Source organism: Marmota flaviventris, chromosome 1 (genome assembly GCF_047511675.1).
Source record: "Marmota flaviventris isolate mMarFla1 chromosome 1, mMarFla1.hap1, whole genome shotgun sequence".
Lineage (NCBI taxonomy): Eukaryota > Metazoa > Chordata > Mammalia > Rodentia > Sciuridae > Marmota > Marmota flaviventris.
Genome location: NC_092498.1, coordinates 219,705,074 through 219,840,231, shown reverse-complemented (window position 1 = coordinate 219,840,231; position 135,158 = coordinate 219,705,074). Strand labels below are relative to the sequence as shown.

The 135,158-nt window shown below is 61.3% G+C and overlaps 5 protein-coding genes and 3 long non-coding RNA genes across 16 annotated transcripts; 2 read left to right on the top strand and 6 right to left on the bottom strand.

The window, feature by feature from the left end:
* The first annotated feature begins 8,230 nt into the window (after positions 1-8,230).
* Positions 8,231-17,713, top strand: Plk5 (polo like kinase 5 (inactive)). The gene is given in 15 exon segments (XM_071604508.1): positions 8,231-8,359; positions 9,376-9,477; positions 9,619-9,735; positions 10,439-10,568; positions 10,642-10,729; positions 10,826-10,921; positions 11,429-11,627; positions 12,756-12,882; positions 13,130-13,206; positions 13,521-13,605; positions 13,792-13,869; positions 15,554-15,669; positions 15,672-15,710; positions 16,533-16,643; positions 17,262-17,713. Coding segments are annotated over 15 exon segments (1,662 nt in total). The 5' UTR covers positions 8,231-8,248; the 3' UTR covers positions 17,448-17,713.
* A 12,319-nt stretch (positions 17,714-30,032) lies between these two features.
* Positions 30,033-37,902, bottom strand: Mex3d (mex-3 RNA binding family member D). Its single transcript, XM_027952361.2, has 2 exons — positions 37,335-37,902; positions 30,033-31,515 (listed from the first exon to the last, which is right to left on the bottom strand). The coding sequence occupies exons 1-2, from the start codon at positions 37,900-37,902 to the stop codon at positions 30,119-30,121; spliced, it is 1,965 nt and encodes a 654-aa protein (XP_027808162.2). The 3' UTR covers positions 30,033-30,118.
* A 422-nt stretch (positions 37,903-38,324) lies between these two features.
* On the top strand, positions 38,325-40,126 carry LOC114106004 (uncharacterized). The gene is made up of 3 exons (XR_003585128.2): positions 38,325-38,549; positions 38,904-39,012; positions 39,911-40,126. It is a non-coding gene; the product is annotated as an uncharacterized lncRNA (long non-coding RNA).
* Positions 40,127-44,694: 4,568 nt separating this feature from the next.
* On the bottom strand, positions 44,695-52,872 carry Mbd3 (methyl-CpG binding domain protein 3). 3 transcript variants are annotated; one of them, XM_071604469.1, is made up of 7 exons: positions 52,769-52,872; positions 48,306-48,465; positions 47,986-48,123; positions 46,991-47,081; positions 46,376-46,553; positions 45,545-45,748; positions 44,695-45,292 (listed from the first exon to the last, which is right to left on the bottom strand). In XM_071604469.1, the coding sequence occupies exons 1-6, from the start codon at positions 52,780-52,782 to the stop codon at positions 45,550-45,552; spliced, it is 780 nt and encodes a 259-aa protein (XP_071460570.1). In that variant the 5' UTR covers positions 52,783-52,872; the 3' UTR covers positions 44,695-45,292; positions 45,545-45,549. The 3 variants fall into 3 exon arrangements, with proteins under 3 accessions (XP_071460570.1, XP_027808253.2, XP_071460579.1); XM_027952452.2 differs by having other exon boundaries at positions 45,545-45,733; positions 52,673-52,870; XM_071604478.1 differs by having other exon boundaries at positions 45,545-45,733; positions 52,769-52,870.
* A 2,710-nt stretch (positions 52,873-55,582) lies between these two features.
* Uqcr11 (ubiquinol-cytochrome c reductase, complex III subunit XI) lies at positions 55,583-59,495 on the bottom strand. The gene is made up of 3 exons (XM_027952718.2): positions 59,361-59,495; positions 56,321-56,469; positions 55,583-55,830 (listed from the first exon to the last, which is right to left on the bottom strand). The coding sequence occupies exons 1-2, from the start codon at positions 59,408-59,410 to the stop codon at positions 56,349-56,351; spliced, it is 171 nt and encodes a 56-aa protein (XP_027808519.1). The 5' UTR covers positions 59,411-59,495; the 3' UTR covers positions 55,583-55,830; positions 56,321-56,348.
* A 3,862-nt stretch (positions 59,496-63,357) lies between these two features.
* Tcf3 (transcription factor 3) lies at positions 63,358-93,584 on the bottom strand. Of its 7 annotated transcripts, XM_027952681.2 has the most exons (19): positions 93,490-93,584; positions 91,468-91,598; positions 88,095-88,167; positions 76,744-76,817; positions 76,540-76,618; positions 74,863-74,930; positions 73,700-73,832; positions 72,606-72,655; positions 71,443-71,545; positions 71,218-71,378; positions 71,012-71,144; positions 70,638-70,696; positions 70,482-70,560; positions 69,674-69,747; positions 69,321-69,476; positions 69,125-69,248; positions 67,020-67,155; positions 66,609-66,844; positions 63,358-64,125 (listed from the first exon to the last, which is right to left on the bottom strand). In XM_027952681.2, exons 2-19 carry the CDS (start codon positions 91,537-91,539, stop codon positions 63,983-63,985), a joined length of 1,953 nt encoding a protein of 650 aa, XP_027808482.2. In that variant the 5' UTR covers positions 91,540-91,598; positions 93,490-93,584; the 3' UTR covers positions 63,358-63,982. The 7 variants fall into 7 exon arrangements, with proteins under 7 accessions (XP_027808482.2, XP_027808478.2, XP_027808477.2 ...); XM_027952677.2 differs by lacking the exons at positions 66,609-66,844; positions 93,490-93,584 and adding an exon at positions 64,369-64,592 and having other exon boundaries at positions 91,468-92,115; XM_027952676.2 differs by lacking the exons at positions 66,609-66,844; positions 93,490-93,584 and adding an exon at positions 64,369-64,595 and having other exon boundaries at positions 91,468-92,114.
* Positions 93,585-97,892: 4,308 nt separating this feature from the next.
* LOC139705266 (uncharacterized) lies at positions 97,893-100,272 on the bottom strand. Its single transcript, XR_011707174.1, has 2 exons — positions 99,774-100,272; positions 97,893-99,642 (listed from the first exon to the last, which is right to left on the bottom strand). It is a non-coding gene; the product is annotated as an uncharacterized lncRNA (long non-coding RNA).
* A 32,561-nt stretch (positions 100,273-132,833) lies between these two features.
* LOC139705264 (uncharacterized) lies at positions 132,834-134,024 on the bottom strand. Its single transcript, XR_011707172.1, has 3 exons — positions 133,954-134,024; positions 133,544-133,684; positions 132,834-133,260 (listed from the first exon to the last, which is right to left on the bottom strand). It is a non-coding gene; the product is annotated as an uncharacterized lncRNA (long non-coding RNA).
* Between the last annotated feature and the right edge of the window lie 1,134 nt (positions 134,025-135,158).

Sequence of the window (135,158 nt, the reverse complement as noted above, 5' to 3'; positions counted from 1 at the left end):
TCTGAGGGGCAGGTGCCAGGCCAATGAGAGGAGGGCAGAGGATGGACCAGACCAGCACCAGAGCAGGCCCTCGGTGACCTTGAGGGACATGGGACATTAGGCCTGATGCAGAGGTCTAGAGAGGAGGGGAGAGAAAGCAGGACAGGGAGAGTGGGAGCTCCAGGGGCTCTCTGCGCACAGGCCTGGAGTGAGGGCTGAGGAGTAAGTGAGGCCCTGGGCAGTTAGTGGGCAGCCGGACCCCCCAGAGGCTCCCTGATCATGGAGGCCAGTCCACCGGGCTCTAGCCACTGCACACAGCAGGCACTGCAGCTGCCTGGGGAGGCCTGGGCTGTGAGGTCGGCCAGGCTGCCCCTCTGGCCCAGGGTTCTCTGTCCCCTGGCCCCTGTCTGTCCCGGCAGCCGATTCCCCAGGAGGCTCAGAGCTGGGCTTGGCACCAGGCGCAGGAGCAGAGGCAGCTTCTGGGCTCAGCAGTGTCCCAGCAGGGGGCTGGGGCTGGCCGGCACACGAGGGGTATCCCAGCAGGGTCCTCCCAGCCTGCCTGGCCCCACCCCTGCCTGGACCCCAGCTCAGGACGCCTGGTGAGCCCAGCTGGGACCCCCTCCTTGAGGCAGGGTCAGGACAGGACGGGGATCAGGCTGCTGGGCTCTGCTGCCTCTGTGGTCTCGTGGCCTTGGGGTTTAAGAACCTCAGGCCTCTAGTTACGCACGACTTTGTGCACTGGAAATGTGTCAGGAGTGTGGATTTTATAGTGGACGTTCTGACCCTGGGTGTGGCCCGGTGGTTAGTGCTCGTCTCCCTGGTGAGGCCCTGGTTCATCCCAACACTGATAAACAGATCAACAACAGCAGAGGGACACAGGCAACTTTGGGAGGTGACAGGCGCGTGCAGGACCTGGGTGGGGCCGGTGGCGTTTGCATGTGTTGAACTCACCACTGGGGTCCTGCTCCTCGAGGGCACTGTCCCTCAGTGTACCAGAACCACGTGCTGTTAAAAGCAGCTTGCGTTTTCCCAAAGAAAGGCCCTTGAGATCTTGGGGTCTCTCCGTGGCCTCCCTGTGCCCCTACAACACTCCATGGTCTCCCATGACCTGGGCCTGACCACCGGGTCCCGGGACACTTTGACCTCCTGAGTGGACTGGGGGGCCCAACTCTGTACAGAACCAGGTCCCCCTGGGCGCAGAGGTGCGTGCCTGTCGTCCCGTGACTTAGGAGGCTGAGGCAGTCCCGGCAAGTTCGAGGTCGGCCTGGGCCACGAGGCCAGAAAGCCTGGGGTGTGCTCAGCGGCAGGGCTCCCTGGGTTCAATCCCAGGACACAACAAAACAAAAAGATAAAATAGCCGTAGAACCCCAGGTCTCTTTCTCCTCAGTGTCCCTGGCAGGGGTGTGCCCAGCGAGGAACCGAGGCCCACCAAGGCCAGGGAGGACCGGGTCTGGCCCTGCCTCCTGCTCTGGGCCTCCGTGCCCACTCAGAGTCTGCCCCCTGTCGACACCCGAGTGCCAGCCGAGCGTCCGGAATTTGTCGAGCAGGTCTGCCCCTACCCCTGTGTCCGCAGCTGTCACAGCTGTCCCCTTCACATGTGAAACCTTCCTGGGGACCCCATTTCAGGAGGGGTCTTCCAGTGGGCGGGACCCCCACCCATAGGTATCACAGGGCCCTGCTCAGCCGGTCAGAGACTCCGAACGCCCAGCCACTGGTTGGCTGGAGACTGGGCCTGGGACCCCTGTGGCCGATGAGAGCCTGCTCTGGACTGGACCTGGAGGCAGGGCTCCCTGTGGGGGGAGACCTGCGCCTCTCTGCCACCCTGAGAGGCGCTCCCAGGGAGATGCGGGAGAAGGGCAGGAGGTGGCAAGGGCTGGTATTGAGGCTCGAGTCTAGACTGACCCTCACCTGAAGCCGTCCCCTGTTGGCTCTGCCCACTGTAGCCACTTTAGTTTCTGCTACTTGTAATTGAAAGGTCCCAGTCTCATGGGACCGGCATCCCGCGGCTCCTCTGCTCCTGGGACAGTTCTTGCTTCTCAGGCCTCCGATGAGGCGCTGACACCGGCAGCCCCCTTGGCTGAGGGCCTGCTGGCCTTGCACTGTGTCTGAAGGTGGGCGCCTTGCTCTACGTCCAGGCCACCCTGCCTGGCAGGGCGGGTCAGCGCACAGGTGGGGCCTCCTGCAGCTGGGGCCCTGCAGGGCATCCGGGCCTCCGCCTCCCGACCTGAACCCTGAGCGCCTCTCAAGGTGCCTTTCCCATGTGTCTTTGAGCCTGACCCAGAAACGAAGTGACTTCCTCGACGGATTGAGTGTGTCCCTCGGGCAGGAGCCCTTGGGGACGAGGTGTGGCCGGCTCTGGTGGGCGGCTCCTCCCAGCACGCAGCAGTTCTGCTCGATTCCCACCCAGAGGCCGGCCCCCACGCGCACAGCAGTGCCATCTCGCAGCCCAAGGTGCACCACAGGTGAAGGCACACACCTGGCCCACAGCCACCCCAAGCGCTTGGCCAGGGCAGGAGTGAGGGGACACAGAGCAGCGTGGACGGACCTGAGGACCTTGTGCTCGGTGAGAACCAGACACACAAGGCCACAGCGTGTGACCCAGCGATAGGGGCGTCCAGAGACGGGCGTGGGCCTGGGGTGCAGGGGGCGGGGGACTGCGTGCGAGTGGGTCGGGCTGCTCTGGGGTGGTGGAATGCGCGGATGGTGCGACGGCTGCACAGCACGTGGGGGTCTTATGTGTGGCTCTTGAGTGGGGGTTACGTGCTCAGGGTCCTGAGTTCCTCTGGGGACGGGGTACAGGCTTCCCCTGAGGAGGGGACCCCGACAGGACCCAGGGATGAGAGAGCGGGTGTGGGAGATGGTCCCCCTGGTGGTGCCCAGCCCTGGGCCAGGCCGCCAGGAGGCCGGTCGGCGTGGGGCCAGCATGGAGGCCGGAAAGCTGAGGGGCCCTGCCGTTTGGGGTGCTGGGAACAGTGGGAGGCTTTACAAAGTTCCTGAAAACCAGCGAGTCGTTGAAGGCACGCTGTAATGGCATTCACGAGGGAGGAAAGCTCTCCCCTGGTCGACCCAGGGCACGCCAGGAGGAGGTGGCGGAGCCCCACGGCACCCTGGGTCGTGGGACTTTGAGTACTACTTGTTTGGATTTTTTGGAACCATCTCCCAGTTCTTCCTTTTAAGTAGAAGGTTTATTTTGGGAATGATTTTAGATTCCCAGGGAATTTGCAAAGATACTCCAGTGTCCCTGTGCGCCCTCAGTGGGCAGGACGATGAGGCCTCCACCCCAAAGACACTCACGTCCTGATCCCCAGAACCTGAGGCCACGGCACCTGCCCGGGCGGTGGGGAGAAGGGGCTCTGAGGGGGGATCAGGGGAGGTGACCCCTGAGCAGGGGTCACCCAGGGTCACCACAGGGTCCTCCTGAGAGGAGGCAGGAGGGTCAGGGTCAGAGGGCTGGAGGCTGCTCTGCTGCTGGCCTTGGAGCTGGAGGAGGGGACGGGCCTCTCCCTGCCACACCTGGGCCTAGGACTTCTTCCCGGTACTGTAAGATACAAAACGGGGGCTGTTTCTGTGGTAAGCAGATCTGGTGTGGCCCAGATCATCCGGGTTGTGACCCTTTGTGGTGACAACCACGGGAAATGAGCCTGATCTGACCCAACCAAGGCGCCGGCGCTGGGGCTTCTGCAGGGCTGACCGGCCGCAGCCGTGACCACCATCAGTGTCGTCTAAACCGGCACTTTATGTGGGTTTCACCAGTCATTTTTTTTTCTCCAATGAATGTCCTTTCTCTCTGTCCCAGGGTCCCTTATGACATTGGGCTCTTTCTCTGGTAATTAGTAGAAAGACCCACCCGGATGGAAACTGGATTATTCCTGTGGGAATCTGGCCAGTTCCAATGCCCACTCAGCACCCTGAATACAGCCAGAGTCCATCAATGTCCCTGAACGGAGGTGGATGCTGCGTCGGGTAGGAGCAAGGCTGCAGGGAGGGTGTCCCTCTGCAGGAGCCGGGCCTGCTGGAACATGGCAGGACCTGCTGCTGGAGCTCCCAATCTGGTGGATAGAAACCAAAGCACATTTCAGGTTACGATGGAGCCCAGGCGTCTATCAGGGCAAGAGAATGATATGGTGGCCACTTGGGCAAAGGTGGCCCCTGCCTGCTGGGTCCTAAAACGTGACCAGGCAAACATGTGGGGGTGGAGGAGCACGTGCAAAGGCCCTGCAAGGGAATGAGGTTGGTGTGGGTGGGAGGACCAACAGGGAGGTGGGTGGGAGGACACGAGGGCCACTCTGTCCCCCCAAGCAGGCACTGCAGCAGAGCCCTCCTGCACGAGCTTCTCAGCAATGGAGCGGCGCACAGGACAGTTCACAGCGTTTGGGGAAGCCCAGCCCAGTGCGGGCAGCAGCCAGCCGGTGGACCTGTCTGCCTCTGTCTCCGGCGGTCAGTTCTCCAGGGTCCCCGGTGTGTTTGGGCCTCGGGGACCAACAGTGGTGACCAGGTCCTCCTCTGCTCTCCGGCTGATTCTCTGCACCCTTGCTTCAGGCTCTGCCGGGGGAGACTGAGGCGGGGAAGGTCACCACAGCTGGCTTCAGGCTTCCTCCAGTCAGAATGAAGATGCTTGGGCACCACCGTCGCTGAGGCCACCCCTGGACAGTGTGGGCGGTGAAGGGAGGAGGGCGGCGGGGCCCAGGAGGGGAAGGGAGGCTCCCCGGAGGACTGGAAGATCTAGAGCAAGGGTGGGGAAGAGCAGAAAGGGGGGTCCTGGGGTGCTCCAGAAGCCGCAGCAAGTCCAGGCGCCCACTCCAGGCCCGCGCGGGCCTCGTCCCTGCAACACGGGCTGGGCTGGGTTCCGGAGCCTGGCGCAGGTGGGGCCCCTCCTGCCTCCTCTGCCGCTGGGGCTGCTGGTCCCCGGGGACCTTCCTGGCGGGGCTGAGGGCTCACGAGTCCAGGCATGTGGGACTCCAGGACACAAAAGGGGACCGGGATCTGGGCTGAGTCACGTCCCTGGGCGCTACGTCCCCAGATGCTCCCACCCTGGCAGCTTCCAGCAGGAGGGGGCTGGGAGGCTGGGCCGTGGCGGACCCGACCCCGTGCCAGCCCCGTGAGCGGAGCCACAGGCCTCTGGGAGTCCGGCTCCCTGCCCGCTCAGGGCCCCTCCACCTGCCGCAGGTATTTTGAGAAAAGCTTCCGGGAGCTTCTCCTGAGAAATCTGCTGAGTCTGAAGAATCATCTCAGGGCAGCGGGAGCGGAGACGGGGGGGGGGACCTGGGCCTGCATCCCGGATGGGTGCACAGGGTGGGTGCCAGGCAGGGCTCCGCACCCACCCCCTTGGCAGCGGGACCCCGGGGTGGGGATGCAGGCTCGGGCAGCCCGAGGCCACTGGGCCCCTAACAGCGGCCCACACACTGGGCCTGCTGGCTCCTCTGTACAGTGAGGGTGCAGGAAGCCCCCCAGGCTGGGCTCTGAGGGACACAAAATATCTGTTTTTCACTTTTCTATTGTGGCAAAAAATACGTAACACAAAATGTACCGTCCTCACCTTCTTTAGTGCAAGTTTCAGAGGCATGAAGCCCGATCCCAGGGCCGAGCAGCCGTCCCCAACACCATCTCTAGAACTTTCCATCTTCCCACCCTAAAGCTCCGTCTGAACACGGGCTCCTGGCCCCTCCCAGCCCTGCTCCCACTGTGCTGCTTCCTGTCTCTGTGGATCTGAGTCCAAGGGCCTCCTGTGGGTGGACCCTGCAGTCTGCGTCTGGCACAGGTCACTGAGCAGTGTGTCTTCAGGGCCATCCACAGGATAGTGTGTGTCAGGGCCTGGCTCCTGTGGGTGGATGAGTGCTTGGTTATAGGGACAGGCCACCTGGGCTGTCCATTCTCCCCGAGGGACACTGGGCTGCCCGCACCCTGGTGGGTGGGGCTCCACTCTTCATTGTGCGGCTCAGCTCACTTCACTCTCCAGGCTGGGTTTCAAGAGAGGAGTCTGAACGAGCCAGTTTCCCTCTGGTCCTGACCCTGCGGCCCGTCCTCTCCAGCCGTGCAGGGGCATGTCCCCCACTGCCAGGGCCACCCCGGGGCCTGTCCTGACACCACCCTGCTCCCTTTGCTCTGCGGTGGAGTAGGAAGGTTCGCCTCGGGAGGAACTTGCTCCCGTGAGGCGCACTCTCCCGTGGTGCTGAGCGCATCCAGGGCACGAAGCCCACAGCCCTCACCTCTAACTCTAGGACCCACTGCCCGTCCCCCTGGGCCCCAATGTCTGCGAGAGGCCCTGGGCAGGCCAAGGCTGTGCTGGGGATTCCTCCCAGGGGCCCCCAGAGCCCCCACCAGGCAAGGGTGGGCAGGGAGTCCACCAGGACTAGGGCAGCTGTCAAGGAGGTGGGGAGGGGGTCCCTGCTCAGAGGGGCCAGGCTGGGACCAGGAAAGGTCCCCAGTTCTGAGGCAGAGAACCCCAGAGGCAGCCGGAGCGGGGGGGACTGGCCTGGGCCGAGCATCAGCTGACGGGCAGGCTGCGGGGCTCTGGGCCAGGAACTCTCATTTCTTCCCCCAGGAAACTTCTGGATTCCCACCAACTGGGCCTGGAACAAGGGCTCTGCCTGGCACTGCTCCCCGGGCTGCTGGGGCAGGAGGCCTGAGGGGCAGTGCCGTGGGGCAGGGGCTGTGGATCCACTGCTGCCTGGACTCTGGGCAAGGTCTGGCCCCTTGCAGTGGGTGATCTGGGCTTGCACAAACCTCTCTGAGCTGGGGTTTCTGGTCTGTGTCCCTTGGGGCTAAGAACAGCACCTAACTTAGGGACCAGCCATTTCCCAGACAGGACCTGGCTGCCTGTGATCCCCACAAAGCCTTCCCATCCCTCTGTGGCACTTGGTTAAATCTCAGACCATCTCCTGGCAGTTCCTTCTCCAGTCTAAGCTGCACAAGGGCCCATCTGGGTCTGTCTTGGGCAGCAAGGTCCGCACATGGTAGGTGCTGAGCACATACTGGGTTATCTCAGTGGAGGGGTGCGGAGAGAAGGAAGTGCCTCAGGGTTCCAGTGACATGATGGCTCAGACCCACGTGCCCCTGAGCTACACTGCTTCTCCCTGGCAGGGAACCTGGGCTCCCGGGCGCAGCCAGCTGGTCCTCAGTGGGCCTTGAGTCCTCCGCCCTGGCACTGAGACTGGGACCCTGCAAAGGTAGCTGCACCTTGCTCCATCAAACATATTGGGTCCTTGGGTCCCTCACTCCCTGGACCTCATTGGACACACCAGGTGAGTGGGCGGCCATTCAGAGTGCTTCTCTCATGCCCCTGGAGTGGCCAGGCTGCTTCTGAAATCTGGTCTCTGGAAAATTCCAAGGCCTGGTTCCAGCTACAGGGAGCCCTGCTAACCCCTCCCCACTGTGTGTTACATAACATTTGGGGATTAATACCAAGGAGTCCAAGGCAGCTGCCTGGGTCCATGGCCACTGCTCCCTCGTGGCCCGCCAAGTGGCCTGAGCACCCTGGGGCTCTGGGTGTTCACCTGGAAAGGCACAGCGGGCCCTGGCAGAGGCTGTGAGGGGAAGTGGTGGTGCCCAGGAAAGGCCAGCGGCCAAGGCTGGGGCCTGGTCTGCCACCGACTCACCTTCCCCTCGCCATCCCAGAGACACCCGGCTAGGCTGCCCAGGACACAGGGTCTGCTCACATCCTCCTCAGTGCTGAATCTCCCTCCTATGTGACACAGCCCCTCGTGTGTCCTCCCTGTTCTCAGAACCCCAGTCAGTCCTGCCTCCTTTGTCCCCCTACTGGGTCTCACTCCCCCTGCCCACCAGCTCCAGCCTTGGAGACACTGGGCTTCTCTCCCGCTCTTAATCCTGTTGTGCCCCAGTGCCCCAAGCCATCAAGCCCGGGTCATGTGGGCCCCGGGACCACAATCAGACTCATTGCTAAGCGCTCCACCGCAGCCCGCACGTGGCAGCCGCCTTCCCTGGGAGGCCTTGAGCCTCAGCTTTCTGCGGCGGGGAATGGACATTGTGACAGTTCCCAGGACGCCTGGAGGTGCATTGTGACAGTTCCCAGGACGCCTGGAGGTGCAGGGCTGGAAGAACAAAGGGGTCCAGGCAGCGCTCGGCTCCCACTCGCGCACAGGGCGGGGCGCTGCCTGGTGGCAGGAACTTCCCCAGCCCCTGCGGCCCGGCATCTGCCGCCCGCGGGTGGCGCGGCTGGGAGCGCCTGGCCCCGCCCCGGCCCCCATCCGCCGATAAAAGGAGCCCCGGCTGCGCGCGGGCCGGGTGCAAGCTGGCTGCGCAGCGCCGGAGCATGGAGCCCGGACCGAGGCGGCGGCGCCGCCGGAGCCACCAGCCGGTGGCAGCCTTCTTGCGCGACCCCAGCTCCGGGCGCGTCTACCGGCGCGGGAAGCTGATCGGCAAGGTTGGGGCCGGGCTCCCGGAGTCCGCCGCGAGGGTCCCGGCTCGGGATCCTGGCGGGGGCGAGGCAGGGCGGGGAGAGAGCGCGCGATGTGTGGCGCGGCTTGTGGCTCCTGAGCCCAGCTTTTGTCTCGGCGTGTGGCGCGCATCCGTGCGAGTTTGGGGTCCTGAGCGGAGCTTGCGTGGGTTGGGCATCTGGGGCTTGGTGCACATCTGGGGCTTGGAGTGCGGATCCTGTGGCGGGAACCCGTACTCAGCGCGCGTCTGGGGTGTGCGTCTGGTGCCTTTTGTACGTCTGTGACTGTGCTGCACTTCTCGGTGCTCCTGGGTCTGCGCGGTTCTTCTCCCGCTGTGCGTTTGTGTGCCCAGGTCCTTTGGGTCCATGCATTATGTTGTGTGTCTGTGTGTGCTGGGGTGTATTGTGAGTCGGGGTGTTGAGTTGTGTGCTCCCGTGTTGTGTCCAGTGTGGTGCATTAGGTGTTGTGTAGGGATGTTGTGTGTCCAGCTACTGTGTTGTGTTCTATGGGTTGTAGGCGTCTAGGTCTGGATGTGTCTGTGTATCTGGGTGTTTTGTGCCCCTGTGTGTTGTGTGTCCAGGTACTTTTGTGGTCTGTGGGCTGTGTTGAGGGCTGGTATGTGTTGGTCCTGTGTTGTGCTGTGTCTGTGTCTGGGTGCTGGGTCTCTGGTCACTGTTTCTAGGTGTGTGCATGTGCTGGGTGCTGGGTGTGGGGACCAGGTGCTGCACTGTGGTCTGTGGGTCACATGCACCCAGCACTGCGTGTGCCTGCACCTGTGTGCCTGTCCACGTGTCATGGGTCCAGCTTTGAGGGTGTGAGCTGTGTGCAATTTGTCTCCAGTGTGTGTGTGTGTGTGTGTGTGTGTGTGTGTGAAGAGCGCTGGCCACACCTGACCCCAGCAGCCCGGTGCCTCCATGGGTACTGCATCTGCACAGGTGTGGCCAGCGTGTCCACATGCCCTGTGCACCTGTCCAGTCCAGAGGCTAACCCCTCTCTCACTCAGGGCGCCTTCAGCCGCTGCTACAAGCTGACAGACATGTCCACCAGCGCTGTGTTTGCCCTTAAGGTGGTGCCGCGGGCGGGGAGGCTTCCCTCCAGAGGGAAGGTGAGCACCTCATCGGCCCTCCAGGGTCCCGCCAGCAGCGAGGCTGGGGAGGCTGCCCTTCCTCCCCAGGGGGCAGGGTGATGCTGGTGGCCTGAATCCCCCGGCACACCTCAGACCGGGGCATGTGGGGACGGCCCACAGGTGGAGCGCGAGATCGCCCTGCACAGCCGCCTGCGGCACCACAACATAGTGGCCTTCCACGGACACTTCGCTGACCGTGACCATGTGTACATGGTGCTGGAGTACTGCAGCCGACAGGTGCTGGGGGAGGGGGAGCCAGCTGCCCGCCCCTTGTCCATCTGTTCCCATCCGTGCCAATGTCATTTGCTGTTCTCTGTCCAGTCAGCCTGCTTCCTGTGCCCATGTATGGCCATCTGTGTCCATCCTTCACTCACCTGTGCCCACCAAGAACCCCCTGTGCCCACCTGTGCCCACCTGTGTTCAGTGCATGCTGTGGTCATCAGGCTCATCTCGTGCTCATGTGTGGCCACGGTGCCCACCTGAACCTAATTGTTTCTACTTGGCCCACTTAAACCCACTCATGCCCACCTGTGCTCACCTGCATGCACCTGTGCTCACCTGAACTCTTCCTGCACCTAGCTCTGCCCACCTTGGCCCAGTTGAACTTAGTTCAAACTTCACCGACACACAGAAGCTCTCTCTGCCCACTTGAGCACACCTGCACTCACCTGGGTGCACCTGGGTGCCACTTTGTTCACCTCCGGTCACGGAGCCCTTCTCAAGCTCCTCTGGGCCATCTGGGCCCCTGTGAACTTGCCTGTTCCCACTTCTCGCCAAGCCCTCCCAAGGGCCCCGTGTGCTCACCTGGGCCCGTCCCACCGTCCGCTATGCCTGCCTGGGCCAAGTTGGATTTCCCTTTGCCTTCTTGGGCCCCTTGATCTCAATGGCCACCTAACCTGTACCCGCCGGGTGCTGTGTGCTGCTTGCTGGCCACCTGCAGTCCTTGGCCCACGTGCTGAAGGCGCGGCAGACCCTGACGGAGCCTGAGGTGCGCTACTACCTGCGGGGCGTGATCAGTGGCCTGCGCTACCTCCATCAGCAGCGCATCGTGCACAGAGACCTGAAGCTCAGTGAGTCCCGGGCTGCAGGGGCGGGAGTGGCAGGGTGCCCCCCCTCACGCCCCTGCAACCTCCCCACCGGCAGGTAATTTATTCCTTAACAAGAAGATGGAGGTGAAAATCGGAGACCTGGGACTGGCCACCAGGTTGGGGCCAGGGGGCCGCTGCCACAGGTGAGAGTGGGAGGCCCTGAGACCCTGTGGGTAGGTGAGGGAGGCCCCAAACCTGGCAAGGGGCCCCAGCCTCCCACCCCCGTCATTCCTTCCCAGGGTGCTCTGCGGGACTCCAAACCTCCTGGCCCCAGAGGTGGTGTCCAGAAAGGGGCACTCCTGCCCATCGGACATCTGGGCCCTGGGCTGCATCATGTGAGTGGGGCAGGGGGCAGGACTGCCCCAGCAGGACCAGGCAATGGGCAGGTGGGAGCATGCACATGGGCAAGGACAGATGAAGGCAGGTACCGGGGAAGGTTAAGTGGAGAGAGGAGAGTTGTGGAGGTGCAGGCACAAGGGGACAGCACCTGTCATCATGTGAGTGTGCAGGAGTAAGTGGGGCACACGTGCACAGGTACCTCTGAGGGAGGAATGAGTGTGCACAGATGTTGAACAGGTGTGTGCAGGTGGGTGGCACAGAAGATCAGGGTGCAGATGCTTGTGCACACGCTGGGATTGGACAGGTGCTGGCAGGTAGAGCACAAAGTCCCTGAGCAGCGTGCACAGGAGAGGCCAGGGCACGTGGATCAGCTCAGGTCTGGGAGAGTGCACACCTAGTGTCAGAGCGGGGCGTGAGGTGAGTAGGAATGGCTGGGTGTGCACAGGTAGCTGTGAGCAAACTGAGGACACGGGTGCCTTTGCTCCTGCCCCCACCTGGCCCAGGTACACAGTGCTGACTGGCACCCCACCTTTTGCGGCAGCATCCCTGTCAGAGATGTACCAGAACATCCGTGATGGCCACTATCCAGAGCCTGCCCACCTGTCGCCCAATGCCCGCCGCCTCATTGCCCGCCTCCTGGCACCTGATCCAGCTGAGAGGCCCAACTTGGACCACCTGCTGCAGGACGACTTCTTCACACAGGTGAGGCAGAGATGGGGCACAGGTAAGGCACAGGTGGGCCACAGGTGAAGTACAGGTGGGGCACAGGTGAAGCATAGGTGAGGCCAGGTGGGCCACAGGTAGGGCACAGGTGAGACACAGGTGGGGCACAGGTGGGCCACAGGTAGGGCACAGGTGAGGCACAGGTGGGGCATAGGTGGGGCACAAGTGGGGTATAGGTGGGGCACGGGTAGGGCACAGGTGAGGCACAGGTGGGCCACAGGTAGGGCACAGGTGAGGCACAGGTGAGGCACAGGTGGGCCACAGGTAGGGCACAGGTGAGGCACAGGTAAGGCACAGGTGGGCCACAGGTAGGGCACAGGTGAGGCACAGGTGGGGCACAGGTGGGGCACAGGTGAAGCACAGGTGGTCCACAGGTAGGGCACAGGTGAGGCACAGGTGGGACACAGGTGGGCCACAGGTAGGGCACAGGTGGGCCACAGGTAGGGCACAGGTGGGGCACAGGTGGGGCACAGGTGAAGCACATGTGGTCCACAGGTAGGGCACAGGTGAGGCACAGGTGGGACACAGGTAGGGCACAGGTGAGGCACATGTGGTCCACAGGTAGGGCACAGGTGAGGCACAGGTGGGACACAGGTAGGGCACAGGTAGGGCACAGGTGGGGCACAGTGGGGTATAGGTGGGACACAGGTAGGGCACATGTGGTCCACAGGTAGGGCACAGGTAGGGCACATGTGGTCCACAGGTAGGGCACAGGTGGGACACAGGTGGGGCACAGGTGGGGCACAGGTAGGGCACAGGTGGGGCACAGGTAGGGCACAGGTAGGGCACATGTGGTCCACAGGTAGGGCACAGGTGGGGCACAGGTGGGGCACAGGTAGGGCACATGTGGTCCACAGGTAGGGCACATGTGGGGCACAGGTGGGGCACAGGTGAGGCACAGGTGGGGCACAGGTGGGACCCAGGGGGAGAACAGGTGGGAGCTGAGGGTGCTCAGGCCCTGTGCAGGGAGGCCTGGCCCCAGGTGAGCCGGGTGCTGGGAGGCGGGCAGCCTGTGGTCAGGTGGAGAAGGAGAGCCGTGGAGGTGCAGGCACAAGGGGACAGCACCTGTTGTCATGTGAGTGCGCTGACCTCCGCCCTGCTCTGAAGGGCTTCACTCCGGAGCGGATGCCGCCCCACTCCCGCCACAGCCCCCCGGCCTTCACCTTCCCACAACCTGTGGGCAGCCTCTTCCGGAAAGTGGGCCAGCTACTGTCGACCCAGTGTGGACCTCCCTGTGAGTGCCTGGCTGCCCACCCCTGCCCATGTCCCCAGCACCGGCTCTCGCCTGCCCGCGGCCGTCCCACCTGCCGGTGCTGCCCCTGCCTTCCCCTCTGCCCCACGCTGCCCAGGCCTCCCCCTCTGCCTGCGCTGCCCCGGCTTCCCCCTCTGCCCAGTGCTGCCCAGGCCTCCCCCTCTGCCCAGTGCTGCCCAGGCCTCCCCCTCTGCCCGCGCGGCTCTGCCAAAGCCTTGTGCTCCCTCAGGCCCCTGCACCTCCAAAGAGGCCTCGGGCCCAGGAGAAGAAGGGCCAGAACCTGACTCCCTGGACTGGGGCAGCGAGGTGAGGAGGGCGCAGGAGGGCACCGCACCCCGGAAGCCCTGCCCCACGCAGGCTTCCCGGGCCTCTGGGGACCCCCAGGCCCTCCATCTGGTCTGACTCACGGGGCCCCTCTGTACCCAGCTCCCCTCCACCCGGTTCCCCCTGGGACCCACCCCACACCTGGTTCACCCCACCGTGCTTCTGAGTGCCTACTGTGTGCCCTGTGAGCTGCTCCCGAGGAAGCCATTCCCGTGGTGCTGAGCAAGGCGGCGGAGGGAGCTCTGGGGGTCGGGGCTGGGGGCCGGGGTCCCTCACCTCTCCCACTTCCTCCAAAGGCCTCCCTGTCTGAGAGAGGGGCTCACTGTCCCCAGGCCCTCGTCCACTTGCTCACACAAGGGACCCTCCGGAGCGACCCGGCAGGTGAGCAGGCCCTTGGCCCTGGCAGTGAGCACCTGCAGGAGGCGCGTCCCCAGCCTGGCCACCGCCCTCTCCTGGTCCACACCTGAAACATGGGGAACTGTCCTTCTGGGTTAAAGATGAGACTTTCCTGGATGTGAGAGTCTGGAGGGCCCAGCCTGGCTGGCCCCACCTGCTCTGACTCCCCAGGGCCACAGGAGAGCCCAGAGACGGAGGTGGCAGCCGCCATCAGGAACCTACAGCTCTGCCTGGACGCTGGCCCTGTGGGTAGGAGCCGCCCCGCCCTGTCTGCCCAGCATGACCTGAGTGTCCAGGGTCCCCCTCCAGGGCCTCCCCATTTCAGGGGCTCCCTGGGGCTGAGCTGGGGACCGGGAGGCCTCAGGGTGCAGTGACTCCCAGCAAGCCCCTTGGCCTCGGGCTGAGCCCTGCTGGGGAGGGCTGGGGAGCTCTCTCCTTCAGGGTCACCCCCTCAGCTTCTTACCCAGCCTGAGAGCCACGGAGGAGGCCGGGACCGAGGAGGGAACTGACTTCCAACCTCCGCCAGCACCACGCCTGGTCCATCCACCCCACCCCGGGAGGTGGGACCCTGTCCTCCAGTATCCCCAAGCCCCAAACCCTGCCTCCCCTCACCTGTCACCCGCCACAGCCTCCCACCTGCCTGGGGAGGCCCCAGCCCCAGGTGGCACAGGTCTGTTCCCATCGCCTCTTCCCTTCCCCAGGCTGAGTACGAGGAGGACCCCTCACTTTAGAGCCTCTAAGCCACCGGAGCCAACTTTTAGATTCTTAAAATTTTTAATAAATGGTAGAAAGTGGTTGGAGATTTACAGAAAGTCGAAAAGATATGCAGGAACCTCCCGACCCCTCCCAGGTCGGCTCGCCGCCGGGACGTGGGCGGCTGAGATGCCCACACAGGGCCACACGGGAACCAAGTGCCCGCTGTGTCCATTTAGCTGTCAGCCACGTACTCGACGGGCCTCGCTGGTCCCCGGGCTGGGCTCCTGCGACCCCCTGCCTCGGCGCGAGCAGCCGGCTCCCTCTGTCAGATGCCACTGTCCCCACTGCCTCTCCTTTCTCTTCCTCCTCTTCTTGTGGAGCTGGGGACTGAACCCAGGGCCGAGCTCTCTGTGGCTGAGCTGTGTCCCAGGGTCTGATCCAGGGCCTGATCCAGGATCCCGCGTGGCATTGGGCAGTATTTTTTCAGTCGACAGAAAAATGTATTCACTTGTCTGTTTTTATTTTTGACTGGCACATGGTGACCCGGCGTGCAGATGGACGGGGGCCTCTGCATGCTGGGCAGGCACCTGCGGCCTCGTCACTTTCCCAGCCCCAGGGTGGCATTGCCACACAGCAAAGGAGGGGCAGATCGGAGGGACTGGCACACCCATCCCTCCTCCGTCACTGACCCTCTCTCTGTATCGAGAACATTCAAATACGGAGGAGACCAGAGGCTAAAGGGACCCTCCGCACCCCACGGTGGGAGACCTCCATTTTCAAACGCAAATTCTTTGAACAAAACAAAACCACACTTTCTGGAGCTTTGTCCATGGCAGTGGTGGAGAGTCCCTCACTTCCTGAAGCACATCCTGGCCCCAGATTCTCCCTGTGAGCAGCAGGAATCAGGAGACCCGTCCCTGAACTTTTTTCAGTGTTTTTTCACTGATTCACTTTGGCGCTGGGGGCTGAACCCAGGTGCTCTGCCACTGAGCCACCCCGGCCCTCTTAGTCTTGTATGTGGAGACAGAGTCTTGCTAAGTTGCTGAGGCTGGCCTCAAACTTACCACCCTCCTCCCTCGGCCTCCCCTGTACTACGATGCCCAGCCACTCTTCAACATCTCTGCCCACTGGCCCTCTGTTCGAGCCCCCAACCCTCTGCCCAGCCCTGTGTGAAGCAGCTGGACTCCGCTCAGGCCCCACCCTGACCCCGGTCAGCACACCTCATCTTTGTGCTCAGCCCCACAGGACCCCCCCGGGGAGCAGCAGCCCCCCCTCTGGGCTCCCAAGTGGGTGGATTATTCCAGCAAGTATGGCTTTGGCTACCAGCTGTCGGATGGGGGCAGTGGAGTCCTGTTTCGGGATGGCACCCACATGGCCCTGCGCCCCCCAGGAAGGTAAGTTCTGGGGCTCCTTTCCCTGGAGACCACCCTCCTGCCCCCCTGAGTGGACTGGTCTTCACTCCTGGCAGGGCTCACTGCCCGGGGTCAGTGCTCAACAAGTGAGCGGGCTGCCTTCTGCAGGAAGCTGCCCACGTGGGCAGCTCAGCAGGGAGGGGACTCGCCGTCGAGGGGGCGGGAAGAAGCCTCTGGCCCCGAGGTTCAGGGGAGTCATGGGGGGCCGGTGTGCCAGGCCCCCAGCTGGGGCACACCACAGCAGGAGGCTGGACTGGGGGGATGGGACAGAAGGCCTCCCCAGGCTCTGGGTGCCCCCACTCCCCCCAGCCCCCAGCTCACCCTTCAGCAGGTCTTTCTGGCCCAAGTGACGCAGAGACCAGCAGGCAGGCGGGGGACCAGCCAGGCAGGCGGGGGATGAGCCAGGCAGGCCGTGGCTGTGGCCGTGGAGGGCGGAGCGCCGCGGGCTGAGGGGCGGTCAGTGGGAGCATCTGGGGTTATGAGGACACTGGAGAGGCCAGGGCTGGGGGGACAGAGTGGCGGGTAGAGCCTTCTTCAGAGTCACCACTCAGGAGGCTGGGACAGGTGGCACAGCGCCCACAGGCACAGTGCCCAGGACCGAGGCCCCCTCCCCCTGCCCACAGCCACATCTGCTACCTGCCGGCGCGCGGGAGGCTGGAGACCTTCGCCCTGAGGGACGTCCCCCGGGCGCTGGGCGCCAAGCTGGCTGTCCTGCGGCTCCTCACCGGCTACATGCAGAGGCGCCTGCGGGAGGTGAGCTGGGGGGCAGGGAGAGGGGCCCCCGCCCTGACGCCCTGTCTGCAGGAGGGGGCCTCGCCTGCCCCCCAGCCGCCCGCTGCGCTGGGCCTCTGCCTGCTGCGCTTCCTGGGGACCTCGCAGGCGCTGCTGCTGCTGTTCAGCAACGGGACCCTGCAGGTGAGCCAGGGGCCAGGTGGGCCAGGGCCTCTCGGCACAGCTTGGGGTCCCAGGAGACCCCAAAAGCGCTGGCTCCTGAGTGTGAACGGGCTGGGGGGCCACCCAGGGGTCATCCTCAGCCCCACAACGCATAGTGATGACGTTTAGGGACAGCAGAATGTCACGCTTGGGGATCTTCCTTGGCTAGAGTGCATGTCACGGGAAGCTCATGGGTCGTTTTCCTGAGGACCCTCGGGTGAAGCTCCGGGCAGCTCTGACGGTGCTGCTCCTGTTACTGTTCAGTCTCAGGGGAGAAAGTGCCCTCTGCGTCCCTCTGGGCTGCAGAGCCCAGTGGCCGGCCCCTCTGCACCTGCGCTGGCTTCTACAGCCAGAAAAGATGTGCCTGGCTGGGGCCAGGAGACCGCACTCTACGAGGGCTGCGGGGCCAGGAGGGGCCCTCGGGGGGCCTCAGGGGGCCTTGGCAGCTGAGTCCCCAGCTAATCTCAGTGTCCCCATCTCTACTGTAGAATCCGTGGCTTCTGACTTTGGCATTCACCAGGCTGGGGCTCCTCCCAGAAGGCAGGGACGGGCAGGGGCAGGAGGAGGCCCCCATCTTGACCCCTGCTCCTTGCCCCACAGGTCAGCTTCAGTGGGCTGCAGACCCAGCTTGTGCTGAGTGGCGAGGGCCAGGGGCTGCTGCTCACCTACTGGGTGCGGGGTCAGCCAGGTGCCTCCTACTCTCTGGGCACCCTGCAGCGCCGCGAGTGTGCCCCGGCTGCCCTGCAGTACCTGCGCCACACGCTCCACCTGCTGCAGAGCTTATAGCGACCAAGGATCAGAGTGGACCTCCGCGTGATGGGGCTGGGGACCCAGGCTCCATTCCTGTTCCTGCTGCTCCCCCAGAGGGATGTCGCTGGGAGAGCGGGGGCACACAGGAGGGTGGCAGGGTGGGCTTCTTGCCCTGTGGCCTGACTGTTCAACCAGACTCCCGTGGGCATCGACTGGGGCTGGGGCTCAGTGGTAGAGCACTTGGGGAGGCACCGGGTTCGACCCTCAGCACCGCATAAAATAAATGAATAAGATAAAGTCCATCAACGTCTGAAAACATATTGGAAAAAAAAAAAAAGCACTCGACTCTGCCGCATGCCGTCCGCCTCCCTCGGGGGCCTGAGGGGCCTCTCGAGGGGGCGCCCTTTGTGGCACAGACAATGAGACTTTTCACCAATGCAGAGATTAGCACCCAAAGTGGCGTCTTGCCTTCCCCAAAACCTGCACTCGGGGACATTTGCTTAATGAACAAGCAGTGGGGACATTGGTGTTGGCGCTGGAGAGACAGGGAGACATGAGATGCAGAGCGTTTGTCACCAGAGGCCACAAGGGGTGCAGGGTGCCTCCACAGGACACCACACCAGAGGCTCCCTCACCCCAAATGTGGGAGGAGCCTGCAGACACCAGGGTGTGATAGCGTGAGCCCTCTGTGTCCCCAGGTGGGAGCCCAGGCCACCTCGTCTCTGGATATCTGTCATTCTCCACCCAGGGTGGGGACACAGAACTCAGCCTGGCCTGTGGAAGAAGGGCCACCTGTGACCGTCAGAGACACTGAGGCCCGAGAGAGGCTGGCCTCCAAGGGGATAGCCAAAGCAAGGACATGTGACCCATATCCAGGGGCAGGAGGCTGTGCCTCGTGGGGTGCCAAAGTGGGGGCCTGGGGGCTCCGGGTAGCAGATCTGCTCTGGTCACGTGGCCTTGGTCCCCGTGGGTGCTTTAAGGCACGATTCTCAGCTTGTGGCTCATGGGCCGTTCTGGGGTGACGGCTCAGGTGTTCGGAAGTGGATTCCATGCTGGCCGGGAGACCCAGGCACCAGCCCTGTCCCTCAGCTTCCCCATCTGTTTAGAAGGGCTGTGAGCTGCCAGCAGCAGGGTTCCGGGTGAAGCTCAGCTCCTGAGGTTGGCGCCGGCACTCATCACGGGAAAGAGTAACTGACTTATTATGCAGGTGCCACCCTTAAAAGGTGTCCCCAAACCCCAATATGTATGTACATATAAGAGCCACGATGGAAATGTGCACCCAAGGACATTTGTTGATGTTGGGAACTGTTAGTGTGTGAACAGTGTGACGTCATAGTCTGTTTTTAAGATGCCCTTCTCTGTCAGGGTAGTTGTTCTCCATGGGGAGGGCTGACTGCCCCCAGGGGATCCTGGGGGACATCTGGGACACTGGATCCTCATGACTGGGGAGCTCTGCCCTGGGTGGGTGGAAGCTGCTCAGCACCCTGGACCCAGAGCGCCGCCCGGACATTGATGCTGGAAGTATTTACAGACATAATGTCTAGTTCCTGAAGCACATTTTCTCTGTAATCAAAAAAAAAAAAAAAAAAAAAGCAATTAAGAGAAAGGAAAGCGATGCCCGGGAGCAGCAGCCTGTGCCACAGGGCACCGCACGCACCGCAGGAGAGAGGTCCCTGCCAACGACCCTGGGCCAGGCGCTGCATCCGGGAAGAGAGGTCAGCGGGCCAGGGTGGGGCACAGCCTGGGTGCCCGCCCTCCCGGCCAGGATTGTGTCCTGGACACCAGCTGCAGGTCAGGTGCCAACACGGCTCCCCCCAAGGCCAAAGACAGGCCAGAGCACAGACCCTCCCCGTCACACTCCCGAGGCCTCTTCCTACTCAGTCCCGGAGCCACCACGCACTGATCCCGGGCCCCTCCACTTCTGGGGAGGTCACGGAGTCACCTGGTTTTTTCCATCTGTTTCATACACTTAGGTTCTTGCAGAAAATAGTCCAAACATGCACCGCAGCCTGGCTTCTGCCCTGGCTTCTGCCCGGGTGCACTGTGCACCCATGTGTGTAGATCAGCTCCTGCTTTTAATGGAGTGGGGGATGGAGAGACGCAGGCGTTTAAGGACGGCAGTGGGGGCAGTGACTGTGGCCAGCGTCAGGAGTGCAGGAAGCAGCAGAGGTGTGGGGAGCCCGGGGTGGGCCAGAGCTGGGTGAGGACCAGGTGCTGCACCTTGGGAGGGTCTGAGGAGCCCCTGGGGAGCCCGAGGAAGGGCGCGTGTGGAGAGAGGACCTGTGGGAAGCAGAGTGGACGGCGGGCACTTTTAGTGACTGAACTGACCTTTGCCACTTTTACAGCGCGACACAGCAACCCGTGGAGCAGCTCCTGCTCCTCGCTTTGCTCACTTCCCAGGGCCTGAGAGCCCACAGAGCCCGCCTCCAGCCCTGCACCCCGGGGCCACATCCGTCTCTGGACTCTCCTGTCACTGGGTCACAGGCTGCCACCTTGTGTGTCTGGCTCTCACTGAGCACCAGGTCCTCAGGTCCATCCACACTGCAGCTGTCACCTGGCTCCTGTCCTGGCTGAGGACACTCTGGAGTATGGACAGAGCACTCTGTCCCTCCGTCTGTCACTGGTTCCATAATCATCCGGTTTCACAGGACAGAACGCCCCTCCTAATCCTTATGAGCAGGGCTGGCCTGGGACCCAGAGGCCCCAGAAGAGCCCGGTTCAGCTCAGGTGAGGCCCGCGGCGCGGCCTCCCTCCTCTTTCCACCTCTACTCCGCCAGGCTCCGTCTTGGCTTCAGCTTTAGCGAACGCTCCAGGCAGTGCTGACCTTGTCCCAGCTCAGCAAACCCAAGGGGAGGTAGCTGACTGTGGTCCAGTGAGGTCCCAGGTGGAGCTCGCTGGTGGGCCTGGGACCTGTCCTCCTGTGCTGGCCTCACCAGAGGCGGGGGCTCGGGCTGTGCTCCTGTGTGCAGATGCTGTGGGGGGCGGCCTCCAAGCTGGCCCCAGCCGCCCTGCCTTCCGAATTCATGGCCTGGGGCAGCGCCCTCCCCACAATGGGCTGAGCTGTGGGGCCCATAGGACATCAGAAGTGAGACAGCCTGTGGCCTCCAGTCTGGGTCGCTGAGTGTGATGGGCTCTCTGCTTGCTCTGACTGCTCACCCTGGGGACAGCCAGTCTCCATGTCGGGAGGAAGCTCAAGCAGTGCTGAGGTCAAGGCTGCCGGCCAGGTGAGGGAGCCACCGTGACCGCAGCCCAGCCTGCCAGTGACAGCCCCCAGCTGCCCTCGACTGCGGCCACACGGCCACATCACTTCTGAACTCCCCATGTGCACAGTGAAAAACACGTTTATTTGTCTGGGGTCCCTGAGCTTGGGAGTGACCTGTCCCAGGGCAATGGCCAGCCGCACCCCGTGCCCCACAAAGGCCCAGCTCCCTTTCTGCCCACCACGCGTGCTCCTGGGGCGGGGTGGGGACTGGCCGGCGGGTTTAGCGGTGTCTTGAAGGGACCTGTCTAACGTGTTTACTGCCACCTGTCGTGGCGTCGAGCAGCGACACTCCCACGTTCCGCACGCCTGAGGCCGCCGGGGTGGTTTCTCAGACGTCAGCCAACAACAAGAACACGCCCACTTCCGGCCTCGCGGCGACCCCGCTTCCGCGTCAGAACGCCGCCCGGGAGCGCGCCCGCGGGCCAACCGGCGTGCCCTTTCCCGCCTCGAGGGCCACGTGACCCAGCCTCTGGCCCACCGCCTCCTTGGTCCGTCGGAGCACGTGACAGAGTGCCTCCTCCAATCACGGACAAGAAGGCCCGACCGCGGCAGGGCGTCTCCCTGGGCGCCCGGCCACCGCGTGACGTCACAGCGCGGGGTGGGGCAGGCCGGCTCCCTGCGCTGGCGAGGAACGGGCCGGGCGCCATGGTGGTGGGGCCCACCTGGCCCGCGGGGTCACACTTAGTAGGATTCTGTTCATATAATATTTTTCAAATGACCTGATGTCAGAGAGAGGACAGATTAGCGTTGCCGGGGCTTACTGTGTGGGGAGGGGGCAGTGGGAGCGACCCTGGATGCAGTGGCAGTTCCACCTTGGGACATGGGAGCGAGGGCACAAACCTGTCCCGCTGTAAAACTGTAGGGACCCCCCACAGCAGTACAAGAAGTAACACAGAGGACCCGGAATAGGACTGCTGGACCTTATCAGTGTCCACATCCGGGCTGCGGTTTGGCAAAAACGATCCCGTTGGGGGAGCCCAACGCAGGGCCACGGATCTCTCTCTGGTTTCTGGAGAGTTCCTTGAGAGGCTTCAGCAGAGCACCCACCACTTCTGCACCCTTGACCCCGAACAGCCCCCCTCTGTCGAGGCAGGTCCTCCGCTGCCACACAGCGCACAGCTTGTCTCCGCAAGTGGGGCGTCGGGGGTGGAGGAGGAAGGAGTCACCTGCCTAGCCCCCAGATGAGCCCTCACCGCAGAGGGGGCATCAGATGCCACAGCCAGATCACTCTCACACCCGCTGTGGTCTTTCTTTCAAATGTGTGTGAATATACAATTATCTCAATAACATCTTTCAATTAAAAATCGTCTTGGGCTGGGGATACAGCTCAGTTGGTAGAGTGCTTGCCTCACATGCACAAGCACCACCAAAAAAAAAAAAAAAAAAAAAAAATCATCTTGGGTAGGTGTGAGGGCACAAACCTATGATTGCAGCGGCTCCAAAGGCGGAGACAGGAGGATCACAAGTACAAAGCCAGGCTCAGCAATGCAAGGTGCTAAGCAACTGAGACCCTGTCTCTAGATAAAACACAAAATAGGGCTGGGGATGTGGCTCAGGGTGTAGTGCAATCCCTGGTACCCCCCAAAAATCATGTTTAAAAGATAGAAAGGGAAAAAAATATTGTTAGATAGTGAGTTCGGTGGTGTGTCCCTGTCACCCCCCTACTTGGGAGGCTGAGGCAGGTGGATGAGTGAAAGACCCAGTTTCAAAATAAAATTTAAAAGGGCTGGGGTGGGTCACTGTCCTCCCTGAGAGGACCCACCCTCTCCCTGGAGCGCATCTTTTCCTTTCTCCTTTAATAGTCTTTGCTATATTAAAAAATAAAAATCTGGGGATGTGACTCAGTGGTAGACATTGCCCAGAAGCCCTGGGTTCCACACCCAGTGCCACAAGAAATGAATGAGTAAAGTGATCTTCGGTCCCTTGTAGGGCTTAATAATATTAACTTAATGTAGAATCACCATGCAACGCCCCCCAGGCGCTTCCCATATACCCAAACAGTGAACATAGAGGGTGACCCGGGTGCTGCCCTCATGTGCACACGGCGCGGGGTTGACTTCCAGCACCGGAAAAGCCAAGGTAGTGATTTCTCTGCAGCCTTGGTCCATGGAGCTGTCCTGTCTGTGGTCAGAGCCAGTCTTCCTGCAGCCACCGAGGCCAACAGGGCTTCTGGTCCTCCAAGCCATGCCAGGAGTCAGAAATGCTCTCAGCAAGAAAAATGAGCTGTCTCAGATCAGGTTGATTCTTGATGGCACCTGGGTTTAGTGCTCTGGGTTTTTTCAAACAGTTTTACTTTAAAATATTGATGGCTGGGTGTGGTAACCACGCCATCATCCCAGCAACTGGGGAGCCCAAGACAGGAGGACGGCAAGGAGGTCAGACTGGGTCACTTAGCAAGACTCTGTATCTAAGCAAAATAAAAAGAGCTGGGAGTGCGGCTCAGTGGCAGAGAGCTTGCCCAGCAAGTGTGAGGACATGGGACCATCTCTAGTGCCCTCCTCCACAAACTATACATTCTATATTAATAAAATCAGAAGAAAAACAAGTACAACCTGGCATGGATTATATTCGCCTACAAACAGATGCATTTGTAGAATGTAATCTCTGCATATGGAGGTTGGGGTCCCAAAGTGACAGTGCTCAGGTATGAGCCAGCTCGGAGACCTTTTGCTGTGTTGAGGTACTGGGGCTGAAGCCCAGGGCCTTGCATGTGTTGGGCAAGTCCTCACCCCTGACCTACACCCCTTTTTATTTTGAGACAGGACTTTGCTAAATTGTGGAGGCTGGCCTCAAGCTTGCATCCTCCTGCCTTGGCCTCCTGAGCAACTGGGATGGCAGGCAGGGCCACTGCACCAGCTGATACATTGCTGTTAAAGCCCAACCTCACGGGATCCTTGGGTTTCCCCAGGGCCCTCTTTCTACCCTGGGACCCCATTCAGGACCTTACATGGCTTTAGTTGTCATCTCTCCTTGGGCTCTTCTGGGCCATAGTGTCTCAGCCCTTCCTGTCCCCAGTGATTGCTGGTTCTGAGGGGTCCTGCTCAGGAGTGCTCTGCACTGCCCCCTATTGGATGTCGATGCCTTTCTCTGGTTGGACCAGGGTGACCGCTGTGGGGACAGAGCCCACAGAGCCGGGGTGCCCTCTCATCACCTCATATCAGAGTACAAGCTGGGAACACGACAAAGCACGGGAGTGTTGACCTTGACCCGACTTGTTCAAAGGGCTCTTGAAGCCCCCTGTTCAGCTGGTGTTGGTGATGCCCGCCTGAGGGCCACTACCCTGGGCTCTCCTTTGTTCCTCATAAATCAGTGAAACGTCCTCTCTGTTTGGACCAGTCCCAACTTCTGTTTGCAAACAGGGAATAAATGCATCTGCCGAGACCCTTGTTGTCTGGCCCTCCCTCATGTCCCTTGTGAGGCACCTCTTCTTGTCTCCTTATTGTCGGGTGGCTCCAGTGCCCTGGCTGCAGGTGACAAGGCGGCGGGCGATGGCCAGTGTCCCAGCACGGCGGGGGCCCAGGCCTGCTCGGGGCAAAGGAGAAGCTGGGGCCCGTCCAGTCCAGCCACGGAGCCCCTGCCACAGGCCCGGGGGAGGGCGGCCAGGGGCCCACCCTGTGCCCACCGAGCTGCAGCTTCCACCTTAACAGACAGCCCTCTGCCCAGGGCCACGCAGGACAGGGTGTCATGTGCTGCGCTGGACACGCGGTGGCGGCAGAGGACAGGCCGCTGGGTCCACCGGCGGCTGACACCGTGCTGGGTGCGGGGCAGGTGGGTGAGGCCCGTGTGCCTGTGGAATCCGTTGTGGCCTGTGCTCCCCGAGCCCCTCCTCTGCGACTTGTGACTCAGGATGCGCCCTGGCCTAGAAGGCACCGAGAACCCAGGCTGACTCCCTCTTCCTGCCCATTCCTCGTCAAAATACACGGCCACCTCTGTCACCCCAATGACTCAGGAGGCTGAGGTGGGGGTCTCAAGTGCAAGGCCAACACTGTCTCTGAATAGAAAATAAAAGGGCTGGGGGTGGCTCAATCCCCGGGTCCCAAGCCAGAGAAACCAAAGGCCCCCCAGGCAGGATCCGGGAGGTGGGCTACGAAGCGCGTCCTTGTTGGTGAGTCCACTGAGCTGGACGTCCTGCACTCTCCAGGAGGGACCGGGCCAGCCTCTGCCCCTTGAGCCCTCTCTTCTGGTGGCTCCTGTGTCCCTCTGGCATGTCCCCGTCGTTGTGGGACTGAGCACTTTGTTGCTTTCTGGCCCAGCTTACCTCGACGCTCGTGTCCAGGCTGTAGAACCCGCTGCCCTCCAGGGCTGGTGGCTTTAGCACAGCGGCGACTCTCCTGCGCTGCTGCAGCGACTCCCCCGGGTTCCCCGTGCACGTTCATCTTCTGTGGCCCTGGAACTGGGAAGTCCTGAATGCAGATGCAGGCAGCTCCTGGGGCTCCGGGGACAATGCAGCTGATGACCCGGGTGACCCCCACCTCCACTTCCCCCACATGGAGTCCCTCTTGCCGTGTGTGAAATGATGTGTCCTCAGGTCCTGGGGCTGGAAGGGGACGCTGCTGGAGCTGTTACTCCATGGCCTATCATGGCCCAAGGTCTCCCCTCTTCTAGGTGGCTGTGGGGCCCCAGGGCTTTTTGGGCTGCCCTGCTCTGGACCTTGCGCCACTCTGAGTCACTCAGCTTACCGTCACTACAGCAAGATACCTGAGTTAATCCACAGATAAGGAGAAAAGGGTTTTTCCGGCTTCAGTGGTCAGTTGCCTGTAGCTTTGACCTGTGGCCAGTCAGGGCATCATGGTGGACAGACACCCTTCACCATAGGCCAGGGGCAAAAAAGAGCAGCAGGCCAAGGCCATCCCCTGTGAGAGTCATGGGGACCCAGGTGCTCCCAGGCTGTGCCACCTCCAGTAGCCCACCCGGGGACAGGCCTGTGGGGGGGGCCTGGGATGGGGAGCACAGCCCTCTCGCCAGCACCCTGAGCACAGGGCCTTCCTGCTGCCCGGCTCCTGGTCAACCAGGCTGACTCACACCTGGAGAAGATGTGTCTGCGGGGTGCCTCAAAGCTCCGCAGGCCACGCCCCCCTGGCCTCTCACTGTCCATCCAGGGTGCCATAAGGGACTGCCAAGTCTGTGGCGAACTCCCTTTCCCCCTGCTCTCTCCGGTTGTGTCTCCTTGTTGACGTCTCTGCTTAGTCAAACCAAGTGGGGGGGCGCCGCGGGGCGCGGGGGCGCACCCCTGCAATTGGGAGGCTGAGGCCGGAGAATGCAAATTCAAGGCCAGCCTCAGCAACTTAACAAGACCCTGTCTCAAAACATAATAATAATAAAAAGGCTGGGGTGGGGCCCCCGGTTAAGTGCCCCTGGGCTCAATCCCCAGAATCAGAAATAAGAAAGGATCGGCTTCTCCACTGAGCTTGCCTCCTGTGGCCCCGCGGCCTGTGCTGTGACTTGTGTCCTGTACAGTGTGGACTTGCAGTGTCACCATCATCGCAGTAAGTTCTGTTGGACCTGATGGACCGCAGCATTCTAGAAGATTCCACAAAGATCCAATATGGAAGTCACCAGACACATGTGGCTATTGCGTTTCAGCTGACGTGGACGTTCTGCTTGGCGGAGCGCAGTGTGTGCTGATGTGGACTTCCAGGGCAGGTGGACTCTGCAGGATGGGCTAGGACGAGTGTTGGTCCCTGTGACCAGATCCCCTCATGAGAAGAGAGCTGGGCCGGAGGCTGTGCCCCGAGGACCCACTTCTCCCAGCTATGCCCCACCTGCCAACAGGACCTCCTGGTACTCCCAACCGCTGAGGTCGCCCTGGGTCAGTCGCCTAAGCCCCTCTGAACCCTTCCACACTGTCTTCAAAGCACCAGCTCTCCAGGGCACCCCTGGATCTGAACCCCGTGTCCCACCGAGGATCTGGATATGGGGGTGAGGCTGGAGAGGATGCCCTGGGTGCGACCTTTGTCCCCTATTACGGCACCTGCTCCTCGGAAGGTGCCCTGTGACCCACGCCAGGTCCCTGCCACATGGTCTCTGACTCCGCCCCCGGCCACCCCTCACCGGCTGCACCTGCGAGCACACCTCCCATCTGCCTCCTGAGCGCTGACCACCCCCACCGTCACAGCCCCTCCTTCTGCTTCCATCCCTCCCCCCTCAGGCCCACCCATGCGCCCACCCCCTGCCTGTCCACCGCCTGCCTCCCCACCCAGAAGGTAAGCACGGAGGCCGCTCACCTGCTGGACTGTCCACCGTGACTAAGACCAAGCCCCATTTTACACCTGTGCAGACTGAGGTAGAGTGAAGCCCAAGGTCCAGTGCAAAGAGGGGCCGTGGCGGGACGCAGGGTCTGACTCCAGAAGCTGGACTGTCCCCACCAGCACAGGCACAGCCAGACTCAGTGCTGGAGCCTACTTCCCCCGGGTCCAGGCAGGAGAACCCAGCTCTGCCCTCGGCTCGCCCGGGGGCCTGAGGAAGCCCAAAGGGACTTCATCACCCTGAGCAGCCAAGTCCCCGAGAGTCTGCGCGCGGGACAGCGGGAAGAACCTGGGCCTTCAGCTTCCCTGAGCTGAACCTCTATGTGAAACATCCGAAGGGAAGAGAAGAAAGGAGTGAGGAGCTGCAGGGGGCTGGCTCACGGGCCTGGTCTCCTCCAGGGACACTTCCCAGCCTGAGCCGCTCCGGCCTGCTCCGGCTGTCAGTGCTGGCGACCTCACTGGCCTCCAAACTCCAGGCAGGGATCATTTTCCTCCAGGCCCCGCTGGATCTAGGCCTCCCTCGAACCCTGTCTCCAAGCATCCATCCGGCTCCCCCAGGGCCACTGTGGTCACAGGTGCCAGCACCAGCCCAGCGGCCCCAGACAGGGGTCCTCAGACCATCCCCAGGCCATGTCTGTTGGCCAGTCGTGCAGCTGCCCCAGCTCTGTCCACACACCTGTCCTCCTGGCAGCCCGAGCCTGGGCCTAGGACCCTGGCACCGTGTTCCCACCCCTTCCTCCCGCACGTTCTGGGCTTGGTACGAGGATAAACCAGGGCTTCACCACTGAACGCCACCCCATCCTTTTTTAAGACAGGGTCTCCCTAGTGGCCCAGGCTGGTCTTGAACTTAGGATCCTCCTGCCTCAGCCTCCAGAGTTCCTGGGGATTACAGCAGCGTACCATTAGAATAGGCAAAAATAAATGAATAAAGGAAACAAGGAGAGTCCTCCCAGTTCTGAGTGCCTCTCCCCCAGCCAGCGGCAGCCAGCAGACAAGCTGGGCACAGCAGCCCGAGGCACAGCTGCCCAGCATGCCCGCCTCCTTCCACTGGGGCTCAAACCTGAGTCCTCTCTTCAGGGCCCCCTTCCTTCCACAGGACGCCCAGAACCTCCTCCTCTTAGCCTCCTGGGGAGGGACAGTCTTTTCCTGCCCAAGCTGCCCAGGGTCAGCGGTACCCTCTCACCTCCTGCCTGCTGGCCACCCTCTGCCATTTGGCCCAGGCCTGACCTCAGCCCAGGCTGCCAGGGCTCCTGTGGCCGTGGCCCATGCTCCTTGCAGACTTGTGGGCCATCCCTGGCCAGGACAGAAAGCCTCAGCTGGGCTGGTGGGGAACTCCACCCTCCACCCGGAAGCCGAGGTCCCAGCCCCAGGCGTGTACAGCTGCACTCTGGGGGCACCAGGAGTCCCCCTGGCCTCTCCTAGCTCTGGGGGCTCCAGGCATCCCTGGCCTCTTGGGTGGGTCCTCCCAGGCTCTGCCTCCACACAGCTATCTCCCTCATCGGGGCACACTGGAGGTGAGGCCCCCCGACTCAGGGCGACTCTCTCTAAATCCTTGATTATTATATTCACACAGACCCTTTTCCCAAATAAGGCCACATTTGACGCCAGGGGACATCTTTCCTGGGTGGCATGCCTCACCACACTGCAGTGCCCCCAGCCCCCGGTCCTAAGGGCTACCTCTGCCTTAGCGGGTGGGGGGAACAGGCCAGGGGTCCAGAGAGTGGGGCTCATCTCCACTGCTTCCACCCACAGCTCGTAGCTCCAGTGTCCCTGAGCCCCCTCGCCTCCTCCTGGAAGCCCTCCAGGCCCCTTTCACACTCCTCACTGTCCTAGGGGGCTGTCCCCCAGGCCCTCCCCACGATCCACTCACCCTGGCCCTGTGCCTGATCCCTGGGACGGCATATTGTCTGGTGTCATGAGTCACGTGGGTGGTTCCACTGTCCACGCACCATCCACCTGGTGGCCACTCCTTCCTTACCTCCTGGGCTCAACCCACCCCTGAAGAGCTGCTTGGTGACCTGTGGGCTGCCCTTCGGGGGAATAAATGAGGAGAACAGGCCGTCACTGCATCCTCTGCAGACCGCGAGGTGTTGTAGCCGATTCTCCGCGAGGACCTCCAGCCCCGTTCCCCATCTAGACTGGCCCGCCCCACTGTGGGGTGGGCGCCACACACACCCTGCTGCAGGGGAAGGCCTGCCTCTGCCGGTCCCTGGAAGCCAAAGCTGCCCCTCAAACCCCAGGGCCCTCAGCTGGACCAAGGCAGTGCTGGAGAGCCAGAGCCTGGGACCAGAGCTGGGAGGAGCCAGGGCCAAGGCCACCCGCCCACACTCCACACACGGGACAGCAGGGCTCAGTGTAGTAAAAAGACTTTATTAAGAAGGCTTTGAAGTCAAAAAATAAAACTCTTGATACAATGTTTTTAACCTTTAAATCAGCTCAGCAAATATATAATCAGTAATTTAGCTGTGTAAGATTAAAGGTCCATTACTTCATTTAAAATAAAATATATTTTTTAGTTCTTAAAATTTATTCCATAAAGTACATATTTCCCTATAAATTCCCTACATATACACAAGAGGTAAAAAGTAAAAGTTTAAAAAAAAAAAAACTTTTAAAAATTTAAAAAATGACAAGAATCACAGCAGGAAGGGGATTCATAATTAAAAAAAAAAAAAAAAAAAAAAAGGAAGAAACCTCTGGGTGAGACACTCCGGAACCCCACCCCCACCCGGCCCCACTGAGTACAAAACAGCAAATGTTTGCCCCAAAACGGGAGTAGAAATGTCACCCACCCCTTCCTGGGAGTGCCTGTGTGTGTAGTCACTGTCAAATCCCGGACAGCTACAGACAAAGGACCCGGGCAGTTGTAAAAATCCTTGTTTTGTTTGCTGGGACCCCCTGGGAGGGGTGTCTTAAATAAAAAGTGCAAGCAGACCTTTTCTCTCCGTTTTATTTTAACCTGTCCACTCAATACTGTCATTTGTCAAGAACTGAGGTGCTGCAGCTGGGCCGCCGGCTGGCCGTCTCCACACCTGGCCGAGGAGTTAAAGCTGTCTCTGGACTCTGGCTGGCCCCTCCTTCGCCCCTGCCCCACGCCCATCACCCCGCACCCCCCCAGGCCCCCGCTCATGCCCACCCCAGCACCGCCAGGCGGCAGCCGTGGGCCTGGTGGGGAGGCCCCGGCCCCGGCCTTGTGCGCACTAAGAAAAGATATGAATGGCCTGGGTGGCCGGCGTGCGGCACGCAGGGCACTCCGGCTCGCTCTTGCCGCAGATGCGAACCGCGCAGTCCATGCAGAAGAGGTTGTGACCGCAGGGCACCAGGGCGGCCATGGCCTCGCCCTCGGCGCACACCACGCACTCCCGCGCTGGGGCGGTGGTGGGTGGACCAGGGGGCCCAGCGGCAGCGGAGGGGGCCACTGCTGCGGCCCCGGAGGTGGAGGGCTTGCGGTTGCTGTCGGTGGCGCTGGAGTCCAGGACCGAGGAGGCCGAGGCACTGCCGGGCAGTGAGGTGGCTGTGGAGAAGCTGGCGCTGCTGGAGAAGGGTGGCAGGGAGGTCTGGGAGGGCCGCCAGGGCAGGGCACCCACCGGGTCCGGGGCGCCGCGGCGGGTCAGCGGGAGCTCCAGGCCCAGGCCACCGGGCTCAGGCAGCGTGGGCGAATGGCGCGGGGTGCCCGCAGCACTACTGCGCCGCGCACCCGTGGAGGCGGGCGCTGGGGCCCCGTTGACGGCCGCGCAGCCACTGAAGGCTGGCAGGGGCGCGGCCCGCTCGAAGGGGGCCCAGATGGTGGCTGCCGCAGGCACGGTCAGGTCCAGTGCCAGGAAGTCAAAACCAAAGTCACAGTCCTCGGGGGTGGCCGTCCCGGTGGGGGCTCCAGCGCCATCCGCACCGAAAGTGAAGCCCCCATTTCCAGAGCCGCCATAGGGGCTGGCGGGGCCCGTGTCTGGCACTGGCGGCCCTCCACGGCTGCCCGCGTAGAAGGCCTCAGGGGTACTGGGGGTGCCCAGGGCACTGTCCCCGCGGAGGCCGCTGGTGGCCGTGGGGGGCCTCCGTCCCGGGTGCGGGGCCTTGGCCCAGAGGCTGGCGGCGGCCCCCAGCAGGTCCAGGCAGACGTCGGTGCCGTTGGCGTGGAAGTCGCTGTCGGGGCCGGCTTCCGTGAAGGCGCCGGTGCGCAGCGTGATGTGCGCCTCGATCTCCTCGCGGGCGCGGTCCACGTTCTCGGGCATGCCCGTCACCGCGAACACTGGCTCCTTGTCGCGTCCCGGCGTCACGATGTACGTGTGCGTTCGCTGCTGGATGCGCTTGATTGTGGCGCCCTTGGGCCCCACCACCAGCCCTACCACACGGTAGGGCACGCGCACCTGGATGGTGGTCTGTCCTGGCAGGTTGGGTGGGCCGGGGGCAGTGCCGGGCAGCCCACCCGCCTTGCTGCGTGTGGCGCGGATCATGGAGAAGTGCTCAGCCGCTGACAGGATCTCCCGCTTGGCCATCTCCACGTCCTCCTTGCGGCCTGTCACAATGAAGACCGGCTCCTCCCCACGCACTGGCGTTTTGATGTACGTGTTCGTCTTGGCGCGCAGAGCCTTGATCTTGCACCCTGCAGGGGGACGGAGACCCAGTGACCCAGGGCCATCTGCCCAGGACAGCCTCGTGGGAAACTGGATGCAGGGCCAGTGAGCATGCCCAACTCGGAGCCCCTCCCTGACTATATTGATGCCCCATGTCCTTCCCACCCTGAGCCTCAGTTTCCCCTGGACTGGAAGGGTCAGCAAGACAGCAAAGAGGACCCCGTTGTAGGGGTCTCATAATCCACGTGGACCCTCTGTGGACTGTTGTGGTCTGAATGGCTGCCTCCAGAGAGACAGTGCTAAAGTGGGACCTTCACTAGGAATGGGGGCACCCTCCTGAATAGGACTGGTGCTCCCCTGGACCTTAGCTCTGTGAGGACACTCAGAGGGCATGACCTGTGAGGTTCCAGCCCTTGGGAGCCTTGCTCTTGGACTTCTCAGCTTCCGGGGCCTAAGCAGTAATTTCTGTCCTTCAGAGTTGCCCCACCTGAGGTGTCTGCTACAGCAGCAGGCACATACATACTATTGCAGTGACCTCAATTTGTAAGCAGGGTCTCTGCAGATGTAGTTGGTTAAACTGAGGTCACCCTGGTTAGAGCAGGGTGGGCCCTAATCCAACATGACCGGTGTCCTTACAAGAGACAGCCAGTGAAGACAGAGATGGGGCGAGGGGTCTACCAGGCAGAAACTCCAGCAGGAACACACTGGACACCGGAGAGGTAGGAAGACCCCCCCCCCCCCCAGCCTCAGGAGACGGCGCAGCCTGCCCACCTTGACCTCAGACTTCTGGCCCAGTTCATTTCAGTCACTGAGTTATGTCAGCATCAGGAAATGACACAGAACCTTGACACCAACTCCCTGTTCAAAGTGTGGTAACAGTCTCAAAATGTGGAGACCACTTAGGATTGTCCTCCAAGAGCCCTCCCTAGGCTTCCAGTCCCCAGCCAAGGGGAGTGGCTCCTGGGCCATGATTCAGGACCCCTTGAAAGGCCCATGTGCCTTTGTCATTGCTGGGAGAACTAGGGGAGACAAGAGACTTTGATCATGGCATGCCACCCCATTGTCTGGGCAGCGCTGGGCATGTGGCCTGCCCAGGCCTGGACATCCCCACCAGGACCACGAGGCTCTGTCAGGCATCTCCTGCCTCAGCCCAGGACTGGGGCCAGGCCCTCTGTCCTGGGAGGCAGAGTCCACAGGGCATGCGGCTCTTGTATCAGCAGGGGCCTGCCGAGGGCAACAGTGTTGCTCGCATCTCCAGGAGTGAGATACAAAATTAGCAGGATCATAGGGTTTGAAGGGGAAGAAGCCACCCAGACAGCATCTGGGTCAGAAGATGGGACAGCAGGGCCTAGGGCCAGTGGTCACAAATGTTCAGTGGGGGCCACTAGAAGGTGGCAGAGGCAGACCAATCTGAGGAGGACAATAGGCCCTCAACCCAGGGCTTTGAGCAAAGGCCGGACTGGAAGGGAAAGTCCCACACCTCCCAGGAAGGGTGGCCAGCTCCTGCTACCTCCTGAGTACAGGCCACTCCCTCTGCACCCAAGTCCTGCCTCACCTCGGGAATCTCTGTGGAAAACTGGCCTCATGGGCACCCCAGCCTGCACTTGCCCTATGGCTGGCAGGCACTCCTCCCCCAGGACCACCAACCTGGCTCGTCCTATACCTCAACAGCCCTGCTCCTCATGCCCCACCCCTCTGTCCCCCCCTTCCCCTGCTCAGATCACAGCCCAGCACCCCCTCCTCCAGGAAGCCAGTCCTGTCTGGTGGGCGCCCCCCTCCCCATACCCGGTTTCCTGCGCTCCCCCGCGCTCCTGGCTGGGCACTGCGCAGCGAGGGCGCACTCTAGGAACCCTTCCCGGGCAGCAGGAGCATGCCTGGCCTCATGCATGGGCTCAGGGCATGGCTCGGAGGGCAGGGAGTGGTTTGCGGCCCCAGGTGTGCCCTTTAAGAGAGAGGGGAGGAGTAAAGGTGCAGAGAAAGGGTGCAGGATTCACCAGGGTGGGGCTTTGTGGCTCTGCAGGGACTTGGACTGAGCCTCCTCGGTCTCACTGGGATGGAGTCTGGTTCGGGGTCCTTCCATGCTGACCTCCCTCCTGCCCAGCTGGAGGGCACCTCACATGACCTCAGCCTGGCTTGGGCTGAATGAGATGACAAGGTGCAGGGTGGGAGCAGCTGTGGACGGATGGCAGAGAGGCCAGGTGAAGGGGGTGTGGCCAGGCTGGGAGCCAGCAGCTTCCCCGGCCTGCCCCACCTTGCCCTGTCCCAGATGGCAGGCTTGGGTGGAACCCTTATGGCCACAGGGTCTCAAGGAGAGAACCCAAGCCCAGTTTGCCAACTGAGTGCCATCTGCTTCAAATCCCACCCTCTAAGACGCTGTGCAGTGGCAGGGTCGGACCAGGAGGCCCACGAGTGCCATGACATTGGGGCTACAGGGTGGGCAGCAGCACCTCTGCCCTCTGGCACAGTGAGGCAAAAGTGGGTGGTGGCGGGGGTGAGCCTCAGGCCTGGGCGTCCTGGGAGCTACCAGGAGTCAGTGGGCAAGGCTGATGTGCAGATTCCTGGCCCTGCCCCAGATTCCAACTCTGGTGAGCATGCCAGAGGCTGACCCATGTTCTGACCTGCCCCTGTAGCCCCCACCATCCTCTCTTTGCTGTGGCCAGTCCTATTCCCACAAAGGCAGGGCCAAGGTCCCACACAGGGCCTAGACCAGGGGCATGGCTCAACTGGCCCAGCTCTGGGCATGCTTGGCACAGCAGGCCTGACACAGGGGTCTGCAGGGTACAACAGGCATGAGGCAGCGTGCCCCCAACACCACAGCACCATCGCCAGCCCCCAGAGAAGCACACAGTATGGGGTGGGGGCCAGCCACGAGCCCTGGGGTGGGACGGGCACAGGCATGGGAAGGAGAAGAGTGGGCATGTGGACCTCCCCTCAGCTGAGGAGGCAGTCTGAGGCCACTGTCCTCTGCTTGGGACAACAGCAGAGAGGGAGGAATCTGGTGGCTTCTATCCAAGCCCTGCAGACCCTGGTGGTCTGAGCACCCACCCACAGCCAGGAGGGGTCTTGTCTGGGAACTGGCAGAGAGAGGCAGCCACAGGGCACAGACATGCAGAGGGCGGTCAGAAGGCAGCTGGGAGGGTCTCAGATGGAATCCGCAGGAAGTGCGCAGTGGTCCCTGGGTGGCCTTCGCTGACCCACTGGGCGTCTCCACTCTCTCTGCAGGAAGGCTCCAGTTCCTCCCTGACCCAGCCCTGCTCACAGGGTTGGAATCCACCCCTTGTGGACCCTCACTCTGGCCTGCCCCTCTCCACCTGTGACCAGCGACTCCCTCCCCTCTAGACCTGGGAAGCAGCAAGGACCTTCTGTGGGACACATCGACAAGGCAGGACAAGTGGGGCCAGCAGAGGCGAGACTCATGTTAACGATCTAGGCATGCCAGGTGTGATGGCCATGCCTGTGATCCCACCTCTCTAGAGCCTGAGGCAGGAGGATCACAAGTTCGAGGCCAGCCTCAGCACTTAGTGAGGCCCTGTATCAAATAAGAAATAATAAGGGATGGGGCGTGGCTCAGTAGTAGGTGGCCCTGGGTTCAGTCTGCAGCATGCCCTGCCCCCATGGTAGAGATCTAGCAGAGGAAGAAGAGGAAAGTACCCTCTGCCCAGGACCTCAGCTCAGCAAGCAGAGAACTGGGGGAAGGGGTGATGACTGTGCTGTGTCCAGAAAGCCCTGAAACCCATTCAAGGACTAAGACCACAGGCTCAGGGAGAGCACCTGACAGGTGTTCCTCTCCTGCCCCCCACAGGAGGGTGGCATGAACTTGGGGTTTGACAGGAGCCCCAGGATGAAGAATGGGGTACAGAGTGGGCAGAACTGAGGCACAAAGGACTGATGGACACCCTGGAGAATGAATATGGGGGGAGTTGGGAGCCACAGATGGTTCTGAAGCTTGGGAGGGGCGGACTGCTGAAGCTGACATCCTGTCCTGGCACTAAGGGTTCCCTCCCTAGGGCCCTGTTCCCACTTATGAGGCAGCTACTGTGTGCACTCTGAGCTGGGATCAGAAGCAGCATCTTGTTGAGCACCTCAAGACAACCCCATGGGCAGTGCTATCTCTAGCTCAGAGAAGGCCTCTCTGCTCGGGATCAGGGGACCACTGCAGCATGCAGGGTGACTGCTCAGGGCCCTCTGTACCCCAGGGCCACCTTGCTCTCTGCTGCCTGCAAGATCCCAGCCTGGCACCATTCAGAGGGGTGCCAAGTTACATCCAGGAGATCAGGGCCAAACCTGGTGCTCCAGGGTGGGTTCCCCATGACCCTGCCTCTAAAGAATGTTCAGCCTGAGATCCTGGGCCAGATGCCCTCTGCCTGACTCAACCGGAGTGGACCTTTAGGCAGCAGAACCCATGCTTTCACAGAGAACATTCCTCCCCTGTCCCCCAGGGCCTGCCTGGTGGGCTGGGCAGAAGACCCCAGACCTGGGCTGCATGTCTGTTCCCACAAGCTTTTAGACACCGGGCACAAAGGAGCTGGCTATGGGCCTGAGGGGAAAGGCAGCAGGGACGTGGAGACAGCAGTCCTGCCCAGGGTCTTGCCGTCTGGGACAGCAGGGCTCAGAGAACTACCTGACCCTCTCCCTCATGATGGCCCCTAGGCCCAGCACAATGCCTGACCCTCAGTGTGTCCCCACACAGGGTGGACAAATGAATGAGGGAAAGACAAAAGGGCTTGCTGGCCAACTGGTCTACCCACCTGGAACTAGGGAAGGGCAGTGCTAAGGTCGGGCATCCTTGGTCCCCTGCCTGCATCTAGGGTGACAGGTGACCTTGCAATTCAAATCCCCACACCCTCCTCTGGCTCTGTTACTGAGAGTCCAGAGGCTGCCCCCCTCCAGCCTGATGTCTGGCAGCCCCACCTGGCCCCACCCTGAGTTCTAGAACCTGGCTGATCACAGGCGGGCAGCAGGGAGCTAAGGGCGGGGCGGGGGCAGGTGGAAAGGAGAAGACAGTTGGGGCCATTGGGGTGGTGGGGGTGGTGGGGCAGGAGGACAAGGCCGTAACAGGGGCGGTGGGTGTGTGCTGGGGCTGGGCACTGCCCACCACCCGCCTGCCCGCCCCACAGCTAGAGGGCCAATGAGCATCGGCCAGCCTGATGTCACCCTGCAAATCTAGCCTGGCTCTCTAACAAAGAGAACAATGGGGCGGGCAACAGGGACGCTCTGACAATGCCGCTGCCCGGACCCCCACACCCTGGGCCTGCCCAGTGCCAGCCTGCCCAGGAGGGTTGTGGAGGTGCCCCCAAAGCAGCTTCTGCAGCTGTCCCGTCCATGAGCCAGGTTGCCTGACTGGGGGCAGAGAGCGGGTCAAAGCATCCTCTCACATCCCTTAGCAGCCCACCAGGAAGGGGTCCCCAGACTGCGGGTGTTGGGATGCTCCCTCTCTGCTTTACCAGATTTCCCTCCTTGACCCAGCAGGGCCTCCCTAAGCCACCTCCAAATCTGAGCCTGCCCCGCCCCACGGCTCTGGCGGGGATAAAGCGCCCACCACCCAGCGCGGGCCAGGTTCCCAGACCTGTCTTGGGGTGACCCTGCGGGCTGCCGGGGCCCTGGACAGCCGCTGCAGGCATAACCCTGTACTGGCTACAGTCGCCCAGACAAAGGCGGCGGCGGGCCTGAGAGCGATGGGAGGAGTGCAGGCTGCGCCCAACTTTCTCCCAGGGCCGGCGGCTGGACAAAAGCAAAGACGGCCACTCAGGCCGGAGCCCACGCGGGGCGTGTCCAGTGCTCAGCCGGGAACTGGGCTGTGGAGACCCCCTCCCTGGGGCAGGCGGTGCCCCTGACGGCGGCCACTCACCCTGGCGACCTACGATCTCGGCGACATGCTCCGAACTGGGCACCGGCACGCACTCGGTCATGTTCACGCTCTTCTTGCGGCTGCCAATCACGCTCATCTGCTCCGCCAGCAGCGTCGGGGGGCCCAGAGCCGCGGGATGGGGCGCGAAGCCGGCGAACACGTCCGGCGGCGACGGCCGGGGTGGCGGCGGAGGGGGGCTCACGTCGGGCTCCAGCAGCGGCAGCGCGCCGGGGGCCACGACGGGCGCCACGGCCAGGGACGTGCCGGCCTCGGGCCCGTCGGGGGTCGCAGGCTCGGCCTCCCCGCCGTCCGCGCCGCCCGCCACGCCGTCCCCCCCGCCCGCCGCCGGCCCCTCTTCCTCCGGGCGGCCGGCGGACCCCAGCCCCAGCGCGGACAGCTGGTCCAGCGCCAGGCGCAGCGCCGCGGCCGCGTCGTCGGGCTCGGGCGGCGGCCGGGGCGCGGCCTCTTCGGCGCCCGGGGGCGGGGGGCGCGGGCTGGGGTCCCCGCCGGTCGCCGCCCCCGGCCCGCCGCCCCCGCCGCCGTCCGGCTGGCCGGTGGAGCCGGGCATGGCGGGCGCTAGCGCTCGGGCCCGCGCTCCTGCCGCTCGGCCGCCGGCCGCCCGCGCCGCCGCCCGCGCCGCCCTCCGCCTCTGCGAGCTCGGCCGCCGGCCGCCGGCATCCAGCGGCGGGGCGGGGGCGGCCGGGCGGGGGCGGCGGCGCGGGGCTGCTCGGGCCGGGCCGGGGGCGGCCGCGACTCTTTGCTGCTCGGCGGGCTGCGGCGGCTCCTGGCGGCCGAGGCGGCGGCGGCGGCGCGGGACGCTCCTGCCCTCCCGCCGCCCGCCGCCCGCCTCCCGGCCGCGCGCCCCGCCCTACCCCGCCCCGCCCTCCGACGTCACCGCGGCCAACAATGGGCGGCTGCAGCGCGCACGCGCGGGCCGGGCCGGCGGTCACGTGGCAGCCCCGCCCCCGCCGTGGGCGCGGACCCGGGCGCTCGCACGTGCGGGCGCGCCCGCGGGTGGGCGGTGCGTGGGGCTCCGGCCCGAGTCCCCCAGCCACGGTCGCTCGGGCTTGCCGCTATCCCGCGCCTGCCCTCTCTCCTGGTGCCAAGGACCCGGTCCGCGCGCGCCCCGGGTCTCGGGCTCCTCTTTCCGAGTTCCTCTCGAGTCCGTGCCAGGCTTCCGAGGCAGGCGCGCTCCTACTCGCCACCGCTGGGAAGGTCAGCGCCGGATGGGGGCGGCTGTGTACCCCAAGCCCAAACCTCCGCCTGGGTGATGCTCCCCCAGGCCCACCCTTTCTGAGGTGCCCTGTGCCAGGGAGGTGGCCCTGCCTGTGGGTTCTGAGAGCAGCCTGGCGTGTCCACCTGCAGAGCCACCCAGTGCCAGGTGCCCTACCTTCAGCAGCCTCATGGGCCTGCTGGGCTTCTTTGAGATTTCTCCTGGTGGATGGAACAGAATAAACCCCACCCCCACCGTGGCTGAGGGCGCACCTTGGGGCCAATTGCCTGGCAAGTCTGGGTTCGTGGGGCAGCCTTGCCTGTCCTGGTCCTCCATCTTTCCATCTCCTCTCCCAGCTGCGAACATCCACACAAGATTGTCCATCACTTTTGGTCACTTCTCTCTGCACAGTCATCAACACAGGTGCCCGTCAGAATATCGATGAAAGTCCTGGCACTAACCTAGGTAGGTTCCTCTGCCCAGAGCCCTCCTCTCTGCTGTGAAATGTCATTCCTGACCCCTGTCCAGATACAGCCCCAGTTCCTCTACTGGGGTCCCAGACTTCTGTTCCCTGCACTCCAGCATTTGGGATTGATAAGTACTTTCAAATACTTGATATCTAGCCCCTTCCCCATGGGACAGACGCATTCCCCGGGCTTAGGGAGACAGACTGACACCCTCACTCCCACTGTCCTCCGTGGCCCAGTCTCCACACAGAAGCTTCCTCCTGCAGGGGCTGGTATTCAAAGCCAGAGGCCCAGCTGCCCAGCTGGGCACCAAGAGCTACACCACAGCCTGCACTGCACTGCACTGATCCTGTGGGGTGCTGAAGTGAGGGAGCAGGAGGGCTAGCTGGAACAGGACAGAGTGCCAGGCTGCTGGCCGCGGGCGGGAAAGCTGAGACCAGGGTGGTTAGAGTGCACAGGCATTCCTCAGAGAGCCGCACACCTCCTGCCTCTGAGGGATTGGGGGTGGCTTCCAAAGAGGGGGCAGGGGAGTTCTTATGGAGGAGGAAGTTGGGTCTTGGGGACAGAGTGCCTGAAGAGATCCATTGCTGCACTTCCCTCCACTGCCCCCCTGCCACACGGAGTGAAAAACAGGAGCAGAGGGCCACACCTGCAGTCCCAGTGCTGCAGGCTGAGGCGGGAGGGTGGCACGTCCAAGGCCAGCCTAGAACTGGTCTCCCCAGAGGCAATTGAGTGAGACCCTGTTGGGAAATAAAAAGAAAAAGGGCTGGAGGTGTAGCTCAGCGGCAGAGCCCTCTAGATTTAACCTCCAGCGACAGTAAGAAAAAAAGTTCAAGGTTCAAGATGGGCCCTCATTAATCTTTTCTTTCTTTCTTTTATTTTCTTCTGGTATTGAGATGGAACCCAGGGCCTCACCATGCTAGTCAAGTGCTCCACTGCTGAGACAGGATCTTGGCTAAGTTGCCAGTCTGGCCCTGAACTTGCCATCCTCCTGCCTTTGCCTTCCAAGCAGCTGTGATGACAGCTGTGGCCACTGCACCTGGCTCCTGGTCATCTCGATGAAGCTGGGTGTTGGCATATGAACTTCACTGGGTCTGATGTGTGTTTAAAACCTTCCATATTAAAAAAAAATTATTTTTAAAAATTTTAGGAAAAATCCTTTGAGAGATTGATTTGGAAATGTTTGTGGATTAAATAGCATCAATACCCCAGCCCATTGGGCATGGGTGGACATAGGGTGGAGTCCAGGTGGAGATAGTGAGGAGGCTGCTGCAGGTGCCATGGGGGTGGCCAAACCCTCACAGTATATGTGGTACTGGGGACTGAACCCCAGGGGCTCTACCACTAAACTACAGCCCAGGTTTTATTGTTTGAGACAGGGTCTCCCTGAGTTGCTGTGGCTTTGGCTCCTCCTGCCTCAATCTCCCCAGTGGCTGGAGTGACAGTCTTGTGCCACTGGCTTGGCTGGCCTCTTTTCTATATATGTAAAATCTAACTGGGGAGGGGCTGGCCTGGCATGTGCAAGGATTTGGGTTTAGTCCCTAGCACTGCAAAAGTTAAAAATACGGAAAAAAGTAGATAAGGAAGATGAGCATATTGGGGGCAGTGGTGCATGCCTGCAATCCCAGGGGACTTGGGAGACTGAGGCAGAAGGGTGGCAAGTTCCAGGCCAACTTGGCAACTTAGCAAGGTCCTGTCTCAGAATAAAAAGAGAGCTGCCAGACAATGCTGTTCTCCTATGATCCTGGTGATCTGAGGGCTGAGGCAGGAGAGTCACAAGTTTTGAGGACATCCTGAGCAACTTAGACCCTGTCTCAGAAATTAAAAGGGCTGGGTATGTGGTTCAGTGGTTAAGTGTCCCTTGTTCTGTCCCCTGTACCTCCACCCCACATACAAAAAAAGGCTGGCAATGCTAATTTTCATCATGAGGACTTTAGTAATAATAATGAGGACTTGAAAGGGAAAAAAATCCTATATACTTGTAGTATTTTTTTTCTTTTTTGTAGTTGTAGATGGACAGTATGTCTTTATTTTATTTGTTTATTTATGTGGTGCTAAGGATCGGACCCAGTGCCTCACACATGCCAGGCACGTGCTCTGCCGCTGAGCTACAGTCCCAGCCCCTGTACTTGTAGTATTTATTTTTGTTTCGTCCGTTTGTTTTTTTATTTTTGGTAGGGGGATTAAGCCCGCGGGTGTTTTCTACTGAACCACAAATCTGAGTTGCTTTGTTTCTTGCTAAATTGCTGAGGCTGGCCTCCAACTTGTGATCCTCCTGCTTCGGCCTTCTGAGCTACTGGGATTACAGGTGTACACTACTACACCTGGTTATTACTTACAGTTTTAAAAGTATTAGGGCAAGATGGTAATAAGGAAGAAAGAATGTTGAAAACAGCGTTTATTGCATATAAGTTGTTTTCAAAAACAGTGGCTTCAAGGAAGTGAACTGGAAGCCAGACCTCAGCCCAGGGCCTCCCATGGTTCTGGGTGATCAGATACCTGGAAACTGCACCTGGCAAGATGCTCAGGAAGGCTCATGGGTTTATTTTTTTGTGGCTACAGACTTCTTTTTTTTTTTTGTCATCTGGTGGTCTGGGAGCCAGGTTTGGGACCCAGTGGACCCCACCAGCATGGTGCTGTCCTGTCAGGCCCCGCCCTGGCCCGTGTGGTGCTTTGCCTCTCTGGAAGGGTGCCTAAACCCCAGCTCTGTGCTCACTCCTGGGGCAGGTTCCTTGCACTCAGCCTAAATTTATTTTTGTCTCCCCCCCACCCCAGATTCCCAGCCAAAGCCAGGTGTGGTAGCCGCGCCTGTCTGTCGTCCTCGTGACTTAGGAGGCTGAGGAGGAGGATGGCAAGGTCAGAGTCAGCTGGCTTAATCCCTACTACAAAGCAACCACCACAAACCGGAGGCCTTGCATCTGAGCCCCTTCCCAGCTCCAGATGGCCTCTGTGGGCGCCCGCTGCTGGCCGTTGTCCCACACCGGCTGCCTTCAGGTCCCACTTGCTCCACCCAGACTGGTCTCAGCTCTAGGGCTGGAATCTGGAGACAGGCTTCAGGCTCCCTGAGTCTTGCGGGGGGGAAGAGAGATATTCAAATATATAATTGACATACATCAAAATTCTCTCTTTTAAAAGTAGACAGTTGTGCAATTTTGGGGACATTCCAGACTTGTCAGGGCTGGGGTTGAGCTCACAGGTGCTGGGCTGCACCCCAGGGAGGGCAGAGGACAGGGGAGGGAGCACTGGGAGCCCAGGGTCCTGTTTTGCCTGCCGCAGGGAGGGTTGGTGCCATCGTCCTCATCTCTCCCCAAACTGACTGTGCCCAGCTGAGGCGCCTCAGCCCCCCAGGAGAGGGTGTGAGTGCAGGGGAGGGGGCACGGGGACCACTGCTGTCTTCCTGGGCAGTGTGAGCACCCGAGGCCCTGGCTGCTGCTGCACAGTGCAGGCTGGGTGGGGTTGGCGCCAGGTGCTCTCTGAGGGGCACCGCTACACAGCAGTGGGTCCTGGTCAGGGGGGTCTCAGCACCCCAACATCCTGTAGCAGCCGGGTCTGGCTTGGGGGGCCAGTACCGGTGGACATCACAGCCAGGCAGTTGGAAGCGCTCAGGCTCCATGCCCAGGGCCTGCCTGCCTGGCCTGCTTGACACTCTCAGGCTCTATGTCCACTCCCAGAGCCCACTTCTGGATGCAGGGTGTCCCCTCTAACACTGGACTGTATCTTTGGGGCCCCCTGGGGCCCTGTGGAGAAAGGAGAGCTCAGGAGGGACCCTGAGCCTGGACAGGAGGCGACAGCTGGTGTTGGATGGACTGAGGGCAAAGGGGCCCGTGAGGAATCGGGGTTGTGCCACCTTCACATTCACGAGGGGGACCTGGCTCTGTCTCATGGCTGCGCATACCTCTAGGTCAGAGTGAATGATCAGCCTCGCAGGGGCAGAAGGGCAAAGGGCCTAGTCACCAAGGCCCTGCCCAGAGGGGGATGGGGACAGAGCCCTGGGGTCAAGAGGGGTCTTGAGTGCCATGGAGCAGGGCAGATGCTCTGGAGAGGCCAGCACATGGCAGAGCGTGGTCTCCCCTTTTCCTGGTCACGCAGTCTGGGGTCAGGGTGGGCTACTGAGGGCCTGGGTTGGGTGGGAACCCAGGGTCCAGGTGGGCAAGACCCTAGGCTGCCGTGGCCCCAGGGACCCTCCTGGAGCACACCCTCCTTTTCCAATTCTTCTGGTGTGTGGTGGGTGGGTCTGTCCTCACTGGGCGGTGGAATGTGACCTGTGACCCTGTGCCACTGGATGGCATCAAGGTGGGCCCTAGGTGACAGCATCAGGGCCCTCTCTACAGCTCCTCCAGCCTGAAGGGTCCCGAGGTACTCCCCTGCAGATGCCTTTGTGGCAACTTCCTACTGTTTCTTAATATTTGTAGTCTTAGGTGGACATGTCTTGATGTGGTGCTGAGGACTCAACTCAGGTCCTCATGCATGCTGGGCGAGCGAGCGCTCTGCCACCGAGCCCCAGCCCCTACATTTTAAAAAATATTTTTTCAGTTGTAGTTGGACACAACACCTTTATTTATTTGTATGTGGTGCCGAGAATCGAACCCAGCGTCTCGCACGTGCCAGGCGAGCGCTCTACCGCTGAGCCCAGCCCGACTTCCTGCTTTATATGCCACTGTTATCCCTGGGTCCCAGGTGTTGGCAGGGTTGGGGGCCTGCGAGCCCCACTGCCTCCCTCTCATCATCCACTGACAGGTGTTAGTCCAGGGACCCTGGCCCCCAGGCACCTGGCCCTGCCTAGACAGGCTCACACCCCAAGGGCATGGAGAAGTCCTGGACCCTCAAAACCAACACAAGGCTCCACACCATGTTCTTGGAAGTGTCTTTATTCAGGTACAGTGCCCACTGCAGCTGTGTCCCCTACCAGGCAGGACCCCTGGCCTCAGGGTCACAGCAAGCACTGAAGCCATCATCCTCACAAGAACCCAGGGCCAGGAAGAGGAGCTGGCCCCACAGGAGCTCCCCTGGCAGCCTCGTGGGAGACTGGCCCCGTCTGGCAGCCCAGGGAGTGAGCAGTCTTCCTGTGCCAAGGGTTTGTGCTTTGAAAGGTGACAGCATCAACCTGGCACCCCAGGCCATGGTCCTGAGGGCAAGGGGGACAATGCAGGTCTAACAGTGACCTTAGCAGGGGATCCCACGAATGAAGGGGGTCCCTTCTTCGGCCATCATGCCAGGATCCGCCCCCAACTGCCAGGGGTAGTGCTGGCTGAGCCCCAGGGGGAGCCAAGAAGGTGCTGCCCTCCCTCTTGTCCAGCCTGAGAGTGACCACATCCTGGCTGCGGCAGTCTGGGGAGCCAAAGGACAACCAGTGCTGTGAGCATCAGGGCGATGGAGGAAGAAGCAGGGCCTAACGGGGCCCGGGCATCTCCAAGCCACAGCAGGGGTGGCGGGGGTGTCCAAGCAGCGGCCACTCCCTTTGCCACTGTGCCACCACATTACTCTCAGAGGTGGCTATTGTGGGGGCCACACCCAAAGGGCCAGCTCATTTCTCTGCAGCTGGACTAGGGCTCTCCCTGGCACAGCAGGGGAACCTGGGTGTAGCCTGGTTCAAGCACCTGCACCGAGGCAGGGCAGCGGGTTTCAGAAAGCTGTCCCCATCACCTCTGCTGGTGGCCAAACAAAGGGTCAAACAGCCAAGTTCCAGCCCCATTTGTATCATCCATTTATTGAGGGAAGTGACCTCCTAGGTGGCTGCTGGCTCTTGGATGCCCTCACTGGGGTCACCAGCTCTACCCACCTGGGTGGCAGCGCAGGGCCATGGTCACGATGCTGTCCGAAGGGCTGACCTGCTGGCCCAGAGCAGTGCTGCTCACACTGCACGGAAAGGAGGTGAAGCTGTGTTTCTGGAATATTTCCCTGGCTCCTGGAGACATGGCAGCTGAAAAGACCTCATGTGTGACCAGCTCCAGGGCACGAGGGACGGGTGAGTCTGCTGGCACCTCTCCCATGTGGAGGAGCTCGGGGCAGAGACCACGGGGACAGGCTGGGGCACCACAGGCCCAAGTCCACACGTGGGGGCCCCTAGGCCCCCAGAGAAGAGCCATTGTGGAGGGTCCACCAGGCAGGGCTGCCCTCAGGCGCCCCGTGTTGAGGCCCAGGGGAGGAGGGGCTGCCCTCCTCCCAGACTGGGCCTGCTTGCTGAGCCTGGTCCCCAGTGTGGCCCAGGGCCAAGTCTGTAGGTGGCTGTGTAGAGGCGAGCTGGTGGCCCTGCAGCCCAGGGCTCTCAGGCAGGGCGTCTGCAAAGGATGGGGAGGGGACGCCATCAGCAAGGTGACTTGGGACAGGGACCTAGGCTCTTCCAGAACACGAGCTGGCCTGGTGAGGCATGCTCCCAGCACAGAGCTGGGGGCTTCTGGGCAGCTGCCCTTTCCCAGCCGCCACCTGCATACCAGGCTGGGGTGCTCTTCCACTGACCCCACTTGCCAGCCAGCCTGTGGCCTCAGGTCCCAGACCCTGGCCTCGTGGTGGGGAGGGCATCAGCCGGGCACCTGCTCTAGACACGCTCCAGCTCCTGGTCTGGCTCCGGCTCCTCCTCCTCGTCCTCCTCGTCGTCCACACAGGCCTTGTCCAGTGGCGCCTCACCATCACGGGCCAGCTCCTCCACGTGGGCCAGCATGTCGGCCATCAGTGCCTCCTCCAGCCGCTTCCGTACCTGCTGCACCAGCTCCTCCTGCTTCCTGGGGACACAAGTGCTGGCCAGGGGAGGGTGTGGGCATGTCCAGCCCCAGCACCTCTCCCCTCCCTGCTGTGCAGAGCGCCCTGCCGTGGGGAGACTTGGGCTCCTCATCTGCCTCTGCACACCGAGGAGCTGCGCGCCGGCTACCCTGGGCTTCCCCCTGCTGGCTTGAGCCTGGCCCGACTGCCACCTCACGGCAGCTGCTGCCACCACTGCCCTGCGCCCCGCAGCTCCTTCTGACCAGCGGTGCTGCCCACCCACTGTGCTCCTCCTCCTTCACCCCAGGTGTTTCCTTTATGGTCACTCAGCAGGGACCAGTGTCCAGCCATGATGTTAGATAAGTGCCCTAGCTCCCTGTGCCAGGCTCAGACAGTGCCCGATCCAGGAGGCTGCCCTTTCTCTGCCCTTGCTTCTGACACCGCAGCTGTGAAGCCGGCAACCAGGTCCCCTCGCTCCCTCCACGGGCCCCTGCCTGGCCTGCACCCAGGATTCCAACACTCTGCACCTTGCTGTGGCCACTCTGTTCTAAAACTCTGGTAATGTCAGCAGAAATGTCTAAGTTTTGGGTAAACTGGAAATGCACAGGTGCTGGGGGTATGGCCCCTGAGAGATAGGTGCAGTAGGGACAAGGGCCACCAGCTACCTGATGTCCTCGTCAGTCACCATGAATGCTTTGCACAGGGGTTGCGTGGTGTTCAGCCACACACCAGGGTTCTTCTCCACGGCGGCTGAGAGCTGCCCCGTGATGGGCATGGTGCTGGTATGCAGGGCGCTGGCGATGGCCGACAGCAGGGTCTCATCCGTACAGCCTGGGCCCACCCCTAACAGGTGAAGAGGAAACAGCCCCGACAGGGTGGGGTCACAGGGCTGCTTGCTCAGCACCCAGATGGGGGCTCTACCTTTCTCCAGCCTTGGCTCTCCTCCCACACGCCCTCACCTGGGCACCATGCCTTTCACAACAGGAAGAATGCAAGCCTAGCACACCGCTGAGCAGCGTGACAGTGACTTCAAAATGCAGGAGCAAACCCAGACATCCCTGCAGACCTTTTGGTCACTGTTTATGGAGCTGGGGGTGGACCCCAGGGCCTTGAGCATGGCAGGCAAGGGCTCTACCACCGAGCCACATCCCAGCCTTCGGCAAGTTCTTAAGACACCTGGAGGCAAGCAGTGTCCCCTGGGGTGCTCCAGAGATCAGAGGAGACTCATTCTCCACGGCCACATGACGGCAGCAGAAGCGGAGGGCTGGGGCTCTGCTCACCCTGCAGGCCTTTGGGCAGGTCCATGGTCCTGACAAGCTCCTCGGCGATGTCAAAGGCACTCAGGCCGCTCAGCTTCTTCTCCCAGAACAGCTGCCCAGGTGGACAGGACAGACAAGTCAGCCAGGCCACGGGGGTGGGGGGGGTGGGGGGATGTGAAGGATGGGGAGGTGCGGAAGTGGGGGACAGGACACACCAAGCCAGGCAGGGCCAGGGGTTCCATGACCTTCTCCTGTCACTGGGCCCTGGGCATCTCCCCTGCCTGCCCCAGGCGCCTACCATGCCCAGACCCCCAATGGGCATTTGTAAGTAAGTACTCAAGATAGAAAGGTTTTCTTTTTTGCTGTTGTGGCTTTTCTGGCTACAGAACCCAGGGTGCTCTACCACTGAGTTATGCCCCAGCCCCTCTGTATTTTCTATTTCGAGATAGGCTTTCGCTAAATTGCCTTGAAACAGCCTCATCTTCTCTCAGCCTGCGGAGTGGCTGGGACCACAGGTAGCCGTGGCACCTGGCTTGGTTCTGTTTTTTTTTTTAATGTACCAGGGACAGAATCCAGACCTTTTTATTTACTTTTAAAATTTTGAGTCTGTGCCAGCCTCTGGGCCCTCCCTGATTAGTTGCTAGGGCCTCACTAAATTGCTGAGGCTGGCCTTGAACTTGAAACCCTCCGGCCTCAGCCTCCCCAGTCAGTAGCTGGGATTACAGGCGTGTGCTGCCAGGCCCACCTGGGTTCTGCTTTTTAAAAAGCAGATTAGAAAGCCATTTATGTAGCATGCTGTTCTTTTGTAGTGCCAGGCTCTGAAGCCAGGTCCTAGAGCAGCTGAGCCAGTTCTGCCACTGAGCTACGGTGCCCACAGACTGAGCGATCTATTTCGGAACAGAGAGGCAGAAGGGAAGGCCGCACGTGGGGAGCTAGTTCCTGCAGAGCAAGGCTCAGGGAAGCAGTGCGGCCCTCCCAAGGAAGCCTCCCTTTAAAAGTGGGAACCACGGGCTCACCTGCCGGGGCTGGTCCACAGCCTTCTGTGGGTCGCTCTTCACCTTGTTGCTGGGGTGGTTGGTGATCTTGGTCACAGGCTGCTTAAAGATGGACGCTGTCTGCCGCACAGGCAGCGCTGTGTTCAGGTCGGGCTTGCCCTGCCAGAAAGAACAAGGTACTCCAGCAGGGTGGCCCGCTGGGCTCCATAGGCTGCCTGCGGCCATGCCCACCATGGCCAGCTTGGGGGTGGGCTCAGGCCCCTCTCCAGGGGCCACCTCAGTCAGGGGAAGCCTCTCCCGGCAGCACCTTCCCCAGTGGCGCTGGCACCACCCCGACTCACCTTGACCTGGTTGGAGGAGTCATAGCGCACGCGTTGGCGGCTCTTGTTCATCTTGCTCATCAGCATCTTGCCGGTGCGGAAGTCAAAGGTGCTCAGGTCCATGGAGCCCCCCAGGTAGCGCGCCAGCTGGGGCTTGCTGCGGAACTTCTTCCCACTGGGGCTGCGGGCAGAGGCGGGTCGGCGCAGGCCTCTGGGCCTGCCAGACCCAGCTAGACCGCCAGGAAGCCCCTTGGAGACCCTCCCACCCCAGGGTGGAGGGCAGCTGCCGGACAGTCACCACGACTTCCCGCACTGTGGTTCACAAGGAGACCAGCCTGAGGGGCATCCCTGGGAGCTGGCTCCTTTGGGTGGTTACCTGGGTGGGAGGCTGTGCAGGGTGCCCTGCTCACTCCAGGACACCCATCTATGGAGTCATCCAGCTGTTTTGTTGTTGTTCTGCACTACTGGGGACTGAACCCAGGGGGTGCTCTTCACTAAGTTACACACCCAGCCCTTTATTTTGAGGCAGGTTCTGAATTGCTGAGGCTGGCTGAAAGCTTGCAGGATCCTCCTGCCTCAGCCTCCTGAGCGGCCGCAATTACAAGCATGTACCACCACCTGAGTGCTCTGCATGCCACCTGCCACCATCCTACAGAACACCTACTGCAGAGCCAGCATCATCAGCAGGCAGCATGGAGAATCTGGCTGCTCCTCAAATGACCTAGCCACTCACTCCTGGACCTGGTGTGAAAACGCGTTCACATGGAGATTTGCTCATGAATGCCCAGAGCAGCATGACTCAATGCCCAAGGGAAGGAACAGCCCCAGTGTCTGAATGGACGGTCAGACACACACCTGCAGTGTGGATGGACCTGAGGACCTCATGCTCAGTGAGAACCAGACACACACACACACAAGGCCTCACAGTGTGTGACTCCAGTGACAGGGAACATCCAGAACAGGGGAGTCCAGACATGATGTGGCTTCTCGAGTACTGGGGAGGGAATGGGTGACTACTGTGGAGGCTGGCTGCCTGTTGTGGTGATGGAAATGTTACTAGTTAACGCTCATGGTTGCACAGCGTCGTGGTTAAACACCACCGAAGTGTGCACTGACCTGGATGTTTGAACTATGTGGCATGTGCTAACTTCAAAAAGTCATTAAAAAGTCGTAAGAGCATGTGTGATGTCACTAGGCCAGATGTTCAAGCACAAAACTTATACGAACTCAGTAAAAAGCGCTTGTTAATAATTTAGTCTGAAGGCCAGGATGTGGCTCAGTACCTGCTTAGCATGCATGAGGGTCTGGGTTGCATCCCCAACCCCAAGAGGAAGAGGGGAAAAAACTTTGTTTCTCCAGGAGAAAGTTTAAGGCCAGTCTCAGCAACTTTTCAAAACTGTCTCAAAATAAATAGATAAAAAGGGCTCTGGACATGTACCTCAGTGATAGAGCACCCCTCAGTTCATTCCCTGTGTGTGTGTTTTGTAGCTGAGATTAGTGGTGGCTCAACTGTGTCCTTCTCCCCTGTAAACTTCTAGGACAGGATCCTGACCTAGCCCTGGGTAGATGCCAGAAAACAGGACGGCTCATGGTCCAGTCCAGCCAAGAGGAAACCCAATCCTGCAATCATGGAGGGAGACTCAGCTGCCCTCTGGCACAGCAGCCCCCAGCCCAGTGTCACGATGCACTGGCCAATACACAGATCCTGGGAAGGTATGTTTTTGCACTCGCAGTGAAACGGGATGGTGCACAAGGACCTGGTGGGGCTCGGACACATATTCCAGGACCAGGTACCAGGGAGGGCACTGGGGCACAGAGAACCTGTAAGTGCCTGGTGTCCTGAGGGATAGAGGACTCCAGAGGTTCACTTCTGCAATTATGCTGTGGGCTGATGTCAAAACTGAGTGCACATGTCCAGGCTTTATGCAGAAGCTGAGGCCCTGACTGGTCCCAGACACAGCCACAGAGAAGGAAGAGACCCCAGGAAACGCTTGCCCACAGTCCTTTCCTCCACGTGCCCTACCTTCAAGAGACCGAGAACAGGAAAACACAGACACAGAACTCAGCCTAGTGGTTGCTTACAGGGCTTGGTACAGCTAAGGGCTCAGGGCAATCAAGTTACAATGGTCAAGGGTCTCCTTCAGCAGTGATGAAAGTCCTAGAGCTGAGTCTGGTCATGGCCACACACGTCTGAAAACACGTGAACATTCTAGAACGCCACTGACTTGCACACAGTGGGTGGACGGTACAGCACATGAACTACGTCTTGTTAAGCTGAGAATGAACTGCAAGTAGACAGAGTGGCCGCTGCTCAACTCTGATTGTACAAAACTACCAGGTTAAGAGTAACTATGAATATGAATGGTATCACATTTTTGAAAAAGATCATGCATGTCTGTATTGACACAGAAAGATGTCCCTGGTTTTTTATTGAAAGAAAAGTGAACAGATTTAATGAAACCAGATACACGGGATAAAAACGACCACAGAAGCCTGAGCTCTCTTATGCCGAGACTGGAGTCCAGGGTAAGGAGTCCCCCAAACCTGCACCTTGGAGGGCAGCTCTGGAATGGTCAACTTCATTTCCTACAGCTAGATCCCTACATCTAGAGGACCTCAGAGGGACCCCAGCTGACCCCTAAGAAGCTTCAGGGTAGATGGGAATAAGGTGTGATGTGATCAGTCTCAGGACACTGGCCAACCTGACCTTGGTTTAGCTCCTGAACTGCAGCCAGCCCTCAGGTTCTGGGGCCTTGCCTAGGTGTCTCCTGTTCCCCTGTCATTTCCTCAGGGGGTCCTCCAGGGCTCCCCTAGCACCCCATAGATCCCTGCAGCTCAGTGTGGAGTGGTGGCTGGTGCTCTGACACCAGAGGGATGGACCCACTCTCCGTGCCAGCTCAGCGGCCACCCCAGCCCAGCAGCTGCTGCAGAGGTGTTAACCAAACAAAGGACCAGAGAGTCAGACACAGACCAGAGTACCACTGTTCTTGGAATGGCTCTGGAGAATCCTGGCCTGAAGCCTCTTCACAGGCCCAAAAAACCAGAACCCCAGGAATTTCAGCTTTCTAAAGAAATGAGGTGGGGGGATGAAGTCACAGGAGAGGGGACAAGGGAAATACACAGTGTCTCTAAGAGGGACTGCTAGCAGCCCCATCATTCAACTCCTACACCTTTCGGGGCTGACAGTCACACCTTCCCTTGCTGTCCCTACACTTTTTTGAAATCAGAATCTAAACGTATCCTGATCCAAACACAAGCCACCCCTTACTCTACAGCCCAAACAGTGGACAGGAAAGAACCACAGTGCTCAGCTGATGAAGGGCTGGCTGGCCCTGGCTCCACATCTGCTCACCCATGCATTCGGAGCTGCACCCCCAGCACCCAGGCTGGCATTCTGCAGATGGCAGGCACCCCAACACACTGAAGACAAGGAAGGAAGGGGCAATTAAAAAGTGATGCAGAATCAGAAGCATCTTCCAGGCTACGGCTGTACCTCAGTAATAGAGGGTTTGCCTAGCATGTGGGAGCCCCTGGAGTAGAGCCCCAGCACCAAAAAGAAAAACGGGCATCTTTCAAAATTAGGGAGAAGGAAAACAGTACGTGATGGCCTGTCTGAGCAGGTGACTAATTCTTTGTTCCACCAAAGGAGTCCTTGCTGCCTTTCCCAGTCAAGACCAGCTCCTCCTTCCAATCTAGGGTTGAGGGCTCTCAATAAAAAACACTGACCACCAGAAGCATCAACGCACTAGTCTTAAATGGGTACCTAAGTAGCAGTAGCAGTTCTCAGGCCTGGGTACCCACGAGGGACAGCGGCCTTCAAACATTCCCAAAGGTGGGGGTCCCCCCTCAAAAGCAGGGAATCCCAGTCACCCTAGGGAACTCACTCCCAGGACTGAAACGGGCCCAGGACTGTGCATCTTGAAGCAGGTTAGCTCCAGTCCCCGCAACGAGCACTGCTCCCCGAAATCCCGGCTTGGCCACCCGCCTCGGGCTCCGCGGGACCCGGGGAACACACCACGGGAGCCAGAGGGAGAGCCCAGCCCCCACCCCCACCCGCCTCCCAGCGCGTCTGGCCGCTGCCGGGCGCCCCTAGCCTAGAGCGCACGTTCCCCGCGGCAGCCAGTACAAAAGCTTCAGCCGCCGGGTGCTAGAGCGCCATGCGGCCGCGCGCCACACGGCGCACGCGCACTGAGCCGCGCATCAGCGGGCACGCACGCGCATTAGGCTGCCGTGCGCTAGGCGGGCGGGCACACAAGGTCTACGCACGCTCGCACGCACGACGCACGCGCGCGGCCCAGGCCGCGGCCCAGGACAGGGGCGCCCAGGCCGCCGCAGAGACCGCTGGGAGGCGCCCGTTGGGGCCCTGCGCGGCCGGCGCGCTCATTCACCTATAGTAAAAGACATCCCTGTGGCCGGCCGACAGCCCCGACCTTCTGGGCACTTCTTCCCTCTCCCAGCCCTGCGGGAGCGCCGGGCACTCCCACCTCTTCCGCTCCATCGCGCCCGGCTCCTCGGCCCGCCTCCGGGCCCGCTGCCGCCGCCGCCGCGACCCCCGCTCGCCGCCGCCTCAGCTGCCTCCGCCGCCGCCACTTGCCGCGGCTGTTCCGGCCCGCAGGCCCCCGCCCTCCGCCCCCAGCCGGGCGCGCGCCGGCTTTGCCGCCCTCTCGGCCCCCTCCCCGCGCTCGCCAGCCCCCGCTCGGGGGGCCGCTCCGCCCACCCGCCCGCGGGGCTCGACTGCGCAGCCGCGGCGTAGCCCCCGCCCCATGGAGGCGAGGCCAATCGGTGCGCGGCTCGGGGCGGGGCCGCGTGTGCGCTTGCGCTCTGGGCTCTCGGCCTCCACGCGCGTGTGGGTCCTCTGTCCCGAACCTCGGAGTGCCTCGGTAGCGCGGCCGCTGAGGAGCCGCGGTGGCAGGCTCGTACCCTCCCTGCTCGGCCCTTCTCCACCCTCCAGACTCTCACGAGCAACCAAGTCTTGCCAACGCTTTTTCGCGGTGCCGGGGCTCTAACCCTCGGGCTCCACCGCCGACGCAGTGCGCCTCTGAGCGCCCTTCCACCTGTCCCGTCATCTCGCCCAGAGGGGCCCAGGCCTGCGCGTGGGACCGTCTCCCATCCCCTGCCCCACCCGACCAGGGGGATAGGAGGTGGAAGGGGTGGCTCTGGCTCGACGCACGCCCGGGGGCAGGTGTTGGAAAATGGACTACCTTTCCTCCGCTGCAGCTGGTCTGCAGTCACCCGGAGAAGGTCCCTGGTTCTAAGGAGCCAGATGGTGGCGTTGGGCCAACCCACAGCTCAAAAGACAAAATTAACACGTTTAGCCTGAAGGTCTTAATTGGCTTCATGCGTGATTCCAGCACTGGGCAGCCCCTCGTTCTGTAAAAGAACAAGTGATCCCACGGGCTGAGCGCAGGCTGCAGACCAGGAAGGGCTGAAGCACGCGGAAACGCGGGACTGTCCTTCAGAGCCTTGTCGCGCCCGCTTGGAGATTTGGCTGTTTTCTCTCCTGACCTCTGGGAAGATCGGAGTTTAGTTTTGGCTCGGTGGCCCTGAATCTTTTTGAGCCTGACTCCATTTTAGTCTAAACTGTTGGGCCTCGAGTGTGCAGGAGTGCACTCTAAACCAGTGGCCTCCTATAAATTTTATTCACGAATAACCCAGGATGACCTACCACCTCCAGGTCCTTAACCCCATTTCCAGTCCCCTTTGCCGTGGAAGGTGGCGTGTCCACAGGTCCTGGGGTTGTGACTTGCACCAATTGTGGGGCATCATCCTACAAGACCTGAAAAAGCTATAACTGGACAGATGCACGTGGGAGGGTGTGGGAAGACAGATGGATGATGACAGGGACTTGAGTCCCACTCAGCCCCCTCTCCTCTACCCACAACAGCCCTTGCTCTGGACAGTGCTGCCCTGGGGCAGATGGTTTCTCTCCCCACACCAGGAACTTGAGGGGTTCAATGCTCTGCAGCTCATTGGTGGCTCAAGACCCAGAGGCCCATACTGCAATGCCAAGCGGGGCGATCTGGAGAGGGGCCAGTGCGAGTGTGGAGACTGTCTATGCCATGGACCGTGGTTGCCCACCCAGCACAGCACGTGGTGACATGGGTAGGATGAGCCCTGTCAGCCTGCAGGGGGATGCTTTTCTTTGCCAAGTTGTTCACTCCAGGGCTGGGTCAGGGTGAGCAGAGGGTGGGCCTGGAACGCCTGTGTAAAGAATGGAGGCCGATGAGTGCTGGTGAGCAAGCAGAGCCATCCGAACCCTGCCCTTGGCTGGCAGGAGTGTGAGAGGGGGCAGTGGTGCTGGAGACCAGGGACTAGGAAACCTGGCAGCTCACTCCTAGGCACAGACCTAGGACCTGAAAGGAGAGGCTCACACAGGTTTGTAGGAAGTCTCACGGCAGCCAAAGGGCAGGAACAGCCCGAGTGTCCACCCCCACCTGGAGCATCACTCAGGCATGTGGAGTTGCTGCACTGGGGACAGACCCCAAGGACACTGTGCTCAGTGGGAGAACTAGACACAAAAGGTCGCATTGCTGGGTGCGATGGCATGGTCCTGTCATCCCAGTGACTCAGGAGGATCTCAAGTTTGAGATCAGCCTGGGCAACTTCACCAGACTGTCTCAAAATAAAAAGGGCTGAGGATGTAGCTATTATGGTTTGGAGGTGAGGTGTTCACCAAAAGCTCACTGCAAGGTTTGGAGGAGAAATGATTGGGCTATAGCCCTGACCTAATCAGTGTATTGATCCCTGATGGGATTAACTGAGTGGGAGCTGGAGGAGGTGGTTCACTGGGGATGTGGCTATGGATCTGGAGAGTGGAATCTCTCTGCTTCCTGACCACCATGATGTTCGGCCATACCTCGAGCCCCAAGGAATGGAGCTGGCCTTCTCTGGACTAATAACTCTTGAGGACTGTGAGCCCATAAACTTTTCCTCCTTTACAGTTGGTCAGGTCGTAAGAGGACAGTGGCTTCCTCCTGACTCTCCCTGAGGTTGCTCACCTTGGGGAGGGAGCCAGCACAGCACGCTGGAGGCCCACCTGGGAGGAGCTCTGGCTTCCCACCTGCAGCCACAGAGCTCCTGTAGCCTCCACTAAGGAGGTGGCTCCTGCAGCCTCCACTAAGCTTCCAAGGGTAGCCTGGCCTGTGTCCTGACTGCAGTGGCAGCACCCTGGGCCAGACCCATCCAGACACATGGCCCTAAACTCGTCCAGGAGACTGTGTGTCTATTTGATGCCAATGAAGTTGTGGGGTTCTCTGTCAGGGCAGCGGTAGAGGAACACATCGCACAGTACCAACCACTGAATATTTAAATATTTTAAGTATTCAGACAATTTCTGCCAGTCATTGGATAAGCCTCCTAGATTTGCAAAATTATGGAGTTGGAAGAAGCCATGGTCAGGCAGGCCTCGGGGACTTCAGTCGGGGAACTGAGTCACAGCATGACCGAGACCCAGGCAGAGTAGTCCGCAGAGCAGGCTGATGACCCTCCAGCCACGAGGTGAGTCCTTGCATCCATCCTCTGGGCTTGGGCTGCTCTGGACATACACCTGGGGATGGGGACAAGGCAGGGTGAGTGGCCAGGGACACCAGCCACCAGACATAGTGAAATGGAAGGTGGTTCTGGGCTTTATGGCCCAGGTTCATATTGGCTGCATAACCTTGGCACTCAGTCTGCATCTGTGACGTGGACCTGTGACACAGGACTGTCACATGTGCAACAGGCCATGACAAAATCAAAGTGGTCAGCACAGTGGACATGAACAGCCCATCCAGAAGTCCAGCCTTAACCTCCCCATCTGTAAAGAGGGGCCTCCCACCCTGCCCCAGACTGGGCAACCACTGTCCAGTTCCAGATTGCTGGGGGCTGTTGAGTTCTGAGGGCACCCCCCACCCCCAGCTGGGCCACCAGGCAGAAGTGTCCAAGCTCTGCCCTCCTGCAGGCTCTCCAGGACAACCCCACTTTACCCTCCAGCAGCCACTTAGTCCACCCACCCAGTGCCACTAGGCTGAGGTCTGAACACCCTGGCCATGACTCACCAGAGGGGTCCACGGAGGGCCAGCTTAGCTAGTCTTCCTTCTTGAACTTGCCGTTGATGTAAGGCACCCAGTCCAGAATCAGCCGCCAGTCTGTGGCCCACACCAGCCCCACAGTGCCCACAGCGCCCCACGTGCTGGCTGTGGGCATCCTGTGAGAAGAGTGGCCATTAGGCCCTGCCTCAGACTCTCCCCTGGGACCAACCATGGGCACCTCTGACCCCAAGCCACCGTCTGTCAAGCACCCCATGGGCCAGCTCTGCCCAGAGCTGAGGGCCCCCCAGGAGGGAGAGGAGGAAGACAAGCCCGGGTCCTCAAGAGCACCAGACCTGCTGCCTGCCAGCCGTCAGGAGGCCTTGGCAGGGAGCAGCTCCCCTAGCCATGAGCGCGTCATGCCAAGAGCCATGCTGGAGCTGCAGAGAGAACTGTGCATCGGAGTGGCCCTGGGGACCCCTGCCTCATCGACCACCCCACCCTATCTGCTTTCACAGCGAGAGTCCACCTCAGGCATGTGCATGCGCTGCTGGGGATGGAGTCTGGGCCTCGCACACACCAGGAAGTGCTCAACATCAAGCAACCCTGGCACCCCAGACAGATCATAATTGTAACAAGGTGCTGTACTGATGCACGTGTACAGCATGGCAGGGTCAAACCAATGACACGCAAGGGTTCATCTGGAGAATGCTGCTGCTGAAAACCAAGATGGCAACCACCACGGCAACAGGTGCTTCTTGAAGGCAGACACCTTGAGCAGGCAGCTGCTCGCTCACTGGCCTGCATCTTAGCAGGACTGAGGGAGACCCAATGATCTCAGCCACTGTTTCTCAGGGAGGGAGACCAAGCCACGGAGCGGGGAGTCGCTTCCCTGAGGACACACAGCCAGGGAGGTTCGGAGCCCTGGCATTCCAAGGACATACTCTGGGCCAGTGCAGCATGTGCCTACGGGTTCCCAGGGCTGTGCTTGTGTCCTGTGGTCCCCGAGAAGAGGAGGACTGTCGGCCAGACCCACATGCTCCTGCCCTCACAGAACAGACCCAGGAGGCACTTCCAAGGAACAGAAGGTGTGTGCACCACTTCTGAGATTTCAGATGTAATAAGCCGTGGCTTCACCATGAGTGCCCACACTCCCCATCCCACCGACTGGGCGAGGCTGGCTGTCCAGTCACCTCCCAGAGGCCACAGGAACTGATTCCTGCCAGCAGCCACAGGGGAGAGCCTGGAAGAGGGACTGCAGCAGCAGACCATCAGATGAGCACGGGCTTGGCACGGCGGTGCCCGAGTGCCTGTCCTGCAGAGACTGCGCCACACTCAACACTGCCGTGGGAAGCAGCTAACCTTGGGAGCCATTTGTCACGCAGCAGTGGATAACTACAGCAGGTCTGTCCCATTGGTGGTCTGAACCCAAGCCCCATGTCTATGGGTCACACTAAGCCTCATGCCTGGGATGTCAGAGAGGGATGAACAACCCACACATAGACACCCCTTGCCCCAGGCTGCCTCACTGAGACAACCCCGCCATTTAGGGCTCACAGCTCACTGTCCATCTCAACAGAATCAGATTGCAGCAGCCATGGGCCCCAGCAGGGCCACGGAATGGTGGGACTCTTTCCTCCTCAGTGCAACTGTTATAATCTCACAGCAGCCTTTTTCTTTTGCTGAGTTGACTGGCTTCACTTAACCCTAGGACCCCATGGACCTGCACAGTGCAGAAGGAGTCCATGAACCTGACCTCCACCAGCAAGGAGGAAGGACACAAAGAAGGTAGCCATGCTGACCATCCCGCAAATCCTCCTCCCCCTTCTCAGATCAACACATCAGGGCTTGGCGAGTGTGTAACTCAGTAACCAGAAACCCTCCATGTCCTGTGTTAGACACGACCCCTCCAGTGGACACCTGCTTCCTGGCCTCTCAAAGCCAAAGGCCAGTGAGACGGGCTGCAGCCCCTTCCTCCTCCACCTGACTATTTTAGGTCTGCCTACACCACAGATCTTGTTTCTTTTACTGCACTGGGGATTAAACCCAGGGGTGCTCGTCCACTGAGCTACATCCCCAGCCCTTATTTTTTATTTTGAGAGAGGGTCTTCTCAAGTTGCTAAGGTTGGCCTCAAACCTGTGACCCTCCTGCCTTAGCTTCCCAAGTCGCTGGGATCGCAGGTGTGTGCCACCGCGCCTGGCTTAGATCTCAATTCTTTTATTTATTTTTTAAAATTTTTAGCTGTAGATCTTTATTTTCATGCAGTGCTGAGGATTGAACCCCGCGCCTCACACATGCCAGGCAAGCGCTCTACCACTGAGCCACAACCCCAGCCCTTCTCAATTCTTTACTTTTCCTTGCCGACCTAATAGAATGTCAGCACACAGTAGGTACTCAATAAATGCATACTGAGTGAACAAGACCGTGAAGGAGGCATGGTTGTCACTCTGACCAAGCACAGGAAATAGGACAGTTGTACCAGAGAGATGAAAGGCTGGGCCCTCAGCCTGATGCCAGGATGGCCTTCCAACACGCAGCAGTCTCAGCGGTCCAGCTGTTAAAGGCCCCAACACCCTCACAGGAAAGAACCCTTGCTTTTTAACACCCCAGCTGACCGCTGAGGCTGCTGGCCAAACGCTCAGCCCCATCCCGGCTCCCATGGGAGTCACCCCAACCCTGCCCACCTCCCACACGGGATCAGGGCTAGGTGCACTTGTGGGTTCCATGCATTATTAAAAAGCATCTAAAGGGCAGGAGGAAGCACGTCCGAGGCCAGCCCGGGAAACTTGGCAAGACCCTGTCTCAATAACACGCAAAAAGGGCTGGGGTGCGGCTCAGTGGTGGGGCGACTTGCCCAGCGTGCGCCAGGCCTTGGGGTGCAGCCACGGTGCCGAAAAAAGGAATACGAGCAGACAGGCGGGTTCCGCCCCGGGGCGCCGCGGCCGGGGGCAAGCGAGGCGGGCTGCGGCTCGGCCGCGGGCGGAGGCGGGTGGTCCACCCGTCCGGGGTCGGTCTGCCCTCGGCCGCCGGCACGGCCGGGGTCCGGGCCCCGGCGGGCGGCGTCCTCACCAGTTCTTGGCCAGCTGGAGGTAGCGCGGGCCCAGGAACCTGGACAGCATCGCTACCACTCCGCACGCTCAGGGTCACCGTGTCCCACGGCGCGCATGCGCCAAGACCTGGCCGCCCTTCGCCGGACCGCTGCGCGCGCAGGCCCGGAAGGCATTCGCAGCCACTTCCGGGGAGCGTCGGTAGGTGGACCGCGGCGGGCGGGGCTTTAGGTCCACGTGGCCGGGGGCGGTCGAGCTCCCCCGAGCGGTTGGGGTTCCTGCTGCGCAGCCGCCTGCGGCTCCAGTGTGCCCTGCAGCGACCGAACGGTGACTTTGTGCCCCGCAGCATCTGCCTGTGACTTAACAGCGTCGGAAACAGACCCGACGGGGAAGAGGCGCGCCCAGGAGGGCGGGCACTGAACCCACTCGCAGGCGGGAGGGGTCGTCATTGACTCGCCGTGGGAGGGACTGTGGCTGAGTGGCCGTGCCTCCCAGAGCCCCAAGGGCCCATCCACTTGTTGCCTCGAGGCCCGAGGGAAGTCTTTCGCAGGTTTTCTGTCTTTGTTGCGGAGGTGCGGAGTGAGCCTGAGCCCGTGCCTGCGAGGCAGCGCTCTCCGGCCGAGCCGCCCGGCCGCGGGTGTGGCTGGAGGGCGCTGGGAGCCTTCCTTCCCGCAGCACAGGGAAGTCTCGGGCCCTCGCAGCCGAAGCCGGCCGGTGCTCCTCGTCGTCAGCCTCCCGGCCTTGCGCCCCTGCCTCCAGTGGCCTCCAGAGCCCGGCCCGGCCAGGGTGCTCAGTAACCCCCGCCTTCCAGCCCCACCTCGTGCACGCACACCCCCGAGGAAGGGGGACCCGCCGCCGAACCTGGCTCTCGTCACCAAGCCCCGCCTCCTCCAGGAAGCCCAGCACCTGGATAGAATGGGAGAAAGGCTAGAGGACCCGGCTCTCTGCCTCTTGGGGCCTGGTGGTTTGGCAGTGACCCCGTGGTTTGGCCTGCTCTGCCCTGGCGGTCGGGGTCCTGCCTCTGCCTCAGGCCAACGTACCAGAGGCTCTGCCACAGTGTGGACGTGACTGCCCTGGGGTTTGGGGTGTTTAGGATTCGGAAGCCCTTGAATAAGACTGTGTCTTTGGTGAGGTGTAGAGGCCGGCATGAGGCCTGTTGAGGGAACGGGGAGGGTGCTGGCTGAAGGAGGGAGCAGGGTCAGGCCGGGTGCTCTGCGGCGGTCCGACCCAGCAGTTCTTGAAGGCCTGCATCGCTCCGCCTGGCTCTGCTGAACGAGGAAGCCTGAAGGCAGCAGTCTCACTCCAGAGGCAGTTCTGTCCCAAGAGGACTCCGGGCCATGTCTGGGGACACTGGTGGCTGTCACGATGGGGGTGCCCTGGTCTGGAGTGAGTGGAGGCACAGAGCTGCTCAGCGTCTTGCACACCAGAGAAGAGCCCAGTCCCGAGAAGAATGGCCCTGCCCTCACCCTAGTGATTCTCATTTGCAACCCTGGATGCTCTCCAGCGGCGTGAAGACCGGGCTCACTCAGTTCCCCGGCCGCTCCTGGCGCCACTGCTGCCTCTGAGAGGGCAGGAGGCTCCGAATGGCTGGCCCCCGGGGCCACCCCTTTCAAGGGGTCGGGTCAAGTTCAGCGGTGAAGGGCACAGACAGCAGGAGCCCCAGTGAGAGCGGAAGGCGGAGGAGTCTGGCGCAGGGCCCCAACAAGCCTCCGCTACAGCCCCGCCTCCTGGAGCGGCTTAGCCTGTAGTTCTGAAGAAGTGGTAAAGGCCCCTCAGGGGCTTTAGGGGAAATGGCAAAGCCCACCTTTTCTTCCAGCACTGATGATTGAACCTGGAGACTCACACATGCTAGTCAGGCCCCTGTCACTGAGCAACATTCCCAGCTTTTTATTTTGAGACAGGTCTTGTTAAGTAGCCAGGCTGATCTCAAATTTCCAATCCTGCCACAGCCTCCTGGGTAGCTGGGATCACAGGCGTGTGCCACCATGCCTGGAGCATGCCCACAGTTTCAGCAGCAGACAGGTCGAGGCTAGAGGCAGGGGTCCCCCTGAGAAGCCAGCTGCAACAGTACAGGCAGACAGGAGTTCTGCAACTCGCATCCTCAGCTCGGAGCCCCTCTGGGAGCCCAGCACCCGATACCAAATCTCCTTTCCAGTGCAGGTTCCCACCTCCCCTGCAGAGCTTTGGATGCAGCTGTTCCCTGGGGGGTCAGTGGTATACAAGCACTGGACCACTGGGCAAGCTGCTGTCTTTTGGGGTAGGCGTCAGGGGCACCAAGGGTTCAAGGCCAACCCCCCTGACCCCTTCTCCCCTGTCAGCACATCACACTGGACAGACCCAGGATGGCCAACATCAGAGGTGTTATGAACAGGACAGGGCTCCAAATCCACTCCAGACAGGATCCTTTAAAAATCTCAATCTAGCCAACTGAGCCAAAAAACAATGTTTTTCGTGGTACTGGGCCCAGGGCAAGTGCTCTGCCACTGAGCTGTGTCCCCAGCCTGTTTTATTTTTTATTTTGAAATAGGGTCCCCAGGATGACCTCCAACCCTCCAACTTGGGATCCTCCTGCCTCAGCCTCCAGAGTAGCTGGGCTATAAATTTGTTTTCCTTAAAAATATTTTAGTTGTTGATGGACCCCCACTTTATTCATTTATTTCTATGCGGTGCTGAGAATTAAACATGTGCCTCACACATGCTAGGCAGGTGCTGTACCACTGAGCCACAATCCCAGCTCCTAAAATTTTTTTTTTAAAACCCAGTTGTTCTGCCAGGTATTCTAGAAGTGCACACCTGTCATCCCAGCAGCTTGCGGGACTGAGGCAGGAGGATGCAAGTTCAAAACCAGCCTTAGCAACTTGGTCTAAAAGGGCTGGGGCTGAGTGGTTGATCACACCTGGCTCAACACCTGGTATAAAATCCCCTTATGCTGAGGCTCTCACCTGTAGCAGTGGACCTTCCCCTCCCACCATGGTGTTTCCTCTCATGCTGGGCTAATCTCAGCTTGGAAATCGGACGAGACCTCAGGGTCTCCTCAGCCACTGCCCACTGGACCCATGGGCAGGACTAGAGGCAAATAAAGGGTAAACCGAGGCTGGCTTCCCATGAGGGAGCTCCCAAGTCACCAAGGCGCACAGGAGTTCCCAAAGCCAGGCCACTAGACCACCCCTGTGCCCTTGGGTCTCCAGGCCTTGCCCTGGGGCCCAGGTCCCCAGCGGTCTCAGGAGCAATTGGGGGTACCCAGGATGCTGGAGTGCAGAATGCAGACAACTGGGTTCCAGAAGGGCTGTGCAGGAGGTTACCCCATGGTTGGACAAGTGACACATCTGGGACTGTGGGGGCCGAGATGCTGTTTTGGACCCGGGACAGTCCCATGCCAGCCAGGACCAACTGGTTTCCCCAGCTGCTGACAGGAGACCAAGAAACAGTGCATGGTGAGCCTGGGTGAGTGACCAGGAGGCAGGTGGGCCCCAGGGTGACTTTCTTGGGCACAGGAACCCTCCTGCGCCTCACTACACAGCATTGGGTTGAGGGAAGCTGGCGCAGCCATAGCAGACTCCTGGATAAGCTCCGGCCATCTGTCCACACCAGGGTGGCCATTTGTAATGTGGCCAAGGGCCAAAGCGGGGAGGGAGCTTGTCCTGTTCCAGACTCCCAGGCAGCAGCCCCTCTGCCAACCCAGAGAACAAGCTGTGGCTGCCAACACCATCCTCCTGGGCTGTGGCCTCCATGCAAGATGTCATCAGTCCCAAAGAACCCCGTTTCAAGCTGGGGACATGGCTCAGTTGCAGGTACATGGATATGGGCTTGCACGCATAAGGCTCTGGGTTCAACCCCAGCACCCCCCACATAGAACCCCTTATTTTAAAGATGTGCTGGGTCCCCAGGGAGACAGCACGAGCCTTGGGGATAAGGCAGGTGGGGAGAGCCTTGTGAGCCACCCTGAGGAAGAGAGGTGGAGGGAGCCCTGCTGAGCACAGCTGCCAGAGGGTGTGGGGAGGTGAACCGCAGGTCGACGCTGGTCTTGATAGGACTTTTAATAATCTGGTTGATCATGAAAGGCACTGCTCACGTCTAGAAACAGCGAGACAAGACTTTTATACCAAAAAAAAAAAAAAAAAAAAAAAAATGCTTACAAAACATATGCCAAAAAAAAGCTTAAAAAAAAAGACAGAAGGCATCCTCCTTACTAATTTTCTTCTACATTAAAAAAATCTCATAACTAATGTTCTTTTTTATTTTCCTTAAAAAAAATATTATGCTTAGGCACGATTTGCTGGTGGCTTCTGAAGAACAAGCCAGGTTTGCACAGCATCACCCTCGACGGAGTGAAGAGTTTCGGTTCTTCCACGTTTTACATAGTTAAGGCATAATTTTCTTCTTTCTGACAAAGTGTATTTTGTTGCTTGCTTTCTGGTTTCGCTCAAGCCCCCCACCAATGCTCCTGTGGCCCGTCACGGAGCCAAGATGGATTTCTGGATCCGCAGCAGGGAGGTGGGCAGCCGGCGGTGGAGCAGGCAGGGCCACCAGGCACCCCCTTCAGAGCCCGGTGGGTGCTCCTGGCTCAAGGGTGGCAGTGTTGCTCCATGCACCCCAATCCTAGAGCAGGAGAGTGAGCTGGTCCCTCGTCCAGCGGGGCCATCCTCACATGTGCCCGGCAGGGTTGTGGGCCTCGCTCAAGCCAGGGTGGGCGCCTGAGAGCACCATCTGGGGGTCTCCGACAACGCCTGACACCTTCTCCTCCTCTCGCCGCTTCAGGCAAGCCGCCTTGGGGTTCAGGTTCCGCTCTGGGGAGAGGGAGAGGGCTGTGGGAAGAGGGTCCCCAGAGGGCCACGAGCACTGCAGGGGTGGGCAGGGCCTGCACGCCTCTGTCTCCTGGGTGAGAGGGCTGTCGGGGGTGCAGGGGCTGCCGAGACCAGGAGTCCAGGTGTCAGGGACGGCAGGGTCCTGCTGCGGCCACAGGAGGGCCGTGGGCCCAGACCTGCCCAGGACCCAGGTCTGCAGGGGGGGAGGCCGGCCTGGGGTCCTACCTCGCACCTGCTGCTCCAGGCCCAGGATGACCTGCACGGCCTGCTGCAGGATGAGCAGCTTGGTCTGCGCCTTGTCCGACTTGAGGTGCAGCTGGCACATGCGCCCCAGCTCCCGGAAGGCCTCGTTAATGTCCCGCACACGCACCCGCTCCCGCGCGTTATTGGCCATGCGCCTCTCCCGGTCCCTCAGGTCCTTCTCCTCCAAGGACAGCACCTCTTCTGTACTGCTGGGTCACAGCACCGGGGCCTCTATTAGTGTCCAGCCTGGGCAGGCCGGGTAGGGCCAGGTGTGGAGAGGGTGCAGCTGGCTGTGTGTGCGCGTGACAGGCCAGTGCTGGCCTAGCGCAGGTGACATCTGGTGTAGGTACAAGGCAGGCAAAGGCTATTGGTGCACAGCTGTGAGGGTGACGATGCTGGTGTAGCTGAGGGTGACGGTGTTCGTGTGGTAACAGCTAGTGTGGGACGGCATGTGGGTGATGGCTGGTGGTGGTGGAGGAGAGTGTATTCACACCCACAGGGGTGTGACCTCGGAGGCTTGTGGCTGTGCCCCTCAGACCCAACTAGAGTCTAGGCTGTGTGTGGAGAAGGACCAAGGCCTGACTGTCCCCAGCTACCAACATGACGGGAGGCCCTGGCTTCCCAGCTGAGGACACTGAACCCTGGCTACTCCACCACCCCTCCTGGCCGCTCCTCCCAAGACGACGACCTTCCCACAAGAGCAGTGCCTGCCGGGTGACGGCGCACTAGCACAGCATCGCCTGGCCAGGGGGTCAGGCCCATGGGAAGCGAAACAGTTCACCCTGAGATCCCCCCACTCCAAAAAGCCCCTGAGATGCGCGTGTTCCCTTGGTGGACTCTGGCTGCCCCAGGCTGGGCCGGAGGGGCCCTCAGCTCTGAGCCCTTCGAAGGAGCTGCCTCTGGGTGAAGCAGGGGTTCCAAGTTCCTGGGCCAGAGGGCACCAGGCTCAGCACTGAGCCCCTGGCCAGGCCAGAGTCTGGAGCAGACCAGATGACCACCTGCCAGGGTGCAGTCCTGGCCCAGACCCAGCGCGCTGTGTGGTCTGGACCCAAGACCTCACTTCCCACGCCTTGGTTTCCTTCTTAGGACAGTGGGTGCCAATCACCCATGAACCCTGCTGCTCTGACTGGCTGAGACGAACACAGAGGAAGGCGCGGCCCACCGACATCACAAGCACGGAGCCTGAATCTGACCAGGGCTCCTGGAGAGGCCTTTCTTGCTCCTCTGGGGGAGGGCTGCCCTCCCCCACTCCCTGCCTCCCTGCCCCCTGCCTCCCGGGGCCTGGGTGGATCCCTCGGGAGGCAGCGGCCTGGGGCCAGGACAAGCGCGCAGACCAAACTGAACCAGAGGCTGGCAAGCCCCGGTCCCTTTCTTCCCACAGGCCTGGCAGGCTTGGGGAGAGGAAAGGCTCTGGGCTGCAGCCACGGCCATCCTGGGGTTGGGCAGCAAGTGCGAGGTGAGGAGGGGCCACCAGTGGGGAGCAGAGGACGCAGGGCTGGGGTGGAGGGGACAGCAAGAGGCAGAGAGCAGAGAGGTGGGCTTGGGCACGTGGGCAGGACGTGCACACCGCCATGGAGACGTGGAAACTCAGAGCTGAGGGGACAGTGGCCGGGCCGGGACTCTGGCTCCGGTCCAAGCGACAGTGCTGCAGGAAAGAAAGGGTTAACAGGGCCACACAGGAGCAGAAGAGGTTAGGGAAGCAGCTGCCAGCAGCAGTGGGCACTGGGCCACTGGGAATGGGATGGGCCTTCACCTTCCTCACCCAGCCCTGGTGGCCGCCCCCCTGCAGACAGGGAAACTGAGCCAGAGGAGTGGGGTCAAGGACTCATCTGCTTAAGCCAAATGGCCAGGAGTGGTTTAGATGCCAGCTTGGCCTCCGGGCTCCAGGGCACGCTGGCCCTGAGAGCTAGGCTCTAGGCTTCCTGAGGAGGGGGTTGGGTGGGCTGTGGCCCCTGGGCTAAGGAGACAGCCATGAGCAAAATAGCCAGGTCTGCACTACCCGAGTCCCAGAGTCCGACCCTCCCATCCCAGGGCTGGACCTGGTCAGCAGGGGGAAGGTCCTTGCAGGGAACAGGGGGCTGGCTGCAGGGGGTGGCTCCAGGAAGCGAGAGTGGTTAGGAAGTCACTGCGGAGGGAGGGCTGGCGCCAGGAAGGGAGAGCGAGCAAGGGCGGAGCGCGGGAGGGGGCGGCGCGCTGGGCGCTGGTGGCCGCGCCCCACTGACCTCGCACTTGCTGCTCCAGGTTGAGGATGACCGACACGGCCTGGTGCAGGATGAGCAGTTTGGTCTGGGGCTTCTCACTGTTGAGGTGCAGCTGGCACATGCGCCCCAGCTCCTTAAATGCCTCATTGATGTCCCGGACCCGCAGCCGCTCGCGGGCGTTATTGGCCACCCGGCGCTCCTTCTCCCGCTCGGCCTTCTGCTCTGGGGGGAGAAGGTCGTCCTCGTCCTCGTCTGGGCTACGGGGGAGGCGGGCCGGGGGCCAAGGGAGACAGTGAGGAGGGGGCGGGCGCGGCCCGCGACCCTCGCGTGGACCGAGTGCGTGTGCGCTGCCGAGTGTGTGTGCGCGGCCGAGTGCGTGTGCGCGGAGCGTCCTGCGGGGGCGGCAAGGGGCGGGGCGGGGCGGGCTGGCACCTGGTCCGCGTGCGGGGGCCCTTCAGCTCCTTCTTCTCCTCCTCCGAGTTGTCCGCCACCGAAGTGTTCTCTTCGTCCTCCTTCTCCTCGCGCTTGATCTCGCCGGTGACCACCGCAGCTCCTGCTCGCCCAAGCCCTGCAATAGGACTGGCATCAAAGGCTGTGGCCGGGACAGCAGTGGCCTCCAAGACTACCTGACCAGCCGCTTTGACGCTCCTGTCATAGGTCTTTGATCTCAAGGAAAAACAACAGCGACAATGACAATGACCACCACCACAACAAAAAAACAGAAAACCGCGACACACCAACCACCCAGAGCTGGGCCTCTACCCACACCAGAGGCACCAGTTCCACCAGAACAGAGCCGCCTGGGGAAACGTGGCTTCAGGACTCTCAGGAGGGGGCAGGTGAAGAGGTCCTGGGAGCACTTGCCCAGCACCCACGAGGCCCTGGGGCACAGCCCTGGCATCCTAACCCACCAACAAAAAGCCAACTAAAGAGCTTTTCTGGGGAGGAAATCATTATTAAGTGAAAAACAGGGGGAGGCACTTGGGCTTTCAGTCTGTCCTTGCACCGAGGCCCCTGGTAACACCTGAGCTGCCAGAGCACACACCAGAAGAGCTCCTCCAACAGCGTGGGGGCAGGGGGCAGGGGGCAGGGCGCAGGGCGCAGGGCGGAGGGCGGGTGGAGGCGGAGGGCGCAGGGAGGGCGGGTGGAGGCGGAGGCGGAGGCTGACAGCGGGGATGGCAGTGCACCAGGTCCCACCCAGCACTGCAGGCATCCCTGAGCCCGCACACTGAACGGTATCCACATTTAGAAACGTGTGTGTGAGGTCTTCCTGCACAGCCGCGCTGGGCCTGAGCTCCTCTCCCTGCCTCAGATGCCCAGACAATGAGAAGACAGGCAGGCACCAGGGGACCCGGCTCAAAATGACCAGAATACACCAGAATGAAAGTGTCACAGGCAGACAACATGCCTGACCTCCTTAGCCAGTAATGGACTGCTCTCCAAAACACGCAGAGCGCCTCGCGTCAATGCAATGGGAGGACAAGTCCAGAAAACAGGGGCTCTGCAGGCAGAGCCGTCCCTGTTCTCCCCTTCTGTGGAGCTGGGGTGGAACCCAGGCTGTGGGCATGCAAGGCGAGCCCTCTGCCAGCTGAGCTGTGTCCCCAGCCCAGGGAGCCTCCTTCACCAAATCAAGAAACACCGTTCAACCCGGTGAGGCCAGAATGGAGCTGCACATTGGGACGTGCCTTGCATGGACAGGCACGTCAGGAACCAGGTGCACACCAAGCCTGTACGACACCATGGCCGCGGCGTTCAAACACTAGAGCAGCACAGTGCCTGGTCTCAGGGCCTCCACCCTGGACTCTCCCTGAGATGCTGCAATTGAAATGGCAGCTGTGGAAATGTCCTGGGGTTCAAAAAACCCAGGGAGGGAAGGGACAGGACAGGACCCTGGGGAGGTGGGACTAAGGCCAGGGCTGCCCCAGCACTGTGGGCACACACTGGGTGGTTCTCCGGCCAGGCCCATGACATGGCCACCGGAGGGCGCCCCTGAATCCCAAGCAGGTCCAGTCCTGGAGGGCGGCCCAGGTCCTCCCTTCCTGGGCTCCAGCAGCCTGGCAGGCCCCAGCCTTCAGTCCTGCCCGGAATCGGCCCGCACCTGGTCTGTTCCCCAGTCTCCCGCTCACTGCCCACAACAGCACCGGGTACCCAGGTGGTCAAGGCAGGGCCACCACGTCACGTGCTGAGAGGCCTGTGCCAGCCCTGCTCCCCCCTACAACACCCACCAGCAGCCGGTGTCCCCAGATGCCCCCAGGAGTCCCACCTGAGGAGCAACGCAAGTCCCCCGCCCTCTGGGCGCCAGGTGCGACCTCCTGCCACAGCGTCCTCAGCAGCACATGGGGCCCTGGAATCCCGCGTCCGTGGCCACCGCGGACATCTGGCAGGGCAACGGGGCCACACCGCAGCTCTGCTCAGGCTGGGGAGACTGCCTGGCCCCTGGCAGCACCGTCCCTGGACTATCCAAGCCCGCACTACAGAGGACAGCAGCGGGGTGGGGGTAGGGGTGGGGGGACAAGCAGTCTGGTGCCTGGACTCACCACTGTAGGAGTCAGGCGGCCGCGGAAGGTCAGGCAGGGTGCCAGGCTGGCTGGGCAGTGCAGTGTGGTTGTGCAAGAGGCTGGTGCTGCCCGCAAGTCCGTCTTCAGGGTGGCTGCCCCCAACCTGCAGACGGGGCAGGGGTGACGTCAACGTGGCTGGCCCCAGCCTCACCCCCCAACCCTGCCCGACGCTCACCAGGCCAGCGTGCCGACCACCCAGTGGCAAGGGGCCCGCGAAACCAGAGGCCAGTGTCCCGGGGCCAGGCAGCAGCCCATGTACGTCGCTGGCTGTGCCCACGGCGTGGCTGCGAAGCACGTGGATGGCCTCGTCCAGGTGGTCTTCCATCTTGCTCTGTGGGGCACAAGGAGGGTGTGGGGCCGCTGCCGTCTGCCCAGGAGCTCTGCACACTGGGGGGCCCCACCCACCTCCAGCCCAGACCCCTCCTCACGAGCATCTCCTGGTCACAGGGCTGCTGTCCCCTACAGTCCTGCTGCCTGGGGACAGGACAGACAGGCCACCCACCCCCACGGCAGGGCAGGGTCACTCACCAGGCCGGGGAGACCCCCGTCATAGCTGGGCGATAAGGCACCGGGGGCCCCTGCTCGGGGCCACTGCGACGTCCCTGGAAGGGCAGGAGATGTGTGAATGGGGCATTCCCAACAGCTGGGCATCCTCTAAGGCTCAGGGTGGCCACTTGGGGATGCCCTACGCAAACAAAAGCACAGGGAGGGCATCTCGGCCCCATCGGGCCCTAGCCAGCAGGCCCGCCAAGCCCGCCTGCTTCCAGCAGCAGCCAGTGCCTCGGAGGGAGGCTCCTCCATATCCTGCCCCACGCGCTCCGAGCTCCAGCAGCAGTAGGGGAAGTGGTTAGCTCCAGGAGAGACTGGACAGGTCCAGGAAAAGCCTGGGTTCCTGAGGTTTCTCACAGGCAGAGACGAGGACCAGGGGTAATGTTAGCACAACCACCCAGGCCAGCCAGAGCCCCCAGCACTCACTTCCTCTTGTGCAAGGACAGAGGTGGCACGGGCCACAGCTGGCACCACCCGCTCTCCATCAGGACAGCAAACAACAGCAGGCACAGGTCTGAGCCAGAGGGTGGCCTGGCTCCTGGACGCAGACCCTCCGCACCGGCCCGGTGGCTGCAGTGTGAGCCACCAGGTGCCACCTCTGGGCCTCATTCACACAGGGCCTCTCGTGTGCTCGAGGACACCTGCAGTCCACCTCCAGGGAGCCCTCCTGGCCTGCTCAGGGCACGGCTCACAGCAGGCTCTGCCCCATCCAGCCCCTCAGCCCGCGAGGCCGCGAGACCCCAGGAGAGCAAACCCGTGACCTGTGTGGGCCCCGGCCCCCACTTACCTGGCAGGCCCTGCGGGGAGCCCACAGGGGTCGAGGGGCTGGGTGAGAAGGTGCTGCTGGAGTGATCCGGGGAGTAGATCTGTGCGGCAGAGGAGCGGGGTGGTCACGGGCTGGCCTGCAGCGTCCCCAGCCCGCCTCCCTGGCCCCACACCTCACCGAGGCCAGCGCCTTCCCAAGGGCATCCCCAGAGCTGCCGGCCGAGGTCCCACGGGAGCCTGTGGGTGGAAAGGGGCGAGGGCCAGCCTCGAGGTCAGGTGTCCCGTGTGAGGAGTCCCCATGACACCTGCCACGCTGAGGTGAGGCCTGGGGACCGCAGCAGGACTTGGAGTGAACTGGGCCCCCAGCCCCTGCGTCCCTGGCGGTGGAGTGGGAAAGACACTACTCTAGGGTCCTTCCAATGTCCCATGGGGCCACCCCCAACAGCAGAAGCCATGGTGACGAAGGACCCATTGCTGACCCTGTGGGCCTGCCCTGCCAGGCATCCCCGGCTGGGCTAGCTTGGGGAGGCCGTGTCCCGTGAGTGGCCGTACCGAGGAGGCCCTCAGTCCCACTGACAGGCGGCGTGTGGCTGGAGACGCTGCTGTAAGGCGCTCCGGGGGCTGAGGAGAAGGTGGACACAGCTGGAAGCCCGCCATTGACCTCTGCTCCATGCAGCTGGTAGCCCTGGGGGACAGCAGAGGGATCAGGCAGTGCTACCCAGGCCCGCCCGCCCGCCCACCCGCCCAACCAGGCCTACCATGCGCTCATGCTGGTGCAGGCTACTGAAGCTGCTACTGCCCACAGGACCACTGCTGCCCGGTGTGAGGGGCAAGGGGGACGAGCCGCTGCCCAGCATGGACCCGAAGCCTGCCTGGCCAGGAGTGCTCCAGAGCTCGGCCGAGGGGTGCAGGCTGCCATCTGTGGGGAGCACAGGTGAGACGGGCACCGAGGGCCCCAGCCACCCCGGGCGAGCCCCACCCACCTGCCATGTAGAAGGGGGCGGGGTAGGCGCTGCTGGGGGTCTTGGCAGAGGGGTAGGCGGCTGTGTCCCTGCCAAAGTCGTCCCCGGAGCTGGGGGGGTACACCTGCAGGTTCAAGGACAGAGGCACTGGTCGTCCAGCCTCCCTCCCGCGGCCGTTTCCAGGCACACTGCAGCCGGGCTCTGAGCTGTGGGCGTCCTGGTTCCTGCCTGGGCCGCCTTTCCAGCCAACTGCGCTCCTGCCAAAGCCCCCTGGCCATTCCCTCTGCTCTCCTGCCACCCGGCTAGGGGCCTCCCTTAGCCCCATGCCTGGCCACCAGAGGGCAGCTACGGCAAAGGGCCCACCACCACTACCCCCGGTGCTCCTGAACTTCAGGCCAACAGAGACATGGACACCCGGCTGTGAGCGAGGCTGGACCAGGGCCCCAGGGGCTCCGTTCTGCCCCGCAGCGTGGTGTGGCTCTGAAGCAGAGCCCCAGCGCGCCAGGCCCGACTGAGGTCCTGGCACCCGCATGCCTGGGCCTCCCTCCCTGTGTCCCCACTGCTTGCCCCCACCCCAGTTATAGGTCTGACAAGGAAGGAGGGCCCTGGGCCAGGGCAGCAGGTGCCTGGCCTCTACTCATGCTGACCAGGGTGGTGGTGCACCCACTGGAGGTGGTGCCCGGCGCTGGCCGGCCCTGGCAGAGGTGCTGGGTGGTGCAGGGAATGGGCACACACCTCTCCTTCCAGCCTGACACGATGCAGGGGCCCGGCAGGAGGCGGCCGGCCCGCACCATCTGCTGCCCTGGCCTCCAGCCAACCACCAGGCAGCGGGTGGGGACGCAGGGCAGACAGGGTGGACAGGCCCTAGAGAGGGCCCAGGAGGACCTTCCTGCCTGGCTCCCAGAGCCCACACGTGCCCAGGGGGCCTCGCCGGGAAGCTGCCCTCCTATGGCACGCGAGGCCAAGACTGGAACAGAGGCCTCAGACCACTGTCCCTGGGAGGCCTGTGGCCAGGGCTGGGCCCTAGGGTAGCTTTTGGGGCCACACGTGCTCATGCTTGTGCTCCGGGCTGCAGAGGCACGCACAGCTTGGGACCTCACAAGGTCTGGCTGCCGACAGGGTGCCCGAGCCCTGGGCGAGGAAGGGCGTTCATCAAGTGGGGTTCCCTCTGTTCCACCACTCACCGAGGAAGGAAGACCAGGCGGAACCTTCCGGGCCTTCTTGGGCTGCACCTCTGTTGAGAGAGAGAAATGAGAGATGCCCCTCAATGACCGTTCCTGCCCCTTGGACGCCTTGTCGCTGTTGGGGACCGGCATGGGAACAGCTCCTGCCCTGGAGCAGAGAGCTTCAGATCACCCCTTTGGTAAAGCCAAACACCTTGGCTGGGCACCTGGTCACTCCTGTCACCCCAGCAACTCAGGAGGCTGAGGCAGCAGGATGGCAAGTATCAGGCCAGCCTGGGTGAAAGGCCCAACCAAGACTGTGAGGCTGGGGCCAGCTCGCGGCACGGCACGCGGGTTCAATCCCCAGTCCTGCCAGAAAGAAGGGGACCTCAAGCCCACCCACACGAGTTTACAGACGCAGAAACCCACAGCGGCGGGCAAGGGGTCTGGCAGGGGCACACACTTGGCAGAGCTGGCTCTGAAGTGCCAGGCCCGTCCCTCTCAGCCACACTGTGGCCCCAGATCCTTGCACACCCACCCACCCGGCAGCATCTGTGAGTGTGCAAGACACTAGGGGCACTTTCTCCACCTGCAGGGCAACGAAGGCCAGAACCACTGCTGTGCACCCTGCGACTGAGCCCGCCACCTGTGCTGCCCACAGGGGCCCAGGACAGCCCTTGGTCTGGCTGACTCAGTGTCCCCAGGCACAGTGCTGAAGGCTCAAAGGGGCCAAGGCCCACCTCCTGGGTGGACGTGGACGTGGGCTGCTGGGCCATGCGGGCTGGAGAACAATCCAGCAAAATGCTCAAGGACAGGTGGCTCAGTGGCTGGCGCCTGCCCAGCACACGGGTCCTGGGCCCCATCTCCAGCGCCACACAGACAGAGAGGCATGAACAGAGGCCCAGGACCCACGGAGACCAGCAGTCTGGAGGGTCCCGGGAACCGGCCCCGGGTCTGTCTGGGGAGCCACGGCCCAGTGTCCGTGGCCTCAGGCAGAGGGAGGCCCACTCTGTGCCAGCTCACGCCTGTGCCTCCCACCCTGCGTGCCTAGACCCCAGTCAGGATCTGGCATGGCCCTGGCTACTGCCCTCCAAGGCCCTGGCCGTCCCACTCACCCAGGCCGCTGTCTGCCGCTCTCCGCCGAGGGTTGCTGGGGTAGGAGGAATAATACTGGGAGCTGCCCTTGCCGCCAGGGGGGGACAGTGGCCCGGGGCTGCCGAGGGCCAGCTCGCCAGGCAGGAAGCCGGCCTGCGGGGACAGCAGGAGGCAGAGTCACTGTCCACTCCCCAGGCCAACGCCAGTCAGACACCCATCAACTACAAAAGGTCAAAGTCACCCAGACGTCTGGGGTGGCCCCGGCCCTTGGGGCAGGGGGCTCTCCTGCTGGCTGGGGACCTGGCTTGGGCAACACAGGCACCACTCTCCGAGCTAAGGCACCAGGGACTGCAGCTGTGGGCATGGCTCAAGGCTGGCATCCGATGGCCACCCGCTCTGGCTCTCGGCGGGGCACCGCTGGGCCTGGGAGTCACTCTTCCTGTGTCCTGTCCTTCCTACCCCAGCAGCTTGGTTCTGCACTCTGGGTCGAGGCAGACCTCTGCCCCTGGGGTGTCAGGCCACCAAGCAGCCTCCTGTTTGCCCTGGCCCCTGCGGGGTGCTGGGGCGGGCAGCCTCCCCCACTGGCCTCTGGTCGCAACCCACTTCTGCCAGGCTCCGCTCTCAGCAGTGACGCTGCAGGCTGTCCCCACCGTACAGGGCCCTGTGGGGCCTGGCAGGCCTGCAGGTGTGACCCCTGCACATGGCTGGTGTCCAGCAGCTTAGGGGAGCCACCCCAGACAGGCCAGGCTATACCCTGGGACTGGGGAGGACGTGGTGGGGACAAGAATGAAATTCCTGGGGGTGTGGGGACAGATGTCTCCCAGGGGACCCAGAGACAGGAGGCCAGGCTGGGACCACTGAACTGGCCACCAGGCCCTGTGGGCCTCACTCACGTGAGAACCATGTGGGTGAGGTTTTCATCTGGGCTGGGGCAACCCCTGGGTGGGCTACACCTGCGAGTGGCACAGGCGGCCAGGTTTGGGGGTGGCTTGGCCTGGCCTAGACCCTAAGCGGGGAGCCGTGGAGAAGGGTCCCCACCCACAACCAGCAGCTCCTCGAGGCCCAGAGGCGAGGAACCCCGAGGAACCGTGTGAAACTAAAAACCAAAACAAGGGGGCGGGGAGGGCGGAGCCGAGCACAGGCTCTGGACAGGGCAGCTCGGCCGGCCACCTTCACCCCTCACCTGAGTCAAGCTGCCAACACCAGCATCTCTCCCGAAGGTGGCGTAGGCGCCTCGCTCACCGCCCTTGCCTGCAGGGGAAGGAGGGTCACTGGGGCAGACCCCGAGGAACGCAGACATGGGGCACTGGCGCACCAGGGGGCGGGGCCGCACGGGGGCTGGAGCCTCCTGACAACTGGAGGTGCTGCCACCAGCCTGGGGGACAGTGCTGAGCTCCACCGCCAGGCCCTGTTGCCCTCAGTCACGTGAGAACCATGTGCTTCCCTGGCTCAGGGCATTTCACTTCAAGGCTATGGTGCCACCTCCCTGGGACGCCAGTGGCAGACCCATCAGGGATCTGTGCTGTGTGCACATGAGGCCCATGAGGCCCAGCACCCAGCTCGGGGGCAGCCCAGCCTGCTGGCCAGTGGTCCCTCTGTAAGCCAACATGTGAGCCCCACTTAGCCACAGGCACCACCCTGGACACTGCGTCAAGCCACCGGGAGAAGAGGCAGGCAAAGTCTGGAGCTCTGTAGGGGACTGAGAGCCACCCCCCCGCCCCCCCGCCCAGGCTCCTGCACTGCACAGATGCCTGGATCCAGCCTCGCCTGAAGCAGCGTCCCTGGAATACTCGGCACCGGAGCCTTCTAAGTTCCCCTTGCCCTTAAACTGGACACAGAAAATGCCTGACTGCAGGGGTGGGAGGCAGGGTCAGTAAGAACCTTCTCAACAGGCGTCAGAACACTTGTCCACTGGTGTTAATTATCTACAACTGGGAGAAAACAAAACCCCTCGACTTCTGTAAAAGAACATCTCCTAGACTCGTGGGAAGAGGGGCCAGGTCAGTGCTGTTCCTCCCACTTCACCTGGTGACCAGGGGCAGCGGGTGAGAGTGCCGTGCTCCAGATGCACCAGGTGCTGTCCGGGGCCTGCTCCGCTCCTCAACAGGAACCCTGGGGCGGGGGTTCCTGGGAGCCCACTTGCCCTGCCCAAGTTCACAGCTGCGAGAGGGCAAGTGGCAGGGGAGGCAGGACCCGGCCAGGACACAGCTGGGCTCTGGACACTGCTGCCCGCGTGGGAACTGCCCGCAGCCCCGCTCACGCCAGCAGGAAGCTGAGGAGGAGGCCGGGAGGAGGAAGAGCAAGAGGGGAAGCCAGTGCTGCAGGTGCAGGGCCACCCCAGGTCACGCAGCGGGCCAGGCCTCGCAGCCCTTGGCTGGGACAAGGTGGGGGTGCCCAGCTGTACCCCTGGCCACTTGGCCACCCACACCAGCAACAGAGGACTGCCCATCTGGGTACCCTTGGCCATGAGGCCGAGGCCAAGCAGCTCATGCAGCAGTCACCACCAGAGGCCAGCAGCACATCCGACTCCCTGGGCCTCGACCCGTCACCAGACTGCCTCCAGCCCCAGCCCCACGGGACAGCCGTGCCAGCTGCAGCCTAAGAATCCCCACCCCCGTGACACAGCCCTGGTCAGCACCTGGCCAAAAGCAGGCCTGAAGGCCACTTTTTGTCCACTCTGGCTGCTGGGGCCATGCACCACCTTCCCAAGTGGCCAAGACCCACAGCTACTGCCGTGGGCACCACCACAGGCCCCGGCCCCGCAGAGCCAGCAGGAGGGGTCCAGACCGTCCACCCACACGGGGTTCAGTGCCCTGACCAGTCCTGAGGCTGCCGCCAGTCCACCTGACTGCCCACTCACCTCCAAGTCCAGGTCCCAGGAATGTGGACGAAGAAAGGCTGCCGTGGGACTCGCTGAAGTGGGTGCTGTCACTGTAGGCCTAGGAGACGGCTGGGGTGAGGGCCCAGGACACCACCCTGCACCCCAGAGCCCCCTCAACGTCCCTCCCACCCACCCTCACTGAGGGGAGGGGACCCAGGGTCAGGGGCTACAGGGGATCCTCACCCGGCTGGGGTCCAAGGAGGAGTTGTTCTGGTCACTGGTGGCCCAGGACCCTGAGCTGGGCCGGTCCTCGAGGCCTGCAGGACAAGAGGGAGTCAGGGGCCACTTCAGACCTGCTGGCTCTAGCCTGCAGTGCTCAGTGTCTCTGGAGAGGGCCACACGGACCCAGGGGTTCGCCTCACAGCCAACGCCCTGGAATCCTGGGGACGTGGTGGGCTCAGGGCTGCCACTCAGTAGCAGTCCTACCACCTGTCACTCCACAAACTCCTGCCCATCATGAAGACCCCGGGCCCCACTGCTATGCTAGCTTCTCCCCCAGCCCAGGACCTCCCTCAGTCCTAAGTGGACTCTGTCTGCAGAGGCACCTGGTCACGTGGGATTGAACAAAATCCAACAAAGGCTGCCCTGTCGGGGCTTTGAGCTCTGCGCTGACCCAGGGGAGGTGGAACGGCTCCATGCCAGACACAAGCCCAGGCCTCAGGCAGGAGCCAAGCCACCAGGCCACAGGATCTTGTCCCAGGGCGGGGCCCTTATCCCCCCAGGGCGGCAGACAACAGCCCAGGAGGGCAGGGGCAGCCCAGGGTGCCTGGCTCCCTGAGGCTCATTCCTCCCCATGGGGGGCACAGAGAGCAGCCCCGGGACCCCTCGCCTGGCTGCAGCCAGAGCACGCGCCTCAGCCTCCCTCTTCTGGGAACAGGGCTGGTGACACACAGCAGGACTGGGGTGCTCTTGGCACCACCAGAGCGAGTGAGGGGAGGGCTGCAGCCAGGACTCCACGAGACCAGCTCTCGGCCTCCGTCCCCACCACCATCCCCCTGGAGAGCTCTCGCTTAATTGCTGTCTAATTTGCATGATGATGCATATTAAGTGGTCAAACTAACTAACATTCACATCCCATGAGATTTTGTTCAAATCTAATACTTCCAGTGTGACCACAGACGGGGAAGGGCCTGGGCTGGGACAGGGCCTGCGCGTGTGGGGGGCAGGCAGGGACTTGGGCTGCCCAGCAGTGCTTTTCACCAGGCTTGGGGTGTCCGCCCTGGCCCTGGCCCCACGCAGGCTCCTGGAAGGAAGGGTCAACCGAGGGAGCCTGGCTGTCTTGATGACCCTCCACACACCTCCCCACTGGCCAACCTCCCCAAGGGCACCTGCGATGCACCCCAAACTGCCGCCGGGCTGAGCCCGGGCACCCAGGGTCTGGTGATGGTGGGGCTGTCCTGGGGTCCCCACACAGGCAGAAAGCCCCTGGCAGGGCAACAGACCCTGCTCCACACTTTTTGGAATGCAGAGACTGGCCCTCTCCCAACCCTTCTAGAAATGCCAAAAAACAGGAAGGCCCCTCCGCCAACCACATTCATAGGTTATTGATTACACGTTCCAATGACGTGACCATGAATATTCACACAGTCCTTGGTGGGCGGAGGAAACACTAACAGGGTGGGAGGTGTGGTTCCCGGGGGGCGAGTGCCCGGGAAGGGTCCAGAGCGAAGAGGTGAGGCCCTGGGTCTGGGGCCTCAGGGTGAAGGCCCCACTCCCCCAGGATGCTGTGAGCTGGCCTGCCTGCGCCCACCTGCCCCGGCCCCCACCCACTTCCTTGCCCCCTTCCCAACCCAGGCTCCTTGTCCCCACTCCGGTTGGCCTGGGGCTGGGCCCCCATGCCTCTAGGTTCCAGTTCTTCACTCCACTCTTCAGTGTCAAGTAACAGTCACTGAACGTTCCCCGTGCTGTCCCTCACACAGCCACCTGAGCAACCAGAGCCCCAGCTGCACACGGGCCAGCGGGCTCAGGAAGGAGGTCCCATTTTATGTGATTAAACAAAAAACTGGGGGGTGGGACTGTAGCTCAGTGGCACAGCGCTGGCATCACGCGTGGGAGGCACTGGGTTCGATCCTCAGCACCACACACACAAAAAAATGAATAAAGATTATGTCTATCTAGAATTTAAAAATTTTTTCAAAAAAGATTTTTTCTTCAGTATTCTGGATGGAAGCCAGGGCTTCATGCACACTGGGCAAGTGACCCACAACTGCGCTACACCCCAGCCCTTTCCTACTTTTTTGAGAGGATGTCACTGAGTTGCGAAGGTTGGCCTTGAGTTTGGGATCCCCCTGCCAGGATGACAGGCGTGCCCTACTGCACCGGCTCAGAGTGTCGTCTCAATGAGCCTCCGGGGGACGGCTGTGGGGCAAGCAACTGCAGCCGAGAGACAGCCCAGACAGGGTAAGGCACACTCACCCCACTTGCAGGCACCACGTGCCAAAGATACCAGAAACAGAAACCTGCGTCTGCACCAGCCCCGACTTCCTGGCCTCTGTTCCTGAACATGCAGTGCGGCAACCGTGCACACTGCACCGGGTCCCCCTCCTGGTGGTTCTAGAAAACATACCCAGGGCCTTGCCTAAGCTGGATAAGCAGTCTACCACTGTGCTGCCCTCTCAGCCCTGGTGAAGTTACTGAGGCTGGCCTTGAACTCACCGTCCTCCTGTGTGGCTGCATGGCCGGCCACACCAGGCCTTACCTGTCATCCAGGGAGGACTCAGAAGTCCGTGTGTGGGTTCTTCGCAGCAAAGACTGGGCTATCACAGGAGAGTGAGTTGGGGGTCCTCAACCCAATCCCGGACAGGTGCCAAGGGATGCTTGAAATGGTAATTCTGAAACCCCCCCCCCACCTGATCCTGTATATGACGGCTGCACCTAAACCCAGAACAGCAGCCCCTGGACAGGGTGCATGGGAGTCTGCTCGTGAGAGCCAAGCAATACCCCCAGCACCCAAACCTCCCGTGCTGACTCCTTCCCTCACACTCAAAATCTTTTTTTTCTTGGTACCAGGAATTGAACCTAGGGGAAGGCTGCGCATATAGTTCAGCTGGTCAAATGCTCGCCTCCCATGCAGAAGGCCCTGGGTTCAATCCCCAGCACCACAGACAGACACACACACACACACAAAGAACCACTGAGCCACGTCCCAGCCCTTTTTACTTTTTGAGATACAGCCTTGCCAAGTATCTAAGCTAAGCTTAGGGCCTTGCTAGGTTGTTGAGGCTGGCCTCTAACTTGCAATTCTTCTGCCTCAACCTCCGAAGTTGCTGGGATTACAGGCATGTGCCAATGTGCCTGGCCACTTAAAATCTTAAACAGGGTGAGAGTCCATCAGCTGCCAGTTGGCCTGTCCCCTTCAATGACCTATTCCTGGCCTACTGGGGGCTTCTGCAGGAGTGAGGTCAGAAGGGCCAGAGTTCAGGGAGCTGCCTTCCTTGAGTGAGCTGGGGGCTCCCACCATGAACCGGGAGGTCTGCTCAAGATTGTTATGGGGGTATTTTTAGTTCCCATGCAAGTTCAAAGCTTAGGGCAGCACTACAAGAAGACCAAGATAACGCCACGTGTGGTGGCCAAGCCTGTAATCCTAGTGGCTCGGGAGGCTGAGGCAGGAGGATGTAAATTCAAAGCCAGCCTCAGCAACTTAGTGAGGCCCCGTCTCTAAATAAAAAAATAAGGCCCAAGGATGGGGCTCAACTCCTGCATTCAATCCCCAATACCCCCCCCCAAAAAAAAAAAAAAAGAAAAAAGGAAAAGTGGCCCAGATGCACCTGCCACCCAGACTCCCTGGTCCTTCCCTTCTGCATCAATGTTTCTGACCATCTTCCGGGTCTGTGCAACCTGCAGCTTGTCAGACCTCCCAGGCCGCAGTGGCCACAGGCTCTCGCCAACAGCTCCCAGCACTCTGGGAGGGGTCAGAAGCAGGAGTGATCATGTCCAGCCCTGACCACATGCTAGACAAGCAAGTGCCCAGCCCAAGGCAGGTGGTGGGCTGCTGGGGGTAGGAGACACCGGAAAGCCCTAGAAACCTGCCCAATACTTGGGGGCCATAATCGCAGGGTCTCTGGCCTTCCCCTGAGCAAGCCGTAAGCTGTAGCTGAAGAGAAAGGGTGTCATGGCTCGGATGTGAGGTGCCCCCCGACAAACTCATGTCAGACAACGCAAGAAGGTTCAGAGAAATGATGGGCTCAAGAGCCTTAACCCAGTCAGTGAGTAGTCACCCGATGGGACCGAGGGAAGGGTGACTAAGGGTGGTGGGGTGTGGCTGGAGGTGTTGGTATGTATCTACATCTGGCAAGTGGAGTCTCCGCTCTCTGGTCATCACCTGAGCCGCTTCCCTCCGCTAGTCTTCTGCATGATGTTTTGCTCACCTAGAGGCCTGAGGAATACAGCCAGCCATCTAAGGGCTTGAAACCTCTGAAACTATGAGCCCTCAAATAAATTTGTCTACCTCCAGTTGTTCTGGTTAGGTCTTTTATTAAAAGCAACGAAAAAGCTGACTAAAACAGAAACTGATACCAGGAGTGGGGTCACTGATGTGACTAAACTGACCATGTGGTTCAGAAGTTTTTTGAGCTTTTTGGAATTGGTGGCAGGAATTTTGAGATGTTTAGCATTGCAAGCTGGAAATGCTTTAGGTTGTTTCAAGCAGAGCTTAATGGCCGATTCTGGTGTGAGCTCTGACCAGAATGCCAAGAGGACCACGGACAATGAAGACAGGGTTCAAGAAGGTTCAGAGGAAAAGGAGGACACTGTTGGAATTTGGAGTTAAGGCCACCTGTGTCATGTTCTGGCTGGGAAGTTATCGGAGTTTTGCCCGGGTCCTGACACTTTCAGTGACGAGGATTTTTAAAGAGATGGACTTCTTAAATCTGGCAGAAGAAATTTCTAGACAGCATAGTATTCAGGCAGTGGCATGAATACTGCTGGCGGCTTTTAGCCAAATATACTGTGATAATCAGGAACAAAATATCTGAAAAACTTGGGATTTGAAAAGTGGTCGTAAAACTGGGGCTAAGAAGTTGCAATTGTTAAAGGCATTAACTCCACTAAAGAAATGCTAAAGACTGTGCCCACAGAGAATGAGAAAGATGGCAAGACCACACACCTCTCAAGCTCAGGGGAGTAGAGGTGAGGATTCTGGGGAAGAGACCAGAATCCTCACCTCATGGGGCACCCTTCCTACACTAGGGGGCCTGGGTGGTTTCTTCAATGTGTTCAGCCATGCAGACACCGAGAGGCCGCTGCAGCCAAAGTCCCTGGAGGCCTGGCTACTGCTCGATATGGCGGCAGACCCTGGTGCCAGCCGCGTGGTGCTGCTCCTGCAGGGATGCAGGAGCTGCGTCTGATTTCAAAGGAAGGCCCGGGAGGCCGGGCGAAGTGCAGCAGGGCCGGAGTCCTTGTGGGCACCTCCCGAGAAGTCACAGTGTAGAGAGGCGAGGGGGAAGCCTCCCAGCACAGGCCCGAGGTTGAGAAACGCCAGTAACATGGAACATCGTCCCAGGAAAGCTGAGGGATTGAGCAGAGACAGCCCACAGAAAGGCCACTTGGGCTGCCACACACCAGGTCACAGAGACGGAGCTACACCTGCCCCTCTGAGAGGACACCATGAGGCCATATGCTCCAGAAGCCGGACGCGGAGCTGGATCTCAGCCTTGCCTTGGTCCCCTCCCTCCTCGGGGCTCCCTCTGCACTAGTGCTGGCCACTCGTCAACTGCCTTTCACAGGAGCTCAGCGCGGGAACGCCTTGACCTCAGAGGAGACGCGGGCCTTGAACTCTGAACAATCTCAGAACCGTCGGGACTCCGGGAACTCTCGGAAACAGACTGAAGGTATTTTGAAGGGTCAGATGAGTGTGAGCTTTTGGGGGTCGAATGTTATGGTTTGGGTGTGAGGTCTCCCCCAAAAGCCCACATGAGACAATGCAAAAGGGTTCAGAGAAGAAATGATTGGGTTGTGAAAGCTTTAACCCAACCAGTGACCTCACATGGATGGGGAAGAGGTGGGCGGGGGCATGGCGATGGGGTTCGTGTGTTGTACAGGTTGAGTGGCGTCTCCAGGCCTCACCTGGAGCCCTGAGGAATGGAGCAGACGTCTATGGACCAGGACCTCTGAAACTGTGAGCCCTCAAACTAACTCTCCTCCTCTGAAGCTGTTCTGATGGGTGCTTTAGTCACAGCAACAGAAAGCTGACTCAACAGGGTCGGCGGAAGCAGCCCTGGGAAGACAGGTGGGCTCCCACGCAGCCCTTGGGCAAGCCAGGCAGCCGAGGTCCACCCGATCAATCAACCAGGGGCTTCTCACAAGAAAGAAGCCCAGAGACAAGCAGGGACAGGTGGACAAAGCTGGACACGGGGACCACTTAGCCCAGGGTGCAGAAGCCCTCACGGTGCCAGGTGGGTCCTCCAGGAAGCAGACAGCAGGGCCTGCAGAACAGAGGACAGAGCAGGCCACACTACCCAGGGCTTCAAGGTGGCTTCCCAGCCCGGCACACCTGCCACCCAGTGACCACAGCTGAGCACAAGGAAGGCTCGTGCCAGGGCCGAGAGGGCAGCCTGGGCAGCACAGCAAGACTCTGTCTCAAAGCACACACACCCTAAACCAACACACCCAGGTGTAGGTCAGTAGGTGTACCCGCAGGTGTAGCGGGCAATAGGGAGGAGTCGGCCTGGTGCACACACCCCAGGCTCAACTAAATGCTGCTCACACACAAATCCTGGGTCACCAAGGTCCCTTGATGGAAAAAACTTCCTGAACCCAGATTCCAGGCCGCATGGGACTCGGAAGCAAGTGGGCGCCAGGGAGCCAGGCCTGGCTGCAGAAAGCCCAGGCGGGAAGGCAGGCACCAAGTGGGAGGCTGCACAGCGTGCCCACGGGGCCCCTTGGCCACTGTTGTAGCCATTTTCCTGGAGTGGATTCAGGAAGTGAGTGGTGGTGGCCAAGCCAGCAGCAAGGTCCCCACAACTGCCAGCAGGGAAACCAGGGGGGACACACCTGCAGAGGCAAGGACTGCGGGGACGAGCTCAAGGGGACCTCAGGGCCAGCTGAAGTGGCGGGAAAGGCAGCAACAGCAGCCGAGAGACCCTGAGGAGCGCTGGCCACAGACCTGGCTCCAGCCCCGCCCCTTCCACCTGCCGTCAGCACCCACAGCCACACCTGGGGACCTGGCAGCTGACCCAGGAGAATCACCTGAGCTGGGTCTGGCCTGGGCACAGTGGGCCCAGTAACCTTGCACCCAAACCCTCAGCCCATGGCCATCAACGCACGGAAAGCCACACTCGGTCCCAGGCAGGCTCAGTGGGACACACAGGGTCAGCATGCCCGAGGCCCTGGGCTCCATCCACAGCACCAGAAACAAAAGCAAAAAGTTAAGTCCACGTGGAGATGACCTGGGAGCTGCGGTGCACCCCGTGGTCTCACATCCAGCTGCTCTCAGGGCTCAGGAGGGAGGGCAGTGCCAGCAGGGCAGGAAGCACTGCACCCCAGCACCGGCAGGGGCTCGCGAGCAGAGCTTTGGCACTGAACACCCAGAAACGAGCCAATCCCAACGGAGAATCCAGCAGTCTCTGAAACAACCTGACTCGAGAAGGAAGTTGATGTAAATTGTCAGCATCTATGACGACAGGTTACGACGTAGCTGACACGGTCCGGGGCGAGTTCAAGACCCAGCTCCCTGCTGCTGCCCAGGACAGGCGGAGTGAACACCAGGCACAGAGCGAGGAGTCAGAGAGACAGCACACACAATCACTCGGCCAGCGAGACTCCACGTGTGCACCACCCCAAGACGGGAGTCGCCCGTGATGAGCGACTAAAAAGAACACGTGAACGCTGACAGACCAAAGCACCACGACCCGGGTCCAGCAGAGAAGCCCAGCAGGCGACAGGCGCACGCTGATCTCCAGGAGCCAAAGCAGCAGGTGAAGCAGGGGCAGCCGAACCAAGGACAAGTGGAGGGGAAGGGGCGCCGTCTGGGATGCGCCACAGCTCCACCTCCAGGGACCGAGTGGCGGTCAGCTCTGCGTCAGAGTCCACACTGGCAGGCTTGAATACGTGACTGAAAGGGACAATCTTTTCTCCCAAGCTAAGAATGGAACTCAGGGCCTCACGCATGCCACACAAGCTCTCTGCCACTGAGCCACAGCCTTAGCCTTTTTCTCTTTTCACAAGGACAGGGTCTTGCTCAGTTGCCCAGGCTGGCCCCAAACTTGCCACGCTCCTGCCACAACCTCCCAAGCTGCTGGGATGATAGGTGTGGCCCCCGCACCTGGCGGATCTTCTCCTAAGAACATGCTACAGTGGCCAAGAGCAGTGGGCACCAGCTCCAGAGGCAGCACACAGGAAAACATGCCCAGGAAAGGTTCAGATGTGTCCCCTGCAGGCACCAGGTGGCTCCTACTCATGGCAGATTGTTCCTGAGAGAGGACAGTCCCCAGCCAGGTTCAGAACACCGCCAAGGGTGCCGAAGGAGACTCTGACCAACACCCCCAGCACGAAGGCCAGTGCAGGGTGAGGCTGGGGGCCTGCACGGCTCAGGGGATGCTCAGGACTCAGGAAGGCCTGGCGGGAGAGGCAGCTCCTGGAAAGGTCGGCATGCAGAGGGCCACTGCAGGTGCGCACAGGTGAGCACCTCGAGGCTCAGGGGGAGGCTCAGACAGGACCAGGAAGGCCCTGCCCAGGATCCACACACAACCAAGGCACAGTGGCCCACGCCTTCACCTCAGCATCCCAGGAGCTGACGCAGGAGGACCACAAGTTGGGGACCAGCCTCAGAAACTGAGCAAGGTCCTGTCTCAAGTTAAAAGATTACAGCTCCGCGGTGGAGCCCCGAGTTCAATCCCCAGCAACAACAACAGAAAGAGACAAAAGCCTATCTGCAGCCGGCAGCCAGCATCAGGCCTGGTCGCCCCGCCACAGGGTCTACACACCCCGTGGAGGTCCAAGGGCACACAGCATAGCCTGGGTCTGAGGGAGGACAGTGGGACTGCCTACCTGGAAAGTGAAGCAAGGGGAAAATGTCAACCGTCAGAACGGCAGGAGGCCTCCAGGTGGCCAATGAAGAACAGACCCCACGGAACGCTGGAGGCCCAGCAGGCTCCGGGAACTGTGGCCCTGTGAAGGACTATGCCACTCCCCCAGCCAAGAGCTTATCAGACGCCGCCACAGGTCGGCTGTAGGTCGGGCCGGGGACCTCCCTGCACTCAGACCCTGAGCTCCATCCCCAGAACCGAAACCCACAAAAAACCCACCAGAAGGGTAGCAGCAAGAGCCGAGGGGCCTGAAAGCAAGAGAAGAAGCCGAGGGGAGGCGGCGGGAAGGGGCGAGCGAGCACTCGGCCACCAGCAACAGGTGCCCTTCCCGGTCCCAGCTCTGTGCAGAGCGGCAGGCAAGGACAGGAGCTCCTAGGCACCTGGGCCTCCTCCCAGCAGCCTGGCAAGGGTCCCCTGGGCCAGGACTGCCTCCGTGTGTCCAGCCTCTTGTGCCCCCACAACCCCCTGGACCCTCGGTGAACGGGACAGAGGCCCCAGGGCAGGAGAGAAAGCTGGAGGACAGAAGGAAAGTCACCAGGCCCGCTGGCCCTGCAGGGGCGCAGCCGTGGACGGTGCCCCGCGAGCCTCTCTCCCAGTCCCCTGCTCCCCCTGGGACTCTGGCTGGAGTCCACTGCTGGAACCACATGCCCCTGAGGGGAACCAACCACACCACGTCCCTCAGGACAAGGAACACCACCTGCTGGCCTCACCAGGCGCCCAAACCCAGTCCCAATACAGGAGGGGAACAGGCAGGAAGCTGTCAGGGCAGGGCCAGAGGACAGGACCCACCACAGACACCACGGAGGACCGCCCTCCAGTGTCCACAGGGCTCCTGCTCTAGACGACCAGCTCTCCAGGGAGAGGGCTCCCTGTAGAAAGTCCTGGGAGCCCAGTGACCACAAAGGTCTGGCCACAGAGGGTCTGCAGAAGGGCCAGGAAGGTCAGTGGACAGAGAAAGAGAAGCCTTTCACCTCACCTCCACGCCACACCTACCTGTGAGCCTGGGGCAGAGAGAGGGCAGGCAAGGGGCACAGGTGCTCTGTGACAGCCCCTGGGCCTGACCTTCTGCCTCGGCCAGGAAACCTCAGCCCCTCTGGTTCCTGGGGGCTGCTTCCAGGGCGATGGGAGCCCATGGGGATTTCCAAGCCTCAGGGAGTGCCAGGGCAGCCCGGGGTCACTTCCCCAGAAAAGCCGGGAAGGGACAGTGGGGGTGGCACCACTCCTCCAAATCCCCTCCCCAGCAGAGCCTGCAGCGGACTTCAGAGAAAACCACTGGACAGAAATTTCCACCCATGCCAGAGACCAGGAAGAACCTGCCTGAGAGCCCAGGAGGACAGACAGATCCACCAAGAAGCCTGGTGCAGAAGGATGGCAAGCTCAAGGTCAGCCTGGGCAACTTAGCAAGACGCTATGCAACCCCATGAGAACCTGCCTTAAGAGAAAAAAATTTAAAAAGGGCTGGCGCTCAGTGGTTGAGCGCCTGACTGCCATGTGTGAGGCCTGGGTTTGACCTCAGCCCTACACAAAAGCAAGACACTGTGCTCCTCTACACCACTACCCACCGAGAGGCCCCAGTACAGAGCTCGAGAGCGCCTCAGGACACCTGTGCCAGGCCCTCCCACCACACCTGCCCACAGCCAGGCTCCTGACTGCCCCAGCACCTCTGCCCACCACCTCCCCCCTGCATTGTGTCCCCCCTGCCTGGCTGGCTCCCCTCTGCTGCAGGGTCCTGCCTCAGGGCCCACGCGTAGCCCTCAACCTGGAGCACCAATCTGCTCACACCCAGTGGCTCCTGTCCGCCCCTCAGCTCCTGCCCACCTCCCTGGAAGCAGGGCGGGGAAGGAGAGCAAGGCGGTGGGCTTGTGTTCCCACCCCACCCAGGGAGGGCATGGGCCTGTCAGAGGGCAGGGGCTCAGAGGGACACAGCTGGGACAGATCCCGGGGCCTAGTTTCCCCCAGTCCAGCCCTGGCTGTGCCCCATCTCCCGTCCACCCTGTCCACCCTGTCCACCCTGCCCATTGCCATGCATACAGATCATCAGGGTGACCAACTGCCCAGGTCTGCCTGGGACTCTCAGGACATGAATGATCAAAGGGCCAGATCCCAGGATGGCAGAGGCCCAGAGTGAGAGAAGCCCCTTCCCTGAGCAAAGACAGGTGGAACTGAGTGAGGCCTCCCTGGGCTGGCAGGCCAGAGGTGGGCGGGATTCGTGATGGGAGGCATGAAACAGGTGACCACCACTACGTGGGCCCAGCCCTGTCCTAAGAGCAGCGCCCACTCCACCCCAGGCGGGCCAGGATAGAACAAGGGGACGCTGGGCTGTCCACAGGATAGACCCCTGGTCTCTGGCCAGGCCCTGGTCAAGTGGTAAGAGTGAGGGCGGCCCACCCTCAGGGTGCTCTTGAGCCCACAGCCCCACACCCACAAGCGCGTGCCCAGCGCTGTGCTGTGCTGTAGCGGCCCTCCCCATCCACCTCTCAGGCACCTGTGCCACAGGAAACCTGGGCTCACCTGAGCTTGTGAACTGAGCTCCCGCCAGGGAGGCCGGCCGGCCCTTCCCGTTGGCCACAGGCAGCGGGAACATCTGCAGGGACAGAGCAGGAGAGCAGTGAGTGGGGTGGCCAGCAAACCCCACCCCAAGGTTGTCTCCTCACGGGAGCACAGGGGTCCGGCACACTGGGACCAGTTCTGCTCAGACATGTCCACCCTCCCAAGACCCAAAGACTCTGAGGCCGAGGCTAGGGTCAACCCCTGAAACCTAGTGCCCAGGGCGGGAAAAGGTGCAGGAGCAGCCAGCTGCCCAGGCCCCAGCCAGCGCAACCAGGACCTGCAGGTGACTCAGTGTTGGAGCGCTGGCCCCCCACCCAGGAGGTCCGGGTCCACCTGGCTCTCGCAGATGGGGCTGCTGAAGCAGTGGATACACCGTATCAGCTCCAGCGATACGCAGTTCTTTCCTATCTCAACTCAGGAAAGGAGACGGGTGCTCACCCCAACAGAGGGAGGAACAGAGACCCACTTCAGGCCAGAGCCCCCAGGTCCAGCCGGGCAGCAGCACCCTGGGCTGAGGTTCTCCAGCAGGCCAGACACACCTGAGGGGACTATGCGGAGGGGGCAAAGAGGCGAAGCGTCCCCCATGTGAGGTCTGTGCTCCCACGACACCCTCCCCGGGGAGACTTGAGGTTCAGAGTGGCCATGCCGGGTGGATCCAGGGCCCAGGAAAAGGCTGTGCAGGGTGGATCTTCTAGACACCGAGAGGGGGACAGCCACCCGCTGCAGGTACGCAGGGTGCCACGTCCCTAAAGATTAAACAGCTTAGCACTGCAACCAGAAAGACCCAACATCAACAACCCCTTTTGCCTCAGAAAAAATAAACGTGTGCTCTACCCCAAGGGGCTGGGTGTGGGAGATCCACTCTATGCTCAAAGGGAATGCTGGGGAGCACCACCCAGTCCTGACACCCCTGCCAGCCAGGAGGTGCCTGCACAGCACCAGGCCAGGGCTCAGGGTCTCAGAAACAGGGTTCAGTGCCCACTGTCTCAGAAGAAACTGAGCCTGCATGGCCTTCGGCCTGGCTCATGGAGAGGAGGGGTGTCCAGGCTGCAGGGGTTCTCAAAGGGGTCCACGGCTCAGTGATGCTCATGCACCAATGGAAACCGGCCCAGCCTCTGCAGGGCTCTGTTCTCCCACAAGAACCATTCTCCCATTGGGGCACCCGGGGTCTGCTTCGACAGGTCTAGCCTGAAGCCACTTGTTTTGTCCCCAGGATGCAGGGAACTACCGACAAGGCACCGGGGGACCCTGGGCCGTGCCTCATGGGTTCTGAAGGCCTCGTGATTAACCCAGAGCTACCCCTCACCCTTTGGAGCCCCAGTGCTTCCTTCTGTGGGGCGGACTCAGGGCTTGGCCCTACTGTAGTCCTGTGTGCAGTAAGGAGGGGCCTCCGTCCATACCCACTGGGGACGCTGCTTACTGGCACTGGGCAGTGGGGTACCAATCAGCAACAGTCCAGGGCTCCCAGGTCCTCAATGCCTCTCGCTCCCCCTTCTAACCATAAAGTTCAAGTCCAGGCTCAGGCCCAGCAGGACTCTGAGGTCACCGCCGCTCTCCTCTTTGTGTTTAATATGCCACTGACTTTCCCACCCCACACAAGTCTGCCTGAGAAGGGATTCCCTTCAAGGCCTGTTTGTCTCAGCCTGAAAGTCCTTGCTCAAAGAAACAAGTCCACCCCATGTCCCTGGGAGAGGTGGCACAAGGGCAGTTTTGAAGGGACCTGGTCAGTAATGGGCACTGCCTGTGCTCCCTGACCCGACCAGACAGGCTTTCCTGTAACTCCAAGAGGGTTAAAACCCACCTCTGGGCTGGGCCTGATGTTGCATGCCCATAATCCCAGAGGCTTGGGAGGCTGAGACAGGATGATCAGGAGTTCAAACCCAGCCTCAGCAAAAGCAAGGTGAGACACTGTCTCTAGATAAAATACAAAATGGGGCTGGCGATGTGGCTCAGTGGTCAAGTGCCCCTGGGTTCAACTCCCAGTACAAAAAAAAAAAAAGTCCTCCTCTGGGCGAAGGGGGTCCTGGGAGGAGCCAGTCCCCACCCCCTCGGGCGGGCTGTTTCCTCATCTGTGAGCGGGTACTGGTTTTGACCAGGGTGGGAGAAGACTTAAGGTCCTGGGGACAGCAGGGGAGATGAGAAGTGGTTCAGGACTGTCGAGTGGGGAGACGCGGGAGCTAGTCCTGCAGGGCTGAACCCAGGCTGCCCCCACTATGCTGTCTGTTCCAGCCCAATAGTCTGTGACCTGTCAGTTTAGCACAAAAACAAGCAAACTGTACCTCCGGTTACTCAGCCGGAGAGGTAAAAATAAGACGGGGCTTAAAAATACTGGCATGGCCCTTCCGGAGCCAGCAGCCATGTCTGGGGGTTGTCTCTCCAGTGTGGCTGGGGCCACTTCAGTCTGGAGACCTGTTCCTGACCAACCTCAGTGGCCTGGCCTGTGCATGGGGAGGGTTCAGTTCAGCACCCTCCCCACACCGCTTCAGACCAAATGGGGCTCATGGGGGTGAGGGCTGGAGACTAAGGAGCTGCCCACAGACACGAGTCAAGAGAATAAAACAGGATTCTCGGATTTTTTTGGAGGAAATGCTGATCCCCTGACACCCAAAATGAGGGTCCCGAGCCTTTCCATCAACACCCAAGGAGACTGCTGGCTCTAGCCTCGCTGGACCTGAGCCCTGTAACCTTGGGGCCAGCACCTCGGGGCCTCCACCTGCAGAGGGGAGAATGGGGCGCTCAGTAAAGAGTCAAGACTCAGGAAATCTGAGGACTGCCCGCCTCCCCTGCAGCCTGGACCAGCTGCCCCCCCGGGTGCTCTGTGCTCACATGGAGCCTCTAAGGACTCAGCCCTGTTAGCCATGGAGTGTGTAACACCTGTGTCCTTGGCACGTGGGGACAGGGACCCTGGTGCAAGTTGAAGTGCCACCACTTCCCTGAGGATCTCCACCAGGATTTCCTTTCCTGCTCCACAAGGGACTGAACGACCTGACACACTCGGGACCCTGCTCACTGCTCTTACAGACCAAGGTCACTGAATGCTCACCCAGCCAGGCTGGGGCCTCAGGGCTCAGCACTCCTGAGTTCCAGCCCCAGGGAGAAGCTTTGGACCCTGGCAGTCCCTCAATTTCTCCATCTATATATAGTGGTAGGCAATCTCCATTCTGTGGTGAAGAGAACTCTGGTGTCGCACACATTGCCATGGGGGTGCTGGCTTGCCCAGGGGTACCCTGACCCCAGCCCCACTGGGGCAAACTCCCAGAAAAGCGAGAGGCTCAGCACTCCTAGGGGAGCAGCAGGCTTGGGCAAAGGTGGGCAGGAAAGGGGTCTGGCTCACCATGCTGAAGTCCAGGAGGTCACTGAGCTCCTTGTCGGTGCCCACAGGGGCCATCCTCTGCGATTGGCTCATTCTCCAGCAACAGTGGCAGGCACAAGAACCAGGGAAGGCCCTCCAGCCTAGAGACAGCCCTGCACAGTGGCCGCAGGGACAGACCAACAACACACAAGGACAAACAGGGAAGGGAGAGAAGGGTTTCAGTGACCATAGCCCAAGTGGACAGGTGGGAAGCAGAAAGCTGAGTCCCTTCCTGACCCTGGGTGAAGAGGGCAAGGAAGCTGAGATCCTGAGGTTTGGGTCCTCTGCAGACCCCTGCCCAGAGCCCATAGGGAGACTAGGGAGAAGATGAATGTAAATTTGGTCAATCCCTGAGAGACCACCAGGAATCAGGTTGCAAGCTTTAAATGCAGGGGCCCAGGATCTCTCACTTCCAACTACTTCCAGGCGGCCCTGCCAGCCCCGCCCCTGGGGGAGGGGCGACCCAGGACCGGCCCCAAGAGAAATTTGGTGGACCCCTCCCCAGCACCTGTCATAGCATGCTAAAGGCTGATCACCCCCAAACACAAAGCAAAACAAATCCACAAGTCACAAAGACACGAAACCCACCTCGGCTTCTGGACTTAGTTGGGAGAAGGCAGACCAGGAGGCCTGACCCTGGGATCAGAAAGCTTCCCGCCACCCTTAACCTCGGATCCGCCCCCCCCCACCCCCCCAACTCAACCGAATACAGATAAAAAAAAAAAAAAAAAAATCCAAAGTTGTTTTATTGTCACGATGTATCCGGGAATTATTTTTAAGCAACTTTAAAAACATCCCTTACCTCCCACCCCTGGGGGGAGGGTTCCCCAAGACCTGGGATTCCCCGCATGGTCCCCAGGGACTCCATCCTGGGATGGGGGATGGGGGAATCCACCTGCCAAGCCCCCTCCCACCCCCGGAAAGGGAGCAGCACAGGACCTCCCTCCCAAAGAACTTTTTCCAGGGTTCCCCAGGCGGGGGTGGCCAAGAAGAAACCGCAGAGGCTGGGGGAGGGGAAAGGGTTCCGAGATAGAGGGACACCCAACTCCAGAGGCAGAGGACCCCCCCCTTTGTTTGCCAACTCCAACACCGGGTGTGAAACGGTGACCCAGCGCGCCCCCTCCCCCGCTTTTTTCTTTCTTTCTTTTTTTTTCCTTTTTGGAGGGCGTGTGAAACTGACTTTGAGTCGTACGAAACCGCACTTTTTTGTGGGGTAGCTGAAACCCATTTTCAGGCCAACTTGGGGAGGGCTGAAACGAGCCTTTAACGTAGAGATAAGATTTCTGGGGTGTCACAACAACTTTGGGGGACTGGAAATGGACTTGGACGTCTGAAAACAGTTGGGAGGGGAGAAAACAACCTGATACTTCTTTTAATGCGGAGAGGAGGAAGCCGGGGTACCCCCCCTTTCCCGGGCAGCCGGTGCGGCCCGGGAGCCCTTTGAAGCTCGCCGCGCCACCGCGGTGTTCTCGACCCCGACCGCTGCCTCGCCCCGCACTAACGCGGAGCAGATGTTCGCGCCCGGCCCCGGCCCTTCACCCTGAGCCTGCGTGCGCGCGGCGGCACCTTCCCCGCGCAGACAAAAGGACTCTCCTCCCTCCCTCGCTCCCCCTCCAAACTCCAGTCCCGGCCGGGGCCCCTCCCTGAGGAGGGGCGCCCTGGGACCACCGCACTGGGGCCCCGGGCCCCGCCGCAAAGTTGGGCGACCCCTCTGGCGCCCCCCGCGCGCCGGCCCGGGCTGCGCAAAGTTTCCCAAGTACGAGTGGCGGAGGGCGGCGCGGGCCCCTCCACGTCGGTCGCCCCCTCCGGCGCGCAAAGTTGGAGAACAATGCGGCCCGGGCGACCGGCCACCCCCAGCTGCCCGGAGGGGCGCGCACCCCACGGCGCCCGCGCCCAGCCCCCCACGCCCCCCGCGGAGCCCGCGGTCAACTTCGCACAAAGCGCCAGGGGTCCCGGGCGCGGCCCCGACGCCGCACGCCCCTCCCCGGGTCCCCAAGCGTTTACCTGCTCGGCGCGGCCCGGCACGCGGCGCGCGGGGGGCGGCGGCATGAACGGCCCCCCCCCCCGGACAAAGGGGCGTCGCGGCCGGGCCCCCGAGGGTCGCGCGTGGGCGGCGGCGGCGGCGCGCGTGGGCGGCCCCTCCCCCGCCGCGTTACCGCCCCGCGAGGCCGGCCGGGGAGCTGGGGCAGCGGTGTGCGGTGCCCGCGGTGCCCGCCGCCCGCGTCGGGTCCGGCTCCGCTCCGGCCCGCTACGCCCGCGGCGGCGGTCGCTGCCTCATCTTCCTGCGGCGGGAGACATGTTCCGCCCCGCGCCGCCCGCGCCGGCCCCGCCCCGCGCCCGCCCCGCCTCCGCAGGACCCCGCCCCCCGCGCCCCGCCCGAAGGCACTCCGCGGATCCCTCCGCCACGTCCGCGCGGCCCCGAACCCGCGCCTCGGCCTCCCGAGCTCCCTCAGGAGAGCCCTGAAGTGCCGCAGAGCCTGTCGTCTGAGAGTGAGTGATCCCGGGGCAGATAGGTCGGCCAAGGCACGGGAACAAGCTTGGAACTATCTTCCTACGCGGAGGTGCACGCGAGCTGAGAGTAATACCATGACGCAAGCGGAAGACCCGTGAGATTGAAAGATAAAGCAGAGCCTCAGTAACCAATCGGAAGCTGTAAAATCCTGCATGGCGGGGCTTCCAGCCATTCGTGAAGTAGCCCCGCCTCAGTCCGTTGGCCCCCACGATAGAGGCGGGACTCTCCGAGCGAGAGGCCGCGAGAAGCTAGTGGGTATTGAGGTTTTATTCTCAGGTTGGTGTGGCCGCCCGCCTGGTCGCGTCAGCTTGGTTGTATCTGAGTTTCTAGGGGTGGCTCCGAGTGCTTGTGTATTGAGAACGGGCATACCAAGCCAGGAGGTAACATTGTGTCCATTTTACTGGCGGGGAAACCGAGGCTTGCTTCGTTTCAGGTTCAGAGAGCTCCAAGTGAAACCTGTGCTTTTGCCTACTTGGTGTGTCTCGGTTTCTTCATCTTTAAAATAGATTTTGGACTTGAGTTTGGACAGAATCAAGTCCGTATGTGACTTTGTGATTCTCAGCTGTCCATTTTGGTCAAACTTTCCGCTCATGCCAACCGGCTCTTCAGCCTTTGAGGACCGAGGATCATGCAGAATCAGAACAATAAAGTAATAATCAAAAACACAGTCTTCTAAGGCTTGCGGGGTCCCAGAGAGAAATCAGCTCCCTTCACTTGGCACCCTGAACCCTCTTCCCACACGGTCTGTAGCCCCCAGTTCACAGTTGAGTGCCACAGGGAGTGGAACTGAAGGGGAGGAAGAAAAGTGGGTGTCGGGGAGGCTGAGGCACAGGGGTGCCTAATAAAGCTACATGGCAGCTAGACTCACCCTCCGTCCGACCCCTTCCAGGCCAGAGCCACTCATCTCCTGCTCTGCAGAGATGGGTGTGGGTCTCAGGGAGCAGCCTACACCCCTCCGCACTGAGACCTTGGGCACGTTCTTGATATTTTCTGCTTTTCTACTCAGTTTCCCCGTCAGGAAAGTGGAAGGAAGGGTGCAAATACACACACACACACACACACACACACACACGTGCTCACAGCTCACGCCTCATGCTCGAAGCCCTGGAGCGCCTGGCTCTGGAGGGAGGGTGCCTCAGCCCTTACAGTGGCCTCTGGCCAGTTTTGGCACTCTCTAGCCCCAGCTTGGGGCTTTCTTGAAAGCTGGAACTGAGGCCTCTGGGAACCCCCAGCCTCTCAGTGGGGGTCAGCCCACCACCCCAGTCGTGCTGGGGAATGGACCCTAGAGTTGGGGCCAGTGTCCCTAGAGCCTCTTCAGTTTCACCCAGGGACAGGGAGAAACATCCAGTCCAAAACCATCCCATCCCTGAGTGCAGACAGACAGCACACCAGGGTTGGTGCTGGGCATTGGACACCAGTGACCCCAGTGCTGTCCTCCAGGGCGAGGAGAGCTGTCGGAGACCATTAGTCCCACACGTGAGCTTTTCCGGGGTTGGCTATCAGGCCCCCATGCCCAAGTGATCCATTTCACTAAACAGATGAGGAGACCCAGAGAGCTCCCTGAGGGGCCCCAGCAGCCTGGGGCTCACACCTGCTAGGAGGCTCTCCCAGAACCCACAGCCACCATGTCTTTCCTGGGAGGCCATCTTGGGGCTGAGTCACAGGGCGGAACAGCCCATGGGGGGCCCCCCTTGGTTGCCACCTCTGCCTAGCCCAAGGCCTGGGTGCATCCTGCAGGGCCTGGCACCTGGACAGGCCGCCAGTGCCTGGTGCCAGGGCCCCTCGAGGGCAGCCCACAGCCCTGGTGCCCCACCCCCTGACTGCAGCCTTTGTTCTGTGGGCACCGTCACCAGAGCCTCTGCACCTGCCACTGGCCCTTTATTCCAGCCACACCTACTGTGCGCAGGGCCTGAGGCCTGTACCCGACCCTTTCTGGTGGAAAGATGAAGTCAGGGATGAATTCCCACCAGGGGAGCACAGAGACAACAGCTGCAGGCGGTGGAAGCTTCTGGAAGGCAGACAGTAGGTGTACAGGCACCGGCGCTTGCCGCGGGTAGAGTCAGATTTATGCCTTGGGTTTTCCCTTATCTCCAGAGCAGGTCCCTCGGAGCTCTCCACCTGCCTCACCCCCTGTTCAGCATCCCGTAGGAGGAGGGCCAGGGCCGGCAGCAGACTCACAGCAACCCGACTCAGGAGCTGAAGCCACAGGGGTGGGGGCCCCCGCAAGGTGGGGGCTTCTTGCTCCACTCAGAGTCCTGTCCAGGGGCTGATCCCAGGACATCCAAGTTCAGCCCACTGCCCCGCAGCGCCTGGGCTTCGCTCACCGGGCTGAGACATTTCTCCTCCTGGGCTTACGGAAGCAGCTTCTCCAGCCTGTTGGTGGGGCCTGGGCGGGGAGCCTCCTGGGACACAGGGTGGAGAGCCCGCGGAGGGAGGAGACGTGGTCACGTTGGGCATAGGATGGACAGGTGTAGCTCAGTGGTGTGAGGCCCCAGCTTGTTCCCAACATCCCCTTAAAACAAACAAACAAACAAACAAACAAAAAAACCTCAGAGGGAAGCTGAAGGCTGGGCCACTCGGTGTCCCCAGGCCTGGTCACAACTTCAGCAGTTGTTCCTGATCACTCCCCGCCACCGCACTGCAAGGAGGGGAGGGCACCATGAGAATCTGACCCCTGACCTCCACGCAGACTTGTCCTGGGTGCGGAGGGCCAGGAGGGCAGGGCAGGGTGGCTGAAGGTGACAGGAGAGCTGGCCTTGAAGCCCCTGCTGTGGTCTGACCCCACTGGGGTCCCCTAGGGCAGAGACTCTTGGGCTGTGGCCACAGATAAGGAGCAAAGGGAGCCTCCCCCGCGGAGGAGGCAGAGGGAGAGGCGGTGGCCCCAGGGTGGGGCCAGGCAGGCCATGTTTAAGGGATGAGGTCTAGGGGGCTGGACAGCAGAGAAATCGAGGGAGGACCAAGGTCGGAGACAGGGTCAGGACCTGGTTCCCTGCAGGAAGGCCTCGGGGCCCCAAGGGGCTGAGCAGAGGAGGGTGGTGGCCTGCTTCGTGCTGCCCCGTGGGTGAGGGAAAGGGAGAGAAAGTGGGGCTGTGGGCACGGCCTGAGGCCCAGAGGAGCCTCGGGAGGCTGAGGAGCAGCGACCCTGTGCCAGTGGGTGAGGGGCCGCCCCGGGCAAGGCCGGGAACTCACAGGGACAAGAGGTCCGCCTACCAGGGGAGTGTCCAGCCCCGTGGATGGTGCCTGGTGCAGCCAGGAGGGGCAAGAACAAGTGAGTGGAGGCTCCCCATCCCACAGAGCCCTGGCCCCAAGCTGAGCCCCAGCTCTTGCCCACCTTGGACTTGGCCCAGAACGCCAGCCACACCCCAACCCAGCTGAGCCCCCAACATGGACAGAAGCCCCATCCAGGCCCAGGGTGGTCCTGCATGTAGCCCAGCCTGCTCTCCCCAGATGCCCCCACACCCTGCCACCGGCCATCACCACCTGCTACAGTGCCCTACCGTCTCCTGGCCAGGTGCCCTGGGGCCTGTCGCACCACATTCCGGACAGCCTGTGCAAACATGGGGTGCCTCCACATCAGCCCCCACTGGGCAGTGTCTGGCCCAGCTATCCCTGGGGGGGGGCAGGAACAGGGAGGCCAACAGGTCACTCCCACGTGCCTAACCCAGGTGGCCCCTGCTGACCTCTGGGTGGGGTTGCCCCTGCCCACTCTGGGCCTGATGGGGGCGCCCCTTCTTCCCAGGGGAGCTCTGGAGCTCTGCCTGGGGAACAGAGACAGCATTCCACTGCTGAGAGGCTGCCTCAAGAGGCCCCTTGCCTGAGGATGGGCCAGGTGCCCGCCCAGCCAGCTCCTTAGAGGGAAGGGCCACGCCGAATATCCTTAGGGCCTGCACCGTGCTGAGTGTGTGGGTTTTATTGGGGAACCAAGTAGGGAACAGGTCTCATGGGGCAGGAGGAGGGTTGGGGATCCAGGTGGAGGTGGTGAGATGGCAGGAAGAAGCCGACTTCACAGGCTACAGCCTCCCCCAGACAGAGCAGGACTCGGGTTCCGCAGACCTGAGGGTGTGGGCAGGATCAAGGCAGGGAGGCAGGGGCTCTGGCTGGAGCCTGGGTCTGCAGGGGGCTGCCAGGGCCCAGGAGCTGGCCAAGGTGCTGTGACCCCGAGCTGGAAGGCAGGGTGGCGAGGCGCGGCTGAGCGGGACCACTGGGAGGCGAGGAGGGATTGCCGGCCATTGCTGGGCCCTCCTGAGGCATGCCGGGTGGTCCTGTTCCACCGGACGCCAGCCTTGGCCTCCTCTGACCGCCTCCGCTGCCTGCGCCTGGCTGTCCCTTCCTGGTCCCCAGGGCAGGCCAGGCTCCCCACCCACTTCACCACCTCTCAACTTTGCCTTGTGGGGTTGTGGGTCACTGGCAGCAGATCCGGGGCCCCAGGAGAAGAGACTCCCTGCCTGGTTCTTGCACTGAGAGGTACTCGGACTCGCAGGGCCTGAGGGGGCGCAGGGCTCCGGGCTCACTCCTAGGGCTTGGAGTGTGAGTGCGGCCATCCCAGGGTCTGCCCTGGTCCTGGCCCCTCCATGTGTGAGCTGTGCCAACCTGGGTGGGGGCTGCTGGAGTCAGGACCCTGTCCCCAAGCCCCATGGGGGAGAAACCGAGCACGGGTATGAGGCCCCACGGCCAAAGCCAACATCCCAGTGATAAGCCGGGCAGGCTCTGCGCTTGGGACCACCCCAGCAGGACCGGGTGGGGGCGGATGATGACGGACAGGAGGGGCGCCTGTGAGCTGCTGCTCCACCGTGCCGTCTTTATGCCCCACGATGCCCTCGACCCTCTCACAGCCCACTAAGCAGGGGCCACGCTGGGCCTGCTTCACAGAGGAGGAAACCGGGGTCCCCAGAGGCTGCAGGGGTCACACGTGAATCCTCCTGGCGGGGCTACCCCTGCAGGGTGGGGAGAAAAAGAAATGAGTTACAAAAGCAGGTGTTGAGGGGGCATAGGGAGGAGGTGGGCTTGCTTCCTCCTTTGGGGGTGCTGGCCAGCTGAGGATCCCAGGCCTCTGAGCTCAGGCCTGACCCCTACCTGTCCTTATGTGGTTGGGAGTGTTCAAAGGAAGGGTGGTGTGGAGCAACAGCTCCCCTAGTGTCCCAGAGGGGCCCCACCAGGCCTGTCAGGTGGGCGGGGAGGTCTGGTGGGTGGAGAATACCTGGATTCAGCTGAGCTCCCCAGACTCCTGGGATCAAAAGAATCTCCACAAAGGTGTGGGGAGCACAACCACTTCCTGGTCCTTTTAGGGGGCTGGAAAAGGCACAAAGCTCAGAACAATGAAAGAAAAACCTTTTACTATACATGAACATTAAACACTACAGATCATAACCAGCTTGCAGATGAAGCTAGGCAGAGATGTGCTAGCTGGGGAGAAACATGTGCAACATTGTAACAGATGGAGAATTTGTGTCCTTGGTATACAAAGAGTTCCTGCAAATCAATAAGAAAAAAAAATCCCAGAGCACTGGGCAAAGGAATGAACAATTAATTCATCCAGAAGTAATAGAAGCTGAGTGTGGTGTCACATACCTGTCACTGCAGCTACCTGGGAGGCTGAGGCAAGAGGATCACAAGTTCCAGTTCAGCCTGGGCAACTTAGGGAGACCCTGTCTCAAAATAAAAAGTAAAGAAGGACTCAGTTGGTAGAGTGCTTGCCTCACATGTGCAAGGCCCTGGGTTCAAACCCAGCACCCAAAAAAGAAGAAGAAGGGTTGGGAATAGCTCAGTGGCAGAGCACCTCTGGGCTGAATCTCCAGTGTTGCAAAAAATAATAGAAATGGCCACGGGATAAACAGAGACAAAAAATGTAAAGTCACTCCTGGTGAAAGGAATACAAAGGATGAGCAATGGGAAGGCACTTCTTGTCTTCAGTTGTCAAGATTATCAAAGCCTGGCCGAGCTGGCGTGGCGGATCACGGGGAGTGCTAATCGCGATAAAAAGACGACATCTTGCCCGTGCAGTGGCCACATCTGTCGGAAAGTTCCAGGGCAGCCTGCCACTTGGCAAGACCCTGTCTCAGCATAAAACGAAAAGGGTTGGGTGCAGCTCAGGGTGGAGAGCTCCTTAGCTGGACAAGGCCGAGCTCGATCCCAGCCCTGCAAGAAAACACAGAGACAGGGCAGAAAGGGCGGGGCGTAAGGCCCTGAGAGAGGACCCTGCAGAGCACCTCCCAGCCGGAGCACAGTGGGCCTGGAGAGGCCGGCGCTGCAGGACACCTGGGAGTGACGCAGTGGGACCCACGACGCCATTCAGGGGAAAGATTCTGTAAAGGAAAAAAGCAGATATCGAAACAGTGCAGGAGGAAGTGCCCAGGGCGCGGTGGCCACGGGGACGACTTTCAGTTCTTCCTTCATATTTTTATTTAAGAAGCGGGAGACCTCCGTCAGCCTGGGCCTTCTCCTAAACCAGCATTTAGGGTGGTGGGCTCTTTTTCTTTTTTTCTTTTCTTTTGGTGGCACTGGGGACTGAACCCAGGGGTACTTAACCACGGAGCCACATCCCAGCCCCTTTTTTAAAATATTTTTTCTATTTCATTTACTTCTGTGCGGTGCTGAGGATGGAACCTGGGGCCTCACAGGGGAGGGGCCAGTGCTGCACCTGAGCCCGCCCAGCCCTTGCCGGGCCCTTTGATGTTTTGAGACAGGGTTTCCAGGTTGCTGAGGCCGGCCTGGAGCCGACGGGCATGGCCACTGTGTGCGGCTGCCACTCCTTTCCTTCCCTCTCTTTCTTGTTAGCCGTGTTTTTTGATCACTACATAGTGAGCAAGCAGGTTTGCAGGGTACAGTGTGGCAATTTGACACCAGCACATGGTGCACGGTGGTCAGACCAGGGCACAGCATTTCCATTTCTCAACGACGTTTTTAACTTTCTTATGTGCGCAGGAGGAAGCCAGCACAGCACAAGTGCCTTGGCCTGGAGGAGGGTGGCCCTGGAGGAGGGTGACCCGGGAGGAGGGTGGCCCAGGGAGGAGGGTGGCCCTGGAGGAGGGTGACCCGGGAGGAGGGTGACCCCGGGAGGAGGGTGGCCCAGGGAGGAGGGTGGCCCAGGCCACTGAGGCGTGGTCCCCTGCAGCTGGGTCCCCGGGCGCCTGGCAGGTGCTGGGGGAGCAAGGAGGGGTGGCCCCTTCCCAAAAGGCAGGGCTGGCCGGCCCCAAGTGGTGCCTGAAGGAACTGGGCACAGGGCCCCAGGGAGACCCTGGGCCTCTGGGCCCCTGTCTTCCTGCTCACGTGAAGGCTGGTGAAGAGTGCCTGCTCCTGGTGTCTCAGACCTGCCCTCTGACCCTCCGGCTTCTGGTGGGTGTGGCCCCTTCCCAGCCCCAGTCAGTCCCACAGCAGACAGGGCACTGGGTTCCAGGCTGCCCACACCTCCATCTGCAAAACTACACAGAGAAAAGCAAGCGGCCTGTCCTCCCAGCTGCCGGAAAAGGTGGAGGCAGGAGGGTGGCAAGTTCCAGGCCAGCCTGGGCGACGTGGCAGGACCCCATCTCAAAATAAAGTAAAAAGGGCTGGGGTGCGGCTCAGTGGTGGGTTGCCTGCCTGGCATGGGCAGGGCCCTGGGTCAATGTGGCGGGTGGGAAACAGGCCAGCCACATCTAGGCAGTGAAGCAGGTAGGTCTGTGCTGTCCCTGTGGGTGGCCTGGCCAGGGCAGTGACGCCCACCCAGGGAGGTAGAGCTAGAAGCAGACACCCCAGGCCAGAGGGGGTCAGGACAGGCCTGGTGGGAAGAGGGAGGAATCCAGGGGGAGGCAGGTAGGGCCACTGGCCAGGCCCTGCTAGGAAGGCTGTCCTCTTGACCTGCTCTCCCGTGGCCCCTCCTAGCCTTGCTGCCCACCCCCCTCAGGGCTTGGGCCTGCACGGCCCTCGCCCACTGGCTTGTTGCCCGCCTGCACCAGCCACATCCAGGGCTACCTCACTGCCCGGTCTGGCTGCCGTGGGTTCATGTCCAGCCTGGGGTGAAGAGGCAGGGGTGAGGGTCCCCACTTCATAGGCGAGGAACCGGAGGCTCAGAGGAGGAGGCTGAGGTCACACAGAGGGGCCCCAGGAGCCCAGCAAAGGTATTTCCTGGACCCAGAGCTCCGCGGGTTCCCCAGGCAGCTGGTGGGCCACCAAAGGGCCAGCCTGTGTGGCAGTGGCAGCTGGGGCTCCCCACCCCCACGCCGCCATGCCTGGGAGGGAAGGGGGTGACAGCTGGCCGCTGGCTGGGGGCCAGATGGGAGCCTCTGCTGGGAGGGGCCTGGCTCCGCCTCTCCCCTCCCCCAGGGTCTCTTTCCGGCTCTCAGCCTCTCTTCTTCTCTCCATCTCCCTCCCTCTCCCTGTCCTACAGTGAGGGAGCTTAGGACCCCACTGTGCCTCTGCCCCCCAGGGAGGCAGATGGGAGGTGCTATCAGGAGCCCCCTTGTGAGCCTGCTTCCCATCTGCACAAGGTTTGGGGGTACGGCCTCTGGACGGCTGGGCCAGAACATGGTGTGGAGCTCCAGGGTAAGAAGTCTTTACTTCCCGGGGCTCCTGGCCTTTGCAGCAGGAGCAATCGTGAAGCTGTCACAGACCAGGACCAAGTGGCCAGAGAGGGGCAGGGAGGCCAGGAATGATCCTGGTTGGAGGCATAGCCAGTGCAAAGGCCCTGGGGCTGGGGTCACCTCGGCACGTTCTTGGTCCCCACCTGCAGGTCTCAGGGAGGTTGCCTTTGCCCATGTCCCCCTTGAGGCCCCATTGCCCAGGCCTGGAGAAGGTGGGTGACAGTGGCTGTGTGGGACCTGGGGAGGGCACTGGGCCTCCATCCTCCCCCTTCAACCCCCAAACCTCTCTGACAATGGAATCCTTCCTAGAAACATCCTGGAGGCTGCAGCTTAATCACCTTCTGATTTGCATTTTTGCATATTAATGACAGGAGAGCTGCTAATTTTGCTGCCTTATTTGAAAGGCGCAGAAGCTACAGAGGGTGGGGGAGGGTGAGCAGTGGGGGCACCTTCCTCACCTGGCCTGGGGACCAGCCTTGGGGTACAGGGCCTCTGCCCCTGGAGCCACCCTACCTCGGCAGTCACAGTGACCCAGGGGTCATGAGGTGCCTGCCTCCCGGCCCACAGGAGGCCGTGTGGTGTCTCTGCCACCCTTGAGCTTGGAGCCGCACCTTGGCGTCACCAGGGCAGTGGGATTCTGGGCCGTGTCCTGGGAGTTGCGTGTCTGTGAAGTTGGGAATCCGACATCTTTCTGGGTTAAGACTTTGGATTCTGTCCCCTACGGGTCCTCAGCCATCCTGCTCACCTGCTGCCTCGGAGACGAGACCTGGGCCCTCAGACCAGCTGGGCTTCAAGGGGTCTTTCCGGGCCTGCCTACAAGGGCCGCCCTGGGCCTCAGCGCAGCATGCAGGCCTGGCCGTGCTCCTGGGCGCTCCAGGCCCCCGAGGGCCGCCCCAGACCTGCAGGGCCGCGTGTTATCCACTATCTGCTCCCATCCTGCTTGGTCGGGGTCAGTGTTCCCCTCCTGATGCCGTGGAAAATGAGGCGCAGGCACCCAGGTCGGGTGCTTAGGGTCACACAGGGCCCTCTCCTAATGCGCCAGGGGAGGGACGGGGCAGGCTGGGGGCTCCCTGATACTGGGGCTCAGGCCGCAGGGGTGCACTGGAGCACATGCTGCCACCTGCCAGCGCCTGGAGGTGAGTGCAACGGCCTTCCTGGGGCGTGGGGGTCCCGCCCTGCACAGGAGAAGGTGGACTCAGGACCTCGCCCCCGGCAGCGAGATACAAATTGGCAGCGCCGGTGGGAGGCGGGCTGGGGAGAGCTGGAGTGTGAGAAAGAAAACCGGGGTCCCATCTGGGCTGTCCTTCCGTGACCCCTCGGACCCTCGTCTTGACTCGGGCTGTCCACTCTAACCCACATTGACCCTAGGTGGCAAGGGGCCCGGGACCTGGCGCTTGCAGGGATGCTCTGCAGCAGGGCCACTGTCCACCAGGGGGCGCGCGGCGTCCAGAAACCTGAGGGTCGGGTGGCGGGCCTGAGGTGTGCAGGCGCCTGTCGGACAGCTCACAAGAGCGCCTGGCTCTGCACGTGGACACTCCTGCACCTGTGCCCGCACACGTGCTCGTGTGTGCTGTGGCTGTCTGCACATTATGCTAACGCCCATTCAGCACGCCACACGTGCTGTCCACCAGCTTGGTCCACCGTGCTCCTGAGTATTCCAGCACGTGTGTGTCTGTGCTTACGTGCACGTGCCAGCGTGCTCGTGTGTGCACCCACTTGTGCTGTGCTGTTCCTTTGTTTTGTGCCCAGGTGTGTTCATGCAGATCAGCCATATTTGCACATATCCACACACTTTCGCACGTCTGCACTTGGTAAGGAGTGTGCAGTGTTCCCGAGTGTGCACACGCATTAGCACATTCGCATGTACACGTTTTCATGTGTGACCTGGGCATTGGTGCATGTTTGTGTCCTGGACAACCCAGCCACAGATAGCCAGTCTACTGTGGCAGAGCCTGTCAATGGGGGCGTTTCTGACACCCACCTCACTCCTCCCCATCTCAGAGCCAGATGGCGGCTGCCTCCCTCCTCCACACCGTCTCCACCTGTGAATCCTGCCCATCCTGCAGGACCTGCACGATCGGCCGGCCCCTCTTTGAGGACACCCTCCCTGCTCTTCTGGGGGTGCAAGGGCCAGAAGCTACTATGGAGAGCAGGCAGAGGGACGGCTCCGTAGCCCAGCCTCTGTCCCAGCCCTTCTAAGCGGCTTCTAGCTGCCAGTGGCTGCTGCCTCTGGACTGCGGAGTCTGCAGAGACGCCCTCCAGCGGATGTTCCCTGTAGGACGTCCAGGTTGGGGGCAGGTCTGTTCCCAGGCCCACTCCCTGGGCAGTCAGCAGAGCACCTGCTGGCAGCCCCCCTCCCTCCCTCTCTCCCTGCCTTCCCTGGCCCTGGCCCTCCCCAGCCCCCCACCCCCCCCGTGGACCATCTCCTTGGCAACAGTGGCCATGGGGTCAACCTCAGCATCGATCTCCTCTCACCCCTGCAGCCCTGACCCTGGACCCTGAAGGTGATGAGGAAGTGGGGTCAGGCTTCGGTTTCTGGGTAGGAACTGCAGAGGACAGGGCTCTTCACCAGAGGGTGAGCACGTCCCTGGGTGGTCTAGAAGCCTACGAGGCCAGCCAAGGGTGGTGGAAGGGACTTGCACGACAGAGTGACCATTCACTGGGCTTCAGTTACTCTACTGTAACAGCCCCGTTAACCTTGGCACTTCAAGCCCAGGTAGGGCCACTTAACATGCCTGGAGAGTGGACCAAGTCACAGCAGGACTCTTCTCTCATCCCAACTGACAGGGGGAAGGAGGGCAGCAGGTAACTGCCTTGTCTCAAAGGGACAGGATTGGCACTGGAAGTCACCTGGGAGGTCTCCAGTCAATCACAGGCAACCCTCTACCCGCATCTAGATGACTCCTGTGTGTCCCCCAGCTGTCCTCCATCCCCACTTCTAGATGACTCCTGTGTGTCCCCATGTGTCCTCCATCCCCACTTCTAGATGACTCCTGTGTGTCCCCAGCTGTCCTCCATCCCCACTTCTAGATGACTCCAGTGTGTCCCCAGCTGTCCTCCATCCCCACTTCTAGATGACTCCAGTGTGTCCCCATGTGTCCTCCATCCCCACTTCTAGATGACTCCAGTGTGTCCCCAGCTGTCCTCCATCCCCACTTCTAGATGACTCCAGTGTGTCCCCATGTGTCCTCCATCCCCACTTCTAGATGACTCCAGTGTGTCCCCATGTGTCCTCCATCCCCACTTCTAGATGACTCCAGTGTGTCCCCATGTGTCCTCCATCCCCACTTCTAGATGACTCCTGTGGGTCCCCAGCTGTCCTCCATCCCCACTTCTAGATGACTCCAGTGTGTCCCCAAGCTGTCCTCCATCCCCACTTCTAGATGACTCCTGTGGGTCCCCAGCTGTCCTCCATCCCCACTTCTAGATGACTCCAGTGTGTCCCCCAGCTGTCCTCCATCCCCACTTCTAGATGACTCCAGTGTGTCCCCAGCTGTCCTCCATCCCCACTTCTAGATGACTCCAGTGTGTCCCCATGTGTCCTCCATCCCCACTTCTAGATGACTCCTGTGGGTCCCCATGTGTCCTCCATCCCCACTTCTAGATGACTCCAGTGTGTCCCCATGTGTCCTCCATCCCCACTTCTAGATGACTCCAGTGTGTCCCCAGCTGTCCTCCATCCCCACTTCTAGATGACTCCTGTGGGTCCCCAGCTGTCCTCCATCCCCACTTCTAGATGACTCCAGTGTGTCCCCATGTGTCCTCCATCCCCACTTCTAGATGACTCCTGTGGGTCCCCAGCTGTCCTCCATCCCCACTTCTAGATGACTCCAGTGTGTCCCCAGCTGTCCTCCATCCCCACTTCTAGATGACTCCTGTGGGTCCCCATGTGTCCTCCATCCCCACTTCTAGATGACTCCAGTGTGTCCCCAGCTGTCCTCCATCCCCACTTCTAGATGACTCCAGTGTGTCCCCAGCTGTCCTCCATCCCCACTTCTAGATGACTCCTGTGGGTCCCCATGTGTCCTCCATCCCCACTTCTAGATGACTCCAGTGGGTCCCCAGCTGTCCTCCATCCCCACTTCTAGATGACTCCAGTGTGTCCCCAGCTGTCCTCCATCCCCACTTCTAGATGACTCCAGTGTGTCCCCATGTGTCCTCCATCCCCACTTCTAGATGACCCCTGTGTGTCCCCATGTGTCCTCCATCCCCACTTCTAGATGACTCCTGTGTGTCCCCAGCTGTCCTCCATCCCCACTTCTAGATGACTCCAGTGTGTCCCCATGTGTCCTCCATCCCCACTTCTAGATGACTCCAGTGTGTCCCCATGTGTCCTCCATCCCCACTTCTAGATGACTCCAGTGTGTCCTCAGCTGTCCTCCATCCCCACTTCTAGATGACTCCTGTGTGTCCCCATGTGTCCTCCATCCCCACTTCTAGATGACTCCTGTGTGTCCCCATGTGTCCTCCATCCCCACTTCTAGATGACTCCAGTGTGTCCCCAGCTGTCCTCCTTCCCCACTTCTAGATGACCCCTGTGTGTCCCCATGTGTCCTCCATCCCCACTTCTAGATGACTCCAGTGGGTCCCCAGCTGTCCTCCATCCCCACTTCTAGATGACTCCAGTGTGTCCCCATGTGTCCTCCATCCCCACTTTTAGATGACTCCAGTGTGTCCCCATGTGTCCTCCATCCCCACTTCTAGATGACTCCTGTGTGTCCCCAGCTGTCCTCCATCCCCACTTCTAGATGACCCCTGTGTGTCCCCAGCTGTCCTCCATCCCCACTTCTAGATGACTCCAGTGTGTCCCCCAGCTGTCCTCCATCCCCACTTCTAGATGACTCCAGTGTGTCCCCAGCTGTCCTCCATCCCCACTTCTAGATGACTCCAGTGTGTCCCCATGTGTCCTCCATCCCCACTTCTAGATGACTCCTGTGTGTCCCCATGTGTCCTCCATCCCCACTTCTAGATGACTCCTGTGTGTCCCCATGTGTCCTCCATCCCCACTTCTAGATGACTCCAGTGGGTCCCCATGTGTCCTCCATCCCCACTTCTAGATGACTCCTGTGTGTCCCCAGCTGTCCTCCATCCCCACTTCTAGATGACTCCTGTGTGTCCCCATGTGTCCTCCATCCCCACTTCTAGATGACCCCTGTGGGTCCCCATGTGTCCTCCATCCCCACTTCTAGATGACCCCAGTGTGTCCCCCAGCTGTCCTCCATCCCCACTTCTAGATGACTCCTGTGTGTCCCCATGTGTCCTCCATCCCCACTTCTAGATGACTCCAGTGGGTCCCCATGTGTCCTCCATCCCCACTTCTAGATGACTCCTGTGTGTCCCCAGCTGTCCTCCTTCCCCACTTCTAGATGACTCCTGTGTGTCCCCAGCTGTCCTCCATCCCCACTTCTAGATGACTCCTGTGTGTCCCCATGTGTCCTCCATCCCCACTTCTAGATGACTCCAGTGGGTCCCCAGCTGTCCTCCATCCCCACTTCTAGATGACTCCAGTGTGTCCTCAGCTGTCCTCCATCCCCACTTCTAGATGACTCCTGTGTGTCCCCATGTGTCCTCCATCCCCACTTCTAGATGACTCCTGTGTGTCCCCATGTGTCCTCCATCCCCACTTCTAGATGACTCCAGTGTGTCCCCAGCTGTCCTCCTTCCCCACTTCTAGATGACCCCTGTGTGTCCCCATGTGTCCTCCATCCCCACTTCTAGATGACTCCAGTGGGTCCCCAGCTGTCCTCCATCCCCACTTCTAGATGACTCCAGTGTGTCCCCATGTGTCCTCCATCCCCACTTTTAGATGACTCCAGTGTGTCCCCATGTGTCCTCCATCCCCACTTCTAGATGACTCCTGTGTGTCCCCAGCTGTCCTCCATCCCCACTTCTAGATGACCCCTGTGTGTCCCCAGCTGTCCTCCATCCCCACTTCTAGATGACTCCAGTGTGTCCCCCAGCTGTCCTCCATCCCCACTTCTAGATGACTCCAGTGTGTCCCCAGCTGTCCTCCATCCCCACTTCTAGATGACTCCAGTGTGTCCCCATGTGTCCTCCATCCCCACTTCTAGATGACTCCTGTGTGTCCCCATGTGTCCTCCATCCCCACTTCTAGATGACTCCTGTGTGTCCCCATGTGTCCTCCATCCCCACTTCTAGATGACTCCAGTGGGTCCCCATGTGTCCTCCATCCCCACTTCTAGATGACTCCTGTGTGTCCCCAGCTGTCCTCCATCCCCACTTCTAGATGACTCCTGTGTGTCCCCATGTGTCCTCCATCCCCACTTCTAGATGACCCCTGTGGGTCCCCATGTGTCCTCCATCCCCACTTCTAGATGACCCCAGTGTGTCCCCCAGCTGTCCTCCATCCCCACTTCTAGATGACTCCTGTGTGTCCCCATGTGTCCTCCATCCCCACTTCTAGATGACTCCAGTGGGTCCCCATGTGTCCTCCATCCCCACTTCTAGATGACTCCTGTGTGTCCCCAGCTGTCCTCCTTCCCCACTTCTAGATGACTCCTGTGTGTCCCCAGCTGTCCTCCATCCCCACTTCTAGATGACTCCTGTGTGTCCCCATGTGTCCTCCATCCCCACTTCTAGATGACTCCAGTGGGTCCCCAGCTGTCCTCCATCCCCACTTCTAGATGACTCCAGTGTGTCCCCAGCTGTCCTCCATCCCCACTTCTAGATGACTCCAGTGGGTCCCCATGTGTCCTCCATCCCCACTTCTAGATGACTCCAGTGTGTCCCCATGTGTCCTCCATCCCCACTTCTAGATGACTCCAGTGTGTCCCCATGTGTCCTCCATCCCCACTTCTAGATGACTCCAGTGGGTCCCCATGTGTCCTCCATCCCCACTTCTAGATGACTCCAGTGGGTCCCCATGTGTCCTCCATCCCCACTTCTAGATGACTCCAGTGGGTCCCCATGTGTCCTCCATCCCCACTTCTAGATGACTCCAGTGTGTCCCCATGTGTCCTCCATCCCCACTTCTAGATGACTCCAGTGTGTCCCCATGTGTCCTCCATCCCCACTTCTAGATGACTCCAGTGTGTCCCCAGCTGTCCTCCATCCCCACTTCTAGATGACTCCAGTGTGTCCCCATGTGTCCTCCATCCCCACTTCTAGATGACTCCCTTGTGTCCCCCAGCTGTCCTCCATCCCTACTTCTAGATGACTCCAGTGTGTCCCCAGCTGTCCTCCATCCCCACTTCTAGATGACTCCAGTGTGTCCCCATGTGTCCTCCATCCCCACTTCTAGATGACTCCAGTGTGTCCCCAGCTGTCCTCCATCCCCACTTCTAGATGACCCCTGTGTGTCCCCAGCTGTCCTCCATCCCCACTTCTAGATGACCCCTGTGTGTCCCCATGTGTCCTCCATCCCCACTTCTAGATGACTCCAGTGTGTCCCCAGCTGTCCTCCATCCCCACTTCTAGATGACTCCAGTGGGTCCCCAGCTGTCCTCCATCCCCACTTCTAGATGACTCCTGTGTGTCCCCCAGCTGTCCTTCATCCCCACTTCTAGATGACTCCAGTGGGTCCCCATGTGTCCTCCATCCCCACTTCTAGATGACTCCAGTGTGTCCCCATGTGTCCTCCATCCCCACTTCTAGATGACCCCAGTGTGTCCCCATGTGTCCTCCATCCCCACTTCTAGATGACTCCAGTGTGTCCCCAGCTGTCCTCCATCCCCACTTCTAGATGACCCCAGTGTGTCCCCATGTGTCCTCCATCCCCACTTCTAGATGACTCCAGTGTGTCCCCAGCTGTCCTCCATCCCCACTTCTAGATGACTCCAGTGTGTCCCCATGTGTCCTCCATCCCCACTTCTAGATGACTCCAGTGTGTCCCCATGTGTCCTCCATCCCCACTTCCAGATGACTCCAGTGTGTCCCCAGCTGTCCTCCATCCCCACTTCTAGATGACTCCAGTGTGTCCCCAGCTGTCCTCCATCCCCACTTCTAGATGACTCCAGTGGGTCCCCAGCTGTCCTCCATCCCCACTTCTAGATGACTCCTGTGTGTCCCCCAGCTGTCCTCCATCCCCACTTCTAGATGACTCCAGTGTGTCCCCAGCTGTCCTCCATCCCCACTTCTAGATGACTCCAGTGGGTCCCCATGTGTCCTCCATCCCCACTTCTAGATGACTCCAGTGTGTCCCCATGTGTCCTCCATCCCCACTTCTAGATGACTCCAGTGTGTCCCCATGTGTCCTCCATCCCCAATTCTAGATGACTCCCTTGTGTCCCCCAGCTGTCCTCCATCCCCACTTCTAGATGACTCCAGTGTGTCCCCCAGCTGTCCTCCATCCCCACTTCTAGATGACTCCCTTGTGTCCCCCAGCTGTCCTCCATCCCCACTTCTAGATGACTCCAGTGTGTCCCCCAGCTGTCCTCCATCCCCACTTCTAGATGACTCCTGTGGGTCCCCAGCTGTCCTCCATCCCCACTTCTAGATGACTCCTGTGGGTCCCCAGCTGTCCTCCATCCCCACTTCTAGATGACTCCAGTGTGTCCCCAGCTGTCCTCCATCCCCACTTCTAGATGACTCCAGTGGGTCCCCATGTGTCCTCCATCCCCACTTCTAGATGACTCCAGTGTGTCCCCAGCTGTCCTCCATCCCCACTTCTAGATGACTCTAGTGTGTCCCCCAGCTGTCCTCCATCCCCACTTCTAGATGACTCCAGTGTGTCCCCATGTGTCCTCCATCCCCACTTCTAGATGACTCCAGTGTGTCCCCATGTGTCCTCCATCCCCACTTCTAGATGACTCCAGTGTGTCCCCATGTGTCCTCCATCCCCACTTCTAGATGACTCCAGTGTGTCCCCAGCTGTCCTCCATCCCCACTTCTAGATGACTCCAGTGTGTCCCCAGCTGTCCTCCATCCCCACTTCTAGATGACTCCAGTGTGTCCCCAGCTGTCCTCCATCCCCACTTCTAGATGACTCCCTTGTGTCCCCCAGCCTCATACATCCCCACTTGTAGATGACTCCAGTATGTTCCGCAGTAGTCATGTATTTCTGCTTTCAATATTTTATTTTTTAGTTATTGGCGGACACAACGTCTTTGTATGTGGTGCTGAGGATCGAACCTGGGCTGCACGCATGCCAGGCGAGTGCGCTACCGCTTGAGCCACCTCCCCAGCATATTTCTGCTTTTAGATGACACCCTTGGGTCCTCTCGTTGTCCTCCATTCTCCCATCTAGATGATTCCTGTGGTTCCCTCAGCTGTCCTCCATGTCTTCTTCTAGAAAACTCCAGTGTGTCCTCCATTGTCCTCCAGCGTACTCTAGATGACACCTTCAGTGTCACCCCACCAGTAGCTCTTTGTTGCCCCTCTGGCAGATTCCACCCTAATGGCTCTAGCCAGGCAGGCGCACCCTGGGTCTGGTCTTTGCATTGATGCCCTTGAGCAGCCAGGAGATGACCCAGCACACGGGAGACAAGGGCCTCATAGAACTTACTGGCTCTCTCCTGTTCCAATGTCCTGTGGGGACACCCATGAAGGACATCCTGGTTATGCTGGGGCCACAAGGGCCCCAGCAGTCAATGAGCCAGTCCGAGGGACATTGATCACTAAATGCATTTGTATAGATTCTGGAACAGGTAGTGTGGGTGGCTGTGAGGGAGACCCGGCATACTGGGCCAGCAGGGCAACACAGGAAGGCGAGCACCTCTGACACCTGTCCTGCTCCCTTCTGGGAAGAGCCTCAGTTTCTCCATCTGGGCAACGGGGAAGCACACTAGGTATTTCCCGTAAGGGGCACCCACGACGCAGAGAGGTCAGCTTATGGCCCAGGCAAAGTCTGGAGGACCAGCAGCTGGAAGTCTATCCTGGGCCCTGTAGGAGCCTGCGCGAAGCTGGGCAGGCTGCTGCCCCTTTAAGAACCTCTTTTTGGCGCCGCTGCGGGGTTATTGATCGTAGCCTTGGAAACACGATTAGATTATCGGCTGGGAACAGCAGCTGGGGAAACAAGCACCAGTTTCTTGTAAATTCAGGGCAGGTTACCCTGGGGCACACTGCTGGGGCAGCCCTGGCCCAGAGCTCCCTGGGCAAATGGGGGCCCATTTTGTGGGTTTGGAAACTGAGGCCTGGTGTGCTGCAGAGCCAGAAGGCTCCTTTACTCACGCCTATGTGAAGAGCCTACTGTGCGCTGCTCCCGCTGGGCCCCTGCTGGGCCACACATTCCCTGATCTTCACCAGGGCGCTTGATGGGGGGACTTCATCCCATTCACAGATGGGGAAACTGAGGCCCACATGCATGGGAGCAGGAGGGCCGGGCCGGGCAGGGGTCACCCAGGGGGAGGCAAGGCCACGCTGGGAGATGGGCTGTGGGACCTTGGGGTGGGGAGGCACCTCCCCACTGGTTCCCAGGTGCCGTCCTGATGACGGTGCGGAGGCAGCCACAGGGGCTCCTCGGGGCTTCCCACCCAGGAAAGGCGCACCTTAAGCCAGACCCAAAGGTCAGACCCCGGGGCCACCTCCTAGGAAGGGGACCTGAGGCCCCGAGCAGGTGAGGAGCTGTGAGGTGGAGGCTTGGCCTCTAGGGTCTAGTGGCCACGGGTTCAGGCTGGCTTGGGCCACAACCACCCAGCACCACCTTCAGCCCCTTCACTGAGGGCAAGAAAGGAAGGGCCGCCCCACGGGGTTCCCAGACACAGCAGTCCTTTCTTGGGGGGTGGCTTGTCTATGCCCAGGCCCGCCCCAGTAGGCTGGAAAGGCCCTGCACACAGCAGGAGCCTAATAAATGGAGAGTGCTGAGGGGGGACACAAATGGGAAAGACAGCCTGGGGCTGACCCGACTCTGAGGCCCAAGCGCAGGAGCCTGGGTCCAGGGGCCTGTCCCCCGGGCTCAGGCCCTGCCTGGGCTAGCAGAGGCCCTGCCCCTCGGCCCCTCACGTCTCTCCCTCGGCCCCTCCATCTCTCCTGAGTCCTCTGCCCAGTCATCCTGGCCTCAGCCTCATCCGTCCCCTGCGCAGCCAGGACCGGTCCCCTCCCCAACCTCTGGGGCCCTAGGGTCTCTCCAGGTGCCCTGCCCCAGTCACAGCCTCGTGGGGGTGCCACACCTCAGAGCCACAGATGTGGAGGCTGACAGAGCCCCTCCCGGAGGCCCCCGAGGTCCTGCAGCTGGTGGGCGGCTGCCGTCCCTGACGGTGTCACCCTTGGGCTGGAGGGTCCGGGAAGGAGCTGGAATCCCAAAGGGACCAGGCCATCTGGCAGCTAGGAAGGGACACCCATGGTGGCCCTGGCCCAACCGTGACTCAGAAGCTGGGAGACTGTGTCCAGCCTCCTCACCTGGACATGGGCTTCCCACGGAGGACCCTGGGAGCAGGGACAGGGAGCGTGGAGCAGCCCGCCAGGCAGCCCGGGGCTCACCTCAGGCCTCCAAGGCCCTCAGGTCTGGCTGGGAGCCCGGGGACCAGAGGTTCCTGGGTGTCCCTCTTGCTGCCCCCCGACAGGGTGCGGATGCCAGGGCTGGCCCCACCAGGGCCCAGTCCCCCAGGGTCCCCCCGCCCTCCAGGCCAGGAGGAGGGTCGGAGCAGGAGACGTCTGTGCTGGGAGTGAGGCATCCGGGGCTCAGCTGCCCCCCGAGCCATTGCCGGGGACGCCAAGGACCAGCAGGCCCGGTGCTGGCCCAGGCAGGACCCTGGGCGGGAGGCAGCTGTCCTCCTGTCTGTTCAGAGTGCAGTGGCCGAGAGCCCCCGGGGCAGGACCAGAGGTGACCTCACCAGCTCCCGCCACCAGGCTCCTGGTCAGGGAGGGGACAGGAAGACCCTAGCGGGCCTGGGGTCAGGGAGGGCTTCCTGGAGGAGCTGCCACTGGAACTGTGGCCGAGAGGAGAGGTGTTCCTGGTGGCCACCTGGGGCCCCGGGCAGGAAGCGGGGCCCGGGAACGAGGGAGGAGGTACTGGGGTGCCAGGACCGGGCCCCCCGGTGCCTGAGGGCCACACGGAGAAGTTGGGTCATTTTTCTAAAGAGTCCTTTCTTGGTGGGGGAGGGTGCTGGGGTGACCCAGGGCTTTCTGTGGCTGGGCAAGCTGACCCCCAGCCTGTTGTGGGGGTCCCCACCCTCCGGCCGCTTCCAGAGGAGGGTCGTGGGGACAGGAGGGAGGGCAGGAGGCTGGGACGTGGCTGAGCCTGGTCCGCAGGGTGGCCGGTGGGGCCTGAGCGGCAGAGCCGGTGGCCGGCGAGGCCTCCTGTGCAGCCCCAGGCCCAGGGGGCCAGTGGCCAGGAAAGGGTCCGGGACCGAGGGGTGCAGGGCAGGGGCCGTGGTCCGCTGGCCCCTCCGCAGCAGTAATTAAGGGCTCGGGGCGTCCCCGCGGCCTGATGTATGTGCGCCTTAACTAATCATTTATTAGGTCGCTGATGGTTCGTCAATATTAATTCATTTATTTAAACAACTCGGTTCTGTAATGAAGATGTTGGCTGAGAGCGGGGCCCAGGGCTGGACGCAGGCCGGCTGTCCGCTCCCTGGGCCTGGACCTGTGTGGCTGCCCCCTGAGAGCTCCGGCTCCTGGGTCAGCTGCGCGTCCGCTCCTCGGTGTGTGTGGAGCCAGGACAGCAGTCCCTGCCCCTCTGCAGTGGCCCCCGTGCCCACCCTCGGCCCCCGAGCCCCAGGGCCGTCCACAGTGCCACCTCTGTGCCCCTGTAACTGACGGTGCTGGGGGTGGGGTGCATCCCTCCCTCGAGGGGGAACGAGGCTCCGCAGCTCTCCCCGGGGGATCCCTCAGAAGTCCCCAAGGGGACCCAGCCCCAGGGACCAACAGCTCAGTGACAACTCATTGGTGGCTTTTCTTGTGGCACCTCCCACTCGCCCACCCTCTCTGAGCCTCCTGGCCTCTGCTTTGGGGACGCCAGCCTGAGGCTCGGGGTAGGAGAGTCTGAGCTCCAGGAAGAAGCTCCGACCCTCTCCGGGTCTCCCCGTCCTCCCGGGGTCCTGCCGCCTACAAACACCCGAGCAGGTGCTCGCTGGCGTCTGCACGGAGCCGGGAGGAGGGGTGGGCCCACGCCAGGGTTGGGGGCTCCCAGGCGCCTGCGCCCCGCCGTCCCCTGGAGTCCCTGATCCCCAGAGCTCCCCCAAGCTCCGCTCTCTTGGGGGCCGTGTCCGTGAAGCCGTGAGCGTCACAATAGGGATCACCACCATGTCCCAGGGGCCCTGCCTCCGTACACTGTCACCGGCGTGGTCATTGTCCCCAGCACACGGTAAGGGAACAGAGGTTCCCAGGGCCTGGTCAGTGCCAGAGGCCTGCAGTGGGCACTCGGTGGGTCAGGGTGAGGCCTGGTGGGCAGCGGGGCTCCAGCTGGGACGCTGGCCCGCGGCGTGTCCCCGGGCCCCAGGAGGGCCGGCCGCGGCCCTTGCCCAGCCTCTGCCCGCACCGCCTTTTTGAAATGTGGGGAGACGGTCTTGGCGGCATGAGCAGGTTGGCCAGGTGCCCTGGTGACACGGTGGTGAAACAGAGTCCCATCCCCGCTGGCCTGTCCCTCCAGCCAGACACCCTCTGTGCCTGCTCCTCGCTGGTGGTCTGAAGCCCATGAGCTGAACTGGACTTGGACGGGGACGGGCCAGGGTGCTGCAGCTGGACCCGGCATGGACCGCGGTCCTGTCTCAGAACAAGAGCCCTGGGTTGCTCAGTGGGCAGTGCCCCCGGGGCCAGCCCCCAGCACCACAGAGAGAAAACCCAACGGGGCAACAGGCAAGGGCCAGGGGTGAGACCCAGCCTGCTGTCCCGGGGCCCTAAGGGGAGGGGACTGGGGAGCCGTCTAGGGTCTCCAGCAGGGGACAGATGTGCCCCAGTTGGTCCTGGCCATTCACTGTGTCAGCAGGAGCAAGGAGCCCCCTCGACCCTGGGACCCATGGTGAGCATTGGGAGCCTGCTGTGTGGCAGTCTGTGACGCCAACAGCCTGACCCCAGGGCACAGCGCGAGTGGCCCTCAGCGGGCCGTCCAGGGTCCCAGTGCGTGCCTCGCCCAGCCAGCTGCCATCAGGGCTCTGGCCCCTTCTGCACTAGGGGGACCGCAGGAACTCTTGGGGCCCAGGGCTCGCTGGCTGGATCATGTGTGGGGACACTGACACTGGGGACGTCACACCACCTCTAGGGTCACCTCTAGAGCCACCGGGGACTGCAGCCATGCTCACAACGGTCCCCTCCTCCGGGCCAGAGCCATGCTGACCATGAGGCTGCACCCCCTGAGGGACGGGCCGCCCGCCGCGGCGCTGCGAGGGTGCTGCCAGGGCGCTGCGAGGACTCCTTCATCAGGACGCCGGCTGACAACAGCTCCTGGCTTCATGCGCCCGGAGCGAGGCCCAGAGAGGTTCTAAGGGGCTCTGCACGGCCAGCCCCTCCCAGGGCCTCAGGTTCCTCACCTGTGAAGTGGCACTCTGCTCAGGTGACACAAGGTGGCCAGAGCCTGGCCCCAGGGCAGCAGCAGTGGGCCTGAGCCCAGCACTCAGTACCCTTCAGCTTCATCCTCAGGTCGCCCCCCGGGTGTGCCAGGACCAGGCTCAGGGAGGAGGACGCCAGGTGACTCCTCTCCTTTCCCAATAGATCAGCTGAGGCTGGGAAATGGGGACCAGGAGCTGGGCAGCTGCTGTGCAAGGGCCCTGAGGCAGGAGCACAGAGGGGGCTTGGCAGGCGTGGGGACGAGCGGCCAAGACCAGGGGGCGCTGGGCAGCCAGGGATCTCACTGTGGAGGCAGGGGCCTCGGGGCTTCCCGCAGCCGGGTGGCAATGGGGCAGTTGCCTTAGAACCAGACCCTTCGGATGCCCCACGGACTGCAGACAGGACAGACCTGTCCACACGGGAGCCAGGGAGCCAGGCCCGGGGCGCATTAGCACCCACGATCACGGCGTCCCACTTACTCACGTTTTTGTGTGCAGTCCTGGGATCCACCCAGGGCCTCGCCCACACCAGACAGCCCCCCGGCTGAGGCGCCCCCAGACCAGGCGCAGCGGGGGAGTGGGAGGGCGGAACGGAGCCCACTCCTCTGGGCCTGGGGTGGCTTGGACAGCAGTGTGTGGGGGAAGCTCCCTGACCCCGGGTGGGCTCTGATGGCCAGGGCCAGGCCAGGTCCCCCTCGGCGGGCTGGTTCACCCTCCCCTCGTGGGGCTTCCAGTGGGCCACGCCAGAGAGGTCCTAAGGGGCCTGAGGCCGGGGCGGCTGGTGCAAATCCCCCTGCTGGGGTCCACCTCTGGGGCCAGGCTGGGCTGGGACGTAACTGGACAGAGACGTCCGGCCAGGGGCTCAGGGAAGGGCAGGTGCTGTGGGGCAGAGAACCTGAACTCCCCGGGTGATTCCTCCTCCGCCTCCCGACCGGGCTGTGGCACGGAGGGTCGCCCCCCGGATGTGCCAGGACCAGGCTCAGGGAGGAGGACGCCCGTGTCTCGCCCTCGGCTTTGCCCGCGGGCACCTGAGAAAGGGTTTTCACAGGTGTTTGAAATGGACAGTGAGGGAGGCCGAGCCTGGACCCTCTGGGACTCCTAGAGGCAGCTGGACCTGCATTGGGGTCCCCACTACCAGACCACTGGGCTTCTCAGAGCCTCAGTCTCCCCCGGGGCCACCGTCCAGGCGCAGGTGGCGGGAGCGAAACCCCTTTATTGAAACGGGCTGCTGGCTGGCCCCCGCCCTCCTCGTAGGACCCTTGGCTCCACAGCAGGGGTGCGAGCCTGGCTCTGTCCTCTCCAGGGCCTGGGGGGGAGGAAGGGCACAGACCTGTCCCCCATCACGCAGCGGCCTGCAGTGGCCCTCCACGTCAGAGCCTCCATCCCCCCAGCTCTGCGCTGGTCATGCTGAGCTGCACGTCCCCTCAGTGCTGGGAACAGACCTGCTACTGGGGGGACCTCCTCCCTGGCCAGGCCCCTCCATGCCTTGCGCATCCGGGGCTGGCGGCCCCCTTTGTCCCCAGAGCCCTGGGGGCGCAGAGGCCCCTTGTGTGGGGCTGGGCCCAGCGGGCCTGGGGAGGCATTCTGAGAAGAGGTGGAGCCGTTCGCAGAAGCCGAGCCCCTGAGGACGCCTCCACCTTCCCAGAAGTGCTCCCCGCCCCCACCCAGGCGCGGAGCAGGGGTCCAGGTGGGCGGCAGCCCCAGCCCAAAGCCCCCACCCCAGCCCGGGCCCCAGGGTCCCCCAGGCTCTGAACCCCGCCTCAGCTGGCCCCTTGCCCGTGGCCACCACTCGCTCTTGGCCTTCCTGGGTACGTCGGGACACAGTCTGTGTCTTCCTGTCCGGCAGTCTGCTGTCCTGCATGGATCCCCTCTCCATACTGGAGGGGACAGCACTGTCTCTGACACCTGTCCTCCCTGTGGCCCAGGCCTGTGGGTCATGCAGGACATGGGGGGCCTCTGCAAAGAGGACATCTCCCAGTGCCCTGGGAGGTGGCCTTAGCTACTGGGGGACTCAGGGAATCTTGCCTGGCGCCCGGGGGCAGGGGCCCTGAGGTTTGGTCCCACCAATGGAGGCTGAGTGTCCATACCACTGCAGATGGACTGCGCCCTGGCCCAGAGGGAAAGACATACCCTCGGCCGGGTCTGCTCAACAGGCCCCTCACCTGTGCCCATGGGGGGGAACAGGGACCCCTGCAGGCCGCAGCAGGGCTGAGAGGCTGGGAGCCCCTGGCCAGTGTTGTGAGGAGTAGACTGTGGACCTGGCCCTTGGAGCCACGTCGCCCACTGCTGTGGTCCAGCCGGCCCCACCCCTGCCCGTCACCAGGCAGGTCCCTGGGGGGCTTCAGCCAGGTCCACAGGCGATGGCTGGGACCCCCTCAACGCTCCGCGGTGCCCCCCGCAGCCTGACAGTGCCCTCTCAGGATTCACGTGTCCCCTGCCCCCAGGCATGTCCCCGGTCCTGGGGGGTCACCAGAAAGTCACTCTCACGGTTTGCCAATGGCCTAAACACCTGGTTCACACCTATCCCACGCCCATGTCACTTGGAAATTTAAAGCCAGGGGAGGGAACGTGGCAAGACCCCGAGAGGCAGGCCCTGGTGGGCGCGGGGAGACTCCCCAGGGGCTCGGAGAGCTGTTCTCCTGCAAGGCCCGCCGTCCCTGGGCCTGCGGCCACAGGTGGCAATCGGGGGCTTGGGTTTCGTGCTGCTGGGGCCGGAGCGGGGGCTCCACCTCTGAGCCGCCCTCCAGCCCCTTTTATTCTGAGCCTGGGTCCCGCTGAGTTCCCGGACTCCCCCCGCCTGGCCAGGAGCCGGCCTCCTCCTGCCTCGGCCTCCCAAGCTGCGGGGAGACAGGCCTGAGCCCTTCTTTTTGAGGAGCCGCCAGACTCCTCTGCAGCCTGGCTTCGACCTTCACCTCTGGGGGACAACTGTCCACCCTAGAAAAGTGGCTGGGCAGACTGCAGGCTGGAGTGACAGTGGCCCGGTCTCAGCTCCGTCAGCCATGACACCTCCGCACCCCTCGCCTCAGTTTCCCCACCTGACAGATGGACAGGCAGGGTCAGGCGAGGGGTCCCACTTCTTTGTAGGAAGTGGCCGAAGCTTTCATTCAAAAGGTCAGCTCGCAGAAGGCCAGATGGTCCCTCCTCCAGATCTGGGTGGCGCTTGCCAGGGTCCCGCAGCTGCGGTGACAAATGACCACAGACTGAGTGGTTCAGAGACGCGTCGTCTGCTTGTGGGTCTGGGAGTCAGAGTCCGGCACAGGCCTCCCTGGCCCAGCCCAGGTGCAGCAGGCTGGCCTCCTGAGGCCCAGGGAGAGTCCTGGACCTCCTCCTCTGGCTCCTGAGGCCCCCACAGCCCTCTGCTTGTCCCCCTCCTCCGACTCTGACCCTCCTGCCTCCTCTCAGGAGGACCCTGTGGTGACCCTGGGGACCGAAGCCCAGGACCTCCCCGGAGGCCACCTGCAGCAGGGCTGGGGGGACAGCCCCCGAGAGCCCCGCTGTTCAGCCTCCCTCATCCCTGCCTCTGCCCGGGAGCTGGAGACCGTTCCCGTGGACACGCTGAGCCTCCAGCCTTCCTGAGTTACTTAGTACTGGGCGAGTATTTATTGAGTACCTGCTGTGTACCGGCCTTTCTGGGGCCAGCATCCTGGTGTGCAGCCCTACAGAGCTCAGGTCCCATGGCTGGCTTCGTGCTCTGCTAAGTGGGTCTTGAACTCGTGTCAGTTTAGTGTGATGGGACGAGGGAGCCGCCTGTGTGTAGGGCGGTGCAGGCAGCGCCTCTGCCCCGGGCCCTGGTGCCCCTGTGCCGTCGGCACGGAGCTCTCACGGTGCCCACAGCAGAGTCCTGGTGTCCCACTCCCGGGGCTCCAACGGGACCCGGGCCGAGTGCCAGGTGCACGGGGTGGAGGGCCCCGGGGTCACTGTGCGCAGAGCAGGAAGCCGGCCCCACAGGCTCACGCTTATCTAGCACCCAGGACCCCGGCTCCATCCAGAAGGCGGAAGGTGTGCAGCGTCTGGACGCAGCAGGTGCCCCGTGGGAGACACCAGTGGCCGCCAGGAACCGCAGAGCGCTCTCATTTGCAAACAAACCTGCGCGCGTGACCTTCAGGCCAAGGGTCAGATTCAGCTCCTGATGGTTGGACTCGTGACGTGATGACGTGGAGCCACAAGTTGGACGCACACAGGACGAGTGGACAGGGCTCTGGAGGCGAGGCACACACTTCACAGCGAAGCCCTTTCCGGTTCTGCTTGGGGCTCTGGGCACTGAGCCCAGGTGCCCGGCCGCTGAGCCCTTCTTTGGTGTCATTTGGAGACGGGGGCCCCCCAGGCTGGCCTGGGACAAGCCTCTTCCTGGGCAGTGCTGGGCAGCTGGACGACGGGCCCCCTGAGTGGTGCTTGCACTTGTGATCCCACGTCTTCCTCGTGCAGCCAGCTCGGAGGATCGCAGCTGGTTCTACCTGTTGGACGCTGGACCCGGTGGGAACGCAGGGGCGGCCATGCGGTCCCCCGGGCTGGGCTGCTGGACTCAGGGAGGTCTGTTGTTTCCCGTGAAGAGAAGCGGAGCCGGCAGCCTCTCCCGGGCCTGCAGAAAAGGCGCGAGGGAGGGGGCGGAGGCGGTGGTTGGGTGCAGCGTTTATTGGACACCTACTGTGTGCTGTGGGAGGTTCTTACTTCAGCTGAAGTCCTCCGAGCCTAAGAGGACCATGAGTCCTCCAGGCAGGCCTCCATGAGGTGGAGGTGCTCCACGATGGACTTGGGGGGACACAGGACAAAAGACTCGGCTCCTTAGAGCTGGGGTTCTAAGGGTGGCAGGAGCTTGCCTGGTGACGCAGGTGGAAGTCAGAGCCAGCATCCCTGAGAGGGCATGCTGTGAAGGGCCAGTCTGCGTCTTGGAGGAGCCTTCCCCTCCGAGCCAGGAGAGTGGCCTCTGTCCACACAAGGGTACTCCCCAGGTCTAGAGCCGGAGAGGCACGTACCGGGTCTGGAGCACCGGAGTCAGCCCTGGGGTGGTCCAAACCAGGGGTCAGTCACTCTGCTTTGGGCCATGTCGGCCTGTGGCCTGTATTTATCGGCACACAGCGGGTCCCCCTCAGTAGAGCCCAGGTGCTGGGCAGGCCCCACGAGACCCTCCACCACAAACTGGTAGAGACCACTCTCTGAGGTGGAACCACAGCTGGAGGTGAGGAGGCCGGGGAGGGTCAGGGCCTGGGGTGTTACGGGGGACATACTCCGGGGCCCTTTCGGGGATACTGGAGGGACTGAGCAGGGGGCCGGGCAGGGGTGGCAGGTGGCCTCTCCAGCTGGGGAGGGACGCAGTGCTGTTGCTGGCGGGAGGAGGCCAGGGGCTCTCGGCTGGGGCCGGGCTCAAGGGAAGCTCCAGGGGCCCCGGGGACCCTGCTGGCCGTCTTCACAGAGGCCCGGCTGGCCCTGCTCCCTCGGTGACCCGCCCTGGAGCGTTCCAAGGGCCCCCAAGTGCACGGGAGGCTGACGTCAGGCCTGGGAGCCCTCCTGGGTGTCCGTGGACCTGGGCCTAGGTCAGCAAGGCCCACATCGGCCAACGTGGCTCCTACCTGGGCAGCTCACAGGCAGCCGCTGCTGACAGCTCCCCGGAGCATTCAGAGCAGCTCTGAGTGACCGGCAGGACGGGTGGAGACGGGGCTCTGGAAGCAAGGAGTACTTCGGTGGGAAGCCTGGACAGTGGGAAGACGGCCGCTGGGCTTGGCCACGGCAGGAGCGTCAGACGCCCCGAGGGCAGGGACCTGCTCTGGAAGCGCGGGCCCTCAGCCTGCCCTCTAAGTGCTTCCTGGGGCAGGGCCACCAACCTGCCTGCCAGGCCCTGGCCGGGGGCCACTGCTGCCTGGCACCCGACGACTGAGCCTGTGGTCCTCCCAACCCTTAGTCCCCGGCTCACCCTGCGCCCTCCCTGGCACGGACCCCAGCTTCCGAGGATGCCCCAGAAGATGGGCCGGGCGTGGGCGTCGATCAATAGCTCTGTCCGCTGCCCAGGCTGGCGGAAGCAGGGCCCATCCGGCCGCCTGCTGTCCCCCACCCCACCCTCCAGGAAGGTGGATAAGGCCCCGGGACCCTCTTGAGCGGAGCCAGGCACCGGCCTGCCGCCGGGCGATCCTATCTCCCGTGGAAGGGCCCAGTTCCTGAATTGCCCCGACGGCCGGGCCGCAGGCTGCACCGCAGCCTTTAATAGCCTGGGCCTAATGTTTTATTGTCGGTTTTAAGAGTGTAATTAGTTCAAGTGTAAACAGAAAAAACCTGCTTAATTAAGAATTTTTAAACAGGGGCATAAAGCGGCGGCGGAAACATTGACGAACCCCGAGCTGCCTTCATAAAATCGATCGGGGAGGAGGCTGCGTGGAGGGCCGGGCGGGGCGGGGCGCTGGGGGCAGCCTCCCCATGGATGCCACTCGCCTGCCCGGCCAGCACCCTGGGGACCTGCGGGTTTACGATCGGGGTCTCCGGAGGGAATCTGATGATTTTTACGCATTAATGGAGGCGACAGTTGGCCTCACAGAACTTACTGGTGGCTGGGAGCAGTGCCCGTGACCTGGGGCTAGCTGGCGGTGGGAACCCCCACCCCAAGGGAGGCCCGGCCCTCCTCCGGCCGGGTGGCCACTCTGCCCCATTGGTGGGTCTTGGCTGTCGCAGGGCAGTCCCTGGTGGACCCCGCCTGCCTCGGCTGCAGGATGTGACTCCCAGTGACCCAGGGCTGCGTCCCTCTGCCGGCACAGGTGGTGCTGTGGCAGGCTGGGAGCATGGTGTGTGGCTCGGGGACCTCCTTCTGCAGAAGGGGCAGAGTCCCCCCACCCATGAACTCCAGGCTGGGTGGGTGCTGAGGGCCAGCTGGGCCCAGACCTGTCACAGCAGGGTCAGCCAGGTCGGCTCCTGAGTCTGAGCTCCTTGGCTCCAACGTGGTGGCTAAGAAGTTCCCGAGGCCCCGCGGACCTGCTGCCGTGGAGGCCTGTGACCTGGGGGTGGAGGGTCCCGGGCAGGCCTCGGTGCCCTCGTCCAGCCTGGGTCTGGGGGTTCCTGACCTTCAGGGACTTTCTGAGGTGGGACGGTATTCCCAGCACCTTAGCACTTGGGGCTGGTGGCTGGGCCAGCTCCGGTGTCTGGGACCCTGCTTGGGCCCAGCTTGGGGCAGGAGACAGGTGTGGCTGACCCAGGTCCTCACAGCGGTGCCTGAGCTCTGGAACCACCATCTCTGCATCCCATGTGGCTGGGACACTGCTGCGTTTGACAGGCATGGACACGTGGCTGGCCCAGGCCCCACAGCAGCCAGGGTGTCCAACCAGGAGCTTGGCCACAGCCCCTGGGCTCAGGGACACCTTCTGGGTGATCAAAGAGGCGGAGACACACCAGGGCAGCCCAGCAAGTCAGCAGAGCGGACAGTGTCAGTCTGACTGAGAGTGGGTGTTCCTAACAGGTCACAGTGACAGTGACATGCGCAGGGAAGGGCTGGCTGCCCAGCCTCGTCTGCTCCTGGCCACAGCGCAGGGGGTTTGTAGACCGGGACTTCTCTCTACCCGGGAGGCGAGGCCAGTGGCAGAGGTCGGCGCTAGGGCAGATGGGTGTGTGCCGTCGCCCGGGGGCTGAGACCTCTGTCCCCCTCTGCTGTCCCCCTGGCCGTCCTCCTTCCCTCCACTGCCCCTTTCTGGTTGGCAGTTTTCTGGGCTCCCTCTGCCCCGTGGTGTCCTCTCTGATTCCGTCTGACTCTCTCTCTACCTGCCCTTTACAGAGCTCAAAGTAGCACCTGGCACCTCCCAGAGACAGTGTCCCGGGAGCCCCTTCCCAGCAGGGACGGGACTGAGTGGGGGTCACTTCCCCAGCCCGACCCCACCCTGGCCTGGGGAGGCTCTTTGGACTGTGGAGGGTGTGGTCACTGCGTTCCCAGCTCAGGAAACAGGGAGGTCACGGTCCCACTCCCACAAAAAGAAAAAAAAAAGAAAGGTCAGGTTTGGCCTCCTGGCCGTGCGGCTGTCCTGGTCAGCCCCCAGGGGTCCCAGCCCCGCTGTCCCGCCGGCCAGGCCTGGCCTCTGCCCCCACCCTGAGCCGCCCCGCACAGACAATCTGATCCAGGAACCCCACCTCAGGATCCACCCCATAACTGAAGAGCGGGGGTCAGCGCACGTCTGCAGCACCGCGGCTGCCTGTCCACCGCGTGAGCCCGTGGGGGGACGACGGTGCGCCCTCTACAGCAGCCACAGCACTTGGCCATGAAGGGGAAGGCCGCCGGACACACAGACCAGCGGGCTCAGGGACAGCCGGGCACAGAGGGACATGCTGCAGGGTCACCCTGGGGTCTGTGGATCTCAGAGCCACAGACAGGGGCAGCCCAGGGGGCTCCGGGTGGGGGGTGGGAGTCGTGCCCACTGGGCAGAGCTTCAGCTTGGGGAGATGGCCGTGGGGACGGCTGCTCAGCCCCAGCACTGCCCCGTGCCCCTGAGCGGCACTTGGACATGGTACAGTCTGTGTCTGTGGCTTTCACCACTACCATAGTCTGGACTGGCAATGTCCCCAAGGCCCTGCATTCAAGGCCTGGTCCCCTGGGCTGCTGGGAGGTGGTGGTGCCCTCAGTGGCCTGGTGGGAGGGCTCAGGTCCAGGGTGTGCGTGTGAAGAGGACGCGGATCCCCCCGTTCCTGGCCACGAGGGCAACTGTCAGCCGGGCTTTCCACCACGATGGTCACCACAGGCCCAAAGCCACGGGGCAACTGCTCACAGACTGAAACCTCAGGAGCCGTGGGTTGAAACAGACCTTTCCTGTTTATAAAGCAATCCTCGCGGCGTTTGTTACAGTCACAGAAATCTAGGGTACGAGCATTTCTAAAACTCAAAGTAAGATCCACACTCTGTGAACCCCTCCAACCTCACGCCTGGAACTCTTGTGGGGTGTCAACACGTGGGAGGAATCCTGCCACACTGTCCCCGCGAGGTCAGATCTGTCCTGTGATCCTCTTGTGGGAACTCCCTCACTGTGGGCTCTGAGGTCGTGAGGAAACAGAGCTAGCGAAATGTCCATCCAGAAGGGGTCCTCAACACTCGGGGTCTACCTGGTGGGGGGCAGGCTGCAGCCATTCACAGTGCAGTATGATGACTTGTCCCAACTGAACACCAAGGTGTAGTGTTTCAGGAAAATCATGAGGTCAGAGAGCATCCATCCCTCCATCTGCCTGTCCACCCACATATCCACCATCCCTCCATCCCTCCATCCGCCCATCCGTCCATCCCTCTGTTCTTTGATCAGTAGGTGAACACTAATTTTGTTTTGTCTTGTTTTTTTTACTGTGGACCGAACCAGGGCCCATTTATTTTCAGCTACACCCCAGCCCTTTTTTAATTTTGTTTTGAGATGGTCTCACCAAGTTGTCCAGGCTGGCTTGGATCTTGCAACCCTCTTGCCTCAGCCTTGTGAGTCACTGGGGTGACAGGTGTGGCCACTGTGCCCAGCCTGGATACACCTCTTGCACAAGCTCAGCCTCCTCGAGGTCCTGGCCTACAGGTCTCTGGGGAGAGGGATGAGTCCGGGGTCTTGTTGCTCTTCCATGTGGCACGGCCAAAATATTTCTGTACTACTGAATACAATGAGCTAAACATGCTTGCAATTTTAAAATCTTTGCTGGTGCCATCGTCCCCAGGGAGCAGAAACCTGGGCATCCAGTGGTGAGCACCTTTAGCTGACTGGCACGTCCACCTTACTGCCCCTCGCCCACTCTTGCAGGTGGCGTTGCTTGCAGTCCTGGGTCCTTCCTCCTGGCCTCGGACAAGAGCCCCTCCACCTGGCAGAGCACTGAGGGTCTCTTACAGCCTCACCCTTGGGGGCAGAACACGAGGGACTCACACCCGGCACGTGCTGTGTCTACTGGATGGAAAGAGGCACAGGGACAGACAGGGACACAGGACAAGGTGGGTGGAGGGGTAAACGGAGCCTGGCTCACAATAAGCCATCAGCTAAGCGTCAGCCTGGGAGCCGGGGAGGAATGGAGGGAAGGGGTGCGGAGTGAGTGGTGGTGAGCAGAGGGCAGAGCCACGCTGGGCAGAGCCACGAGAGGCACAGAGCAGTGCCCACGCCACGTGTGAACAGACGTGGGGTGGACAGGTAGGTGGACGCTGGGTGGAAGGGATGAACCGAGCCAGTGGCTGGGCAGTGGACCGACAGTCGCTGGGCGTACAGAGCGGTGGGTGTATGGTGGGAGCACCGATGGGGGCCTCAGGTGGAGGAGGGGGATGGAGGGAGGGACGGAGAGATGGACCCACGCTTGAAGAGTGGTGAATGGATGGGTCTACCATGAATCACGGCATCTGATAGATGAAGAACAGAAAGACTGATGGACCGTGTCACGAGCTGTCCGTGGGCTGTGTGTGCACTGTTGCACATCTTAGCCTCCTGACGGGATGAGTCTGGCATGGGGGACCTCCCGTGGCACCCCCCCAGGGATTGGCCACCTGATGCAGGTGAACTTCCCCCTCAAACTCTAAGATCCCCCTCAAACACTCAGCACCTGAGATGGCGCCTTGAGATGGCACCTGCCGCGCTGTCAATCACCTTGCTGACTGCAAGACGTCCGAAGCAAGACTCCGCCCTTGAACCTTACCCCTGCCCTGGATGCGCCCCTTAAATAAACCACCGGAGCCACTTTGTCTAGTTCCAGAGCCCAGGTGGACTGGATCTCTCAGGGGCTCCATTTCTGTGAATATTTCTGGGTATTTGTGCTTTGTTATTTACTGATTACTGAGACTGTCAGTCGTAGGGTGGCCTGGACTATCCTGGGCAGGAAGAGGGATCCCTTAGTGAGATGCTGGCTGTCTTCCCCCATAGCACAGGTAGATGATGGACACGCGGATGAGTGGACACGTGGATGGGTGGATGGACGAAGGTGTGGGTGGGTGGACGGGGTTGACGATGACGGGTGATAGCCATACTGTGGATGGTGGGTGGCTGGAATGACATCTGGCTGATGGGGGTGGACAGACAGAATGAACGGGTCGCAGGATGGGGCATGGCCAGATGATGGATGGACAGAGGGATGACCATACTTGTGGATGAAGAGAAGAGACCTGGAGGGTGGCAGTCGTCCCCGAGTCCCACCGCCAGCGGGTGCATGCCATTGCTGAGGCCCTCTGGGCTCCCAGGCGTGCACTTCCAGGATTTGAGGCAGCTGTCTGTCTGCCTCCCTGGTGGTCAGGGCTCCCCACTCAGGACCACCCTGCGCCTTCCTCCCTGGTCTGACAAGATGGTCGTTAATCAGATCACTCAACAGGAGAGAAGCATCTACACCTTAAAGACAGGGACTTCACACCTTGAATCGTGGCCAGCCCTGTGAGAGGGTCCCCTGCGCCATGGGGTGAGGTGGTCCTCTAACTAATTGTGCATTGACGGGAACGTTCTGCGGGAGAGGACGGCCAGCCGTCTAGACCAGGGCCACCAGCTGCGCACAGCCCTGCACCGCCTCACGCCATCCAGGTCAAAGGCTCCTGAGGTGCCTTCACGGCTCGGGCAGGTGGGGCTGCTCCTGTCTCTCCTGATGTCCAGGACACACCAAGACCTGCCACCCCCAGGCTGGACCCCTGACCTCTCTCTGGCCTCGGTTTCCCTGCCCGGCCCGGCAGGCAGGGGCTGGGGACAGAGCACCCTCACACCTCTGCTGGTCCTGCTGTCATTCATGGCTCCGGGACGGCCGGCACTCACCTCCCCCCAGCATGGGAGCCCTACACTAGAGCGTGGACCCCTCCCACGTCTGCTTCCTGCTCCTGTTATTACAAAACACCACGAATATTAAGGCACACAGATTCAAACCGAGGACAGTGGCCACCCCGTCATTACAGTAACCCAGGAGGCTGGGGCAGGAGGAGTGCAAGTTCAAGGCCGGCCTCAGCAACTTAGTGAGGCTGCTTCAAGATGAAGTCTGAGAGGAGCTCAGTGGTTAGCGTAACGATGCAGTGTCGTCCCGGGCGATAGGTGGGTAGGTGTCCCTGGTACCCCAAATAAATAAACAGGTAGATGGAGAGGTAGAGACAGACTGTGGGAATGGGAAAGGGCCGCCACTTTTTAATCATCATTTCATTTTCAGGGTGCTGGGCTGGAACTACTCAGTCGGGGAGACCAGTCGGCCAGCAGGGGAGGCTGCCTAGAGGTCGCCCCAGGAACAGAAGGGAGCGGCAGCTGGGTCTGGGGGGGGGGAGGGAATGTAGGAGAGAGCAGATCAGACCACCCAGTGACAACCAGGAAAGAAAGGCCGCGCAGTGGGCAGGGCCCAGAGGGGCCACGGGGGTGTGGTGGAGGCTGCAACCAGGTCAGAGCAGGGGAGGGGTCCACCTGAGCGCCAGCGCCCCTCCGCCATCTGTGGGTGCCCGTCGCTCGGGAGGGACAGGTGGGGCTAGGTCGGGCTGGGCGGGTCAGCTCTCCTGGACTGTCTCTGCCCCGGGGTCAGCAGGTGGCTCTTGGTTTGGAGGTTCCCGTCAGGGCACGTGGAGGGGCAAGCCAGGAGGGCGAGGTGACCGTCCACCTCCCAAGCCCGGCCCTGGGAACCAGGCCATGGGGGCAGGCCTCTGGGGACAGGAGCCACTGCAGGCAGGTGAGGCCTGACCTGCCGAGACTGGCTGCCAGGCACGTGGGGCTTCACTGTCCTACCCTTTCCTGAAAATGTGGAACTGCTCTAAATCAGCAGATTCGAAAGGAGATGATAGCGCCAGTTTCACGCTTCTCCTCCACAACCTCAGATCTGAAACCAGTCTGGACTGTTTTCTCCTGTACTGGACACTGGGCCCAGGGTGCTCTGCCAGCGAACCCCACCCAAGCCCGTTTCTATTTTGAGACAGGGTCTCACTAAGTTGATGAATAAGCCTTAAACTTGCATGACCCTCCTGCCTCCGTCTCCCGAGTCACTAGGATGGCGGGTGTGCGCCACGAAGCTGGCCCAAACACAGTAACTCAACAGCAAAATCCGGGACAAATCCTAGGCTGTACCACCAAAAATTGGGAGTTTTAGGGATGCAGCAAAATGTCATTAATGGGTGTGGAATCCATAGACTGTTGTAGTGAGGGAGTTATTTATTCAAAAAATCGTGGCTGCGGTGCTTTCACCTAGAAGTGACCGTTGGTAGCACAACAATCTCTTTCTGCTTCTCAAATTGCTAAGGGAACAGGCCAAGGAAGACACTGACCGTAACCCGAGGGGACACAACAAACAAGTGGCATTGAGAGAAGAAAAAACCACGTGGTCGTCGTCACAATAAGACGGAAGTCAGCGTAGGGCTGGCTTGTGGCTCAGTGGGAGAGCACTTGCCTGGCTCGGGGTGGCCCTGGGTTCCTCAGCACCACCCACAAAAATCGCTTAATAAAATAAAGGGATTTTGTCCATCTACAACTAAAAATCTATTTTTAAATGCGAATGAGATAAAGTCTCCTATTTATCGGTAAAAATTCTCCATTTAGGGGGTTAAAAAGGAAAATCCAGCCGGCACCGTGGCACATCATGGTCATCCGGGCACCTCAGGAGACTGAAGCAGGGGACGGCAAGTCCAAGGCCAGCCTGGGCAACTTAGGGGATCCTGTCTGAAATGAAGTAAAAAGAGCTGGGGGTGTGGCTCTGTGGAGGAGCAGCCTGAGTTCAGTCCCCAGAAGAGAAATCCAAACAGAAACCCACCTTCAGGGGCCCAGAGACCAGGTGCCTCGGACAGATCCAGGGCCAACGACTGTCCAGTCAGCACCGCATGGGATTCCGGAATGGGGGGACATTCGCAGGAAACAGGAAACCCCAACGCCGTGTTGGGGCGGGGGTCACTCGAGGGCCAGCGCTGCGTCCCTGGCCGAGGCCCACATGCTGGCGAGGCCAGGTGCTCTCGAGGCTCTCACGACCTTGCGACTCCCTGTAGGACCTCAGAGAGGGACCCAGCTGACCTTGACTGCGGCAGTGACTTCTTAGAAACAACTCCAAAAGACCACAGGAAAGAAAAGAGTGGACAGGCAGAGTCCCACCCCGACGGCCAACACTCGCTCTGGGAAAGACACCGTCCAGAGAATGACAGGACAGGCCACAGGCCGCGAGGGGGTGCTCGCAAGGACACAGCTGGCCAGGACTGTGTCGGCCTGCTCTCCATCCCAGGGACCAAAGTGTCTGCCAAGAACAACTTAGAGGAGGAAGAAGAGTTCCATTTGGCTCATGGTTTCAGATGCTCAGTCCATGACCCGCCGAGTCCACTGCCCTGGGCTGGCGTGGAAGGACACGGGGGCAGGAGGTGTGGGAGAGGAAGCTGCTCGGCTCGGGGTGGCTGGGAAGCCCAGAGAGCGCACAGAGCCCGGGAGAGGACCCAGGCCAGGGCCGTCCCCCCGTGACCCTCTTCTTTCAGCCACACCCCAACCACCTTAGTTACCACCCAATGATCAATCACATCACTGACTCACCCCATGGGTCGATCTACCGATGAGGTTGCGGCTCTCATAATGTGACCACCTGCCCAGGGACGTTCCCGTCTGCTCTTCGGACGTCACATCCCAACCGTATCATCCACGGCATCCCACCCTGGCCTCCGAAAGCTCTTGTGCACCTCACAACACAAAATGCGTCTGGTCTGCCTCCAAGAATCCTGAGTCGGCGTGGTTCCGGCACTGCCCCCAAACCCAGATCCAAAGTCTTCCCGGAGACTGGAGGCAAACCTTTTGCTGTGATCCCTAATGAAGAGCAAAAGCAAGTCACCTGCACTCAATATGTAATGACACAGAGCAGATGTTCCATCCCAGAGATGGGGCAGACAAGTAAGGATGAGAGCAGACCGAGACTGAAACCCGGCGAGGTACACGTTCTGTAGTTCCACGTCCAGCACGTAGGGCGCACGGTGGCCACATGTGCTTCCAGAGGGCTTGGACAGACCTCGGCTGCGCTGAGAGGGAGACCCGTGGCTGTGCCTGGCCCTGTGCCCCGCCAGCAGCCTTCCGTCCCGGATGCTCCAAGTTCCCTGGCGTCTGGCCTCCTTCTCACGGCCTCCTGCGCGGTCTTCTCAGGGGCTCCTGCGGGGACTCTGACCCTGGACACTTTTTCTGGCCTCCAAGGCTTCCTCTGAATCTCACTGGAAGCCTCCGTGAGTCATTAACTCCAGCACCCTGCATTCCTGAGAACCAGCCAGTTCTGCCACCACGTTGAGCAGTCGCCAGGCCCCCTTGGACCAAGGCTGCCGTGGCCGCGGAGGGTCTGGGTGGCTGAGCGTGGTGACACAGATCCTGGGGAGCAACCTTCTAGGCGCTCCTAGGCAAACTCACGCCCCGTAGCCTCTTAAACGAGCTTCCACCTCCACGCCCTGGATGCTGCCAGGGAGGCTCCCTGACGCCAAGGTGCCTCGAGTCGTCTTCCCAACTGTCTCTCAAAGCACGACTTCCTTGGCCCCAATTTTATGTGTGCTGCTCTGACCAAACTGAAAGTTGTCTCAAAACTTCTTTCTTCTTGCTGCTAATTCTCACAGTCACCTACCTAGAAGTTGTCATAAGTACCAGGCCACTGCATGCTGTTACGCCTGCGATTCCCTGCACCAGATTAATCAGCCCACCACTTATTTATTTATTTATTTTTAAGTCATCGGTGGACTCAATGTCTTTATTTTATGTGATGCTGAGGATCAAACCCAGTGCCTCATGCATGCTAGGTGAGGGCTCTACCTCTGAGCCACAACCCCGACTTTTTTAAATATATATATTTTTTTAGTTGTCAATGGACTTTATTTTTATGTGGTGCTGAGAATCGAACCCAGTGCCTCACATATGCTAGGCGAGTGCTCTGCCCCTGGGCCCCAGCCCAGCCCTAGTTCATCACTTTTAAATGTAACCTCACCCAAAACCTTAGGGCATGGGAAAAAATTTAGAGAAGCTTCCCCCCCCGCCAAGAATGTAACACAAATGACCTCAAGTTCGATTCCCAGGCCACAGTGTGTGACCCAGTGACAACAGACATCCAGGACAGGGGAGTCCAGAGACGGACTAGGCCCACAGGTACCGGGCTGGGGGGACAGGTGGGGGCTGCTCACGGGGACAGGCTTCCTTCCAGGGTGGCCGAATGTTCTGGAACTAGACAGAGGTGGTGGTTGCATGGCCTTGCTCCCCTCTGGGACCTCAGGAACGTAGTCTTCCCCGTGTGCAACCCGCTCCGCATCCTGGTCTTCCGAACTCCCACCAGAATCACCAAATCGTCAAGCTTCTCCACCCTGCATCTCCAAACTCCTCCACAAACCAGCTCCCAAGGCTTCCGAACCACGTGGCCAGCTCAGTCTCAAATGACCCAACGCCTGGTGTCAATTTCTGGGTGAGTCAGCTTCTTGTCACTGTGACCAAAAGGCCTGCAAGAACAACTCAGGGGAAGAAAAGTTGGCTTGGCTCATGGTTTTAGAATCCAGTCCAGGGTCAGCCAAGTCGGCTGCTCTGGGCCCCAGCTGAGGCCGGACCTCGGGAGGAAGGGCAGTGGTAGAGGAAAGTCATGAGCTTATGGACGGGAGGCTGGACCCGAGGGGGAGAGAGAGTCCCCTTGGGCATGCAGTGACCTGCTTCCTCCAGCCACACCCCACCTGCCCACAGTCACCACCCAGGGTCCACTCAAATGATTAACCCATCAAATGGACTGACCCACTGATTCGGTCACGGCTCTGGAAATCTAGACCTTCATCTCTGAGCTTTCCTGCTTTGTCTGAGGTAGCTCTTCCGGGGAAACCTCACATCCACACCGTAACAGACTGTTGTCCAGAATACACGAAGAGCTCTTAAGATCTAACAACAGGAAGACAGGAAACTCAATTTTAAAATGAGACAAAAGAACAGAACCACATCAAAGAAGGTCTACAGACCTGGGCCTGGAGGTGCACCCAAGGACTTCAGGGCCAGCCCGGGTAACATGGCAAGACCCCTTCTCACAATCAAAATTTAAAAAAAAAGAAGGGAGAAGAGAACGAGAGGAAAGAGGGAAGGAGGAAGGATAAAGAAATCCCAGATGAATTTATGAGAGTGTAAAGAAAGAGCTGGACCCGTCATCCAGTCACCTAGGAGGGGAGGCACACAGCTCCGTGGAACAGCACCTGGGCTCAGCCAAAAAAAAAAAAAAAAAAGAAAAGAAAGAGCATTGCCAAACTTATGGGCCCCAAAGAAGGGAACTAGAAATAAACAACCACGTGTGAAAAAGGAGTGGCCTGGGTCAGAGGTCAGAGCAGAAATCACCGGAGGGACAGGAGTGCTCCTCCAGAGTGCTCCTCCCGCCAGAGCGCTGCCGGGCTGGAGCCATCCCTCCCCACGCACGCAGGTCGCTAAAGGAAAAGAGCAGCAAGTCCAGGAAGCAGCGGCTCTAGAAGAGAAGCCCCCAGACCACACCAAGGAAAGAGAGAGCAGATTAATACAGACCAGGCCAAAATTAATGGCTCAGAAAGAGGAAAACAGCAGATTTGATAAATAAAACCCACTACTGCTTCTTTGGGGGAAAAAACAACACCAAAGCACTCTAAAGTGGATGAACCGGCCAGTGTCAGAGAGCAAGATGGAGATGGGGGGAGGGGGACAGAGATGGGGGAGGGGGTGGAGATGGCGGAGGGGGGGTGGAGATGGGGGAGGGGGGTGCAGATGGGGGAGGGGGTGGAGATGGGGGAGGGGGTGGAGATGGGGGAGGGGGTGGAGATGGGGGAGGGGGTGGAGATGGGGAGGGATGGAGATGGGGGATGGGGAGGGGGATGGGGAGGGGTGGAGATGGGGGAGGGGGATGGAGATGGGGGAGGGGAGGGGATGGAGATGGGGGAGGGGCGGAGATGGGGAGGGGGTGGAGATGGGGGGAGGGACGGAGATGGGGGAGGGGAGGGGATGGAGATGGGGGAGGGGATGGAGATGGGGGAGGGGGGTGGAGATGGGGGAGGGGACGGAAATGGGAGGGAGGGGGACAGAGATGATGGGGGACTCAGAACCACACCTGAGGGAGGCTTCGGAAGCTCCAAGGGGAAACGTGGAGGCTTCTGTGCTGATGAACGAGAAAACGGGGGAAATGGATGATTCTTCAGGAATCAGGATGATTGTTTAGGTCAATTGACCTAAAAGCAGCTGACCCTGGGGAAGACCACAGGGGACCTTGCTGTCAGATGGTGCCAGAGGTCCACACCCAAGGCCACTGAGTTGCCCGTGCAGACAGGCCCTGGGCACCTGGTCCTTGGCAGCTCCACCCCCGATAACCAAAATGTGTCCCTGGATGGAAGTAGGGACATACAGG

Excerpts from the sequence above, each read along its gene's own strand:
- Mbd3 (XM_027952452.2), bottom strand. The coding sequence starts at position 52,782 with ATGGAGCGGAAGAGGTGGGAGTGCCCGGCGCTCCCGCAGGGCTGGGAG. Across the intron at positions 48,466-52,672 it reads AGGGATGTCTTTTACTATAG|CCCCAGTGGGAAGAAGTTCC; the intron begins GTGAATGAGCGC and ends CTCTGCCCGCAG. Across the intron at positions 47,082-47,985 it reads CTGTGGACCAGCCCCGGCAG|CTGTTCTGGGAGAAGAAGCT; the intron begins GTGAGCCCGTGG and ends CCACCTGGGCAG.
- Mex3d (XM_027952361.2), bottom strand. The coding sequence starts at position 37,902 with ATGCCCGGCTCCACCGGCCAGCCGGACGGCGGCGGGGGCGGCGGGCCG. Across the intron at positions 31,516-37,334 it reads CGAGATCGTAGGTCGCCAGG|GGTGCAAGATCAAGGCTCTG; the intron begins GTGAGTGGCCGC and ends GTCCCCCTGCAG.
- Tcf3 (XM_027952676.2), bottom strand. The coding sequence starts at position 91,794 with ATGGGCTCTGGGCAGGGGTCTGCAGAGGACCCAAACCTCAGGATCTCA. Across the intron at positions 74,931-76,539 it reads CCTGGGACCTGGACTTGGAG|GCAAGGGCGGTGAGCGAGGC; the intron begins GTGAGTGGGCAG and ends CTTCCCCTGCAG. Across the intron at positions 69,477-69,673 it reads ACGGGGGTCTCCCCGGCCTG|AGCAAGATGGAAGACCACCT; the intron begins GTGAGTGACCCT and ends TGTGCCCCACAG.
- Uqcr11 (XM_027952718.2), bottom strand. The coding sequence starts at position 59,410 with ATGCTGTCCAGGTTCCTGGGCCCGCGCTACCTCCAGCTGGCCAAGAAC. Across the intron at positions 56,470-59,360 it reads CTCCAGCTGGCCAAGAACTG|GATGCCCACAGCCAGCACGT; the intron begins GTGAGGACGCCG and ends CTCTTCTCACAG.